This window comes from Hemibagrus wyckioides, linkage group LG20 (genome assembly GCF_019097595.1).
Source record: "Hemibagrus wyckioides isolate EC202008001 linkage group LG20, SWU_Hwy_1.0, whole genome shotgun sequence".
NCBI classification, from domain to species: Eukaryota; Metazoa; Chordata; class Actinopteri; order Siluriformes; family Bagridae; genus Hemibagrus; species Hemibagrus wyckioides.
Window position 1 is genome coordinate 3,848,331 of NC_080729.1, and position 144,179 is coordinate 3,992,509.

At 40.6% G+C, this 144,179-nt stretch overlaps 3 protein-coding genes across 7 annotated transcripts; 2 read left to right on the forward strand and 1 right to left on the reverse strand.

The window, feature by feature from the left end:
• The first annotated feature begins 5,404 nt into the window (after nt 1–5,404).
• LOC131371124 (nuclear factor of activated T-cells, cytoplasmic 1-like) lies at nt 5,405–66,606 on the forward strand. 2 transcript variants are annotated; one of them, XM_058418909.1, is made up of 10 exons: nt 5,405–5,826; nt 11,162–12,146; nt 13,406–13,565; nt 23,468–23,670; nt 26,302–26,474; nt 28,029–28,169; nt 38,606–38,661; nt 41,280–41,412; nt 48,498–49,106; nt 65,984–66,606. In XM_058418909.1, exons 1-10 carry the CDS (start codon nt 5,703–5,705, stop codon nt 66,037–66,039), a joined length of 2,640 nt encoding a protein of 879 aa, XP_058274892.1. In that variant the 5' UTR covers nt 5,405–5,702; the 3' UTR covers nt 66,040–66,606. The 2 variants fall into 2 exon arrangements, with proteins under 2 accessions (XP_058274892.1, XP_058274893.1); XM_058418910.1 differs by lacking the exon at nt 5,405–5,826 and adding an exon at nt 9,716–10,011.
• Nucleotides 66,607–82,799: 16,193 nt separating this feature from the next.
• On the forward strand, nt 82,800–101,620 carry atg5 (ATG5 autophagy related 5 homolog (S. cerevisiae)). Of its 3 annotated transcripts, none has more exons than XM_058418837.1 (8): nt 82,800–83,030; nt 85,043–85,196; nt 85,297–85,424; nt 85,653–85,731; nt 85,820–85,982; nt 87,254–87,348; nt 92,302–92,419; nt 99,499–101,620. In XM_058418837.1, exons 2-8 carry the CDS (start codon nt 85,089–85,091, stop codon nt 99,633–99,635), a joined length of 828 nt encoding a protein of 275 aa, XP_058274820.1. In that variant the 5' UTR covers nt 82,800–83,030; nt 85,043–85,088; the 3' UTR covers nt 99,636–101,620. The 3 variants fall into 3 exon arrangements, with proteins under 3 accessions (XP_058274820.1, XP_058274819.1, XP_058274821.1); XM_058418836.1 differs by having other exon boundaries at nt 82,801–83,034; XM_058418838.1 differs by lacking the exon at nt 82,800–83,030 and adding an exon at nt 83,609–84,019.
• A 5,379-nt stretch (nt 101,621–106,999) lies between these two features.
• prdm1a (PR domain containing 1a, with ZNF domain) lies at nt 107,000–121,515 on the reverse strand. Of its 2 annotated transcripts, none has more exons than XM_058419006.1 (7): nt 121,415–121,515; nt 115,030–115,278; nt 113,509–113,628; nt 112,099–112,351; nt 109,110–110,017; nt 108,873–109,001; nt 107,000–108,771 (listed from the first exon to the last, which is right to left on the reverse strand). In XM_058419006.1, the coding sequence occupies exons 2-7, from the start codon at nt 115,252–115,254 to the stop codon at nt 108,208–108,210; spliced, it is 2,199 nt and encodes a 732-aa protein (XP_058274989.1). In that variant the 5' UTR covers nt 115,255–115,278; nt 121,415–121,515; the 3' UTR covers nt 107,000–108,207. The 2 variants fall into 2 exon arrangements, with proteins under 2 accessions (XP_058274989.1, XP_058274988.1); XM_058419005.1 differs by lacking the exon at nt 121,415–121,515 and adding an exon at nt 117,081–117,310.
• Nucleotides 121,516–144,179: the final 22,664 nt, after the last annotated feature.

The window sequence follows — 144,179 nt, forward strand, 5'->3', positions numbered from 1 at the left end:
CTAGGTCTGATATGTATTTAGGTCACACTATTTTCACTGACAATGACAGGTGCATAGACCACACCTTCTTCACTAGGACCAACAAGTATATAGGCCACACCTCCCCCACTAGGACTGACTGGTATATAGGCCACACCTTCACTAGAACCAGCGGGTATATAGACCACACCTCCTTTACGAGGCATGACTGGTAAATAAGCCACACCTCCTTCACTAGGACTGACAGATATATAGGCCACACTATTTTCACTGACAATGACAATTGCATAGACCACACCCCCTTCACTAGAACCAGCAGGTATATAGACCACACCTCCTTCACTAGGACTGACTGGTATATAGGCCACACCTCCCCCACTAGGACTGACTGGTATATAGGCCACACCTTCACTAGAACCAGCGGGTATATAGACCACACCTCCTTTACTAGGCATGACTGGTAAATAAGCCACACCTACTTCACTAGGACTGACAGATATATAAGCCACACTACCTTCACTAGGACTGACAGGTATATAGCTCATACCTCCTTCAGTAGGTCTGATATGCAAATAGGCCACACCTTCTTCACTAGGACTGACAGGTAATAAGCCACACCTCCTTCACAAGAACTGATGTATATAGTTAAACTGCCAGAACTTGCAGGTATATAGGCCACACCTCCTTCACTAGGACTGACTAGTATATAGGCCACACTTCTTTCATTGGTCTGGCCGGTATATAAACCACACCTCTTTTATTGAGCTGACAGATATATAGGCCACACCTCCTTCACAAGAACTGACATGTATATAGACCACACTTCCTTCACTATGACTGACAGGTATATAGACCACACCTCATTCACAAAAACAGATAGGTATATAGGCCACACCTCCTTCACTTGGACTGATATGTATATAGGCCACAATTCTTCCACAGTGAATGATGGACAAAGAGATCATGGCATCATCATTCACAGGTACTGACAGGGGCAGAGGCCACGCCTCTTTTACTAGAGTCCACACTGGCACTGACAGGAATATAGGACACGCTGCTTTCTCTAGAGGCCACATCTTCATCATAAAAACTGACACAGTACACAGTGCATAAAAACTGACACAGTACACAGCAGGTCATGCCTCCTGAAACAGATGTTCACAGAGGTCGCTCCTTCTTCACTGGAGACCACACCCCCTGGACTGACATGCAGTGAGGCCACACTCTGTTCTGGCAATGTGTCTGGAAATTAAACATACAGCGGCCACACTTTTTTTTATGCTGCGGCTGGAGCTGAAAGCAAGACAGCATGTCATTTTATTTGCACAAATTATCAGTGAGATTTTGTTTTCTTCCATGTGCAGACCGCTGCCAGCCGACACCACATGCTAAACATCAGGGTTTAGTCTCGTTCATAAATTAAATATGTTAAATCCCTTGCATTATATTTGTAGGAAATAATGTTAACATTACCCCTAGTATTAGTACAGGCTATTTATCTGATTAGTAAGACTGAAAGGATTTTTGATCGAGACATGACTCACTGTTACAGAATTTCTTCCTTGTCTCAACCCTTTGCTACAGAAAACTTTATTTTGTTATTACTACAAGCCCTGACAGCGATTTCTTCATGTTATGTGGAACGACACTTAAGGGAACTTACAGGCAGAAGGTAAATGTTTCATAGTGGACACCTCGAGTAGGGAGATGAATGATACGATATGAAAAAAAAGGTCAAATCTGGAACGTTCAGGAGTTCTTCAGTCGCTGTTCTGAAGGAACCGTTCATTAGAACCCTGTCAGAAAGGGGGTTCCTTTTAGGAGGCTAAAAACCCTGTGGATGGAGAACCTTATTCCTAAGAGTGTAGATGTTTGAAAGGAACGCACAAAGTGTGTGTGTGTGTCTAAGAAACCACATTAGAGCTGCCAAAAGGTCTGACAGAAAGACAACACGAGTAAGACTGATCATTTCATGCTTGCAAATCACAGCAAGAATGAGTCATGTCATTCATGCCCTCCACAGACAAGCTGTGGTTACTGTAAATATGCGTATGTGTGAGAGTGCGTCTGTGTGTGTGTGTGTATGTGAGAGGACACCGAAGCAGATGCGGCTCGTCTATGAATTATGTCCTCAGGCGGAAATTTGTCATTGGCCTGAAATACTGCCAACTTCCATCGTTACGCTTCGATGTGCATTTTTAGAAACGCGGCTGAAGAAAAAGAGCAGCCGCAGCATCACATTCTTCGCTTTCTGGATTAGCATTTAATCAACGTCATAACTGAGTACTGTGATAGAATCCAGGATCAACAAGGACACTTGTCTGTTTGAAGAAAGTGTCTGAATTTTCAGTCCTTGCTGTTGTCAGTGCAATAATCATTATTAGAAAGGCATTCTTATGTTTAGGAATTTATTTGGTAGGTGCAGAACATGTTTCTCTGTTCAGGTGAGAAGATATCAGGTTAATTCAGGTGTAATCAACAACAAGAATCTCTCTAAGGAGAGAATATCTAATGTTTTTGAGCAGTAAGCAACCTGTAGATGATCTAAGCAGTGCCCAACCCCATTCCTGGAGATCTACCATGCAGCCAGAGTTTAGCTCTAGTACACCTGGCTCTAATATTTAGATGCCACTGAAGGCTTTGGTTAGCAGGATCATGTGTGTTAGATTAAGAGCTAAACTTTGAAAGAAGCTCGGTCTGGGTGGTCATGCTGTGTATTGTGAGATCCCAAGAACTGTATGTATGTGAGGACGCATTTATTTACACAAATCATTAATAAATCTCTTGGGGCCGTGTTCTTATAGAAAAATAATCAACAAGTGGATCATTTGATTATCTTTTTCCCAGAAGAGCACGGTCAAATCAATTCGAAAAACAATTTTTTTACGATTAAAAAATATCGTATCTACATTTTGTCACTATTTATAGTTTACACAATATATTTTTATACATGGTTATGTTAAAGTTTATTCTTGTTGCTTAGGAAAACGTCAGTATCTGCTATAACGTGGAGGTATAAAACTAAAAATAAAATGAAAAAAAGTTCATGAGATTAAAAAATAAAAATTCAATCATTTTGTTGCTTATAACCAGGTTATTATTAGCCATATATTACATGTAGTATTGGCAATACGAGTCCGTATGTACTGTATGAGCTGTTACTATAGAAACGGAAATGAATTAGAACGAGTGGCTGAACGCAGACCTGTGATTTGCAGCAGCATTACCTCAAGAGCTGCTGTTACAGAAAGTTACTCGACACCTTCTGACCAATCGGAATCGAGGGTATATTTAGACGTGACTTAGTTTCAATGGAAAAAAAAGGGTTTTTTGAACCTTTCTCAGTAGGATCTACTTTCAGAAACCATTAACGTAAGATTTGACTCTTTATGGTTCTAGGTGCTGGATGGGACCTGGAGTGTCGTCTCTTGAATAAGCTGCGAATAACGGCGCTGGAGCGATTATGGACTTGTTCTGGAAAGTCAGCTCGCGTTCTGAAAATCTTCTAGACGACAGCAGATCTGACACCCATTTTTGCATTGAAAGCCACATTCACTGTAAGCAAATGAGCTTGTGGAATGCAGCTGCCTCCAAAAAGCAAATATGAGTGCCGAGAGTGGTGGTGTGTATGCGTAGTGGTGTGTATGCGTAGTGGTGTGTACGTGCGGCGGTGTGGATGTTCAGGGAGTGCATTTACTCTCTCGCTCCTAATGGCTGCGGATGTCTCGTCAGAAGACGATGAGTCCTCTCGGCCTTACATGCCAGAGCTCTTTTCAGACCTGGAAGAGCGTTTGATGCAAATTCTGAATGAACTACTCTATTAGTCAGACGAGCGCTAATTACGCCCCCACGGCGCCGCATGTCCAATATCCTGTGATGCTCTTCTGCACCGAGGGCTCTTATCACACGAGCATCAGAAACGGAGGACCGTGATCAGATTACAAGCTTACGCGTGATGCAGAACCAGAAGACGTTGTGACTAAGAGATTTTGTGTGTGTGCGGTTGCTCAGCTCATGCCTTAGCATGAAGGAAAGAGTTTCATGATTTTAGAATGGAAAATATCAATTGCTCTCTTCACAGCTCCACACTTTTTGGAATGTCTGAAGAAAACCAAAGTTTCCCTTGCTACAAGGGAAACACGCTCTAGATGACTTGCCAGTGTCGCCGCAGACAGCTAAGTAATACGAGCAGGATAAGATCAGCGTGATTTCTCTGTAACATCTCTCACTAACTCTCACAAGTGATTTTAATCGTAACCCCCAGTGCTTTCTAGCGCACAGACGAGTACCTAAGATCTGACACTTAAACATGTCCTGGAATTTCACCCAAGGCTAGATCAAAGCTTTCTAAATAAGTTTCTGTGATGGATTTTAGTCAAAGTGACTAATTCAAAGTAAGACAAATTCAAAGTGGATCTGGAGCCAATCCCAGGAACACTGGGCTCAATCACAAGGCATCACACACACACACAATTTAGAGTTGTCAGTACCCAGAGTGACCAAGGGATGAAGTGTTGATCAGGACACTGACAGTAACCTGAACACAGGGCTGAACCGGGAACCCTGAAGCAGCAACACTACCTGCTGCACCACTGCATTGCCCTCAGTCAAAAGGTGTATTTGTGTACTTTGAGGGTGTAACCCATGTTTTGTAAATGTGGCATGAAAATTTTAAACAAATTCAAAGCATGGCTATTGTTGTGTATGATTTACATATACGAATGGCTTGGCAGTGGAATCAGGAAGACAGGGTGAATTCCCAGTTTGCTCCCGGCGCTAATGCGATGGGATTTAAACCGGATCTAAACCCTGAAAGGGCGTGTACACGACCTATAAACCCAGTACTCCCAGCATTGGCTCAGGAGCTAAATCCTGATACGGTCTGGACCTGACTCATGTCCAGTATTCCCGGGATATCAGGATCTAAACCAGGACTGTGTGTGTACCTGCCTCATGCCCTGTTTTCACAGGTTAGGCTCAGGATCAGTACCTGAAACAGGGATCATGTGTACATGAATCATCCCCAGAACCATACTGACCGTGACTAGCGTCAAGTCGATATTGTAGACTAAATAATCAACAGCTAAGAAGAATAACTAAAGTAACTCAAGCATGCAAAGGGGAAATGTGTGAAAAAAAATTGCAAGTTTATTTATTTAAGTGCTTAAAATCTAGACATGATTTGGGGAAACCACAATTTCAGCCTTCATCGCTGTGCGTAATCATTATTAATAATGTGTTGTGTGACGGACGTGGCAACATTCCGTCCAGAAATCTTGATGAGCGCAGGCGGAATCCCTTCCCGCCGCTGCGAGACTACCGGGGGGCGCGACCGTAAGCGACCGGAGGGCGGCGCGTGGGATTCGGGAGGCGGGGAGGATTGGTTAGGGAGTAGGAGGGTATTTTCCAGGTTTAAATACAGCGCGGTGCGGGAGCTCCGTAAATAGTCGTGTCACACAACGCCGGTAAAACACACACACACACACACACACACACATACATACACACACGGAGAGCCTCACTATGAGAAGCGGCAGCGCGCGCACGGAGTGACTGACGCCTCACGCGCTGCGCTCTACCGAAACAGCCACGCAACGGATCGGGATGCACTGAGTCTACACTGATCTCGCTCAGCTTTCACACTTGATTTTGCACTCGCTTGATTTATTTTTGTTTGTTTATTTCTATTGGAAAGTTTGCGCGCTCCCGTGTCGAGAGGGTGAATGCCCGCGCCTGCGTGCACGCGTCCTGATACGAGAGCCAACTTCACACGGCCGGCTTTGGGCAAACGGAGAGGATCCGAGCTCTGCTGCTCCGCTCAGTTCAGCATGAAGTCTGCGGAAGAAGGTGAGCGCGAGCGCGCGCGCGCGCGCGCGTGTGTGTGTGTGTAGCGCTGTACTCATTGCATATAACCTGCAATAGCTCAACCTGATGCACTGTGTCCATCAATGAAAAAAGAATCAATTAATAACCCAATAAATATTGGAATAGAGTTCAAATAAACAGATTCAACAGTGATGTACACAGTTCAGTAAGCCAATGACGCAACTTGTATTCTACTGGACAATTTAAAAAGACATAAAATTGATGAATTAGACTCCACACTTTAGTAGTGCAATATAAAGGAACATAGAAGTTCAGAAAAATATAAAAATAGAACACACACACACACACACACACACTTTTTTAAATGCACATTCATAGTGATGCTTTCAGTAGAATCATCTCTATCTACTGTAGTATCTTATTGACTGATTAATGGACTCATATCTGAAGTGGAGTTATTTAAATGCAGTGGTGATACAGTAACACAATATGCTCCTGTCTCCTGAAAGTTGATTTGAATGAAAAAAACAAAACAAAAACAAATTTTAGTAGAATTCACAAAACATTTCGAATTCATAGATTTCCCTAACGATGCTTTTGCTTGATCAGAGATGCTTCGTTATTTATCGATTAGTTGACTCACGCCTTGGCCACACTGTACAGTAATTGCTGCGCTAATGCTGTGTGTTTTGAGAAAAACAAAATAGAGAATAGACATTGTATGAAATTTTATAGAGAGATTTTCAGTAGAACTATAAATGAGGTGTTACTGACTGGATAATGCACCCATGTCTTATGTAATGAAATGCCTTGGCGATACGGTAATGTTGTCATCCCATTAAAGCTTCTGAATGAAATGTCTGAACTAAACAGAGATAACCAGAGATGAGTTTCTATTCATTTCATCTTGATGCCTTTAGTAGATTTGATTTTTTTTTTTTTTAATTTTATTAGTATTATTGATTATGGATAATCAGATATCTGAAAATGCAAGTTGGTTGCATGCATTTATCAATACTGCAACACAATATTGGTTATTGTCAATAGAGTTACTGTAAGAGAAAACAGAATACAATAAAATAAAGACGAAGAAAATAGAATAGAATTGCAAGTTGATGCTTTTAATGAATCTGGCAGTATCTGAAATGCAGTTTAGTCAAATACTTTATCATTTATGTAACTTTTCCTTTCAAAGTAACTATACTGTCATGTCCTTTGAAATAGAATAGAATAGAATGAGATATAGGTTGTATTAATTAGATGTTGATTCATTTATAAATGCAATGCCATATCCTAATAGAGCCATGCCAATATATTAATTGTGGAATAGAATAGAATAGAATAGAATAGAATAGAATAGAATAGAATAGTTCATTATTTTAGTACAGTTCAGCTGCATTATCAAGTTGTAACCTAATAACATCACGTCAATACAGTTACTTAAAAAGAGAACAGAATAGAATTGAATAGAAGAGAATAGAATAGAGATATAGGTTGTATTAATTAGCTGCTGATTCATTTATAAATGAAATACCATATCCTAATAGGGCCATGCCAATATGTTGACTCTGGAATAGAATAGAACAGAACAGAACAGAACAGAACAGAACAGAATAGAATAGAATAGAATAGAATAGAGATGCTGGTTGTATTCACTACCTGTTAATTCCTTTATAGGTGCAATACCATGTCCTAATAGAGCCATGACAAAATATTGACTCTGGAGTAGAATAGAAATAATAGAATAGAATAAAGATTCACTTTGTATCAGTTTTCTTGTTAATTTCTTTATTCATATGTTAATGACACAGAAACCAAATAGAATAGAATAGAATACTATAGAATAGAAGTAATAATTTTAGTAAAGGTCAGCTGTATTATCAAGTATTTCCTAATAAGATCATGTCAATACAGTTACTTTAGAATAGAATAGAACAGAGTAGAACAGAAAATAATGTAATTGAATAGAATAGAATAGAGATGCTGGCTGTATTCGTTGCCTGTTAATTCCTTTATAAATGCAATATCCTGTCCTAATAGAGCCATTACAATATATTGACTCTGGAGTAGAACATAAATAATAGATTAGAATGGAATAGAATAGAATAAAGATTCACTTTGTATTGGTGTCCTTGTTAATTTCTTTGTTAATATGTTAATGACACAGAAACAGAATAGAACAGAATAGAATAGAACAGAACAGAATAGAATAGAATTAAGTATTTTAGTAACGGTCGGCTGTATTATCAAGTTGTTACCTAATAAGATTGTGTCAGTACAGTTACTTTAGAATAGAATAGAATAGAATAGAATAGAAGGTTCACATTGTATCAGTTTTCTTGTTAATTTCTTTAATAATACATTAATGACAGAAACGAAATAGAATAGAATTAATTATTTTAGTAAAGGTCACCTGTATTATCAAGTTGTTACCTAATAAGATCATGTCAGTACAGTTACTTAATAGAATAGAATAGAATAGAATAGAATAGAATAGAAGGTTCACATTGTATCAGTTTTCTTGTTAATTTCTTTAATAATACATTAATGACAAAGAAACGAAATAGAATAGAATTAATTATTTTAGTAAAGGTCACCTGTATTATCAAGTTGTTACCTAATAAGATCATGTCAGTACAGTTACTTAATAGAATAGAATAGTATAGAATAAAATAATTGTATTAAATTGCAGAATTTTGAATGTTTATGTTTACTGACTGATTAAACAGGCTTTAATACAGTGAACTACATGCATTCTCGATAGAGCCAAGATGACGAGAGAGTTATTTTGAAACAGAACAGAGATGTATAGAATTGTACTCTAGCCTTCCTGAAGGCGTGGCTGTTGATCACGTCTGGCTGCGTACTCGTTAATGAGCCGCTTCTTTCTCGCCGTCACTCACGTAACCACCAGCAGTCCGTTCTAACACCTAAGATTTTTTTTTTTATTGCACCAGAGCGCAGCTGTTATGGCCACAAATAGAATGGCCAGTGTCTGTGATAGTTGCATCAAAATGTTGCAATATTGCTGTCTCAGTTTTTTGTTCGTTTTTTTTTTTTTTGAAACTCAAGTGTCTCAGTTCAGTCGGGAACGGGATCGGGATCGGGAGTGCAGCACTTAATATCACATCGTTTGTTAGTGGACGAATGCTGATACGGGAAAGTGTATCAGAGATCTGATGATGGATGATGGATCTCCGTCTCGTACGCTTACTCCAGTAACTAAAGCGCACTGATGTCATGGGCTGTGTGTCGATTTGGGGTTCCTTCTGTCTGTCTGTGCGGTTTGGGGGATTGCATTACTGTGGCGAGGGGAGCATGATTATTCGTTTCAGCCTTCTGCTTTTAAGCCTCATAATTGATAGCAGACTGCTTGGTTTGGGTATGCATGTGCGTCGCCTCAGCACGTGCGTATGTGTGTGTGTGTGTGTGTGTGTGTATCGTCTCAGCTCTTCAGCCTGCTGACGAAGGCACTTTTCTGCACCCCTCTTCCCATGTTTTTGCCCAAAGTCTCTCATACCCACAATTCCACCAGGCGCACAATTAAGAGACTGACTCTCCCACACTCAGGACAGTGTTAAAAGAAGAAAAAATACCCCTCTTGTGTAGGCCGCACACGTGGACACTTTGCAAACGGTAAAAATTCCAACCAAAGGGGCGACTTCTGCTTTATTTCCCCCCGTGCGTTCATGTGCCTGGTGGACGCTTATGTGATCTGTAGCAGCTGACTTCCCTGTCGAGAAGCTCCGCTGAGCCTGAAATGCAAACAAGCCACATGTCACAAGGAGAGAAAAGAGAAACCCCCGTGTGCATGTATGTAGACGTACCTGCTGCAGAGTGCGGTGTGTGTGTATGTGTGTGTGTGTGTATGTGTGTGTGTGTGTGAATCACAGACTGCCTCAAAGGAGAAAAAGGAACTAGTAAGGGGCGGATCTGACTGTGAGAGAACCCTCAGTATGAGGCGGCAGGTGTTTTTTTTTTCTTTTTTCTACGAGAGTAAGGAAGAGATAAGAGCTCTGGTGTGACTGAACAGGATGTCAAAAGCCACTGCTCTGCTCTGCACGAGGAGCTGCTGATACACAGCAGCGCTTAAACACTCCTTCCCGGAGACGCTGAAGATGGGATCCGGCCATAAAGAGCCTGAATTTGATTTCAGCTTAATGTTTGAGTACGGCAGCCGAGGCGGAGAGATGGAAATGGAGAAAGGTGTGTTGGACAGGTGGCAGAGTGTGTACGTGTGTGTGTGTGTGTGTGAGAGAGAGAGCCTGTGAGTGTGTGTGTCTATGTATAGTGTATGTGTTCGTCTGTGTGTATGTTTGTAAACGGTTCTGAGTGAACGTATATGAGTCGCTTTGGCATAAAGATACATTGCAGCGTTAGCTTTATTTATCTCTGTAAAAGATAATATTCTATAGAAATAACAAATATATATATTGTTTGGAAATATTTTGGGTTTGTTTTTTGGTAAACATTTTATTTCAGAATCATTGCAATTAAAAAAGGGCTTTTTATGCTGTGTGTGTGTGAGAGAGAGAGAGAGAGAGAGAGAGAGAGAGAGAGAGAGAGAGAAAGGAAAAAAATATTTTTTTTGTTCTTATTAACGTATAAAGCTTTAAAACTTATCTTAGTTTAGATTTTTTTTTTAATTTTTTTTTTTTTTTTTTTTTAACCACAAAATCTATTCAAGAGTGACAGCTGTTTTTTTTTTTCACTGCATCTGCTTCTGGAAATAGTCTGTCACACACTAATTTTAGTCAGTCTGCCCACGCATTCTGTGGTGCATGACAGGTTCATCATTTCACGTGGTGTCCTGGTTGCGTACCGCTGTAGTTAACAAATATAGATTGAGGTGAAGGGGATGGCCACAAAAAGAAAAAAAAAAAAAAAGTCACTGTTCAAACAGAACACAGTGTTTTCTTTAGAAACCTGAATGGAGACGAAGACAGGGTCATGAAGGGGACATTATTTTTTTTCTGGTTTTGTCGTCCTTTAAACCAAGTGAAAGTAAAAAACTGGTACACATTTTAATGAACTGATATAAATTTTTATTAAAAAATTAAAATTTTGATAAACTGGTCATTTTTAAAATTTCAAACAATTGTAAGAAGACAAAGAAGCAAGAGCAATTTTGCTGCAATTCCTATGATTGAACAAATGCACTAACCTTCCTCATCCCCTTGAGCTAACCTTAAACATTTGTTACTTTCCATATGCTCATGCAGATTTTTCCATGCCCCAAAGTAGATTTTGAAACAAGCCTCTATGGTGCTGCTTTCTTCAACTTGAGCTAATAGATGAGCCAGATGTTGTGCTTTTGTCTTTTACTCATCATCATCTCCTTCTTTTGTCTTTGCAGAGGCTTTTAGCTACACACCAAATGTTAGTCTGTCTCTCCCACTTGGGATGGCCACCCCTTGCCTGGCATCTCAGTACCACAATCTTCAATCAAGCCCCGTTATCTCAGTCTCATCATGCCACCAAGCGAGCTACGGACTCCATGAGAGCACCATGGCTCCCAACTACTACTTCTCTGGGCTCCGTCCCAATGGAGCGCCTCCTCTGGAAAGGCCGCGCATTGAGATCACATCATATGGCCAGATGCCTGAGGAACAGGTGGAGGAAAGTGGGACGATGGGCCCTGTGGCAAAGCGAGTCAATATTGTGACCTTGACCTTGCCTAGTGCTGATGGATACCGTGACCCAAGCAGTCTGAGTCCAGCAAGTAGCTGCAACTCGGAGGCATCATATGAATCTGGTTTCTACAACTATGAAAATTCACCCCAGAACTCACCTTGGCAGTCTCCCTGTGTCTCACCCAAAGGCTCATCCTCTTTGATGCTGTCTTGCCCCCCTCATGGCCATGCCCCAGGTCCCTCCCCTCGCCATTCCCCTTCCACTTCCCCCAACGATGACATAGGAAATCACGGCAAGCGGAAGTATAGCTTCAACGGCACCCCTTATGGGCACGCACCAGGCATGTCACCCAATCACTCACCTGGGGCTTCACCTCAGGGTTCACCAAGGCTGGAAGAAGGCTGGCTGGGAACCACTAACCAGTACACCAATTCCGCCATTGTGGCAGCCATCAACGCCCTCAGTACAGACGGCTTTCCAGATCTCGTTGATGGTGTTCCCAACAAGAGCCGGAAGACTAGTGTAGAGCACAACCCCAGCATGAGCTTGAAGGTGGAGCCAGCAAATGATGATGCGGGAACAGAACATGGCCAGGAGGACTATACCAACTCCAACCGTATGCCATTCAAGAAGGAGAGCTATTGCTCAGGATTCCTGGATGTTCCACCTCACCCATATTCATGGCCCAAGCCCAAACCTTACCTCAGGTAATCAGTTGTACACAGAATTGAAGTAGAAATACAACTCCAAGTCCTGATCTATTTAAATATTTGATGTTAGGTGTATTGACACTTCAAGCACACGGTTATATATCTTATGATTAATTTGTGTTTACATGCAGATTATAACTTACTATGAAGTCTCCTCCTTGGCATATAAAACAAAACTAGTTTGTTTAAAGTCAGTTTAGTTATAGCCGTAGGAAAGTGAAGGTAGAAAGTTCATACGTATTTCATAAATTCCTTTGCGCAGGCTGGTGCAATGGGTCGTGGGCCGGTTCTCATAGCAACCCATACATAAACACTGACCAACACATCATTTTATTATTTTGTTGTTTTTACTGTTTTTAACAGGCCTCTGGGTCCGCCTGTGGTCATAGTGCACGAGTGTGTATGCATGTGCGCACTTTCCTCCGCCGGCACGCTTTCCTGCCGGAAATCAAGTGTTTGAGGGTGATAGTGTAGAACAGGAAGTGATGGTGTCAGTGTTGGTGGCGCTGGCTGCAGATTCTCCTTCCCTCCCAGACACATTAGGCTGATAAAAGACAGATAAAAATGATGATAAAAGTCCAGAGGGAAGCTGGTTCGTTCTGGGTCAGCAAACACACCAAAAGTTCCAAGAGGATGCCTGAGATTGTGTCCATTTGTGTTGCTTTAGGTTGCGTCGTCCAGGCATCCGGTTGTGCTGAAATTTTGTTCCGTCAACGTGTGCTTTGTGTGTGTTTTCACGTGGGAATGTGTTCTCCCATTGCTCGTTCACTCCGGACAACGGAGAATGAAAAACACAAAACAAAACACAGTTTAAAAAACGTAAGGCGTTTTCTGAATTGGTATTAAACTCGAATGAAGTTTCATCATTTCGGTGGAACCAAATTCATCCACTTAAAAGCATAAACGCTTTTGTGGAGACCTGGACTGATGAGCTGTCAAGTCGTGATAGAATGCATGGAACAGTTTAAATGGATCTCATGCTTCTTTCATTATTTCTTCTAAAAAAAAAAGAAAAAAAAACGTTCACAATTAGCTGCCAGACTTTAAAAATTAAGTATGTCAGGCTGTGACTACAACAGATTAGATTAGAGACAATGATGAAACGGAGGGGTCCGGGGTCCCAAACGCTTGCCAGAGCAGGCCGAAAATCTGGTTTCACTCATCCGATTAATGCCTGTAAGACTGTGTCTGTGAGTGTGTGTATGTGTGTGTAATTCATAAATCTTGATGAGGTATTCTGTGCTGTGATTTGACAGCCCGTCCCTGCCGGCTCTTGATTGGCAGCTGCCGTCCTGCTCAGGTCCCTACAATCTACAGATCGAGGTGCAGCCCAAATCCCACCACCGTGCCCACTATGAGACGGAGGGCAGCCGAGGGGCAGTGAAGGCCCTGTCAGGAGGTCACCCTGTGGTGCAGGTATGCTAACGTTTCTGCTGCTAGCAAGAACACAACATAAAAACCCTTATCTAAACTTCATTTTGCAAATCGGGGGTTAAATTCTAATGTAGAGTCATTAGTTTAGTAACGCAGTACATTTACAGTAGCCACCAGTCACTTGATGGAAAAAGTAGCTTGTCTGAAAGTAAAAAAAAATGACATGCAGGAAAATAGAACCTAAAAAAGTGGCAGGTTTGCAAATATATGATGCTCACCATTAACCACTTACATACTTTTCAGTTTATACTATGATTGTTCTGAATATATACATCAGGTGAGCAAACAGCCTCATACATCAGATTCTAATAATTATTACAATTAAATTACATTTTTATTCAGTTACATTGTAGGACTTTTTTTTGACTATTTTCAGATTTTTGTGGCATTCATAGTTAAATATAGTTAACTACTAACTATATAGTCTGGAAAAGTTAGTTAGGTTAAATATGCATTTATAGAATTGATGAGGCCACATCATCCAACGGCATAACTGACATAAAGGAGATTATTATTTATTTGGTCGAGATTATTACTTTTCACATTACTCATGTGAAAAGGGGAAGAGGGCGGGGCTTCCATGGAGACTGAGGGGTTAATGTTGAAAAGCACATTAAAAACATTTATGCAACTGTCAATCATTCCAGATTGGCTCATCTGCCATTTGTATTAGGGGAAAAAAGAAGACTATTCTTTTTGCCTATTTTTGTGTGATGACTCGAAACGTGGTTCATCTGTGCAGGATGTGTAAAAAGGTCAGCAGTTCTATATTTTGTAATCGTCAAGGAGGCTTTGCAACTTGGCTCATCAACCCAAGTAATCATTGGGCTTTAATTTACAGAAGTATGACATTATTTATCCAGTTTGAAATAAGAGAATTGGGAAAATGAAATAAAACTACCTTAACTATATACAGAAACACAGGTTTATTCCACATGATTTTTCGTTCTAAAATATGATGACGGGGCCATTTTTGCTGGCTGACCATGTGAGCTTTCAGTAAGGGCAGGGGAGCATTTGAGAGTGAAAGAAAGAAAAAAGAAAGAAAGAAAAAGAGAGTGTGTTTGCACTTGTGAGTGACATGCTGGTGTGTATGTGTTATTAATGGACCGTGAAGTCCGAAGTCAATCGACTACACCGTTTGTAGGAGCGAATTGCAGTGGCGCATATTATCGCAATTATTGCGGCGCATGAGCACTGCCTCTAACTATTGTGCTTGGCACGCATTATAGGACCCACGTCACTCTCACCTGCATTACCTAACACGTGTTAGAAAAAAGCGTTCTCTATTTTTCTCTGTCTTGAACTTACCCCTTAATTTGTGTCTTGGTTTATCCAAGGTGGAAAGTGCACTTGAAAGTGCAATGCTACGTGTGTGTGTGTGTATGTGGTCGAGAGTGACGTGCGTGTGGCCATGAAATCAATAATGTAATACATTCAGATGCAGACACACTGGCGCGGTGCTGCCGTCTCTTGGTAAAGGCAGTAGTCGAGGCATTGCAGCTGTTTTCCAAACCCTTATTTTCTCCCCAGTCGAACACGGGCACTTTCACTTCCCAGCACAGCAGCTGCCGCCCAGCCAGTTTCAAACCTAATTCATCAACTCTCAGGTGTTATTTATAATCCATTTCCTCCCTCAGTAGAAGTCATGTCTCGATGTTGAAGTTGAATTTGTTAACACAGGCCTGCAGGGAGGTAGACGTTAACCAATGTAGCCTGTCATATGCTTGCTGTTGAGAGCTGGACCTGACTAAGCTTGTGCCACTCCATCTCTCATGGGTGTAAGTGGTACCACAGTGGCCTCCAGTTGCAAAATATGGGAACTAAAATATAAACACTGGTAACTTGCTGTTTCGAAACATCTTTATTCCAAGTACTCTGACTTACTCAATATGGCCAAAAGTTAGTAAAAAAAAAAGGTAATTCCCCAAATTTTGCTTCAAAGTTAGAAGCCCACATTTTTATAGAATATCTTTGTATTCTGTGGTGTTAAGATTTCTCTTTATTTGGAACTAAGGGGCCCAAACACATATCAGCATCTCAGTGCCTTTGTGTACGAGGTTGGTGTAGAAGAACTCAAGTCTCCTGCACAGAGGCCTGACCTCAACCCCTGACTGAAAACTCCCAAACCCCAGACCTCCTCTCCCAACATCAGTACCTATCCTCGGTGATGCCCTTGTGGCTGAATGAACACAGTCACAGTCACATGGAAAAATCTAGTTAAAAGCCATCTCAGAAGAGTAGAAGATACACTAACAGCAAAGGGGCACTACATCTGGAATGGGATGTTCAAAAAGCACATCTGAGTGTTATAGTCAGTTGTCCACAAACCTTTGACTACATAGTCTATTCCAATCTTTCAGATAACTGCAACACATTTTGTTTGCCTTTTTATATTTTAGAACGGTAGAATTTCCCTTTTGGAGTGTGCACGGTTTAAGTTGTCCAGTATGATTTGATTTTCTCTGAAGAAACAAGTTGAAAAATACCACTTCAGTGACGCATTTCATCTGCCATGCTCACATTGTTAGCATGCTTCTTTTAACTTTTACTTTCCTTCACTGTGATTTAATGCCTTAACTGCTCCAGTTTGGGGGAAATATACGAGGGCTTTCGTCAGCCTGCGGCCTCCTGAGCAGACAGCAGAAGCTTACTTGCTGCTCTCTCGGCTGAGTTAGGCAATCCTGTCCAGTGAGAGAGGTGCTGGGAGAAAGGAGCTTCAGCTTAGTCACGCTTCAACTCTTGCCAGAATTTGCCGTAGAAGATCCAAAGCTGAGAGTACAGTGGGTTGTAATTTTGACCCCCCGCCTTTCCCCACTCTCTTACTTACTCTCCTTGCCTGAGCATCATTCACATCATGGCTCACAGAGTAAGACAGTAATGAAGAGCAGGTTTTGGGCGGGTGGATGGCAGCCATGGAGAACAGCAGCAGGGGGGGAGAGGGTGTGGGGCACAGGGAGTCAACAGGCAGGCAGCTGAGGCTCAGCAGAGTTCCTTCCCCTCTGGGACCCTCTGCTTCCTGCTGATTAAGGACCCTAGGCACCAGTGGTGCCCCTACAGAGGAGTAGGGGATGGTATGGGGGCAGAGAGGAACAGGAGTCCCATAACCCAGCTGATGCTACTGTGCTGGGACTCCAGGGGCCCTTGTCTCATTGTTGGTGTCAATTCTGGTGAGGCACTCATCTCTCAAAAGTGCTCCCAAGTCAATCCATGGGCTGACACTCACTCTAAAATGTTTCCTTTCATGCATCAACACACACGAACACACACACACATGTTGCTTCTGTTGTGGTGGTGACACAATTTTCCCGAAGAGTAGCATTGATAAAACAAGAATACAAACAAAGTGGTAACCACCAGTGGCACCCATCCCTTGTCAAACAGAGCCACATCACACTTCATTTGCATAGCCATCACAAGGGGTTTGCATTTTAATTTTCTGTCATGTGATGTAAACAGCTGGAACACCACCAAAAAAATGGTGCCCCCCCCCTTCTCCCAAGCCGGACTGTTTCTCTGCCCCCCTTGGCATACTCATTAGTGATCATGGTGGTTCCACCGTAATGAGTGGAGGTGTTTTCCTAAACCCTTTCACTGCTGCTCCCAAACACACAGACTTCCCTTTGTTTAGGAAAGTTCCTTTCATAGAAGTGACATCACTCTCCCTCTCCACTACACCACTGGCAGACTAGAGGCCAAGGCTTGAGAGAGATACCCCATGTTGATAGAAATCTCCTTCCTCTACTTAGACAAGAATCTGTGAACTCTCCAGCTGACCATTGTGTCGCTGTCTATTCCCTTATTCTTGATCTTCTGTACAGTTTATTATGGTGGAAGCTGACCCCTGTAGCTACTTTTCCTTTTCTCTAGCTACTGCCAACCGCAATACTATTGGGAGGGACGTCCATCTGTGGAAAAGGCACATTGCTGCACCACAGTTATTGCCAACATCTACATGATGGTTTTTAGAGGCATTCTGGGGGGAATCTCAAGGTCTACCTTTAAGGGAAAGAGCACCTCAAGAATGATGGGTTTTCCGTCAATTTGAAATGAATATCGTGAGTGTTTGCCAGTCCTGAATTACATGGAATTATGTTTTAGGGGGGTGAAGACCAAGCTGTGACTCACTAAGTATTCCCATAACTCAAAACTATGTTTCTATGTTTTAAAGACTTTAACTGTCATTAGTTAAACTTAAAAAAAACCATACCTGAAAGTCAGAGGTACGAGCAATCTGATTCCCTTTTGGGTGGAGTGACTCCCTGTACTACTAGGGTACCACTCAAGTGCTCTGATTTCAAAGCCTGAGGTTTTGGATGAATACAGTGAAATGTGTTGGAGATCAGAGATTCGCTGTCTGAAAACATGTTTCTCCAGTAAATCTCCCATACTGCAACCCTTTGAACAAGCCTGGAATCCTCATCTTTGTTTCATATTGATTCAGAGATGACAGCTTTATTAAAAAAAATCGAGAAAGTGTCATCTTTCAAATAATTACTGTCTCATGTTTATTATGTAAAGATCCATTAAACACTCCATGCCCAGATTTCCTTTTCTTTGAGGGGCTCCCCTTACTCAAGACATTGGTATTGGGAAACCACTAATTGCAACCATGGAGTAACTCGAAGAATGCTGTGCGACGGCAACATTTTCATTGGTCTGAGGTGCTGACCACAGATTTATGAGGTAAGGCATCGTTGGCCGCCACTTAGATCACGGGGCACTGGAATCCTGCACACGTCAGTGTGTAGCCTTTGGCAAGGCACTCTGGTACAAAGACGTTTCTTTTTAAGCCGTCGATTTATACAGTGCTTATGATCTCTATGATCTTTGGTCTAGACATGAGGAGCTCTAAACGTTGGCCCTCAGTGACATTCATTTTGCATTTGCGTTTTAATACCCACCACAGACTATTGTCATTCTGCCGAAAACCATAAAAGCAACACTGATTACTGAGGCAGCCAATTACAATAATTCTCTCTCTCTCTCTCACTCTCTCTCTTTCTTGCTCTCTCTCATTTTCTCTCTCACATACACACATATAGCAAATGCTATGCGAACAGAGAGCTAATAAAAGGGACTCTGGGGTGGGAGAGACAAGACTTAGATGAGTGTAGATTTAATTTGGTACAGAGAGGCCTCTCCGGGTGACTGTCAGCACCTATGAGCGAATGTGATAATGGACCAAGGTCCCCCTCCTTCCTTTTCTTCAACCTTGCACTCTTACAGTTTCTCTCCCTCTCCCCCTTTCTACGCCACGTGGACTAGACCAGTCATGACATTCCTACTTACCACCGTGGAGAGTACAAGAGACAGAAATAAGTGCAGGAATGAGTTAGAACGAGTTACATAATGTTAAGTAATACAGAAAAAGAAAATGGGAAAATGGAGTTCACTTAATGTAGCCCTCTGATGTCACCACTCATCAGCCTCTCATTTCCTTAAACAAATGTGCCTATTGCAAATCCTGGAGCTGTGTGGCCCAACAGGACTTATGTGTTTCCAGTGTGGACATTTCACTAATACCTAGGAGCCATACTGATGTAGGGAGTCTGCTGCAGTGAATGTCATGTGCCATATTACTTATGGGTAATAATAGTGCATTTCCTTGCTAATTCTGTTGATTTATATGATAGGCATGCCTAATAAACTGGCAATCCAGGCAGTATGGAAAAACCTTCTACAGTGAGTTGCATGTGTAATATGTATTAGATCAGTAAACCTAATAAACTGGCAAATCAGTGTAAAGTAGGAACAGATCTCGAGTACAAGAGAGGTTTGGCTTTCTTACAGACGGACACTCCGAACTCTCACATGCAAAATAGTTGGGGACATGCAGAACTCAGTCAGGAGAACTACGGTTCATGATTTGATTTCAATTTCCTGATTTGAAACATAGAGGTTGCTGAGGAGAATGGGTTTTATAGTTTAATAGGACCCATGACTAATCCCGTATAGGAATAAACAACCATTTTTCTTCTTCCTTAACATATATAAAACATATATAAAAAAGTGACAATAATTGGTTAAAAACTGACAGCTGTTAGTCATACATACACTGGTCACTTTATGGGAATGCCACCAGTATCTACACCTAATCATTCATGCAATTATCCAGTAATACAGTAGCAGCAAAATACCTTAAAATCATGCAGATAGGCCAAGAGCTTCAGTTAAGGTCCAGCAATGGTTTTGCACAAGAGTCTCTTGAGTTTTCACAGAATGTTGTGAAAAAAAAAACATCCAGAGAATGGTTCTTCTATCAGTGAAAATGAAGCATTGGCTAAGGCCAAGAACATGAATCTGAAGAGTTTAAGATTGGAAAAATAAGTGGCCCAAACAAAGTGGTCAGTGAGTATAATTAACACACAGTCAATAGTCCAGATGTGTCGTCAGTATTTCCCGATTTTCCGGAGATTCAATAGTAAAATTTAAGTCATGAATTTCTGACAGATACTGGCCTATTGAAAGAAAATAAAGACTTTGGCACCCATGAAGCCAACTGACCTAAAGACAAAGCTCTGAAAGAGTCATTTGAATTTCATGGTGTATTTTAGACAGTGTCTCAATGTGTGCAGATAAAGACAGTAAAAGAGAGAGAAAGAAAGAGAAAGGGAGGGAGTTCAGGAGAGCACATATGGTGAATGAATCTAAGGAGTTTGCCCAAGGGGGACAAAAACATGTTACGTTACTTTCAGGAAGACCAGCATCACTGCAAGTTACCTGACCTCATTCATCACTTCCCTTTGTGCATGAGGTCACTTTTGCTCTGAATGAAGCCAGCCATACTTGTCGCTCTACACCGGTAGACCTGTGAGCTCGAAAACAACTTTCCTTTAGACACATAAAAGCTGAGGTAATGCCTGGTTGAAAGAACACACAAAATCATGGCAGTACGCAATGACTATAATACTGTAGTGTAAGTGGTGTGGAAGCAGAAACATCAGATGGTCCATGCAACTTTAAAGACCATTTTCTGATTAGACTTCTTGAGCAAGTGCACAAAAACACAGTTGCAACATTTTCCCCCCTCTTCCCCATTTGTCTAGAAGTGCTTAGTAGCACACAGGCCTGTAGCTAATTAGCTGCGGTGACACAGCGAGTAAAATATAATAAGCAGAGCGAGTGCCTCTGGTGAGATCACCTTGGAGATAAAGTGCTCTCTAGAGAAGCGAGGACTTCAAGAAGCCCCTGACCCTGGCATGCCTTGCTGATGACAAGCATATGTGACTAGCGTTCAGGGTCAGGACAGCTGTTGAGACTCTGAAGAGAGAAAAAGAGCCAGGAGTGTGGATAGACCATTAGCCAACAATTGCTGGCTTCAAAATTTGTCATTCTTAGCCATTCAGTTCTGTGAATGATGCTTAGAGAGACCTTCTAGTAAATAATGGATTTTATATTAGCATTTGTCTTGAGTATCATTATTCATCTTCTACAATATATTTTGCTTGGAAATCCATTAATTTCTAGAAAATATGTCTGTCTAATGCCGCATGTCAGTTTATAAAGTTGAGTCACTATGACTTCTTTTGAGTTACTCAAAGTTTGGATAATGGGCCCACATAAAATCCAAATCACATATAGCAACTTTAATGTTATGTCAGTATTGGCTCCTAATCCTGACACAATCCTTCAACCATCCAAGGGTCACTTGATGAACTTCCCATCAATAAGGCAAACAGGCAAATGGGGGGCAGGGTAACCATAAGAAACTAATGATGGCAAGTTGATGAGGTCATACAATGTAGAACAATGGGGTGTATTATAATAGGAGTTCATTCATTCGTCTTCAGTATCCTTTTTATCCTGGTGTGGCCTGGGTCACACTGTGAGGTAAGAAATATACACTAGATGGGATGCCACACACATTCAATCAGCAAGGGGCAACTGAGGGTAGGAAATCCACCTTCCAGTTTTGTTGAAGCGGGACTTCTGGAGAAACTGGAGGAACCCCTTGCCTCAGACAGCACAGAGAGTAATCCAAGCTCAGGATGGACTCAAGCTAGAGGTGAAAGGTTGATACACTACCTGCTGTGTAACTGTACCACCATATCATCGGAGTCTCACTCAGAAGAAGAAATGATAAAAGAATCAGTAGTAGTCAGCAGATATTTCTAATAACACAAATACCCAAATTCCCCCACCAACACCAAACAGGGGCAATTATATAAGCATTAATCAGATTATGTCATAGGTTACATGTGGTCTACATTCTGTTAGATGACTCAATCACTTGAATAAGCATAGCCCCTATTATTTAGCCTGACATCCTCACCACTTTGACTTGGTCACCATAAGAAACTTCATAAGCCCTAGACCTGAAATTGCACAGTTTGGATTTACCACATGGTCTTTATTTTGACAGGTCGTTCTTATTTGCTTTCATGGCAATTGAACATGTGGCCAGTAAACCCCAATTGGATTGAGCTCTGGAGGTTAATCTTAGGGGTTTTTTTTTTTTTGCTCTTAGTGTTTTCTTTTTTACTGTTTTCAGGGGGCAGTCCAGTTGCCCACCCACAGTGTGGAGAATGTAGCCATACAGACTGAAAGATCTGGTTACACCAAAGTCCATTCAGTTGCATCAAAGCAACAGTTGCGATCCGCTTCTTAACCTGCGGCTGCATACATTAATGCAACATATCCAGCAAATATCTAGCGATAGCCACAGTCAAAATAAGTCTACATTTACAGATCCCAAAGATCTACAGCAATCAGAATACACTGACATACAGTGGCTGCCACTTACTGTGCTGCTGATGAGTGGTTTCTATCTATGTGTAGCAAACACTTGTTCCCCCTGCCTGTGCTGAAGTGGTTTTTATTAGAGAACAGAAGGGCTAAGTGGTAACCAGAGAGAGAAGGGAAGTTGTACCTGTTTGAAGTAAGGGGTTCTGATTCTCTTGGTGCTTTTATCTCAGTGTGGCACCATCTCTGGCTCTGGCCCAAAGCTTTGCCAGCCATAATAAAAATCATAACACGTATTGTGTTCCATGTCAGAAATCCCCCAGGGCAGCATTATGGAGGCTAGCAGAATGTTAATAGCAAGTTATGCTCAGAAATGCTGCCATCACCAAAATCCAGCTCAGTTGAATCAGGCTAGCAATGGGGGAGATGTTTTGGTTCTTTCTTAGGCTTGTTTCGTTATAGTAAGTGTAAAATCAATAATATTTTAAGTGGTTTTGTTTTGTCATAAACATTACTAGGTAGAATTTAAATAAATTGTATGGATTGTATTGAGGATCGAACCAACAGAAAAAAAAATTAGCTGGGGTGATCTCAGGTCCCAAAATCATAGATTTTGCACAGAAATTAATAGTTCGTTTCAATTATTGCTGCCAGTGTTATTAGGTGTCATAAAATAAATTGATGGATTATGTTTAATTATGTTTAACCTCTGTAAAGACTGTGGTTTTACATTGGCCATTTTCCATTGAAACATTGTGTTCTGAAGGCCTGCCTCTTGATGGGCATCCTTATGGTCACTGAGAAATTTTCCCAAACAGCAGCATGACAAGACCCAACCTCCACCCAATGTGTTATAGAACAGAGGCTATGAAAGAGTTCCTGCTGCATAACCTCAAGAAAAAAAAAGATCAAACCTGTCTTTAAGAACCCCCTCAAACCCCAAAGGGAACTCTCTTAATTCTGCAAACAGAACTTGGGAGAGGGTAATGTGGCTCGTTTCCAGCCCAACCAAGGAAACAAATACAGTGCTGCTAGCATGAGTGTGGCTCTCTGAGGCTAAAAGCTATCATTAGGAAGCCTTAGCCACAGTGTGCTGAAATAATTACAGCACAGAAGAGATGGGGTTTTAAGAGTGGGCTTCTTTTAAGAGGTAGCAGGCTTTTGGAGAGCTCACCTAGTTCTCTTTGTTGTTTTGCCAGCTCTACGGCTACATGGAGAGCGAGCCACTAACACTCCAGCTCTTCATTGGCACGGCAGATGACCGACTTCTGCGACCGCACGCTTTCTACCAGGTTCACCGCATCACCGGCAAGACCGTCTCCACTGCCAGCCACGAGGCCATGCAATCCAACACCAAAGTGCTGGAGATCCCTCTGCTGCCTGAGAACAACATGAGAGCCATGTGAGTCTGTCCCACCTCTATGCATTCTATGTCATGCCATTTGCACTGAAATGATTTATACATTTATAACAAGTAATCTATATGAAATAATTCATCTAATTACATCTAAGTGGATCAAGGTCACCAAGACACTTAATTCAGAATCAAGTTAGGATCTATCTCTCATCCTTAATGGGTCCTTTGGGTGAACCCTTAGATCTAGAACCCTGTAACAAATAAGGGGTTTCCATATCTTATTTTCTTCATTAGCTAAGAATCCATTGAAGAACCTTTTTTTTTTTTTTTTTACACCAGAATACACTCGGTATACATTAAGACTCCTGTTCTTCTGTCAAGTCCAAGTCCAAGTCCACACCTGGCCCCTAGACCCTAGCTTCAGTATGTTTGTTGCTTCTAGCTCCCCCTCCTCACCACCACCACCCAGAGCTTAAATGTCCCTGGGGCTTTTACTTGGCATGCCGTCCAGCCAGCAGCACTTCTGGCTTGGCTTTCCTTCTCCACAGCTCCACTGACTTTTGTTCCAGCAGCTTCGGAGTAAGAGAAATAAGGCAACGGACCCAGACATTACATAACCTCCCTCACCTTCAAATGTCTCTCTTTTTGTTGTTTTCTATGGTAATACACCACTTGTCGAAGTTTATTGGCAAAACAAAATGGTTTCAAGCGAATACAAACCCCCACCCATTACCAGCTTCATTTGTAAAAAATTTGGCCAAGCTGGATAAAACCTCAAGTGGTAATCCAAACTCTCATTTTTACTCAGAAAACCAGATTATCTGAGGTGGAAGTGTCATGAACAAATCGAACGGTTAACTAAATTACAGGAGGAGATTGAAGATAGCAGCAGACGTTCTTCCATGTCCTGATGACCTGATAAGCCTTGGCTAGGTTGTCTGCTGAAACGTCGGAGCAGTGAGGGGGTTTTCTCCGGTCCAATCTCAGACAGGAAGGTGTGGGCTGAGGACCTTTTTCATTTAAAGGCCAGGTTTTGTGGAGGCTGGCTGATGTGGTCTTTCCATGCATAAGCAGGCTGTTGATAAGACAGAAGACAGTGCTTTTTCTCAGAGATCCAGTTCTGTTTCTTCCTCTCTCTCTTTCTCGTTGTTCAGGAGACCTGTGTTACCCAAGTCAGGTCCGTAAGGGCCACAACACTACACAGATTCAATTCATGAAGGCATGTAAGTGTAAGGAAAACAGAGCAGAGCAGCAGTGCACCTATTCAGTCTGGATTTTTAACACAATGTCAGACTCATGTAGTCTTCGGTATTGATTTTTTTTTTTTCAAGATTATGGACTAAAAATGTGAAAACAAGCTGTGTTTGTATCCTGTGGGAGGTTCCAGGGTGCCTCGATCCATCCAGTGAGTGTGCAAGGTGGAAAGTAAAGTGTGTACCTAATTGGGCCATGTCCACTGTCGAAGCAAATGAGGTCATTCTTTTCCCATCATTTCCCTTGTTTCTTAATTATATTGCTAAGAGAAGTATTAACAGCGGAAAGAGCCTAACAATGATTAGGACACCAGGCACTTTTAACCCTGGTTTCAGGGAAATGTCTGTCAGCCCACACTGATGGTCTTTGCATCTTGCTGCCCTTTATAGACCATTATAGAAAAGAGCTATAACTGACGAATTAAAATATATGATCTCTACTCATTTGTATGATTCAATTGCCCGTGTTACAGAGCTCTCATAATATATTTCACTCAGAATTTGTTTTGCCTGAGATTGACATCAGATACTAATAGTTATGTGCTTATTGTGGTATTTTCTCTGTATTCAAATTGTAACTGGCTGAAGTGAGGGAAAATAGATTTGTGTAAAATTTTGACATTTACCATGTTCCAGAAACTTGGCCTGAAACTCAGATATAAAATAATTGGAATCCCAAGCCATATCCCATATGTATTCTCTGCTTTATTTTTTATCAGCCTAGCTTTAGTTTTATTTAGTTTTTTTTTTTTTTATGCCAGCTTGAAACATGAGACTTTTTTCCACACAAATGTCCCATTAATGAAAAAAATATCCAGAGAGAGAAAGAGACTAGGCATGCAAGAGAATGAAATGAAATAGTGAGAAGGTTCCTGCCTCTAAATGTGGCATTAGTTAGCAGAATTGAAGCTGTATAAGTTTCTAGTGGTAGTTCTGTTGAACCAGGCTGGATTAAGATGCTTGACCAGCTGGGAGAAAGCGTTTGGTGCCCAACGTGCTTCTCCTCTGGAAACCCGTAGCCACCAGAGATCCCCCACTCCATGGACACTAGGGAGGCAATTAAGCTTGGGGAGGGAAGTCCCTCTTCCAGAGTGTCAGAGTACCAAGTGGGATAAAGACGTTGAACTGTTATGCATCACCCTTACAAAGCCTAGCATTGTCGAAGTTAGCGTTGATGTCATTGCTAGTCATGACAAACAGCCAATACATGCATTGGTTCCATCACTTTTGTCCAAAATGAGCCATAAAACTCACAAAATCCACTTAGTTTGGGATCAATAAAAATTTCAGTGCTCATTTTTGTTACATTTGTAAGTTCAGTGGTTTGAATGATTGGTCCACATCCCATTCTTATTCTTTCCGCATGAGTAAAGGCTTTTATTAAGGAAACATTTAATGATCTTACACTTCTTCCACGCTGCAGAATCGACTGTGCTGGAATCCTGAAGCTCCGAAACTCCGACATTGAGCTGAGGAAGGGTGAGACGGACATCGGCCGCAAAAACACTCGAGTCCGAATGGTGTTCCGCGTCCACATCAACCAGCCCAACGGCAGGACCGTGTCTCTACAGGTCGCATCCAACCCCATAGAGTGCTGTAAGTACACACACACACACACACACACACACACAGATAGCCAAACAACACGACAGCACAGGCATCAGTTCAGTTCTGACATTGGAAGAAGGTGCTCTTATATTGGAAAATTCAAAGACAAGATCATTAAAATATTGATCAATTCCATGCAATTTGATTTATATAGCACTTAGACAATAGACATTGACACAAAGCAGCTTGATAGAAATTTAGATGTAGATCTAGATGCCTAATGGACAAAGCAGAGGTGACAGCGATGAGGAAAAAAACCTCCTCTGAGATGACATGATGAAAAACACTTGAGAAGAACCAGGCTCAAAAGTGGTATTATAAATCATTACAGTTATAAAGTTAAAGAATAACAAAAGTAGTTACAGAATGAAAAATGCAGAAAGAATGCTTAATGTGATGAAGAGTTCTATCATGAGGACAAAATCATATATATTTATGAGTACAGCAGCATTTATCGTATCCAGGTGAAATTATCTACTGAAGCACAACAGATGCATTGAAGATTTTGGGCATAGATTGTTTTTTTAAGTGCAAATATTTATGGTAAACACATGAGCTTAAAAATGAGTCAGCAACTCATTAAAAGATTTACAGTATAACAGCTGTTAGCTCAGTTTTTAGCTATTTACACTGGGCCACTGAAGGTCATTTTCCAGATGCAAAGATCACTCTTAAACACGTTGTGATTAGAGAAACTGGAATTGTCCAGTTTTCGAGAGTGTGCCTTGTTTAAAAATCATGATGTTATTCACTTCTCTTTGCCATTCCCATAAATCTGCCCCAGTGTAATAAGCTTCCTCTACATTCAGGGCAAACAGATGGGCTACACTCTGCTCTCTTTTGTCACTTATTAAAATTTCTTACAAGACTGGGATTAATATGCCAAGATCCTGATAACAAACCAGTAAACCGAATTTGATGCTATGTATTCTGGCTGAGAAAACGCTCAGTATAACCAAAATGGCCTTGAGCTTTGGCATGAAAAAAATTAACAGCAAGCTGGTGCTTAAGTAATCACTGAAACGAGTTTGTTGATGAGGATGAAGAAACAAACCATGCTGCTTAACGGGCAAATAGCATCTATAAACATATCAATACAAGAAATGTGTTCCTGATAGATCCTTTTTAGTCAAAGCTAAAGCACTGAGTTATGTATGGCTCGAAACGGATCAATTATTCCAACAGTGGAAAAATGCTAACACTGGTTACTTAGCTGAGCCTACAAGCTACAAGTTAGCCCACTATTAAAGCTACATTGCTAGTTACAGTATACAGCACTGATTCTTCCACCTGTCACTTGGAAACTCCCCCAAGCACTGGGGTAGATTTTAGATTTCTATTTCCATAAATGTTACATATATATTTCTTAGAATTGAGAAAGACATATCGTACGACAAATACAGTAGACACTGAGTTTACTAGCCAGTGAAAAAACAGACATAAAGGTCTTGGAAGAGAAGTTTCTGGACTCTCAGGGACAGATGGAGATCAGGTTCAGAGAGGTCTGATGCTTCTTAGTGATTCGTGTTTGTTCTCCTGCAGCCCAGCGCTCAGCACAGGAGCTGCCTTTGGTGGAGAAGCAGAGTCTGGACAGCTACCCAGCATCAGGAGGTAAAAGGATGCTCCTCAGTGGCCATAACTTCCTGCCCGAATCTAAAGTCATGTTCGTGGAGAAGGCCCAAGGTAAGCCTAAGCTGGTGTTTTCTCATTCCGCCTTTTTAATTTCCCTCCCATTTGCTTCCTCACTTGCCCTCGTTTTTTTATTACCATCCCCTCTCCTTGCCTCTCTCCTTCTGCTCCTTCGGTCTGTCCTTCCGTCAAAATAGAGCGTGGCCTGCCAGGCGGCCCATGTGGTGTGCATTAGGACGCTATATTTTTAAACCAAAACGTATTTACATTTGCACAAGTTTCCATTGCCTGTTCTCTGACGTTCAGCCGCAAGTTGAGGAATGAATCACAAACGGGGCATGTGCAATCTCTCTCTCTCTCTCTCTCTCTCTCTCTCTCCCTCTCCCTCTCCTCTCCACTCTCTTTCAGTCTTGCAGACTCATTTTCTCCCTCACCAGCCCTTTCCCCCATTTTCCTCCATCTTTCTGTCTCCATAAAAATAATAGATCTCTCTATTATTTCAGTCACCTCATCTGTCTGCTGGAATTTATTTGTCAAACATATGCTGTCTGGGTGGAAAAGCGCAACAAGATGTTGATATTCGAGGGCTACAAGTCGTTTCCTTGATTGCGTTTGGAAACCTGTTGGCGAGGCCTAAACCACCGATTTCTATACACACGATGATGAGAAGAAAGATAAGATGTCTTCCGCCACCTGTGATTACACACAGATTTCGATATGAATCTGTAGTGCTCCTGATTTTTAATGCTTTTCTTGATCACACACTTATTGTTTCTGTCATTTATAAATCTCAGCTCGTTTTAGTCAGTGCATTTTTAATGTCTGTCAGTGCAGAGGAGGTTGAAACACAACATTAGCAATTAAACATAGCTTTTCTAGGCTCAGCGGCTCAGCCTGAGCGATTCCCTCTGGCCGGAGTTTCAGAATCGCACTTCAGGACAGAACTGCTGGAACGTCAGCGTGAAAAAAAAATCACTTCGAAAAACCATTGTGTGGTGTTTTACCTTGTTTTCCTTGGCATCTCTCGCCTCAGGCTTTTCCCCAAGAATATGAATGCGTCTGCTGTTCCTCTCTCGGCGGGGTCTCCACTGTCTAGGGGTAAACTCTTTACTTCACTTGGCCTGCTGCCGGCCCCTAAGAGAGGAGTTGTGCTGAAGCGTCACATTAAACACTAATGAATTAAGATGGATGGAAATCTAGAAACAATGATCTTTCCTGAAAGAAGATGGATACCTACCATAGGTCCAATCTGTCCCAGAACGTTGGTTTAGCACAGCAACATTCAGAGACATTTGGGAAAACTGACTGCCAGAGATTTGGCAAATGCTTTTAATAATGTGTAGTCAGTAGTGGTGGTGTCTCCATCTGTTTTTTTTATGCTAATTTTAAACGTGTGTATTGTAAAAACCTGAAGGGGAAAAAAAGTGTTTCAACACTGGTGTTTGGATGAACAGAAAATATATGAGCAATAGATGAGAAAAGATTACTCTATGCCCAAACCTGGGACTTATACTACAGCACAGTTTGAGAGAAATGGGATGAGAGATGAGATGGATTTATCTGTGAGATAAATATATGGACTAAAATAGTGGAGTAGGAAGTACTGGATACTGTTGCATTGTGGAATCTGATGGCTGATGGTACAAGACTCCCCCGAATGTTTTGAGACACGTGGCTGGATTGTTCGAGTATTATTCCTGGACGCTATGGATACTTTTTTACAGAGTTTTCAAATAGCAATTAAAATAAACTCTTCAAAACCCATGAGGAACCCTTTTCAAAAAGTGTAAAACTGACCTCTCTTTTTCCTGATTTGGAAAGACATAGTCATTTTCTTAGACTCTGATTCTTTAGCTGAAGAACTAAATTGAATGGTAGCATTAACAATAATCCGGTAGCATGTGGTTTAGGATGTACTCCATGACCGCTTTTGACGTGCAACGGTTTATAGTTTTTCTTTTGACATCTTATTTGAAAAATTCATTGAAGCATTTGGATAGAAGCCTAAAACTATCAAGTTTGTGGGTTTCTTTTCTGGAAAGAGAAATTCCCTATCCTGGTAGGGGCTTCCACAACATGTATATATATATATATATATATATATATATATATACACAAAAATATATATTTATATACAAATACGCACATATGTGCAGAGGCCCGAAGCGGCCATTAAACACAAGCACCTCATCCGCTCTGACATGTCAGGCATCAGCCTCAGAGTGAGCTGTTTATGCAGCAACAGGCTGTGCATGCAAATTCAGCTCTGATTGGAGTGGAAAGAGAGGGAATCCCCAAGAGAGGGAAGCCCTCCCTCTGTCCTCCTTTCACTTCTCCCACTCTCTCTCTCTCTCTCTCTCTCTCTCTCTCACTCTCTCTTCTCTTTTCCTAGGCTGACCGTTTAACACACTGACGCGGCGTGTGCTGTTTTTGTGCAGCCCACAGCACTTTGCTGGTCTGTTATTGTCATCGCAGGCCGTTTGTTTTCTCTTTTTGCAGCCTCCTTGTCAGAATTCCTAACAATCCTGTCTGGTCAACATGGCTGAATATTTGTCTTCCTATCTCTCTGTATCTCTAAAGCAAACTTCTCAACATTTAGAAATTAGCCTAAATCCATGAAGAGAGAGAGAGAGAGAGAGAGAGAGAGACAGACAGAAAGACAGAAAGAGCGAGAAAACAGAAGAAGAAGACACGTTAAAGTTTATTGTAGTAATTAAAAAGTCAAACACAAATGAACTGTCAAATACTAAAACTCACGCGAATGCCTTTTAATACCATGAAAAACGCACGCTTTCTAACCGCAGCATTAAAGCTGAGGAGCAGCACCGGCTTTCCAAAATGGATGCCAATAAACACCTTCTTCAAATTTCCAGCCTTTAAATAGCAACAGATGGCTTTCTTCACTTGCACATCACATCAGGCGTATTATAGAAAAACAAAAGGTTCTCTCCTCCACATTGAAGGTAACGCTAAAGTAGAAGCTTTCGAAGTAATAGAAGCTTTATTTTCTTTAGTGCTTAAAGGTTTCTTCCAGGTGTTGAGCCAATCAGAATGTAATATGCAAATGCATTTTCGCTCGCCTAAATTTCGACGCATCATTAATAAAGAGAGTTCATCTTTAAAAAGAAGGGAAAGAAGCGGAGATTCCAGGGGCTGTCAGTTCTCACTGGCGAGTTCAGCTGTCAATCATTCCAGCATTTTTGAATTGGAAGGTTTGCCAGGAAAACAGGCGATATGGAAACTTCGGGATATTTGTTCGATCTTTTTATGGTGTACGTTCTTGCATGCTTTGTTGCTCATTAGAGTTGATTTTGTGTGGAACTGACACACAGGCAATTTATTACTCATTTAAAAAAGGTCTGCTCATTGTAGTTGAGCTATTTAAGCTTTAAATGCAGAGCTTGGGTCCTTCGTCTATTTTGAATGCAGGCCGTGTGTGTGTGTGTGTGTGTGTAGTACCTAATCTAAATATAGCCTGCTTTTCATGTGTTTTCTTGTTTACGTGTGTGTGTGTGTGTGTGGCTAGCCTGCAGGCGTGTTTGTGTCTTAAACAGGAAGTGTTTTCAGTGTCTCAGCTGTGAGGGATTCCCTTCAGAGGGATCAAATAGGAACAGACCAATCTTTCAGGAATACACACACACACACACAGACACACACAGCTCTAACGATACTCAATACTCAGTTTGGCCCAGAATATTCATGTGCCAATCATGTTAAGGTAGGATTTGTGCCCCGTGATAAGGTCTGTATTCCAGAATCCCTTATTTTGGAAAAGCGCTCTGCAGCGTGTCTTTTCACCCGCCATAATTTTGTTGACCAGAACCAAAAGTGTGTGATTTTTTTTTTCCTGTGCTTGTAACTTTATGTTTCCAGGGTGAGGTTGACATTTGCATGGAAATGCACTTTGTTATTTGAGAGTGTGTGTGATTGTGTGTGTGATTGTGTGGTCATTTGTGTTCCTGTGGGTCTGTAAGAAAAAGCTGAAGAGTTTCCCCTCCGTTTTGGCAGGGCTACTCGTAGGCATACCTGGCACACCTCGTGGAGTGTGTGTGTCTGTGTGTGTGTGTGTGTGTGTGTGTGCTGGGGAAAGCCTCTCTCTGACTCAGAGGGGAGGGAATTCCCTTGTGGCCGTGATGCGTTTTACATCTGGTCCGATTGGAGCTGTGCCTGGATCCTGCATACACCACTGGAATTTCTATGTCTGTCTTTCTCTCTGTCTCTATCTCTCTCTCTCTCCTTCTGTCTGTCTCTCTCTCCCCCTCTGTCTGTATGTATGCCTCTCATTGCTATCTCTGTCTATCCATCTCTCCTGCTCCTCTGCCTGTCTCACTTTCTCTGCTGTCACTCTCTTTCCCTGCCTGTCTCTTTCTCCCTCTCTCTGTCTATCCATCTCTCCTCCTCCTTCGCCTTTCTCACTTTCTCTGCTGTCTCTCTTTCCATGCCTGTCCTTTCTCCCTCTCGCTGTCTGTCTCTCCTCCTCCTCCTCTGCCTGTCTCATGTTCTCTGCTGTCTCTCACTCCAGCCTGTCCCTTTCTCCCTCTTTCTGTCTATCCATCTCTCATCCTCCTCCTCCGCTTGTCTAACTTTCTCTGCTGTCTCTCTCCCCCTGTCTTACTCTTTTTCACTCTCTCTGTCTATCCATCTCTCCTCTCTCCTTCTGCCTGTCTCTTTTAGCATTATATCGGCCTGTCTCTCTCTTTTCCCTCTATCTCTATCTACCAGTCAGTCAATCATTCTTTCTCTTTCCATTTATCAGTTTATCTCTCATTCTGTCTAGATCTCCCTCCATTTGTCAGTCCATTCCTCTCTCTCCCTCAGTCCATTCCTCCCTCCCTCCCTCCCTGTCTGTCTGTCTCTCTCTCTCTCTCCCTCTGTCTTTTTTTCTTCATTCTTTCTCTCCCTTTCCCTCTTTCTGGTTGTCTCTCCCCCTCCACTGTCTGTCTGTCCTTCCATCTGTCTCTACTCTCTCTGTATATCACTCATTCCTTTTGTTTTTCTCTTTATGCCTCTCTGGCCTCTCTCTCTCCTTTACTCTTGATCTATTTCTCAGTTCATTGTCCATCTTTCTCTTTAACCCCTCTGACTCTCTCACTCTTCGGGTCTTTCTCTTCTCTCCGTACGCACAGACATCAGCAAGCTGAAGGGAAATGAGCAGACAGACCTAGCGAAAAGGATTTGAAAGGATTTCAAATAAAAATTTTGATCGATACTTCAAAATGTTTATATATTCACCGCTTATGCTATTAGCTAGCTGGCTAACAAATAAATCTGACAGGAATTCTAGGACACGTTTTTTAAAAGGTCAAAATCTTCCCTGCTAATGCTAGCTATGTGATTTCTAGCATTTCTGACTGGATTTGTAATACAATTTTTTAAGTCATCGCTTCTGACTAACAGAAGCTAATTTTGCTTTTTCAATCATTCAGAAATGATCCTATTCACTGCCGACACTGGTTACCTAGCTAACCAGTGCTAACATGACAGGATTTAAGAGAAATCTTATAAATGTCTACAATATTTACAGCTTACATTAGCTAGTCATTTAGAAGTCATTCATAAACACTTGTATTAAATGCTAACAGCTAAAGAAATAGCTGTGCCAGGACTTTAGAGAAGGATTTTATTGTATGTACAGCTAATGATAGCTAGCAGACTAGCGTAAGGTTACGTGTTTTAAGAATGTTTCCGATAATGCTCATATTCACTGCTAAGATTTTAAAGAATATTTTCGACACATTATTATAAAAGTTGACAATATTTACAGCGTACACTAGCTAGCATGCTAACATAGGTTACTTTTTAACATAGGTTACTTTGCTATTCATTAATGCTCATCACTGCTAACCCTAGTTAGCTAGCTAAAATGAGGTAAACTGACTGGATTTCATGGAATATTGTTGGCAATATTCGCAGCTTACAATACCTAGCATGCTAACATAGGCTAATTTGACTGTGTAAGCTCTTCATTAATGCTCATATTTACTACTAACCTTAGTCATCTAGCTAAAATAAGGAAAACTGACAGGATTTGAAAGGATATTTTTGACACATTATTATAAAAGTTGACATGATTCACAGCTTACGCTAGCTAGCATGCTAACATCGGTTAATTTGACTTTGTACATTATTCCTGAATGCTGATATTCACTGCTAACAATGGTCAGCCTGCTAGAATGAGGTAAACTGGCTGGATGTCATGGGATATTGTTGACAATATTCACAGCATGCACTAGCCAGCATGCTAAGATAGGTTCATTTGACTTAGTAAGCTATTGATTAATGCTCATATTCACTGCTAGTCCTAGTCAGCTAGCTAAAATGAGGTAAACTGACAGGATTTCGTGGAATAATTTTGACACATTATTAGAAAAATTGACAATATCCACAGCTTACACTAGCTATCATGCTAACATAGCTTAATTTGACTTTGTACATGAGTGAAACTGACAGGATATTTAACCCACAATTACAAATCTTCACAGTTAACACTTACAGTTAGCTGAATGAGACGAGCGTATGGGACAGACTGTTTGACAGGATGTAGAGTATAATGAAAAAATAGCTGAGCAACAAAAGCTAATTAAACACTTAGATTCGCTCTGAACTAGCTAGCATGAGCTAACCTGGCAGGATTTCTGACAGAATGTTGACCTATTAGCTGATCTAACTTTGTTTTCTTTTTCTGTCTTTCTTTTTTATGAGTGCAATATGAAGTGTGTGTGAATCATGTAAGGACATGAATGTAGCTGCTCTATCTATCTTCCATGAGTGCTGGGTGGTGTGTGTGTGTGTGTGTGCTTCTGTAAACCACTATGTGTTGTATCTCTGGAAGGAGTTTGATAATCATGGTGATTTGTCTATAACCTCTCTGACTGATGAAAGAGCATTGAGGTGTGTGTGTGTGTGTGTGTGTGTGTGTGTGTGGGCGTGTGGCTTGGGGATGTCAGAGCAGCGTGGGCAGGAACAGAAGCATTTTTACAGATGTTGCAGGGAGTGCATGGAAAGTTTTGCGGTTATCAGTCCTACGGCTCTCTCTGACATGAAAAGGTATGCCACATATGTGGCTCTCACCCAACTCATCTGCTGCACCAAAAAAAAACAAAAAAACAAAGAGCAGGAAAAGGACGATTAAGACCTCTCCTCTTTTAGTTTGTCGTTTTATCCTGTGGAGCAATTTTCCTGGCTACGGGGGCCCCCGTAAAAACGGCTGTGTTTAATTTTGGTGCCCGCCGATTGGAGACAGATATTAGGAGAGTGAAAGACAGAGACAGGATGGGGAAGTGAGGGTAAAAGAGAGAGAGAGAGAGAGAGAGAGAGACAGGATGAGGGGGGAGAGGAAGGTAAAGGTGAGGCATAATAGTCTGTTGTAAAAGTCTTGCTGTATTAAAAATAATAGTGTTTTATTTTGTCCGTAACTTTAGTTGTACACACACACACACACATGCACACACACACACACACACATGCTTTTCTGTACTCAATATGAAATATGCATCACAACCAATCTAGTTCTGATCTGGTTTTGTACACAAGTTAAAAATTGCATTTAGAAATTGCAATCATCGAAATGAAATTCTAAAATTCTAAATAAAAAAAAAACTAAAATAACAAAAAACAAATTAAAAAAAAGTCAATAAAAAGACACACTTCTGGTTTTTATTTTATGTTGTATTTTTTTTTTTTATCGTTTCTTAAAATCAAATTGTTAAATTAAAATAAAAGAAAAGAATCTTTTTTTGTCCTTTTTGGCAGAATTCTCGGATTGTTTTGGTTAAAGATGAATGACAAAGGCAAGAAGTCGAATCAAAGTAAAAATAGAATGTTTTTCATCACTTTTTGGCAGAATTTCTTTGGTGAGAGAAATGTCTTAAAGTCAAAAGGGGTCGAAGTAAAAAAGATAAATGTTTTGTTTGTTTTTTTGCCAGAATTCTTCTATAGCAACAGCTTTTACAAAATATCACAAAAATATCATGAAAATCAATATTATTTAAAATATTACAACATATTTTTTTTTCCATATTATCCATCCATCTGTCATAAATTCATGACATAATTTACAGAAAAAAAAGAAAAAAAAATACTTTAAAAAATTAATAAATAAAAAAATAATATACTTTTCCTGCATATAAATGTGCACTTCTTTAAAAAAAAATTGATTTTTTTTATTTTTTTGCAAACACATCAATATTAATAGGTAGTTTCACTTTTCTTTAATCTTTCTATTATTCCTTTACATGTACCAGACCTCACGGAACAAACGGAATTGATTTATGGTCCATAAACACAGCGTTCACATGATGGATGTCTGGTCTGCAGTTTAACTGTTGATTAAGGAACACCAGCTTTATTATAGTGTCGTGTTACGGTAATTATCGTTATCATATCGCCGCTTCTTTAGCTTGGACAGTTTACACGAGCATGCCACGTCTTGACGCCGGTTTGCGCGTCGAAGAAGAGGATTTTTCTGGAAAGCTCGTATGTGTAGATAAACATCTGTTCAGAGTCTTGTTCAGTACAGACTATTACAGTGCATTATCATTTAGAACACTAATAACGATGGTAACTCTAACTCTCTACTGCAGACACACACACACAAAAAAAGAAGTCATACGATCTTTTATTGATATTGATATAGTTTTCATCAAAACAATAATCTTTATTGGTTGATTAATGCAATGATATATAATACAGACTGATCTAAATGCATCGGTATTGTAACTTAATATTCCAGTAGAACTACTTTAAATGCAATTGAGTTGAATTGAGAGAGAGAGAGAGAGAGAGAGGAGGATTGTGAATGAAGGAAAGAGACAATAAGGGAGGAGTGAGGGATGAGGGAGCAGCACCTGAAAAACATGTTTACCAGCAATGGACTTAAGGGGATGTCTAAGGTTTCCCCGCTGGAGGAGACAGAGGAGTGAGATTCCCCCATGATGCAGTGCTGTTAAAGGAATACTGCCCTGTCCAAAAATCCAACACTGAGGAACGGAGAATTGGCGAGACCTGACAGCGCTGCGCACTCGGGATCACGTCTCCCACTCGCTGCTCCGATTCCATTTCATTCATTCTTTTGTTTACGTATCCGTATTTGGTTAAAGTGTTTTATTAATAGATGAATATCTGTCTTTCAGCATATACCGAGCACTTTCACACATGCAGGGCTGTAGATCTTTCTTCACCCTGACATCCAACACACACACACACACACACACTTCGTCAGGAGCTGATAGGACTAAAAATCTGCCTGAGATTTGCTCTTGAGAGAGAATTTGATGAGAAGAACAGATCAGTGGAAAAGCATACGCTGGCCCACTTTTAGTCTGACTCAGACACCGTCAGTGTACTGATAATGAAAGTTTAACCACATCCTCTAAACTCCATATGCAAGCTTGCTGTATAGAATATTCCTGATCATCATACACTCTGCTCACATCCACTTCAGAGAATAAATTGGCGCGGTTAATAGAAGTAACTATACCGATCAACAGAAACGTGCGTCTCCTATTTTTATCGTTAGTAATCAGCACTAACGCAAAATCATCGTTCAGGGTTTGACTCGAAACTTCACAGAATATGACTGCTTGGAAAAAAGTATGCATGCTTATTTTAAAGTCATTCAGACATTCATCACCAGAATTATTGGCACCCTATGAAAACGAGCAATAATTCTTGTGGAAAAGAAACGTTACAGAGCATGATTGAAATTTTCCAAATAATAGCTCAGCTTTTCTCTAACATAAACAATTTCCTCTTCTATCTAAATAATTTTGCAAAGCGTTCGTTTTTCTAAAAGAATTTGACTCTATTTGTGCAACTAATCATCGAAACATTGCTAGCTAGTTTCTTTAGTATTTACCTACAAGCACAAGTGACTTCAGACATCACACAAGATCAGTGTCTACTTTCAAATTGTCACAATCACTACATCTGTGTAATCCTTAGCATCTGAATCGGAGTTCTCTCTCTCTCTCTTATTAGAAGAAAGCTTCTAGGAGTCATATCTATCTATCTATCTATCTATCTATCTATCTATCTATCTATCTATCTATCTATCTATCTATCTATCTATCTATCTATCTATCTATCTATCTATCTATCTATCTCTCTCTCTCCCTTAGTAGAAGAAAGCTTCTAGTAGGCATATCTATCTATCTATCTATCTATCTATCTATCTATCTATCTATCTATCTATCTATCTATCTATCTATCTATCTCATTTGTGTCTTTCTTTCTTTCTTTCTTTCTCTTTCTTTCTCTCTCTCTCATTAGAAGAAAATTAGAAGGTAATTTTTTAACATCTGATTGCTTTGCTATCTATCTATCTATCTTCTTCTAGATCTTCTATCTATCGATATTTCTCATGTATATATTCTACAAGTTAATTGTTCTTATATATATATATATATATATATATATATAAACTTAGAAGGAAATTTATTGCTAACATTTTTTTCTTTGCTAAATAATTTGGTGCTTTTTTATATTTCCAGATGGACACCATGTCTGGGAGACAGAAGCCAATGTGGACAAAGAGTCTCGCAAATCTGTAAGTAGAGATATGGATGGATGGATGGATGGATGGACGGACGGACGGACGGACGGACAGACAGATAGATAGATAGATAGATAGATAGATAGATAGATAGATAGATAGATAGATAGACGTACTGTAATGACCCTCTAGAAGTGATATTTATATAATCACCTGCAGCCGTATTCATCTGATTCTCGTCCTGCGATATGATCGTTTTCTCTCCTTATAATTAGCTTATCTTTTTTTTTATCGAAGGATTCAAGGCATTATTTTAAGATATGAATTTGAGACATTATTTTGCTGATGCAAGGTTTAGCTGTACACACTCTCCCTGCTTCCGGCTTCTGGATTCGACACACTCCGGCTCTCTGATGTAACCTTTGCTCATTTATTACTCGGCGTAAAAGAGGCGGCTGATTAGCTTGTGCAATACTAAGTGATCTTTTCAAGCAATTTGCAAAGTCTCTGGTCTCACCTCAGTGACTCAAATTACTGCTTATTGTGTCCCGTTTTTCCACTACATACATACTAACACCCCCCCACCATCACCCTCCCATCCCTCCAGCACACACACAAACATACACACACACACACACACACACACACACTGTCATCATCTTCATCTGCTGCTGCACAAACAAAAATAGGTCTGATTAAGACGTTTATTCGTTCTTTTCATCGCCTCTATTTACTAAAGTCCAAAAAGGAATCTTTACCGCGAGCATTATGTTAAACGCACCGCTGACTTTTGTTTTGTTCATAACACACGCTTAAAGTGTTGCTTCTAATTACACAATAAACACACATTGTGTTTTGTGCGAAGGAAATAACCTACAAATAAACCGCTCCACAACTTGGTTATATTTACGCTCAGAAAACAGACAGAGCGACGTGCTCTAATTAGCTTTTTATTGCTTTTATGCTAATTCCTGTCCCGAAAGGTTGGTTTTGTCTGAAATTAAAACAGGGCAAAGACATAATATCACAATACATCTTCCAGATCCACAATTATACAGTGTTTTGTTTTGTTTTGTATTGTGAGGTTTTGGTAACCAACGAAACAACACTAGAACACTTGATATTAATATCACGAATGTAATCTTGCTTATCGCCGATCCCAGGGTTTCATTTTTATGAGTCCAAAAACATCTTTCTGCAAAGCAACGGGCACTCTTTGCTCTTGTAGGACTCTTGTACGCCAACTCGAATGCTTGTTTTGTCTTTTGTTATTATTGCATGGTTTTGTGCTTCTCAAAGCAAGCCGTTGCATCAGCTAGGCTAATCATGACCCTTCGCCTTAATGCTAATTGGCCTTTAGGGCCAGTTGGTGATAGGACCAGAACTACCCAGTGGAAAAAGACAGTGGGTTTGTGTGTGTGTGTGTGTGTAGTAAAAACTTAAAGACTATTATAACATGCTTGTTTATTGAGAGCCTATGGAAACATGGCCATCTCATTTAGGTTCCCCTGACACTCCTGAGGACACACACACACACACACACACATACCTCAGTCCATGGCTATGGCCACATCCTGCTGCCCCGTACTGTTAAAAGAGTGCAGAGCATGAAGCATTTCTTCCACTCCATCCGTCCATCATGACTCAGACAGCTGCTGATATCATCGCTTCTCCATCATTATATACACAGAGCGATGAAACATCTCACAACCATCATGCAAAGACTACACACCTAATAGTCCTAATACACACACGTTCAACTACAAAGCCAATTATTGTGTGATAAGTGTATGCAAAAAATGCAAAAAGATAAAATGGAGAATTTTTAAAGTTCATTTATTAATTTATTTTATTTTATTTATTTATTTTTTGCTTGTGGACTGATCATTTCATTTCTCTCACCGTCCCTCAGAAACCACTAGCCAAAAAAACAACTTCCCCCTCACATATTTGCCAGGGGAATTCCCCTTTAGCTGCCCATCCTAATACCTTAAAGGTCTTTTAATGATAGCATCATTTGCTAGCTGATTTTTTTTTTTAATCTGATTAGCATGAAAGATTTCAATTCACTTCTCTCCAAGAATTCTGTGCTATTTTATCTTGTTAATTTATTTATTTATTTATTTATTTATTTATTTATTTATTTATTTATTTATTTATTTATTTATTTATTTATTCTGAGAGGATTAGTTACAGCTACACCTTAATACTGAATGTTTTTACCTCAGAAAAAAGTTGGCATCCAGCAGGACTTCCCCTGAATGTCATCAGATTTCTCTAGAATTGACTTAAAACCTATAACAAATCTTAGCTTTTTGCAGAAATGAAGAAGAAAAACAATACCGGAACTACACAGTGTAGTTAGTTATTTACCCTAGCATGCTAGTAATATAATTCGAAGTAGCCTAAAAAACAGTTTGTTTTGCATTTTCAGGGGTTATACTACGATGCATAGTCACCAAATTTGTATCATAAAATAAAAGACGAATGTCTATTTCTTAATTGTGAATGAATTCTGTGTCAGTTTGAGCTCTGGGTTAAAGCAAGAAAGGCTAAGGTTGCTAAAAACAAAAGAAACTGAATCTGCTAATCCTTTTAAGTCATCTTAGGAGGAAGAATTTCTTCACAATTCCTTTTCTAGTTATTAATCACTACATTTTTGTTAATAACAGACTTCTTTGGTGGTGGAAATCCCTCCTTATCGCAACCAGAGGATATCCAGCTCCGTGAACGTTAGCTTTTACGTCTGCAACGGCAAGAGGAAGAGGAGCCAGTATCAGCGCTTCACCTACCTGCCGTGCAACGGTAACTCATCACGCTTCATTTCTACTCTGATTCTTCATTTTTACTGTATTTATTACCTCAGTCATCTACACCAAGCTTTCCAAGACATCTTCTTTCACTTTCGTTTGAGGGATTTTCTTTCTGTTGAAGCAGAAAATTCCGGGAAAACTCTACGTTATTCAATGCGTTTTCTTTTTTAAACAGCACACATTTCAAGAATACAGTGGGTAACACCTGAAAGTTATAGGATACTTTTATTTTTTGGGAGGGGGGGTGAGCATGGATGTGTGTGTATGTGTGTGTGTGTGTGTGACGGTGAAAATGAGAGAGAAGGCCAACAAAGCTTGTCATCACTTCCTGCTGCGCTCGTGTGAATTGCTCCTGCTACCACTTCAAGCACAATTGTGGTTGTTGATGTTTCTCATAAAGAACATCTCACGCACGCTATAGTGTCAGGCATAAAAAAGAAAAAGAACGCACAACACACACACATGCACACACATGAAAGCCACTGAGTGTGAAAACCACCTCTAAAATTAGCTGCACATTCTTTAAAAAGCGGAAGGACGACACAAACAGGCTGCAGTCTGTGGGAGGTATTGAAAATAACCATCACTTTCCATTCATCTGACGTACTATACGTCCTGTAAACACAAATCAAATATGCATGGCAGTGTGCTAACAGATCCCAACATGAAAATTCGATGCTATTCTGATCAAGGCCGGGATCTTATAATTACTCGCAAGCTCACGTTCGTGTTTAGCGACATGTCTGTGTTTAGCTGTACAATGACGAGCTTCGTATCTGAAGGTTACGTGCTTTTCTTGGTGGCTAGCATGGCTTAGCTTGTGCTACTACTTTTACTTTTTAGCCAATGCTGAGACTAATAGCTAAGTTTCCACAGACGTTCAGTGGGTTAGTGGTCGCTCAAGCAGTGACCAAAAGGATCAGGAGTTTTGTGGTTTGACTCCAACTTTCCTATAAAGTGGGATATGCAACGAAATCCTGTTTTATTGTTCTATTCCTGGGTTGATCAGTCATAAAAGTGTGTCTGATTACGTTAACCTTGCATTAACCTTAGCACCAGATTTACTGGACAAATTCATAACTCCAATCCCGAGGTAACAAAAAGGCAATCCAGGACTGTAAACCAGGCAAGCAGGCAAGCTCAAAAGGCCAGGAAACACCACACTATACTATACTATACTTCTACTAATATCTATACTACGCTATTGAGACAAATAAGGATCAGATTTAACAGATTGCACAGTGGCAGATCATGACAGAATGGTGTGTTTCATTCAGTCGTTCTTCTTCAGGTAAAACTTTATCCAGAGTCAGGAATACTGGACACCTCGGATAAGAACAGCAACCCATCACAGAATGTGAGAAACACAAGGATAATGAACCGATCACAAGAAAAAAAAATCCAAACAAACCAGACCAGGGAAAGTGTGACACATTCACACACTAAGTATGACTCTAACCTACTATGCATACTGTATGGCATCAAATATTCTCATCAGCTATCAAACAGGATTTCCTGCCCAAGCACACAGTTGATTGCAAAAGTTTGCACCCTCTCCACCACCCCCGGATTTTTTAAGGGGAAAAAAAGGGCCTGATTTTGTAGATTATCTCTGCAAAAAAAAGTTCATTAATTAATTAATTTATTTATTTATTTATTAAATTTATTTAATCATATATTTATTCATGTATTTATTTATTATTATTTTTTTTATTTATTTATTTTAGCAAAGGGAATAAAATCAGAACTCAGTCCTGTTTTTAGATACAAGTTTAGATCAAGAATCCTTTCAGCTTCATGAATCAAATAAAACTAACTTAATAATATCAGGGTAAATGTTAACATCACATCTTATTGATATAATCCTGAGAGACTAAGGGATTTCCCCTCGCTAATTTATTAACAAGGCGGAAAAACACACCGCAAAAAGACCACACCACGGATTCTTCCATTTATCAGGATTAACTCTTTTAGCCTCTTTTTTTTTTACTTGCTACCTGTTCCATTTAACATCCAGCTCTGTGTGTGTGTGTGTGTGTGTGTGTGTTTTTGCAATGAATTACATCTATTCTTGCTCGTTGCTGTATATAGAAGAAGTATATTTTCTCACCTCATTTACGGTTAAATATGTTTTTTATTAGGTGGTATAATGCCTGGCAGTTTCTTTGAAATGGGTTTCATACATTTTATTTTCAAAATGGTCCAAGATGTCTAGAATGATATAAAAATGAAATACAGGAGAGATAAATCCAGTGCTGTAAAACTCTCACTTTTGTGCATGAAAGAAGTATTAGGAATGTGGGTTTGTGTGTGTGTGTGTGTGTTTGAGTTGGCTGAATCAGTATCTTTGTGTGCATGTGTGTGTGTGTATATGTGTGTGTGTATATGTGTGTGTGCTTTTCTCGCTCCCGACGTGAGCGCCACTTTTCCAATCGCACTTCCAACAACTCTCTCGTGTGCAAAGTCGTGACGCAGCGTCTTGTTCACGTCTTCCAAATAAGAGACATTCTCACCAACCACATAAAACAGAGGCGAAAAAGAGGCTGGAACAGAGGAAAGCCCACTTTTAGCCGTCGCTTCTCGGAATCCCTTTATTTTTACAAGCACAACAAAGATTCCTTCACAATATCGAGTTCTATTAATAACCTGAACGGCGGCAGCCTCTTCAGCTCGAGTCGGGCTTAGTAGAAGGGTGGTGTTTATTAGAAGGGCGGTGTGTTTTAGCCTTTATGTTTTTTTTTTTTATTCCTTTTCAAAATGACTTTTTAAGTTGTGACTATAATTGGACCAATATTATTAAAAAAAATAAAATAAAATAAAAAAGGGGTTGACTCTTAAAATGTACTGGGCTGAGAGAAATTACTTTTATTAGGCGGCTATAAATCACAGAGATGATGTTGAGGTCATTTTGAGAGGAACAAAATGGTTCATGCAGTCCTGGAGAAGACATTTGCAAAAGTATGGAATTAAAAGGAATTTCCAGATTAGGGGAAAATGTTGAAATTTGGAAAATTTGGAGAATTTAATTCAATTTGACAGTTCCATACATTCTCTTATTGTGTAGTAAAGATCGTAGTTTTTTTTTTACAGTTAATGTTTAAATTAAATGAATTTTCTGAATGTTTTTATAGAGATTTTGGAGATTTTGTTTTACATATAAATCTAAACTCTTTAGAAAAATGTACATTAAATATTTTATATATAAATATTTTTTATATAAATTCTTTTTTAACATTTTATTTTATTTTTATTTATTTTATTTATTTATTTTATTTTATTTTAATTTTTTTTTTTCATTTTATTTAATGTGGGCCTAAGTGGGATTTTTTTTTTTTTTTTTTTTTTTGCTCTGGATAATTTTTATTTTTTATTTTACAAATAAACAGAACAACTTTGAACAAAGATTTAAAAAAAAGGAGTAGTAAGAAAGAAACCATGTACTTTTTATTCTCTTTTGTACACACACACACACACGGAAAATGTTTTTGTATCTATATATTCATGAATATCTCTAATAACTAATACTAAGAAATAACACATTATTTTTTCAAATAAGATTTTTTTTTAGCTATAAAATGAAATGACCATGGACAACAATGGGACGTTTATAAGCAGTGAACAGAACACAGGGGTTAAAATGAAACACATGACATCTCAGTGGAAGCTTGTTGACCTCTCGCTGGGTAAGTCTTTAGATGTTTCAGCCAGTTGTGGCTTTGTCCAGCAACCAAAACATGACTAAGCACCATAAAACCAACTCTCTGTGTGTGGCATAACACCCACAACACACAGCGTGTCCATTTTCCAGGACCAACTGACCGTCTCGTACGTACAGTGTCTACTTTGTCTATTCACAAAGGACAGATGCAGGGCAGACGTTTCTCCTACAGACGCCATGCAAAAGTTTTCTCAGAGACGTCTCCTTTATTTCACCTTGATGATCTTCACAAATCGAGACGTTCTGTCCTCGACGAGCCGGGAAAAGTAGCAGTCCAAGTTCAGGGACTGATAGTTTGCCAGTTTTGAGGGAACATGCTGTTTGTCGTGATTGTGTGGAACTGGAACTAGTGCTGGCAGGGCAGGAGCTGGCACGCTTTTGGGCCAGTGACAGACACAACCAACTGGTCCATATTGGCCACCAGATTGCACCTGCCAGGGGGCTTGTAATTATGACTAGGCTCTCGTGACGTAATTAAGAGTCACCTGTGTCACATGGAGACTCCTTCATCCTTCCCTTCTGTCTCGAACTGCAAAACTGTGAGACTCCAGAAGTATGTGGGTTATGCATTGTAGGTGTATACTGATATTTCTGCTAGTATTTTAGTCAGTTATATCTAAGTTTTATCTAAAAAAATAATAGGATTTGGGGGGATCTCAGTGGTTAAGGCACTAATGATCGTAGTGTTCTGAGATCGAATCACATGTCCACCTAGGGCACCTAGGGTCCACCCTGGGCCCTTGAACAAGGCCCTTAACCCTTAATTGCTCAGTTGTATAAATGAGATAAATGTAAGTCACTCTGGATAAGGTGTTTGCCAAATATCATAAATGTAAATTATTTCTTACCAAGGAATATACCAATTAACTTCTACTTAAAACTTTTATTAGGTAAATAAAATGTTTGTCTTTGCTAAATTATACTAAATATGTTAACATTGCTTGTAAAATAGCTTTCTATCAGTTTGTTTGTGCCATGAAATGATACTGTCTTTGTTAATATGGAATAAAACATTCTGTTTTTGGAAAATAATAATAACATTAATATTTCCCATTTAACAGCACATCCTGTAGTGGTTTATTCGTCTTACACCAAATTTAATTGCTAGCGATTTCATTTAATTAAAGAATGACAATATATAACTTTTATCCATTTATAGTTACTTTGAAATGTTGTGGAATTAACGAGTTACTTTATAAAATATGAATCTTTTTAAAAAATAAAAAGATCCTGAAGTTCATAAGACTGGAGACTCCTTCCTATAGAGGCAAATATACTTGACACATTGGCAAATATACTTGACACAATGAAGGTCATACATTATAGAATGTTATAGAACATCAATCAACCTTCTTTGACCAATCAGATTTGAGCATTAAGCGGTTCTTTGGTGTTGGACACGGTTTTGTTGCACAGACTGAGTGAGCAAAGCCAAGATAAGAATTACAAGCTGTCCAAAATTGTTACTGACCTTTACAACAACAAAAAAGTGTCATTCTGCAGCAAGAGCTGGACGAATTTTTGCAGGACCGGACATTCGGTTTTTCTAACACATTTCACACCGATGCACAGAAGAACTGCTGGAATCCCTCTGTAGTCACTGCACTCAGGAGAAAAGTCACACTTTGTAAACATCCACATCAGGCCTGATGACTTTAATAGAAGTGAGATGGAGATCCTGAAGAAAGAGAGAGGGGGGTGAAGATATGAAGAAAAACTTCTCAAACAAATCTTAGCTGGAAGCTGGAGAGGAAAATAGATCTTTACCGCTGCTTTGTTTTTGCTCATGTGTAAATTTAATTATTAAGGTTGTGGCTGAGGTCCTAGTAAAAAAGAAAGATGGAATAATACGTCTTCCTAATAAAAATTAAGGGTGGTCTTGGACCAGATTAGATCTACAATACATTTATTTATTTAGATCTACTTTCATAGATCATCGTTTTCATTTTAGGATGCATGCGGGACAAAAATCCACTACTAATCCAACAGTACTGAAATAAAGAAGTCGATACTCTTTTTTTTGTTTATTTTGGCCAACATGGGCATTATGTTTCGGCGTTGCATTTTGACTGCGGTGTATTGCATGCTGTTGAATCCGCCAGTCCATCGTAATAAAAAAAAAAACATAGTTATCCCAAGGTGACTTAAGGCGAAGAGTCTTATTCCAGATGCACCAAACAACAGCCAGGCCAGGGCTGGTAAGTGTAGTCTCTAGAGGAAGTGCTTAGGGAGAGCCAGAGATCATGGGAGCAGCTGACTCGCACCAGGCAGGGTGTCCGGGGACACCCACAGCACTCCCACGCCACTTAGAGCAGACAGCAATGACGTAAATCCATGGAGCGCTGGGGATCACGGGTGTGAAAGATCCATTTCGTTAAAAAAAAAACTAACAACCTAGGAGCAAGATAGTCTGAAATCAGACAGGTAACTTGCTCGGATTCATTAGAGATGTCTGGCCAAGTTGAGTTAGTATGCTGTAGTGTGGTTCTCTCCGATTGTACATTATAGATTACACAAGTGCAAGTAGGAAAGCTATGATATAATCTGATATGGTATTGCACAAAGCTGTGGTCCTGCATGTTTGGCAGAAATAAATAACAACTCAATAATTTGCAACTTAAATAGACCGATGTGGCGCAAAAAGATTAAATCCTGAGGTATTGGGTTGGAGCGTTAGGATGAGGAAGGTTGTCAATGTCATTTTTCACTCAATTAAACTGTTATTTTTTGTGTATGTAGTGGATAGAAATGTGGAATATGTCTGCCTTGAAACCCAAAATATGCAAGATAATTAGAAATAATTGCCTGTATTCAAGTGAATCAGTGTACTGGGGAAACAAATGAGGGGTTGTCTGAATTGAGGTGGCTGTGCAGTGGACTTCCTTCAGTTTTCTTTCCCCTAAGCCTCCGCAACCACATGCTGAGCGGGCTCACTCAACCAGCTCTAAGTACCTAATCAAAAGTAAATCATTTTCATTCCCATTTTTTTGTCCTTTAGGACAACATTTGGTTACCCAATGTGGAGCCCATGGGATCTAAAGCTCCTGCAGCAGCTTGCTCTCTTTCAATATACTTTCTAATAGCACATTAGAGCTGGAAACCAGTCCAAAGAGAATTTCGATATTAGAGCCAGCTGTGAAGCTATCCCTGATGACTCATTGTTTCTTCTTTTCTGTTTTGTGTCCTGTGTTAAAATAGCAGAGTTCTCCAGCTCTCATTCTGAACAGTTGATTTGGTTTAAGAGGGTATCCTTTTCACACTCGCCATCTTTCCTACTTACTCACTTCTATGGTTTTTTCCTTTAGTAGCTTACTGTCCACGGTCTCGCTCACTTTGCCCGTCCCCCCTTTCTCTTGCAGTTCCGATGATAAAGACAGAGCCGGCTGATGACTATGAGTCCCGGATGTCCATACATGCAAATCCCTACTTCGGCCAGCAGAGACTGCCTACCATGATGCCTTTGGATGAGCCTGAGCCCTGCATGGTGGCCAGCTATGCCCCCTGTGTGTCTCGCCCCACCCCCATGCCATACTCTTCCCCCAGCTCTAGCCCTAAGCTCCATGACCTTTCACCTGTACCCTTTCCTAAGTGCCTGAGCAACAGCCCTACACACTCCACCATGCCTGGAGGTATGGCATCCATGCAGGATCCTTCCACCCACCATGGGCTGGCCTTGCCCAGCTCTCCTGACCCTGTCTCCCTCACCATGCACCACCCTCAGGGTAGTCCACACCTTGGCAGCCCCTCATACCACCCTCTCTACCCCAACAGTAGTCCCTCCTCCTCTCCTACCTCCCATCCCTCAACACCTGGGGCTGCAGCTGAAAGCCCTTATCTGGCCACCTTTGGCTCTGCCCAGCCAAGAGGAAGTCCACCCACCCTGGTAGCAGATGATCACACCTCCCCTGCGCTGCCTGTTACCATCAAACAAGAACCACAGGAGCTTGACCAAATGTATCTGGATGATGGTAGGTTACGAAACCATAATTTTTCTATCATAAACTTGTCATCTAGGAACAGTACTAATGGTTTAGCATTGTTATTCAACCAAAAGTGAAGGCCTGTAAAATGGCACATCCCTCGCTAAGTTGTAAATAGACATAAGGGTTAAGACAAAAGAGCAGACCTAAATTGCCAACAAAACCTAAAGTTTGGGCTGGTGTGGTAAACCTGTTTCAGTTTACCTAGTGGTACAAGAAAGTCACATATCCTCATATAAAAAAATGTACTACACATATCCCAGAGTCACTAGTAGCGGTAAATTGTCTTTAATCATCAGTTCAAGGAGAATTATCAATATTCTCCAAGATGGCAGTTCTGGACAGCTACAGTCATACAGATTTACTACATTTCGGGACACTTTTTTAATTGCAGGGTTTAGTAGCAGGGTGTAGAGCTTCTTCAGGGAGTTTGAGACAGGGCCTGAGGCTAGGATTACTAAAAACTATAATCCATTTCTGATTGTGCTGAAGTCTTTAGAGGGTTGTTTGCCTCCTAGTTTGGCTCATTTGTCTTCTCAAATCCTTTCCCAACTGTGTCCTATCGGTTACGTTTTTCTCTTTCACACCTTAGTTTGTATTCCATTTGAATTCTACTCAAATTCCAAAATACACTTATACCTTGGTGAGTTCAACCTGGTGGTGAAACTGGGATGTAATAGATATCCCAGTTCTAGGCAAGTGGAGTGTTGTATCTAGGGCATGTGTTGTTTACCGTGATCTTAGCCATTCCCATAGTGGGCTATATTAAAACCTGTTACACATTGTTTATTTGGGCCCCACCAGCTGCAGGTGGATAGACACGTGTATGTGCGTAGATAGGGGAGTTACGAATACACCCGTTAACGTGACAGCAGTAAATTAGCACAGCGGGATTTCAAACAATCTGTCCAAACATGCCAGGGTCAGGGGTCTGGCTGGGAGCGGCGAGTGAAAACAGAGGCACACGCGCCGTGAGCCCAGACTGTTGACACGAGCCCTAATGAAGGAAGCAAAACAATGGGTAGGGGTTTCCTGAGGCCATCTATTTTTTTCCAGAATTGGATTTGCGGCCCCTTGTTTTCCCTCAGCCTCCCTGTGGAGCCCTCCAGCTCTGAGTTGGCGTCATCAAGGGAGCTTGGGGGGCCTTGGGGTGCCCCCTGGCACCTTGCCCGCCAGTGCTCAGGGGGCCATTGGATGTTTGGCCATGAGATCTCCTGCTATTTCTCTCATAATTACCTCAGATCTTTGCCACCCCCACCCCTGGTCACTTGCAGCTACTGGCTTAATAAATATGAGACTATTTAATTTGAACCAGAATGGGAACATAAGGACAGTGTTGTTTATTTGTACCTCTTTGGGCTAAGAGCATCTATAGAACTATTCTTTACTTTATAAACCTTTTATAAAATCTGGCTAATTGTTATAGCCGTAGAGCATTTATTATGTCCAGCAATATGTCCAGCAACAGAATGCATTTTTGTTAAATTGTCATTAGATTCAAATTGACATTACGTATACATTGCTTGCATCAGAGTTACTGGATTGCACCAATAGGATTGTGGTCAATAAAAATAATGATAATGGTGGATTTATGTCCCCTTTAATTCGCTTCACAAGCCGCCACTGATTTAAAGAACAAAAATAACAGATATAAAAAATAGAAAAAGCTATAAAGCAATATTACTTGAAACTGATGTTCCAGACTATTATATTGGTTTATATGGTTATTCATGTGGTTCCAGGACTAGTCATTATCAAGACTCCTAATAGTGAAATAAGTGATAGGAAGTTTTGAGGTGCCTGTTGGCCTGTGTATGTGTATGTGTATGTGTGTGTATGTCTGCCTGTGTGGGTGGGGGGTATTTAGGGGCTGAGCAGAAATTGAGTTAGAATGTAGCCTTCAGTAAATCTGTCATCACCACATCCTCAGCTCATAAATAAACAACACAGAGGGAGCCGAGGTCATCTATTTGTCATCAGCCTTGTTAATGACTTCAAACATGGTCAGATGTGACATTTTGAAAGTCATGTCAATTCACACTCAGCTAGAAATTATCATCTGTCTGTGTCAAGCTAGAGTTTATTATCTGTTGGTGTCGGGCAGATCCGTGCTCTTATTCTTTATGTGGCAGGAAACAAAAGAAATCGAATAACCTCACGGATATCGAGTATAACTTCATCACATATAAAGTCCATAATGCCAAAGGACATATTTATTCATATGTTGTGAACTATGGTACTACTAAGCGAATAGAGCTGAAACTTTAGCTCAGTTCAATGCACTATGAAAGCTCGTTATTGGATCATTTTACCTAGCAGCTGCCCCGCAACTCGGCTCAATGTGAAAGTATTCCGGATTTCCACTTAAAAGAAAAAAAAGCATAACCTCATTTTCTGTGTTTCGCCCTGTACCTCATCCTCGGTCACTTTAGCCCTCGTGCCTCCAAATGCATTCGGCCTGTGATTACACTCACATTAAGTGAGCTGCAGGAATGCATATCGATTGGCAAGGGGGCCTCCAGATCTCGTCTCATTAAAAAAAAAGAAAAGAAAGAAAGAAAAAGCTCGATCAGGGCCGCCATCTTGCGTGCACTAATGCTTGAATAAGCGTCTGTGGTCAGCTGCTGGAGTCCCGGTAAGTGTGTGGTGGTAACTGCATCCTCTGAAGGAATCTGCTCGCTCTCCCTCCCGTGCAAACGAGCCGAGAAATGAAATAAACAACGCTGGTGCAGTGGAGCAGAATGACACTCAGAAGCTTTCCTTTAGCCAGGCTCATTAGACATCCTGGAGAGTGAGCCCCTAAGAAATGAGTCTACTTCTCAACAGCTGGATATGAGTCTAGCAAGGGACTCTGAAGTTGTGTGTGCGTGTAAAGCCTTTCAAATTGCCCACCACTCAGCACTGTTGCTAACTACTCAAGAGGACATGATGTTCAGGAGCAAAAGTACACGTTATCATCACCGCTCTCCATTTTCACTAGCTGAACTCTTGCTGGGTTCAGCACTTTGCAGTGCCAAACGCGGTAGCTTCTTTGCTGAAAGGATCCAAATAAACAACTTCTTATCCACTCAAGTGTTGAAGGCTGGTAGGTCCATCGCCAAGACACTGAGGACACAGGGAACATTTTTCACTGCTACTTGAAATCAAAAACACACTTCTTTTTTTTCACAGCGTCTCTGTCTCCCTTTTTTCTTTCTTTCTCTTTTTTTTTTGCTGTGTCTAGCACTTGCGTAATCTAGCCTGCGGTCTCCAAGCTGGGCAGCGTCCAATAACAGTTTTAGTTTGGTCATTCCCTTTCATATTCACAGTGGTTTACAATGTATATGGCACAAGAAGTTAAAAAAAACACATGGCATTTTGGGGAAGCATTTGAAAAACAGGGGCGTGGGATTTGCTTCAGGCTCTGTTTTTTCACTAATTTAGCAATAAAAGGCTGGACGGGGTGCGTGGTCGGACCGGGGTGATATCATATGTGTGCTCACACATGCGTGAGTTAAGTGACTATCTAGCAGTGTTTTTAGACCATTTCTTGTTCATTCAAAGTGGGTGGCTAATGATTCTGGATGTGTAGGTCTTCTTTCGTTTGGGTTATCAGGACCTGATTTGGTTTCAGTCACATGAGCAGGACTAATCAGTGCGACAGATTTATTCCAGCTGTGCTCTTGAATACTGTAGCCTACGTTTATATACACACCACTATAAGCTTCTTTGTACTATTGGAATTTTCTATCGGTTCACATAAGTCATTTTAAGGGCCGAATGTTCACATCGTCATCGGTTTAGTGTGTTATAACTGCATCACACACCAAAAAAAAATGTATGAGACACAGCAAATGAATGCACTGGTAGCCCAAGATTGTGTCACAATTTTCCCTGGAGGTTGGCAAACAGCTCGTCAGCTGAAAACTACACAGTTTTGGTAGCAGCTAAATCGTTTGCCTAAATATGAAGTGTAGTCACTGCTGTCGTTGTCATCAGCTGTTGTTTTGTTGCACTGATGACGCTGGATGACGATTGGGAGAGCGATACGAGCATTAAAGTGCACGTGAATTCTGATCTGATCTTTCTTGTTCCCACTGGATGTCAAGTTATCAAACAGAGATCCAATCTAGGAGCAAAAACCGGGAATAAATCGCTCAGGAATGAAATTGACTGAAGCCATAATTCTTAAGAGCATACTTTGTTTTGTTTTGTTTTTTCTTTTTTTTTAACACTCCATGACCATCATCAATTTTTATTAGTGCACTTGAATAAATACTTGAACTCTTTTCTCTCAGCAAGTTGCACTCTTCTCTAGACTGCGTCCTCATCTCCTCCTCTTTTACTCTCTTCTAATGGAGCAAGGGTCTTAAATTACAGAGGATCCCTGTGACCCCCCTTCTTTCCTCCCTCCCCGATTTGTGGCTTCCCTCATGGAAACTTTGACGCGTGCTGGCAGCAAGCCCAGGGCAGCAGGACTCCACTCGAACCTCTAATGATGATTGAGAGTGCGTCCGGCCCGCGCTGAAATTGCTGACTCGCTAACACTGTAGCATAGCGCGCTTTGGGATGGGGTTGAGTTTTGCATTAAAGGGGTGGAGGTCACAAACATTTTGGGAATAGCAGGGTCTAGAGCGTCTACAGGGAGCTCAAGACCACGGCCTGAGGCTAGGATCTCAGCTTTTACCGCGTTCAAACTTTGACCTCTGTGGCTTGGTGTAAGAGGGCGGAGTTAATCGAACAGGAATTGGAGCTTTTTTGGTGACGTGCCCTCAGTCTTTATCGATAGGTAGAACATTGGGGTGATGGTTTTCTTCATTATTCATTACCAGAGAGGACACGCCTCGGTTTTTGTAACGTTTTTGGATTACGAATCTAAACGATGAGCAAACCGCTGGGAACCTACGTTATTCTTTCCAACAATTACCAAAGACCAAAACAGTGGCCGCAAAGGGCTTTGGGGGTTGGTTAGATGACTAGGAAGGCAACCAGACTGTCAAGTACTGCACTTTTTGGGATTTGTCGCGGCGATTTCCACCATTGGAAATATAAATCCCATCCAATAAACATATGAACCCAGTAGTGCTTTAAGTTAAATTTCCTCGAACGTCTGCTTTTGTTATTATCGGCTACGGACAAACACTCCACAATTTATGACCTGATTCATTTCTGCTTTGCTAACGTCCATGTCCGAGACAGGAAATGAAACAAATACACTCCTTCACAGCCTTTTTATAGCATAACGTTTGGATAAATATGGAAATAATCATCCTGAAGAGCAGATGTCTGCGCGCTGTAACAGTTCATTAGACGATTGAAGGTTAGCGTGTCTTAAAGAGCTTCCAGACTTTGCAGTAGTTCAATCGATTTCGATTTATTGATTGATCAATTTAGATCATCAGACATCCAGTCTGCTCCATCTACTCCACAGCACGTATTAATCAGATACACTGGGCTCCAAATGTCTGGGTCCTGCTTCTGTTTTACTAATGAAACTAAACATTGCTCTGTCTTTGCAATGTGTCAGAAAATTCTGATGTGTTAATTAACAGAATTACATAATTAACACGTTAGCAATTTATTTGTACATATTCAAATTAAATAATGCCATGTGCTGTACAGAAAAACACTTTAGACCTATATACATTCATTACATAATCATTAATAGATGTTACAGCAGCTTTGTGATTATAAAAGTATTAGTTGTGAAGCATGCCGCATTATAATGAGTATTGATGCTTATTGACAGATTATGTCAGGATTATAAGTTATCATATACAGCTTCCTGAGTCATAGATTGATAAAACAAATGATTACAATCAATCCTACACAGAATAGAAAGGCATCGTAGAAGGCGCTAGTGAAATGACTGATCTCAGTATCTCAGTTGTGGTAAACTGTTTTCATTTTGTTTTGGACCCAGCCCTTTGGCCCCGGCAGTATGTTGATGACTCGGTGAAAGTCTTTGTCAGCATTTGGATTCTGGTTCTTTGAAGTCATCAAAGCTCTAAAGTGCTTCATGATGATGTTAACAGTCTCCTAATGTTCGGGCTGACTTCATAGCCTTGTCTTCTCGCATGAGGCTCGTTTCTGTGGCGCAGCTCATTCGGCTCATTCACAGAGGTCCAGTTTCAGCCACTCCGTCATTATCTCTGCGCTTGAGTCACAGCAATGGAATCCGTCTGGTGCGTAACGACGTCACTGTCTAAACAAATTGGCTTTCTTCATGTCTGATGAGGAAACTTCAAAATGAAAACCTGGTTTTCTTTTTCTTTTCTTTTTTTTCACTGGGCAAAAATATTGCAGGCTTGAAGAACTGAATGCATGAATGCTTAATCCATGTATGTTTAGTCGACATTATTAAGTGCAAATGTCTAAAAGCATTTGATGGAAGAGGGATTGGTAGCCCCTGCAGCAGAGGGAAGAAGCAGGAGTCGGCATGTGCCGTGAGTTTACGTGGTGGAGGTTTGTGGGTTGGTACTTCTGTGCTCCTGGGAGAGGGTTTGAGATTTGTGGCTTGGGAAAAGCTTGGCTCAGATCGGGTCACGCTGGAACCCAAGGCCTAAATTCATCCTGTTAGTTTCGTCAACACACCATGCACTTTAAAGCTTTATTTGTTATTTGGAGTTAAGTAATTGTGCCATTAGTTGTGGCCACATTTGCTTAAGACTTTAATTTAAAACTATTCAAAATTCCCATTTAATCACTTTTCCTGTTTGTAATCACTGCGTGAAAGAATCCCGCCGTGAAGGATGTCAACAGGAGAAGCTCCTGCAGGCTGCGAGGCTGGGGGAAGCCGAGCGCTTTGCTGATCTTGGCTTGCCGCCGTCCTTCCCTTTCTCTTTTCTCCCTCTCCCTCGCCACAGAACTCACTAAAAGAAAGTCCGAGAAAGAAAGCGTCATAAAATGAAAAGGACTTTTCTTCCCTGTAGCTCCTACAGCTGGCTGTTTCTTGATTTCAGTAGAACAAACCACACACAGTACGTCCCTACCGAGATCTGTAAACGTGGGGCCCGAAACAGAGCGGAAGGAATTTTCACGGCTCAATTTATTGCCTTTCTTTCCTTCATCATCTCTCAGCCAGAATGAGAGAGTTAGAGCTCTTGGCCACAAGCTCCCGAGACATACAGTGTAATCTTGGGACACAGATAAAGCAGGAAGAGGCTGATACGTACACACGAGCGCCTAGATCTAGACAATACATAGACACGCAGACACACTTAATCACACATATACGCAAAAAGGCAGCCAGACTGATAGGAAAAACTGGGGAGAAATCTAAACTCTGGCAACCTTCGACGTGTGTATTATTATGGAAGTGGGGTTTCCACTTGCTTTTATATCAATTCCATTCATGTGGATGGAAAAAAGGATGAGATAACTTTCGATAGCAGGTGAATTTTGCGTATTTGTGAAAATACAGAAGACAACAGGGTGTATTTCTGCTGTATGTTGCTCAAAATTAATTCGTTAGCTAATATTCCTTATCGCAAATCGCATCACACAAACAATTTTTTTAACACACGTATATGAGCTCGGCGTGTCCTTCTGCGCCTCCATGAAAGTTACCCAGGCAGAACCTCCTTTAATGAAAGGAAGTAATGTACATACCTACCTCTTTTTCACACTTGTAGTGGATGGAGTTAGTACGCTTCAGTTCAGTGGCTTCTAACAGCACTTGTTTAATGTCTTCTGGCTCCCACATGAATCATGGCATGTTTTAAATCCCAGTCAGGCCGAAGACTCATAAAAGTGTCCGCCGCACATATGTTGTACTTCATCTCGTTTCCACTTACGTAACTAATAACTCAGTGAATATGGATTACTTTGAGGCTGGATAATTCCTTGTGTGACTATACCGTGCTACAGACAGACCGGAGATCTTTATGAGCGAGGTAAAAAAATGCGAGGAAGAATTTAAACTTCTTACTTTTCTTTTTTTATTATTATTATTACTTATTTATTTATTTATTTATTTTAAATACGGTTATAAATAAATGTCATAAATATTTAAAAAGTAATGGGCAAAATGTTTAATTTCAATTTATACAAGCATGATAGAAGCTTTAAATTCATTCTAAATTTTGTATAATATATATATATAGTTTTATTGATCACATATAATTAAATAGATAAAAATTATGACTCTTTGCTCTTTAACCAATATAAAAAAAATTGTAATTGTGGCAGAATCGCTGTGGTGTAAGAGGAATAAAATAGTTAACATTCATGAACTCAAAGATGAACAGAGATGAACTCCGCTTCTCAGTGGCTGATATACAGCAATATCAGCAATATAACAGTGTTTTATTCCTTAAACAGATGCAGACTATGCAAAAAATCAGTATCAAGTTCACAGGATAAATCCATGATCCCATACCAGTCCAGGATTTCAGACCCAGAGGTCACTCAATTTCCAGCGGTCATTCCCAATCCTCCATCTTCCTCCTCATGGAAGAGTTTAAGCATGTCGTTCTCAGGAAAATAGGAGCAGTGGGGGACGTTGTGAGCGTCAAGGCTTGTCATTGGTGTTTATGTTAAACCTGCAGGACTTTTACTGGAATCACACTCCCTGCCCCTGCTAAGACGCTCAGACGACCAGAGCTCGGAACGTGAAGCGATAAAAAACCTACAGGTGATGAAATCGGATTGCTGAATGCACGGTTGTAATTTATGCACGCTGCATCCATGCTGTTTGTGTTTGGACGTGACAAAACCGAGTCTGTTGTCTTCTTTATGAGTTATGAATATGTCTGTGCTACTTTTTTTATTTATTTTTTTTATCTCAGCACGCATGGTGTGTGTGTGTGTGTGTGGAAGAGTTGGAGGAGATGCTCAGTGGACCCTAGTGGATTCTGATGGTTGTATATTGCTTAATGGGTATTTCAGAGAGTCCAGATGTAGGAGCCATAGAAGCATTTAAAGAATTCCTAAAAAGGGGTGGATGGGACAGTGGAGTGGAAAAGCTAGCACAAAAGTGATGGGATTAAAAGGATGGGGAAACACTAGCAGATGCGTTTAAAATATGCAAACCATTTAAAAAATAAATAAATAAATTGACTGTAGAGATCCTGCAAGATTTTCAAACCAATAGAGATGGCGAAAATTTTTTCTTTATTTTCATTTTCAAACATTTTTGGGTCTCGTTTAATAAATATTGTTTATATTGCAAGTTTTAGTGAACAGTGTTATGGGTTAGCGGTAGCAACATCTCACTTTTAGCTCCATTACCCGAGAGAAAGGTCACAGCAGCAGCTAAGGAAAGAAACTCACGGATTCTCCCTGTTGAGACATGATAAAAGTGAGATGGAATGATCGTCCAAGCGTTCTTCCTATGCAGGGCCGAGACCAATAAAGCCAATGATGTAATCCTTTTGGACACCAAGCTAACAGCGTATATATATATATATATATATATATATATATATATATATATATATATATATATATATATATATATATATATATATATATATATACCGTATGTGTGTGTGTGTGTGTCTTTTATATAAAAATGAAAAGAGAAAGCGATTTGAAATCTGACATCAAGACTGACAGGCAACAGGTGATTTAAAGAGGCAGCGTACAAATGCTGATGTTATAAATCCCATTAAGCGCAGACGTGATTGCTTCAATATGCTCCTGCTTTTCCACTATATCTGAATGCGAGATGACGAACCTCTTCTTGCAGCTTGGCGCTCCAGGTTGCATTTGTCAAACGCTGCTTATCAGATAGCTGGCGAGCTTTTGTCATGAACCGGCACATGTGGAAATGCAGACGTTTTTAATCCTTAACACATTTCTCAGAAGTGTAGTTTGGAAGTCGCACACTTTTATTGAGGTTAAAACATCTGCGCTCACGTTATGGCTTAGTTTCGGTGTTGCAGCGTGCCCCGTGATGATGTAATAGGCCAGCTAGGAATGAAAGGTAGTCATGGTTTTCGCATTTGTCAGACCCTTGTTGTGCAAAGGGCTTCGTGAAATGAGTGTGTGTGCAGCCAAGCAAATAGTAAATCATTTCTGCACATCTCTGATTAGGGCACAGGAGAGCAGGCCTAACCATGTAAACACCCCTTCCACACACACACATACACCACCCTAGGGGATGGCGCCCGACACATACACCCTTGCCTCCCCCGAGACAGAGAGGAAGTGATTGCAGGAGAAGAGGAAGATAGCAAAGAGATGAGGGGGGTGGGGAAGACGAGCACTGCAGGGAGACTAACAGAGGCTTGGTGGATCAAAGGGAACGGGGCCTGTCTCAAACAGAGCCAATCCAAACAGCCACTGTTGTTAGATTAACCGTCTAATTTTGGCAACCAGGCCTTTCTGGTTTTGTGTAGGCAGAGAGTCTCATTGGCAATATGTGTTGTGCGGGGGTTTGTTTTTCTTTCTCTCTTGTCTGGGTCGAGTAGACTCGTGTATCCCCCGGGGTTCCCCGCTCACCCTGGCAACAGTTGTAATTGATCATGCTCAAGGGAGCCTCAGAGCTCACACTTCAGCATCAGCCTCTATCAAACAGGTGGAGTGCCAAAGCTCATCGCTTTATCTAGTACACCTGAAGTAGATAAAGATCGGTGTGAGTGTCTTAAGAGTGTGTATGGAGCTGTGATGGGCATAGAGACACATGGGGGAAGACACACTAAAGTCCCAAGGACATGACATTACAAGCAAAAAATTTGGGGGGTTTCAGTGGAACTCACAACAAGGTGTGGTTTTGTAGCTCTGAAACCAATAGATTTTTGTGACTGAAATTGTTTTTAATTCAACTTTTATTAGTAGCACAACTATTTTGAATGCATTGGTATCTGAAGAGTTGCAATCATTTTGATTTGGCTACAAAATGATTCAGAAATGCAGTCAGCCAAGAGGTTGAATTTGATGGACCCCCTTAGACCAGATTTATTTCAGGAACATTATATAAATATTTACAGTAATATTTAGCCTATTTATTAAAGCCATTAAGATTTCTATTCTAGAATCTTCCACAGAAATTAACATGATTTATAGACTTGCTCATTTTGAAATATCAAGCTTGATAAGTGATATAACTTATTTATTTATCATTGTAGGCCCCCTGGTTAGGCTTCACTTATACCGAAGGGTAGGGCTGTAGTCATCAAGTCCTAGACCAGGACTAGCCGAGATCGAGTTTTAAGGGCATCAAGGCCAAATCAAGATCAAGTCCAAGTAAAACCCCAGGAACAAGTAATTACTTCTTTTCAAACTTTGTGCATAATAGAATATTATTTCTGTAAACTCCTGGTTGAAACCAAGTCCATATTTAGGAAGATCAATCCCTGAGACTGAGACAATTCCAAGTACAATGTCAATACATCCGAGACAAATCCAAGGCAATATAGACTCGAGTCCTACAACCTACCTGGGGATCCACTGACCCTACTTTGAGAATCGCTGGTATAAAAAGAGTATTCTTCTCTGAAGTTTTAGAGATGCAAATGCAGTCCAAAGAGTGCAAAAGAGTAAAGGAAAGCTTAAAGACATGACCTGAGGGGGCAAGACTCATTCCAAGTAATAAGTCTTGCCCCTGCCTTCCTGTCCTTGTAGTCATGCCCCTGGCTCAAGGTCTTTCAGCTGTCCAAAAGTACACATAAAAGTACACACACATAGTCTGGAGAAACTCCTTTAATACCTTTCACTTTCTCTCTTGCTCACGGTGGGACATGGTGGGGATTTGAAGGGTTTCGGCAGCTGCTGCCAGGGGCTGGTGAATAACACACCAGAGTTTATTCAAAGCCATTTTAAAACAAACTCTCCCTCCTTCTTTCTGTCCCCCTGCTGTCAGCCTCTGAGCTGAACGCTTCCACATGGCCAGCACAGGCTTTCCGAATCAGCCGAGGTTTTCTTGACGGCATGCCGTCCATATACGTTTTTTGCTTTATTTATAACTGCAGTAGACTAATGACTGATCCAGTGGAATTTTTCAGCATGTGTGTGTTTGTACTCTTTCTTAACCCCTCTAATGTCTTTCTCTATGGGGTTAAGACAGGAGCTTGGCATGCTAGCTCCTTCGCTGGCGCGGCTCAGCGCGTGGGAGGCTGCGAATGGCCCATTAGCGTTTCGGCTGAAAGCGAGAGCAGATTTGATATTGTGGGGAAACAATAAGTAATATGTAGCAGGAAATTCAATTGCCCTTCTCCTACAGCATCAAATTCAGAGTTAAGCTTCCTTTGCCAAATCAATTTCACGGGCGGTTTAAACAAGGTTAGAGCATTTCTGTGAAAGCCGCCCTATTGAACATATACAATTTCAGAGTGGGATATTGTGATCTTGCAGTTATGCCAGAAACATGTTGTTGAATTTCAGTAGATATTCAGTAGAGAGAAAGAGCGGTAGTTCTTGTCACTCGACACGTCATTTTGTTAGCATATTTCTACAAAAGAACTGTTGAAGTTTGAAAAAGAGCTGGTTGCAGACCATGGTGTCCCTCGTTTAATAAAAATACTGACCTTCACCCGGTGAGTTGCATCCTAGCTGCTGAACTCATCATACCTGATTGAAAAAGCTGAGCCGGAATTAGCTTCCCTTCATGCTCATCATCACAGTATCAGGTTTCATGCTAAGGACTGTCCAGAAGTGATAGCCATCCATCTTGAACCAAACCACAGGCTTTCTGCTGCTCTCACCTCTACTGGAGTCTCATTTATACTTCCCTTAGTGTTTCCTGTGAAGATTAATAGCAGTAGTAAGAATAAAATAGGTTCCTATTAGAGCTTCAACCTAGCCAAATATTAGCTGAAAGTTGAGAGGTACTCATCATGCGTGGTTTAAACCGTATTAATTGCATTCTGGAATGGCTGGAAGCTAAGCTGTAGCTTAGCAAAATATTTGCTAGATTTCTCAGTACTTCTGTTTTAGTTTTTGTCTAATTGTTCTGCTGACATGGAGGATATGTTTTTTTTTGTTTGCTAGATCATTGATTAATTAAAGTGAAGTTCAGTTGCCTTAGAAAGCCACATCCTTTAAAGGCTAGCATGTCCTCCTCGACACGTGTCTTTTTCAAACTGTTGCTTATGCAAGCTAAAAGGCAACATAACACACTCGTAGAAAAGCACTTTCTTCCGTTCTCCACATTCAAGAGCTCAGAAATTTGCAGGATTGGTTAGTGATGCTTTGTTTTTGCTAGTGAGCTAAGCTGAAAATCCTGGATCTACTTTTTTGTAATACTGTATGGTCAGGTTAAGTACATGTTAAAGTGTTTAGCTGGCTCTGGGGCAACAGGAAAGTTAGACTCAGCTAGTTGTATAGGTTTTCTTATTAACTTTAACCACAGAACTAGTTATAAAGGAAGTAACTCATCTATATTTGTGAGAGTGTTTGTTGTTGTTCTACAGTTAGTTGTGTTATAGAATTGTCTGCACAAGAAAAATCTAACCTGGACTGCCTCTACACGGGACTAAATTATGATTGGGACCGAAAGCAAGACAGAGTAGGAACAACTGATGTTCGTTAACAGCTTGTGGTATTGTTATCTCTTTCAGATTTTTTTTTTTCCACCACCTTTATGAAAGCTTGCGTAACCAAGTGATGAATACAACGGAAAGTAAGTGAAATGGTTTCACATCGGTATTGACAGGAAAACAGTGTCATATCAATAAAAAATTATCAACTTGCTGAAAGAGAGCAAAGCCGGAATTCCTGCATTGTGTATTTTTAGACCAGCAAACGTCAGTCGCCTGTCACTGATCCCTGCATAGGGAATGAGATTAAAAGATGCCTTAAACATAGCCACACCCAAAAGGAAAATCAGAAGGGAGGGGTTGGCTGTACTCCCTCTGCACACGTGTGTGGGTGTGTGTGTGTGAGTGTATTGGCAGTGCCAATATTACAGGCTGGGGCACTGCAGGGAGGACGCATGTTTTAATAAAGCACCTTCTGTGTACTGTCACACTTAGAAATGCTCCGTCTGCAACCAGCCATGCTTGCTTGCTTGCTTGTTGGTGTATATTGTTGATTATACAGTATATCAGCCTGAAAATATAATAATGTACAGAATTCTTGATGTAATTCAAATATAAATGGCCTAGCAATAGACCCCTGAGGTACATCAAAGCCACTGTCATGATTTCTACCACTGTAGCTAAGCTAAAATATAATTTATGAATTTAACAAAAAATGTGTCACAAAACATAATGTGATATTCTTTCACAAGTGGTGCCACTAAAGTACTAAAGCTAGCTAACAACACTGTTTTGTTTTTTTTAAATTACAATAATCAATCTAGTAAGGGTTGATAATATTGCATCACAGTGCATGCTCAGTTTTGTATTAAGACCTTAATTTTTGAACTAAAATGTCCAGTAATTTTAGCCTTTATATGATCGAATAACAATGGCTAATTCCGGCTAATAGTGCTGTTTAAAATCACAATGTGACTACAGTGATCCGTTTAATCTTTCCAAACTCTTCCTTACCCTGGGAATACTATCCTCACTGTGAAGCGTGGTGGTGGTAGCATCGTGCTAACCCCCTTGACTTTAACAACACGAGTTATTTTGTGTAGTTTCATGACAATTTCAGTTCCAAAATGTGGAATAGTTCACATGGGGTGAATACCTACCCAAGCCCCCGAATTTGGTTTAAGCCTAAGTAACCTTTTCTATTTTTTAAAGCTTGACATTGTTACGATGCATTGCATCAGGTGGGCTCAAACCCAGGAGACGATTGTACACCTCAACATCCAATTCATTTTCTTCCACTATCACAAAAAATGCACTGATCTGTATGGGTTCTCTCTCTCTCTCTCTCTCTCTCTCTCTTTTTGTTGTTGAATTTGTTGATAAACAGTCTAGCAGGTCATATTAATAGAATGCTATAATTAGCCACGCATGTAGCATTGAGGTTTAACAGTTTACAACATCCTGTTTCGGTGGCTTTTTGAATGTCAAAAGGATGATTAAAGGCCTCTGGACATATTTGCTGGCATAAATCAGTCTTTTTTTCCAGCTCATGCTTTTTTTGTTGCAGTGGAAAAGCTGATGGCTTGGAAATGGAAAGTATTAGTTGATAAAGCAAAACAGCGCAATGTTGTGGTTGCTGTGTAGGTGTGAAAATTTCGGAGAAAGCCCGACCGTTACCGAGACTGACAAGAATGAAAAGGAAGCTAGCACTCTTCCTTTTCAAGAAAAGAAACCCTTTGTTTTGTTTTTATGCTGATTTCTTTTTAAGCCTCCTTCTACTCCGTTTTTGTTACCTGAGGCTTTTTTTATGTTTAGACATTAAAGTTTGATGACATAATTGTGACCCTGGTTTTGTGGTGTACCTTTTTTTGCCAGTGTGTGCAGCGGAGAACATGGTTTCGGCATGTTAATGCCTGTTTTGCTGCGAGCTGTGGCGGGCACAAACAGCCAGTGGTGTTGGCTCAGCCTGCACTTTTCCACTGGGACTCCCTTATGTAGGAAAACGAGTCCTGGGCGTTTGTGTGTGTGTGTATTTGTGTGTGTGTGTTGTTGCTGGAGGAGCTGATAAGGCATGCTGGTGGTCTGTGATCATAAAGGAGCAAGTTATAATCTACCCTGATTCTGTAGCATGGAACGCCGCTAGATCTTCCTGTGCTTCATCCACTGTTGGTGTTGGTGTATCATTAAACCGCCTTTAGAGGTGACTGTGATCTCGAGGGTCATCAGGGGTCTCTCAGCATCAGCCAGCCTCACTGTGTAGTCACTTCCTCGGGTCCAGCCAAAGAACACAAAGATAAGGACACTCTGAAGTCTGGCTGAGAGTGTGGGAAATGTGCAGGCACAAAACCCAGCCCAGTGCTTACTCAAACCTTCTGAAAGACAATCTATCTATCTACAATGACATCTATTTCCTGTCATCATTTGGCAATAATATTTTTAATACTGCACACAGTTTTGGCTTGCTATAGCATTGTGCACTCCTTTGTGCAGGAGTTTGGATTTCTGGTGTTAATCGTACCCAAAATATCTGCCACAAACCACATCCCACTTCAGCAGTCGCTATAAATGAGCAAAACATTACCATGTGGCTGAACGTAATGGGGGGGGGGCATCTTGGCCGATGATCGCTCATTCTACCTCGTTGGATATACCACCCAAAGTTTTGCGGAGGAAAAGTAATACTGCTTAATAAGACAATTTCCACATTGTTTTTATCCTTATCAAACCATTCGCTTGATGAAGATGGGGTCAATCGGGTAGAAACCCCGCCCACCAGGAGGTGATCAGTCAGAAGAACTGTAGTATTGATTTGCAGTCACACTTTAATCTAAGGCAGAAAATGGAAGCAAATCATGCTAGCGAAAAGGAATAATTACTTACAAGAGGTGGAGTTCTTTATGTTTTTCGAGAGCTCGCCAATAGTAGTAAGAAAACAGTTCGGATTTGATGCGAAGCACATTTTATAGTAAGCATCCTCTCCATTTTTTACAGATCATACCATAGTCCCGCCCTTCAAGACTCCGGCTATTAAACTTCCAGATAAAACAACGTCAAATTAACTGCTTTCAGAAGCAAGCGTATATCTTTCAGGTCTCATGTCTTTTACAAAACTTATATTTTGCCATCTCTGTTCATTTAATTTGACTTTTTGAGGGTTTTTTAGGTGCAAAGTAAAAGTAAACATCGACTATAAGCAGCTACACCTCTTCCACATCCTGCATCCTTTCCCGTTCAGTGAATTGCATATTTATTTATTTATTTATTTATTTATTTATTTATTTATTTATTTTTACTTTAATTTGCAGTTGGAGTGACTGAAAAATCAGAAATGTGCAGTTTCCTTAGCAAAAAATCAGAAATGGCTCCAGCCAAGCCATACAGTAGGCGATGCCTGAATTTGACATTCTGATGTTTGCTTTAAATTGAAACGTAATCTATTTTCTTCTCTCTTTTTTTTGTCCACAGTCAACGAGATTATCAGGAACGACTTATCCTGCACTTCCTCTCACGGTCACTCGTAGATAGCCATGAACATGCCTGACGAAAGAAGGGACCAAGATGTCTTCCCTCTGAAGCCACCTGCAATTGGACAATCAGTCCTCTCTCGTTTCGAGGAGTTTCTCCGAGGACAACGTGACGTCATGTTTCACATGAAAGGCCTTAAATTCAACGGTGTATAAAAACAAAAACAAAAAAAAAAGCACCATGAAAACGCAGTGACTGTTTCATTTGTTGGTTGTTCTTGTTCTTGCTCTTGCCTTAAAACATTAGAACTGCTCTACGGTGGACCAAGATCTCACAAAAGACTTCCGTCGTCTTCTTTTCTTGATGCGTATCCGCGTCAGGATAAACGCTGTCCGTTTGGCGTTTCGGTGCGATTAGTCCCGACTGTTTCATCCCGTGGGACAGATTCTGCAGTGCCTTGCTGCAAGTACAAACGGTGATGCAATTCCGTTCATCTTCTTCAATTCACTTCTTTTTTCTTTTTTTTTATATACCTTTGGTCACTCATTTGTTTACAGTAAATATGAACAGCTGGAATGTGTAGATGTGTGTGGAAACGTGTGAATAAAGTGGACCTGTGTTTAGACCATGTTTTTTTTTTGTTTTTGTTTTTGTTTTGTTTTTTACACCATATACATATAAAGTTGTCAGTAGTTGTCTTTGTATAAAAGTGTATGTTTAATGTGCTGTATATAATGCCTTAATGAACTTTTGTCATTCCCTGTGTAGTGCATGGTCTCTTGGTGAAATCGGACCACCAATTGGACTACCTCCCTGATGCCCTTGTACCCTAAAAACTATAGCAAGGAAGAAGGCTTTGACCAAGAATCGCAGGATTCCAGTTGAAGGAAAGGAAAAGCACTTAATTCCTATGGAAGTGGTCACTAACCAGTTTCCTGGAGATCATAGCACTGTCCCAAATTTTAGGAATCATGAAGTGGGCTACAATGGCAGTTTGTCTAAGATTAGCATACGTTAGAATCTAGTAGTTGTGTGTCGATGTTAAATCGTAGCACGATTTTTGTGTTTTTCAATTTTTTACAGATTTTACCACAGCACTCTGGACTAATCCATTCCGATTGGTCTTTAAGGGGTGTTGAATCGTGATTGTGGTTCTGCCTCCTGAAAGGATTTTATTAACACGTTTTAATGAGGTATAGTTTCTATGGTAACACAGATTTTGTACGGTGAAGAGATTTTTTAAAGATATCGTGATGTTTTTACTCGTGTTTTGGAAGGGGTCAGTTGTGAGTGTGAGCGTTTTGTGTATGGTCGGAGTCAGAGGTCAAATTTTTGTGTGTCGAGAAAGACAAAAAGAAAGAAAGGAGTGTGTTTAGCTGCTAAACGGAAGTGATTAGATTAACTGAAAAAAAAAAACGTGTCATTTTTTTGATAAATAAACAATTGTTGGCAAATTGCTATGGATTAAGCGGAATAAACTATCCTGGAGTGTGTTTATTGGAAAATAATGAAAATGTGACCCCATTTCTTATTATTATTTTCCTATGCTTTTTTTATTTCTTACTTTGGATGAACGGCGTATTCGTACGCGTTGCCGTTTGACTCGTGTACAGGTTTGAGCGGAGAAATCAGGGTTGTTAGGATGTAGTTCCCAAAAAACTTTTTTTTTCAAACAGATGACTAGAAGTAAATCCAGTTGCTATGACAGGACAATCATAAATAGTGCAATCAAGGTTGAAATGTAAGTCAAATGTGTCTGGGAACTTTCCTTAGTGTCCCATGACCTCTGTTAGGATTTCGTTAGCCAAGTGGTTTGAGTTGATGTAGAAAAATTAGCAAGATGTCTATTAGCTAGCTGTTAAGTGAATCTTTAAAAGTAATGCTCGGTTGTAGTCACACCACCAGCTGTTGGAATAAAGTATGGATATAGCTGGATAAGGCATGTTCGATTTGGCTTGAAAATTGGGACAGATCTCCAGCGACAGGGTTCGTGACCACTCCAAGAGCGCTGTCCCTGCAAACGAGCAAATGCATCCCGCTCCGGGCAAACGAACTCATTTTGTTTTAATTAAACCATTTGCGCTCTGAGCTATCATTTCTCTAATGGGACTTTTTTTTTCTCCCCCAGCGCCATCACACAAACAGAATTAGAACAATCTAGCGTAGCCTGTTATCCTTTAATAAGCGTACAGCAATATGTGTAATCAATCGGAGGTCGAGGTTGGGTTTCATGGAGATGGAAAAAAAAAGACCAGCAATAAACGACGCAACGACACCAAAGGATTTATTACATAATCGATGTTTTATATAATCAGATGTTTGTCCCTAAAGATGAAGGAGTGGACCTTATTCGAGCACCTCGTTGACGGAATATCCCGAGCCCCGGTCCTGGCAATCCACTGCTTAATAATAAACGAAATAACGAGACGTGACAAACCTCAGACACGTCCAGAGCTTTCGGTGTCTAGGACTGGAAACTGGGAACGATTGTCTAGAAAGTTCTACGATACCAAAACTCAGAGGTCTGCTCTTAACCAAGGCTCACTTCTCTTTGAGTGAAAGATGTCTTTCTGAAGCATGCACTTAATGTCGATTTCCAACGTTTCGTTCCAGTTATTGTGACACGGAGACTTTGGGATACTTTTCTTCCTGTTGTATATGAACGCATGATCGTGTGCCTTATTCTGCTAATCTGTTAAACGAGCTGATTGTATTCTTTATCTCCCCACTTCTCAATTTAGGCACACGGTGGATTCAATCTTGTATCTTCTCTAATATGGAATATTTATAGAAATCTCAAGGGTATTTTATGTATACAGTATGCTTTCTGCTAATTAAAGGAATAAAAAAAAACATTATTTAAAAGATATCTTGGTGCTCAGTGCTTTTTATAGCTTAACCTGGTTGTCTGAATACAAGGACACGATGCTGTATCTCTTTCTGTATCTTTTAAATATTTGTATCTGTATTCATATTGAACTCCACCCTGGAGTGGGTGTGGCTTAAATCAGCTTTTTAAAGAAAATTTGTCGAATTCCAAAAAGATTTGTCAAATCCCAAAGTTAAACAAACTATTAGCATCATATGAACCACTGAGATCCTGACCAGGCGCTTACTAAGGATGAACGAACGCTATAAATGCTAATAAACGTAGTATCACAAGCTTCATATCTGACCCCTAGCTTAATGCAGAATCTCTCCCCAACACAACTTCTTTGTCATGATACATATAAACCAAATAAAAATAAATAATTAATAAAGCCACGAAGAGTGCGTCTGCTCTTTATATCTGTCTGTTCATTCCAAATATCACATTCCAATTCGGTTGCATCTTACAATATTATATACGGTGAACATTATAGTGTTCTAAATTGTTCGCATTAAAGCAAGACCTTTTATTCGGTGTGATCTCGCCCGACCGTTGCGACTTGTGTTAAAGACACGACTGGAAATCACCTCTGATCATCGACAGCGTAGGAGTCATCCGTCCCAAAAGCAAAACCAATACTTTCCATTCTAGAGGATTGGCCATGATTGAATAGCAAATCTTTTTTTTTTTTTCTTTTTTTTTTTTTTTTGTAGTTTGGCCTGAGGCTTTGTTTCAAACGTTCCACTGATTACAAAGCTGAACCGGACAACTTCTGGAAGAGCGTTTTAGTATAAACAAAGTCTCATTTGAAATGGACGGATAAAGCTGGATCAAGCTCAGGCTTTATCCTGTTGTACGCTGTGTTCCATGTGCGTAAAAGTAAAAGGTGTGTTACTAAAATGAGGACGTTTGAAATGCCAGCAGGGAGTGAACAGGGTGATCATGGGAAAAACCATGGGCATAATGCCACGGGACTCTCCTGTGTACCACCTGTCTGTCCTGCAGACTTTTTCCATTCAGACGTACTTTAAAACAGCCATTGTCATGGTGACAGAAGGCAGGCCTGGGCGGCGCTCTCCTGTATGCCCGCTGCATTCCAAAAATAACGTCTAGTCCAATATTGAATCACGCTTGTTTTTCCGGGTGCTTAGTTTAGCTTTGTGGCTAAAAACAGCTTACGGTTCTAAAAGTTATGTCTTGTATAAGTACTTTCCCTTCGAAGGTTTTCAGATCACAGAACTTTATTTAACTCCTGAACTTCCTCAACCTCAGCTACATCACTGTATTCACAAGTCTGTATGCGCTTTCAACCAGGCGCCCTGTCGAACTTTTACGTACCTCTATGTTGTTTCATGCAGCACCATATTTCCTGAGAAATATTCTTTCATTTCAATGTTAAATGACAATTAAAGATTCTTTATCAGCAATAAACGACGCAACAACACTAAAGGATTTATTAGGTAATCTATATTTTCTCTAATAAGATGTTTTCCATTAAAGATGAAGGAGTGGACCTTATTCAAGAACCTCGTTGACGGATATCCCGGATAGCCCGATCCTGGCAACCCATTGTTTAAGAACAAACAAAATAACGAGACGTGACAATCTCAGACACGTCCAGAGCTTTCGGTGTCTAGGACTGGAAACTGGGAACGATTGTCTAGAAAGTTCTACGATGCCAAAACTGAGAGGTCTGCTCTCTTCATGTTGTATATGAACTCATGATCGTGTGCCTTATTTTGTTAATCTAATTCTTTAGCTCCCATCTTCTCGATTAAGGCACACAGTGGATCTTGTATCTTCTTTAATACTGAATATTTATAGAAATCTCAATAAATAAAGCTCCTCAAATTGAATTGAATTGAATTGAAAAGGGTAATAAAAGCTTCTTGACTTGAACTCTCTGGCAAGTTTGCTACCAAAAGTGACCAAACAAGCTAGCTAACTATCTTTTAAACCAAGGAAATCTTTCTCAAATCTTAGCTATTGTCTAGACTTAACAATAACAACATGATAGTAGTCATTTTGGGGTTTGTTCCATTCCAGAAAGCTCGGCTAGGACACTTGAGTCAAAATGGCGTCCTTTAAGCAACGGAGTTTCATTAAAACAGCTGTATGGTTTTCCCGTAAGATGGAAGATGATGCAAAATAGGAGCAATGAATACAGAAGTTCCTTCTTTAATTAAATAAATGTTTGGGTTTTTTTTTTTTTAAAAAAACCAAAGCAGATAATGCTGCCCTCTGTACACCATTGTGGTCCACATTGGCTGTATGATGAAGAAATAAATTAAACTCACATTTCTACCATATTTCTTTTTGTGGAATTTGTATAGAAATAGAGTTGAATTACAGATTTATTGCCTAAATCTGGATTTAAAACTGAAGGGGAAAAGATTCCATTTTAAAAGCAGTGCTCTCCAAAAGTATTGGCACCTGTGTTATGCATTTATTATTAATTTATAAATTATTATTCATGTATACATTAAATTCTGTACATTCCGTTAAATTCTCTTTTTTTTTGTATTATTATTTTTAAGCTTTTAAAGGGTCTTTTATCGGTTTAAAATAAAATGCATATCTAAGGCAGTTCTGTAATCCCAAACTCAGTTTCCCAGAATCCTCTACAACAAGACATATCCCTTGATCTGTCACATGACCTGTAATCTCAACGTCTAATCACACACACACACACACACCTGTTTTGAATCACTGGTTCACTTCATATACACACCTCAGGCGTCATTCATTTCATTACAAGCTATCACTCCTAGCTCGTCATTAGAGAAATTATTAGCTTATTAGTATTAATTATTAGTATTTTTTGGTTTATTCATCAAATTTGCTTTGGTTATATTCGAGACAATTTGTTGATCTGCTCACCTTTGGGAAGTTTTTATTGAAATATTTCATCAAACACAGAATATTTTATCTAATGATTAGCGATCGGCTCTCGATGATGTGATTCTTTCCCAGGAGAATAAAGCAACCCTTGAGTTAGTGTGTAACTGATGATTATAATTTCTGTTTATTAGAGAACATAACATCATACATGTTTTTATCTTCGTTCATATTTAATGTTGTGGAACAAAATAGATTTGTTCATGTTATTTACTTAACACAAGGTTAATGATGAAAAACTTAAAGTTACTTTAAACCTTTACCACTGACACCGGAGACTTCTTTTAGCAATGTTAAATAAATGTCTCCTTACAGAAAACTGACTAGATATACCGATCAGGCAGAACATTATGACCACTGAGAGGTCATAAGTGTATAAGACTGATGATCTCCGCATCATGGCACCTGTTAGTGGGTGGGATATATTAGGCAGCAAGTGAACATCTTGTCCTCAAAGTTGATGTTAGCAGCAGGAAAAATGGACAAGCGTAAGGATTTGAACGAGTTTGACGAAAGGAAAAATGGTGATGTCTAGACCACTGGATCAGAGCATCTCCAAAACTGCAGCTCTTGTGGAGGTGTTCCCAGTCTGCAGTGGTCAGTATCTATCAAAAGTGCCATGGGTCATGGACAGCCAAGGCTCACTGATGCACGTGTGGAGGGAAAGCTGGCCCGTGTGATCCGATCCAACAGACGAGCTACTGTTGCTCAGATTGCTGAAGAAGTTAATGCTGGCACAGTGCATGATGGGTCAGGGCTGTTTTGGCAGCAAAAGGGGGACCAACACAATATTAGGCAAGTGGTCATAATGTTATGCTTGGTCTGTGTATATATCATTTACTGTTAATTTGACTGAGGAAAAACAAATGAGTGTAAATGGATCGTTTTTGCGCGACCCAGGAAAACTGCACAAAACCTTTGTGATTAGCTTTCCGCGTTAATTTATGACCCGAGCTTTACTGAAGTGACCAAAGAGGAAATTATGAGTATGTGTATCCAGCATGCCCAGGTTTACTCGTGGTAATTAGTGTGATTGGTTTATTTGATTTGTAATGTGTTCATCAGTCTAACGCTAATCATTCTGTCATGCAGCTTAAACCCATCTGCTCTGCTGTCTGGACTGAAAGGACTATCCGGTATATATATATATATATGTGCTAGTCACTCTATAGCTAACTGTTCTAAAGCCTTTCCATGACCCAAAAAAAAAAAAAAAAAAAGTCACTCGCACAAATCACATTTAAACGACACATTAAAAGACACTTTAAAGCGAGAAGTCGTCCAGATGTCATGGAAACATCCGAAACGCAACGCTTTTCCCATATGTTAGCGTCTGCACTCTGTCAGTAAACGTGGAAGGGTTCGAGCGTATGATGAAATGATTTAAGAAAAAAAAAAAGGCTAACAATGACGGAAGTGTTATACAGTACAGCTCAGTTAGCGTGATTCGTCTTCGGCTAATCTGTTTTTACTAGCTAGAACTTTTAGAGAGCTGTCACGAACTCTGAAATTAAGCTCGACATCTGATTGGTCAGAAGGTGTTAACTGTAGTCTAACAGCATTTCCTCTTTACAAAGCCCATCTTTTTTTTTTCCTTCCCCCTTATTGTATTTTCACAAAACATCAGCTGCAAACACGCCGGTTGTGTTTTCACCTGCAATATTGATAAGCGCTTGTGTGTGTTTTCCAGCCTGAGTATTTGATTACAGCAAGCTTTTCTCTTAATGGTTTAAAAGCAGCGATGGAGCAGCCATGGTTTGACCGCGCACCATCAGGCGCAGACTGACTGCGGGACCGCTCAGCGTTAGATATGAGTGCTGGACCACTCGAGAAGCTTTTCAGCTTGTCCACACTCCTCACTCCTTACCTCATTTCCTCTGGGAGAAGCCGGAGTGAAGCCAGTGTCCATCTATTCATTCTAATGAGGCCTGCTTATTGATTACCGGGCAGGGAGGGGGCCAAGCTCGAGTAATGACCCTTTATTCTCTTCTGCCTGTCAATCACACTGACAAAATACACTCAACAGTTCCTCTAATGGACAGCCAGAGAAACCGAGAGACCTCGCTGGCACCTTAAGATGCTGCTCTCATTTGCCTGCTTTCGACCGCGATTGACCAGAGATTGACTCCATCATTTGGACGAACAACAGTCCGACTTTTTTTCTTTTCTTTTTTTTATCCACATTCAGTGTGATTGAACCAGAAGGTGGTGCTTGTGGGGCTGTGACTTATATAATATTGGAGAATTTAACACATGCTCAAAAAGTTGCCAGATCATGCCATAAGCTACATTTTGTGTTTTTTCAGATTCAATCAGGAATTAAAAAAAATAATGAAGTGGTTTTGAAAAACTCTTGTTTCTGACTGGTGAATATTGTTAAAATGAAGAATAATGAATGGGTGGGACAAACAATAATGATCAGTGATTGGCTGTTAGGAATAACAGTGGTCAGTGATTGGGCAGTGGGAATGACAGTAATCATTGGTTATTTAGAGCAATAGTGGTGAGTAATTGGCTGTTAGGCATAACAGTGGTCAATGATTGGTCATTGGGAATAATAGTGATCAGTGGTTATTGGGAGTAATGTTGGTCAGTGATTGGTTGTTAGAAATAACAGTGGTCAGTGGAAATAATAGTGATCATTGGTTATTGGGAGCAATGGTGATCAGTGATTGGCTGTTAGGAATAACAGTGGTCAGTGGGAATACTAGTGATCAGTGGTTATTGGAAGCAATGGTGGTCAGTGGGAACAATGGTGGTGAGTGATTGGCTGTTAGGAATAACAGTGGTCAGTGGGAGTAATAGTGATCATTGCTTATTGACCAGTGATTGATCATTGTGACCAGTGATTAGTGAATGTGTTGTTGGAATACAGTGGTGATGACAGATTGGTTGTTGGGAACAACAATGGTCAGTGATTGGTCACTGCACAATAATAGTGATCTGTTATTGGGCCTTGGGAACAATGGTGATCAGGGATTGATCATTGTGAAACTTAGTGGTCATTGGGAATATCTGTGGTCAGTGGAAACACTGGTGATCAGTGGGAATGCTGGTGATCAACTTGATCCTTGTGACCATGATCATCCCCATGATTGGGACTCCGGGGAACAATAACGATCTCTCATTGGTTTTTGGGAATGATAATGATCAGGGATTGATTGTTGAGAAACAGTGGTGATTAGTCAGTGGTCATTGGGAACAATTGTGTCAGGGATTGCTCGGTTTTACACATTGGAGGTAAGTCAGAGAACAACTCATATAAGCAGCAGTTAGAATGTGAGCTAGAGAGTCATCTAGAGTGCAGGACAGTCGCTAACAGTTTCTCTAGCACAATTCCATACTTTTAATTGCCTTCATTTTTTTTTTCCTTGCCAGCTATTGGTTTCTGGTAGTCATCATTTCAGAGCTAATACAGATAAACAAAAAAAGATGAACCTTTGTGTGAAATTCAAAACCACTCCTCTGGGCAGCTATATACACCAATCAGCATTATGACCTAATAATGTTGTGTTGGTTCCCCTTTTGCTGCCAAAACAGCCCTGACCCGTCCTGCACTGTGTATCCTGACACCTTTCTATCAGAACCAGCATTAACTTCTTCAGCAATTTGGGCAACAGTAGCTCATCTGTTGGATCGGATCACACGGGACAGCCTTCGCAACCCATGTGCATCAAGGAGCCTTGGCCGGGCATGACCCTGTCGCCGGTTTCCCACTGTTCCTTCCTTGGACCACTTTTGATAGATACTGACCACTGCAGTTCCGCTGCCTAATACACCCCACCCACTAACAGGTGCCATGATGAGGAGATCATCAGTCTTATTCACTTCACCTGTCAGTGCTCATAATGTTATGCCTGATCTGTGTAAATTACAGCAGAAGAGGAGTCTCCGGTGTCATTTTTTTACAGCAGTCAGAGATAAAGCTTTAACTTTGTTTTAAGACTAGCGGCATAACAAGAACGTGAAAAATAACGGAAGTGAATTGTTTTGCACATATTTCAATTCAATTTATTTGCATAACACTTTTAACAATGGACATAACATGGGTATTATTAACAAAGTTCACTAACACTAAACATTTAAACAGCTAATTTGTCAGTTAGTAAACATGCTATCGTCATTTATGGGATGTTGAAGTTCAGGATTCGTTCATGTTAAGGCAATACCTTTTTCCTCTTATTTATATTTTCTGTTTACTTCTATCACATGAGACATTTTGTGACCCTTTCCGAACGGTTCCTCAGTACACCGTGCTTCAGCCCAATTGCGACAAACCTCCAAGGAAGCGTCTGTGCAGCTTGCGGTGCAGTAAACATGGAGGAATTTCCTACTCTGACCGCAGTTCGGACATTCTGTTTCATGAAAATCCCTACAGTTTTTCGTACAGCACGCTGCACATTCATAACAGCAGTTTATTATGTTAACAGAAACTCAGATTCCTATACTGTGTGTGTGTGTGTGTGTGTTGGCACCAAAGAAAAAGTACAGGAAAGTTCTGAGCAGGCTGCAAACATGGCAAGGAAAATTATGAGTCATTTTAATATTATAATTAGCATTGAAATGTCAGGGTTGGGAAACATGAAAAATCTATTTAAGTTCAGCTCAAATTCTCAAATTTTTCCCCAAAGTATGATCCAGTGTAAGATGATTAATACGTGAGTGTCACGCATATATCTGTAGCTTAGTAGCATTGGTATCTGTTTTTTTTTGTTTGTTTGTTTGTTTTTTTAGCATCCTGATACAGCAGAACCTCAGCATAGGAATTTAATTCGTATTGGAGGTCGAGTGTTCCCATCGAAAATAATGTTAAATGCAGATAATCCGTTCCAGCCACCCGAAAATATGAGCAGTATTCCCAATACGGAGCGTATGTAAACTGTATGGCTGCTTACAAAGAACTGACCCAAGCCTAGCATTCCGTGTCAAGGCTCCTCACAGGAAGTCGTGCCACCAGGCTTGGGCTAAAAATAGAACAGACCGCCCACACCACTGATCTGTCAACAAAAAACCACCAGAAAAATCACCTAGCTTTTGAACGTATGCTGAAGGCAACGTTGGTATCGTGGGTCGATTCTTTCCAAAGAGCTTTTGCTCTAAAAAGAAATGGTAAAATTCTTTATTATTCTTTATTAAAATTAATTTAGCCAGCTTTCGCTTCGGTTCGTTCGTATGCCAAAAATGCTTCGTATGCCGATACAAATTTCTTGCAAAATTTAATTTCTTAAGATGAAAATTCATAAAGGAGGGTATTCGTATGCTGAGGTTCCACTGTATCTGTGTTGGATTTAAACCCAAAGTGGGTGTGGCCTAATCCTTTCAGCAATTCCTCAATCTCAGCTACACCAACTGAGTTCGGAATTGGTCTGAGCTAATAATGCTAGCTAGCTGGTACTAGCATGCAATGTTTGTTTTTTTTAATCCTCAACAATTTTCTTTTGTTGTTTTTCTAACAAATTTGATTCCGTTTTCCAAAATATGGGGAAGTAGTTTCAAACAAATTGAACTCAACCCTGACCGGGCTGTTACTAAGGATGAATTTGTTGCCTTCAGGATCCTAGTCTCCATTCCTGAACCTGTTTTGAGGATAGTATATATAGAAAATAGTATCTTTGCTTCTATCTGAAGTATTGCGTCCATACTAAGCAGTAAAGACAAGCGAGGGTTAAAGGAAGTTACTCAGCAGCAACTGAGCCAAACCGCAAAAGCATCCTGAAACACGTACCTGCTCTCTTTTCTCCGAGAGACCGAACACACTCCAGCGAACTCTTCTTCGTGGCTCCCTTATGTTCAAGAATGCCCAGGTGACGCACATTACAGGCTTTAAAAGCTGCAGCCTGAAAAACAACCAGGAGGAACATTAGGCATCTCGGATATTGATCGGCGCATTCTGTCGGGCCTCTGCTTAGCCCGCTAGGCTGAGTGGCAGGGCCCGCGGGTCAGCGGTCAAACCATGAGCTCATTTTCACTCTTCTCTTAAAGGAAAAGTCCATGCTGAAACTCGTTAATTATGTTTCTATTCTAACATTCGTAATAGTTATCATTGGAGTTATTATTATTCAGTCTCTACAGATGTTTCTTGTGATTGTTGTAGCCGAAAATGCAACAATTTTCAGTTTGTTTTTTTCCACATTTGTGATGATTTTTGGAGTTTTTGTGCTTTGGCTGAACGATTGTCATGAGGCCCAAATGTGCAGAAAATCTGAGGTCATTTTTAAAAATATGTGCTTGTGGATACTGCTGGAAGCTGTAAATTTCCCTTTGGGATGAATAAAGTATCTATCCATCTATCTATCTATCTATCTATCTATCTATCTATCTATCTATCTATCTATCTATCCATCCATCCATCCATCCATCCACCCATCCATCCATCCACCCATCCATCCATCCATCCATCCATCCATCTATCCATCCATCTAGTTTTGTGTTGATTTCTGTGAAATCAAAACAATTCACTTCCATGTGAAAAGGAAATGTTATTGCTAGCACATTTAGCGTTATAAGGGTAGGGGTTTTATGCTTGCGACTAAGACCAAACAAACAAACAAATAAATAAATACTGTATCTCTGTTATGTTGATGAGAAATTCATTGCAGGACTCAACGAGATCTAAAATAACGAGCCTGCTTCGCTATTTTTAGTGCCCCAAACCAATAACCAATAAATCGTTAACATTAGCTCACGTTTTGATTTTAAATACTGACACACAGGTCGCTCAGGGCAGCTTTTCCTTTAAGAGTTAGCATGCGGAGGATGTGCCGCGTCGCAGACAGACATGACTTAACGCTATACGACATGACAACGCCGCTATTACTTTCACATGTTTCCGTCTGTGGAAGTCTAGAGGACGACTCGGAACGTAAAAAGAGACACGAAGGCATCCTCTTTCTGTTAGGCTAATAAACTGCCTCTGGAGTTTCACATCCTTCTTCTTCATCTTCATCTTCTTTTGGATGTGGACGCGATCATTCTCTCAGGTCCCTCGGTATGAGCGACAGTTGTGTAACACCAGGTCCAGTGTGTAATAATCAGGTCTACGTGTTCCACAGACGCCTTTTTCTTTTCTTTTTTTTGCGTGTATGTTTTTGTAATTGAGATCACAATCAGTGGATCTGAGCAAACGCAGAGATAAGCGAGCAGACAGATGAGAGAAAGACAAGAAGCACATCTGTCAAAAACATTTGGTCTATTGTCAAAAACGTTTAAGAATAGACCAAAAAAAAAAAAAAAAGCCTTGTGCATAATTTGCTAAAATACTGAATCTTCCCTAATAAGAAAGTTCCTCGTATTTTCATCACGGCTAACTAGCGACATGAGAAGCTGTTTAGCCAACATGCTGCTGGAAACGTAGCCACACAAAAAGCAAAAAACTTCCCTGAGAGTGCCTGACTCGAGTTTTCTGAGGTAATATCACCTACGCTAGTCACTTAAGAAACTGTTGTGTGTGCTATACTTCAAGCAACAAAGTTAGCAGGCTACAGATAGATATGTTATCTAACCAGATTTCTGTCAGAAGTTTGCTAGCTGTGTTAGCTTGCCAGATTTGACTACTGGTTAAGTTGTCTTTATTTGTCACATATACATTACTGCACAGTGAAATTCTTTCTTCACGTATCCCATCCTTGAGGGCTGAGGTCAGAGCGCAGGGTCAGCCATGATGCAGCACCCCTGGAGCAGGGTGGGTTGGGGGCCTTGTTCAAGGGCCCAACAGTGACAGCTTGAACCCAGATCTTCTGGTCAACGACCCAGAGCCCTAACCACTTGAGCTGCCACCACCACCTCATGAAAATGTTCAAAAAAAAGGAAAAGCAAGAGTAGCTAGTGAACTAATTTCCTGTCAGATATTTGCTAGTTAGGTTAGCTTGCCAGATTACACAAGGGTTTTGTTCATTTAGTTAGTTAGTTGGTCAGTTAGCTAGTTATTAGTTATAAAGGTTTATTAATAATGAAAGGCATTGCCTCGTGCTTGAGTTGTCCCTGCTCTTTCAGCTAAGGCTAGCTAAATAGATGTGCCAGCTTATTTTCTAGCTAGCTATGTTAGCGTATCCTCCAAAGCTGGGATACGTGAAGAAAGAGTTTCTCTGTGCTGTAATGTTGATGTGACAATAATAAAAGCTTCTCTCTCTCTCTCTCTCTCTCTCTCTCTTTACTTCATCCCCATATGTGTCACACTACTCACACATTCTGACCTGTATGTCGTGTATTATACAAATAGTCATCACGTGTGATGTACACGACTGTTATTGCACTGCTATGACACTTCATATCCATCACTAACCTGTCTCATAATCTGTATATTATTTCGTGGTCTTAATTTCATTTCTCTCTGTAGCATTGTCTGCAAATTAAATATATAGTGTCGTTATTTCATGTTTGAGGGTCACCAACAGCTGGAACACCAACACACTATCCTTGTTAAAGCTGATTCTGGTTCTGGTTCTGATATTACAACAAATCTGTGACAAGATCCACACAGGTCTACGAGGAACAGGAGCAGTGAAGTGACAATCTCCCGAATGACTCCATACTCCCTAGTGGCTAACTGACTTCTGGGGAATACGTAGAGGCTTGAAGTGTACACACACACACACACTTTCTCTCTCTCTCTCTCTCTCTCATGACTGAAGTGTGATTCAGGCCACAATGAGCCTCGCAGATGGAGTTTGTGCTCGTAGTAATCACTGCGTGAATCAGTGTGGAGCTGTGATAAAGGCTGACAGACAGACAGACAAATAGAATCTCCACATAGATGCAGCAGCAGACATGACTCCATCAGCCGGAGGAAATACCCCGAGGTCATAATCACTGGAGAAAGAGAAAAAAATGTGTTGAATTACAGAATATAATGATGCCTCTGAGCCAAAATCTGAACTGTCAAGTTTATGGCAAGACCTCCAAATATCATGACAAATGGATCTCACATAGATGCTCGCTCACACACACACACATGCTGTAAAAGGGAGAGAGAGAGAGAGAGAGAGAGAGAGAGAGAGAGAGAGAGAAAGAGAGCGTCTATGTGAGATCCACAACCGAAAAAAAAGGTGATGATAAAATGATAATTTAATAAATAATTTACATGATATGCAAATCTGAGCTTAGCTATTATTATTATTATTATTATTATTATTATTATAATTTTTTAAATGTAAGATTTTTAGAGATTTTTATTTATTTCCTTTTTTTTGTATCAAATAAAAAACTGAGTCGAAACCGAGGTGCAGTGTGTAGATTGTAAGTCTGAGGCGCCCTCTTGTGGCCATTTTGTGTAAATGCACATTTCATTATTAATGGAGAAGTTCACTTTCAGAACAAATTTTTTACAAATCATTTCCTCACCCCCTTGTCATCCGAGATGTTCATGTCTTTCTTTCTTCAGTCGTGAAGAAATGATGTTTTTTAAGGAAAACACTTCAGGATTTTTCTCTATATAGTGGACTATATATTTTTTATTATTTATTATTTCCAAAGAAAGTTGACGTATCAGTACGTCGAAATGCTTTTGTAACAAATTAAAAGGTCACAATAGAGTACAATAAGGATATTAAAAACAATTCCATGTAAAAAGCATTTTTGTGAGCGTACTTTGGTGTATTCTTTTGGCAATTTACCTTAATACTGTTCTTGTCACTTATATAGATAATTTTTTTTGCAGGAGACAGTGCCAATAAGTTTATTTATTTATTTGTATTTTTTTATAAGGTACAATGCAGTTGTGTGTTTGACTCGCAAGTGAACATTTCATCCTCAAAGTTGATGTGTTAGAAGCAGGAAAAATCGACAAGCGTAAGGATTTGAACGAGTTTGACGAAGGGCCAAATTGTGATGGCTAGACCACTGGATCAGAGCATCTCCAAAACTGCAGCTCTTGTGGGGTGTTCCCGGTCTGCAGTGGTCAGTATCTATCAAAAGTAGTCCAAGGAAGGAACAGCGGTGAACCAGCGACAGGGTCATGGGCGGTCAAGGCTCATTGATGCACGTTGGCAGCGAAGGCTGGCCCGTGTTATCTGATCCAACAGACGAGCTACTGTTGCTCAAATTGCTGAAGAAGTTAATGCTGGTTCTGATAGAAAGGTGTCAGAATACACAGTGCATTGCAATTTGTTGTGTATGGGGCTGCATAGCCACAGACCAGTCAAGGTGCCCATGCTGACCCCTGTGCACCACCGAAAGTGCCAACAATGGGCACATGAGCATCAGAAATGGACCACTGAGCAATAAAAGAAGGTGACCTGGTCTGATGAATCACCTTTTCTTTTACATCACGTGGATGGCCGGGTGCGTGTGCGTCACTTACCTGGGGAACACATGGCACCAGGATGCAAGCTGCCTGAGGCAGTGTCATGCTTTGGGCAATGTTCTGCTGGGAAACCTTGGGTCCTGCCATCCATGTGGATGTAACTTTGACATGTACCACCTACCTAAGCATTGTTGCAGATCATGTACACCCTTTCATAGAAACGGAACTCCCTGATGACTGTGGCCTCTTTCAGCAGGATAACGCACCATGCCACAAAGCAAAAATGGTTCAGGAATGGTTTGATGAGCACAACAATGAGTTTGAGGTGTTGACTTGGTCTCCAAATTCCCATATCTCAATCCCATCAAGTATCTGTGGGATGTGCTGGACAAACAAGTCCGATCCATGGAGGCCCCACCTCGCAACTTACAGGACTAACATCTTGGTGCCAGATACCACAGCACAACTTCAGGGATCAATTGGAGTCCATGCCTTGGCTTTTGTTTTAGCAGCAAAAGGGGGGACCAACACAATATTACTCAGGTGGTCATAATATTATGCCTGATCGGTCTATGTTCAAACTTTGGAAATAGTTGCAGTTCCGGACATCGACCTCTAGATGGGGGTATTACATCCATCTTGTTTACAGGTTACCAAAACTTTGGCGAAGAAGAAAAAAGTGACTCTAGAGCTGAATCCAAAATCGGTACTTATCTGACTAGGTAGTGTGTGATGCACTCCGTCTAACGCACCCTAAGTAGTGCACTTGTATAGGGAACAAGTAGCAATTTGGGACGCGCCCAGGGTCTTATCTTGACACCTCGCTGCCAATGTATTTAGCTAGCTTTCGGTGCCTTCCTTTAGCTTTAGCCGAGTTAAAACCTGCAACCGAATCTACAACAGAGTTGTTTAGTATTTGCTGTAGAAGTAAATATTTCGCGAATAATTCTAACTAGCCATGTATACAGATATTTCTATTATTTTTCGCACCGCTTGTAAGTAAAGGAGGCTCGGGGTGTTGCGGATAAGAAGAAACGCTTGTAGGTAAGCGCGCGAGCTAACTAGGCTAATTAGCTTCGGCTAGCTTAGCTTCATTTAGGTTCAACGAGCGTTAATTCTTCCGCTACTTAGCGCGCTAGCTAGCAGTCTGCATAGGCATTCTAAAGTCATTATTATGCTCTTTATTCACAGACCGTAATTTAAAAAAAATAATTATTTGGTAAATAAACAACGTTTCGCGTATAGTTTTTAGTTTCGACAATAAAAACACGTCTGTTTATTTATCGAGCTCTAGTTAGGAAACGTGTTTTTGTTGTTAGTTACTCGGCTAACTAGCCTGCTAGCTGTGCCACACCTACCTTGTTTTACATTCCATCGTAAAAAAAAATAAGTGAAATAAATAGCTACAATAAATAAATACATTTAATTACACATTATTATTGTAACTTATTAGCCTACTAGAAATATAGAGTGTTGTGTATTTGGTGATATTTGGTATAACTTTATACCAAATATAAAGTTAAACTTCATAATATGCATTATTAAGTTAATTTTATGAAGTAAAGATTAAGTTAATGTTCATAATATGCAGAACTCACGACTAAATTCACGTTAAATGTGTTTAATGGTTCAGTATATTCGATATGAAGTGTCGTGTTTAGATCTGTTTCTGTGAAAAGTTGTATCCCCTGCTCTGACGTCACGGGGTCTGACTCCAGTGACGCTTGATAATAGGACTTAATAATAATAAGTCCTTATAGAAAGAAATGCTGTGTCCAGATTCAATAATTATACTAAAGTTGTGTACACAAAGGTGCACACGTTAGTGTACGGGGACGTGTTAACACGTAACAAGAGAACGTTGCTGCCTAAAAAAGAAGAAGATGGTACTCTGATTCACACGGTTATTAATCATACACGACAGTGATACAATATAATTCGATATTTAAGGCGTATCGCTGATGTTGGACTCATCCACCGTGTTCGCAGGTTGAAGTTGGCATCACAGAACTTCAGCGCAGACTGAATTGTGGGTAGTCAAGGATACACGCTTCGAAAAGAGAGATCTGAGATCATCTGAGATGTTTGGGACACACTAAATCCAACCTCAGTTACTATTTGGGATGAGTGACTGGGGACGCAACTCATTTCTTTTTCCCATTCACCATTTTCCGGCGATGTCATGTTACCAAGAAATCTTCTGTAGAGTAGCGGATAAAGTTCGAGAATGCAGCACAGTCATGCTTAGGGACATAGTTTAGATCAGAATGGTGCGTTTCCACTTTGTAGCTTGTGTTAGAAAAATCACATCGCGGACAAATGAATTATTAGAAGTGACCTAGGTGAAGCGCGGTACACTTTACTAATCATCAAACTTGAAGTATTTTTAGAGTATCGGTTGTCATTGTGATGCATTTATGGAGGACGTTTATCATAGGAAGTGGTTTTGTTATTATACACCAACCAGGCATAACATTATGACCACCTGCCTATGATTGGTCTTGGTCCCCCTTTAGCCCTGGCATGTTATGCACTGTGTATTCTGACACCTTTCTATCAGAACCAGCATTAACTTCTTCAGCAGTTTGAGCAACAGTAGCTCGTCTGTTGGATCGGATCACACGGGCCAGCCTTCACTCCCCACGTGCATCAATGAGCCTTGGCCGCCCATGACCTTGTCGCCAGTTCACCACTGTTCCTTCCTTGGATCACTTTTGATAGATACTGACCACTGCAGACCGGGAACACCCCACAAGAGCTGCAGTTTTGGAGATGCTCTGATCCAGTGGTCTAGCCATCACAATTTGGCCCTTCATCAAACTCGCTCAAATCCTTACGCTTGTCCATTTTTCCTGCTTCTAACACATCAACTTTGAGGATGAAATGTTGACTTGCTGCCTAATATATCCCACCCACTAACAGGTGCCATGACGAGGAGATAATGAGTCTTATTCACTTCACCTCTCAGTGGTCATGTTATGACTGATCAGTGTAAATAGCATGTTGAGCAGTGACCTGTGTTTTACTTGTAATTTTTTGTTTTTCTCAACAGTGGTAAACCTGAACATATCATATGTGTCACCTGGAGGGCTGCGATAATGGCAGATGACAAAGATGTACTTCGAGATGTGTGGTTCGGCCGGATACCGGCATGCTTCACACTTTACCCAGACGAAGTCACGGAGAGAGAAGCAGAACCGTTTTATGTGAGAATCACAAGCACTGTCTATTAGCCTGGGATTGGTACATTATTAGCCATGACTGTTTTCTAGCTAGCGTAATAATTTTCTATCCTCCTTCCTGTAGCTCCTCCTTCCGCGGGTCAGTTATCTGACACTAGTGACCGACAAGGTCAAGAAGCACTTTCTGAAAGTTGTCAAAGCTGAAGATGTAGAGGAAATGTGGTTTGAATATGAAGGCACACCTCTGAAATGGTAGGAAATCAGAGTTTCTGAATCTCTGCATGTGATGTGCTTCATTTGTTCAGATGAAAGTAGTCAGTTATTCAGCGATAAGTTTATAATAAACACTTACACATGTGCTCCACAAGGGGGCAGCAGAGACAAGGGTTTGTAATATTAAAGTAATGATTCTTGTTGCACTTCAGTTATATTATTTCTGTTTTGATTCCCTTTGTTCGGGTATTTGTTTGTGTTTTATAGGCACTATCCAATCGGCGTGTTATTTGATCTCCACGCTTCAAATACGGCTCTCCCCTGGAGCATCACTGTGCACTTTAAGGTATGCAATCTGCTCACACTAGCTTGCTTTTTTTTTTAACGCAGTTGCCAAGTAATTATTTATCTAATCATTATGATGCGCGTTACAGCATTTTCCTGATCGGGACTTACTCCGCTGCTCCTCGAACGCTGTCATAGAAGCTCATTTTATGTCCACTATTAAAGAAGCAGACGCATTCAAGCACAAGGGCCAGGTCATCAACGACATGCAGAAAAAAGATCACAAGCAGCTGTGGATGGGCCTGCAGAACGGTGAGTTATGTACCTTCCTTAGTAACGTCCGTCATGTTGTTTCTGTTAAGGGTTAGAGCATAAATTTGTGTATTAAAAAGGGACAAACAATGAAAGAGACCTGCACTGCTGAAACTCCAAACTGAGACTAGCAGAAGCTAAAGCAAGACACTTGGGGAAGAACAGAAACAGCTCGTTATCTAATTTTAAGATGAAAATACTCACTGTAGAAAGTGAAAAGGGCTGAACAGAGTTTCAGGGTACAACTGTCTCGCTGGAGGTTAGCTAGGAAGCATGTCATAAACAAGCTGACCTTGTATGTCTCCATAGAACAGGAAGAATAGACAGGGAGGGAAACCAGCACAGGAAAAAGGAGTGAAAGTTACAGTAGGAGGCCTGGGATTGTAACTTAATTCACCGTCTGAGACTCATCTCTGCTATTTCCTGCTTTCACCAGCTGCAGTCTAACAAAATCGTCAGCAAGTCCAAAATAACGACGCGCTCCCGCTGATTTCCCGCACGAACCAGATTTATATCTCTACGTTATCGTACATTACAGTGTTGAACACTCGATTCTGATTGGTCAGTTTGTTTAATTTTTTTTTAATAGAAGATCTGACAAGTGTCCAGAGTGTACATATATTATAATAATTTTTTTTATAGTAACACTTAAACAGGGAATTGTAAGTTGGACACACCACGTTAACAAGGGTCTGATATGTGATTTGGTGAAAAGACTTTTATTCCATGTTTATGGACGGAATCTCCAACAAAGTAAAAGTTTCATGGATTATTTTTGCTTGTTTTCTCCCTTATTAATGCTAAATGAGAGACATACGTTGTTTTTATAAGGAATTAATCATATAAGCAATCATTTGCTTTTGGGATAGTCAAATGTAACTATAAATAGATAAAAAGCATGATGTCTTTCATTAATAAAAACGGTGCACTCATTAGCAAATGGCTGTGTATGAGAGGAATAAAATGCTTAAAAAAAAACCGTTATTGGGAAATAATAAACTTTAGGGACTTTAGTGGGATGTGGTAAGGCCCTTAACCCACAAATGCTTGAGTATAAAATGAGATTAAATCCATAAGGGATGCCAGAAATGTAAAGTACAGGAACAGTAAATTAAAGGAAACATCGCTTATGAACATCCACTCTGCACTTGGATGTGAGAGAATCAACATGATCCTGATCCAAATGAACAGAAACCCTTTAACCCTGGAATTTATAGTTAGGTGTTTTTTGTTGTATTTTAGTAAATACATATGTTTGCTGTTTTCTACAGATAAATTTGACCAGTTCTGGGCCATGAACCGCAAGCTGATGGAATATCCAACGGAGGAGGGCGGCTTTCGCTACGTTCCTTTCAGGATATACCAGGTAATTTGTCTCATATACTGAAGTGAAGTTTATAACCACCATGACGAATTGGATTTACACACTGCAGTACACACTTCGCCAGTAGATGGCGCTCTCGCCTGTGTTTTTGCAGCTTGTCTTGAAGGAGAAAAAGAAAAGAAAACTTGTAGTATTTATTGAATATGAAATCATCACTGATGGAATTATTTAGGCCTGGAATAGACTTCACTGTCTAGAAAGCTGGCGTTTGATTTAAGACATCTGGCGCATGTTTATTCTTTAGTTTTCCTCTTCTGGGTCCCTGGAGACGATGCTAAATGATTGAAGAAGGAATTGCAAACCGCCCGCTCATAATATTGGAAAACCTTTAAACTAGACTCGTACTCCGCTTGTTTATTTATTAACTCGTATTTGCTTTGAGCGTAGATCCAGGTGGAGTAGGCCTGGAGCTTGAAAATACTTTCTAAAGTGATGTTTTATTACAGTTGCAAAGTACACAGCAACGTTTTCCTGAGGATGATATAAATCTTCTGATTCAACCTTCTGTTTTGACTTGTATACCTTTTAGATTTTTTACACAAAGCTGACATACTTCAGTTAATGCTCACCGAAAGCATCAATAATATATTATACATAAAAATTTCTAGCAAAAAGAATGCGCTTAATAAAAATAAAGACTACAGACATGACAGGTAATCTGTAGGGATGGTGCTCCTAATGTTTCTCTAATTTAAATGGCTTTCCAATTTACCCATAATCCTCCACACTGTTACTATGCCGACCGTCATCTGTTTACCTTCCTTGTCCAGGTATCATGCGAGTCATGCTGAGATATATCTCAAAATAAATAAACACTGCAAATTGATTGGTTAGCCGCTGTCACGCAGACGTCCTGATTAACTCTGACTGAATTCATGTCTCTACCAGCACAGAAATGTCCGCTTAAAGTCTAATAGTGGCTGCCCGCCAACCAAAATTTGTTACTCTTGGCAGGTTTAAACAAGGCAACATCACACTTTTAATCTGCCGTCTTCTCAGGTGAAGCTGCCTCCAAATGGCTTCCTGTTTGCAACCTTCATAGGATAGAATGTTAGAGCTGGACATCCTAACGAGTGCCTTCATGCACTGTGTAGAAATACATCTGAGATTCAGCCACAGGTCCACAGAGACGCACTGTGCTGTACTGATGTACATAATTAATTGTCAAGCCAAGTATCTGACTTCGCCGCTCTACTGAGTCGTACCTAATTTGTTTAAAATTAAGCTTATAATTGCTGATAATTAAGCTTATGATTATTTCCTCAGTTCATCTCAGACGGTGGCACTGGATCGATCCAAAACAATTTGGAAAAAAACACAATTTTAATTTTATATATGATATGATATGATATGATATATAATATAATATAATATAATATTTGGAGGAAATATGTACTACATTGACAAAAGTTTTGGGACACCCCTCCAAATCATTGAGTTCAGGGGTTATTTTTCAGGGTTTGGGCTCAGCCCCTTAGTTCCAGTGAAAGGAACTCTTAATGCTTCAGCTTCATACCAAGACATTTTGGACAATTTCGTGCTCCCAACTTTGTTGGAACATTTTGGGGATGACCCCTTCCTGTTCCAACATGACTGTACACCAGTGACCAAAGCAAGGTCCATAAAGACATGGATGAGTGAGTTTGGTGTGGAGGAACTTGACTGGCCTGCACAGAGTCCTGACCTCAACCCCATAGAACACCTTTGGGATGAATTAGAGTGGAGACTGAGAGCCAAGCCTTCTCATCCAACATCAGTGTCTGACCTCACAAATGCGCTTCTAGAGGAATGGGGTCAAAAATTCCCATAAACACACTCCTAAACCTTCCCAGCCTTCCCAGAATAATTGAAGCTGTTACAGCTGCAAAGGGGCGGTACAACTCCATATTACATTCATGTGCATTGGCAATACAGTGCAAGTAAAATAAGACTAATCAGTATTAATAATTAATATTTTCTGTTATTTACATATTTTTATAAGTTAATTGTTTAAAAATATTTGCTGCCAGTTCATTTTTCCCGACGGTTTGACATGCTGACTTTTTCTGCGATGTCACGTGATATCAGGTGACCTTAAATGGCTTACAGTTCTGAATCAAGGTCCATTTCTTATCCTGAGGCGAAAGTGTGTGTGCACGCCTTTGTGTGTAAATTAAATGACTTTTTGTGCATCAAAATGTAGTGTGCATTTTAAAAACGTTTGCAACCTCGTGACGACCCTCTTGAAGTTTATTAGGTTTATAGTACAATCTGGGATCACGTCATTAGGGTACACATGGCCATAATGTGAAGTAAAAATTTCTGCAGTAGGATTTTCAAGCAAAAAGCTGAATCTTTATTTGGGAACAAAAGGTCAGTCTGAAGCGTACCCTTGCTTGCACCCTGTGCTCGGATAAAGACTAACAACGCTTCATTGCACATGTGGTCTTCTGCCAGCTTGTGTGTCTGGGAACTGAAAAGAAAGTGTCTGCACACGCGGTATCACACTTCTCATCAGTATTAATAGGCCTCTATGCCGGTATTGTGCTCAATAATTGATTGTGCCCTTTTAAAAATGCATCAAAGTAGCTGTCACTTATCGCACTCTCTCCACTCAGGCCCTACAGTTCATCTCACGCAAGCAGCCGCTAACTCGCATGGTGAGTCAGGTTTTCTGGTAAGGCGATCTCGCAACGACGCATCCTAAGCCACCTTCTCTTCCTGGAGCTCGGGGATTTTAGTTACAGCTGCAACACCTGAGCCATCCATGTAGCCGGTTTCCTTTTCACACTATTTCACACCGTTGGCTTGTATTGTTAGTTAGCCTGCTGGTTGTCGGTCGCTGACTCCATGTGAAACCGGCGAGAAAAACTGAACCTCGTCCAACACTCGACACCTCAGAGTTCAAAAGGCAAGGCCTTGCATGGAAGGAGCTTTTCTTTTTTTATTATTATTATTATTATTTCCAACCATGCTTTCTTAATTCACATTCGAAGTTGTTTCTAATGCAAATGAACACAGACTGTAATTTAAGACAGCTGTCAGAAAGTTCAGTTTTATAATTAGTCCCCTAACTGAAAAACTAATCTACATGGAAATGTATCCTTTACCCTCCTGCGTATGCAAATCTTTCTTCTAGCGATCATACAAATTTTTATAACTGATGTAAAATCTTTTTACTCAGGCTTTTGAAGAGCCTCGGTTTAATATTCATTTTTGCATTTCTGTTCTAATATTTATTTTATGTACTGTAACTGCACTTCGCTCAGCGTTTGTTTCACTGAATATTTTTGGATGTTGTTGTTGTTGTTGCTATATGTTTGTTTGTTTTAAAAGAAAACAAAAGGACTTTTCCTTTGTGGATCCCTCTGTGGATTTGGTTACAACACAGGATGAATCCGGTTCTCACACAAATATTGCTAGACACTGTTTAGTCATGGCACAGTACAAGCATGAAGCTGGATAACGCATGCCCTGTCACGATGATGTGGGGATCCCCGGCTTCCCGCTCAGCCTGCAGCCGGGGGCGGATCTGGCACATCTGTACGATTACAAATCCTCGAATAGTTAATCATTTTCTCCTATGACTTGCCCGATAATGGGGAACAAGGGAGTGCAACTGTGAAATGGACTTACTGAGTTGGAAAGAAAACTGCTATTTTTTCTTCTTTTTTTAGCTACTGGTGTAAATGTCACTTAAAGCTGATCTTATCAAAATTTTTGGCTCCTCATGTTCTAGCGATGTCAATAAAATATCTGATCAGAGTTCTAGCGGTAGTGAAGATACAGATGTCTATCCAATCAGGAAAAAGAGGTGTCTTTACTGTGCTGTACAGTCAGTCTTGTTGCTTCTCCTCAGGCTATAAGATTCGGGAATCGGTGAAATGATTGCTTTGCTTAAAAGAGAATGGCTGATAACGGCGTTGAGTTTCAAAACAACTAGGGTTTATTAACTTGACTCTGACTACCTTTTACGTCTCTTGCTGGCGTCCTGACATTTAGAGCATTAGGATTATTCTCTTTATTCTGCTAAATTACACGAAATTAACCCTACTATCCACAGGAAACCAATCCCTCACTTTTCAAGTAGACTTGACCAAACAGTGTACACAAGGTGCCGCATTGGCCACACGAGACTCACCCATGGCCACCTGCTAAAAGGGGAAGAACCACCACTATGTCAAGCCTGCAAAATACCTACATCAGTAAAACACATTCTACTCCACTGCCCTGCCCTGAGCAGAAATTTTATTCAGAAGACACTTTAGAAAATATCTTCAAGACAGCTCCACCGTACAAGATTCTGAACTTCTTAACAAGCATAAACCTCAAAAAACTTATATAAACCCTTCTTGCTATCTTGCATATCAATGTAACCCTGTCTATTGAATATCACTCTGTTTTAACTACATTCAAACTTTTGCCATAATATAGCCATTGAAGCTAACAAGGCATTAAAAAATAAAAAAAAATCATCTCTTTATTCTGCTGAAATGATCATGACCGAGGTCTGCTCTCTTTCTTATTCACAGCGAGAACTCTTTGTAATATGGAATTCATTTCTACATTAATTTTCGAAACTCTCACACGATCAGTGACGCTCATGTGAACAAGAAGAGTATTTCAAAATTATAAACACAATTGAATACAAATGTGCAAGCTCGGGGCTGTTGCATGAGGAATTGATCCACACATGGAACCCATATTAGAGCTTAAGGACCCATTAGTTTTGGCAGGTTTATATGTTTTTAATTTATTTATTGAACCTTTTTTGTTAATTTGTTCTTAAAGAGGAAATGTTGTATCAGAAATTACACTTTCGGATTCAACTTTAGTTTAGACACCGCTTTTTCCTTTAATTTGTCCCGGTTGCTGTTTATTTCTAATAGGAGAGAGTGTAAAGATCTGCTGGAAGAACTTGCACATCACCATTGACTATTTGTGTCTCTGCCGTAGACGCTGAGTGACAGGCCGTTCATCCAGAAGCTGTTCCGGCCTGTTTCTTCCGAAGGCCACGCTCTCACCCTAGGAGATCTGCTCAAAGAGATGGTCCCTGCTGCCATATGTCAGGATGGTAAGTCATCACAGTTACTTAGACTCACACACACACACACACACACATTGGTGTTTGATGGTAAACGATGGTATTTTCTAAGATGTTTTGTTTGACGAGAAGTTCAAAGAAACGCCATAAAGCGTCATCCTTTTTTATTGTGCAGCAGCCCTTCTCAGATTTAATCCGAAGATTATAGATATGCGTGACAAAGAGAGTGAGTGAAGAAGAAAACAGAAGAAATAAGAAAGAGTGCAGGAGGTATGAATAAGGGTCAGAGCCAAAACAGGAGCTGTGTGGCTTTCTCCTCAGAGGAAGTCAGATGTGTTCCACCATGCAGGCTGTCCAATCTGCGGGTGCTGTGTTCCTCACTGCTATTGTCCTCTTATCTGAAACGGCAGATGAAAGTAAAGGGACCACTACACACACACAGACACACACAGACGAAAACACATACACGCTCTCCATTTCTCCCAGCAGTGGTATTACAGTGAAAGTGCCTTTGCTGTTTGTTTGGGTTCCTTCACTTCCATGTGGAGGAGATGGAGGACGCAGATAAGTGGTGTGTTTAGATCATGGGGGGAAAATAGAGTTCTGCCTCATACACTCTTTACAAATACAGGATAATCTGTGACTCCCGTGTCTAATGGATGTAACTTTTGAGGAGTAATGCTGTATTTTCTGGTGATAAGTGGTCAACCAATCCCTTCCCGTACATTTTATATTTATAGCTCATGGAACAGCTTTGATGTCAGCAAAACCTCAAGGATGACTTAGTACAACACGCTGGGCTAATTTAGCCGGGGATTCCCACGGAGAAAACAGCAAGACGGGGCCAAGAATGCTGTTCGCCCACCAATGCTAAGATCAACAATTGCTGTTAATTAGCATCTGGCCTCAGACACAAAAGAGCACTCTATTCATTTAGCTGTAAGCAGTTTTAAGTGGATGAGCAGAGACATGCAGCCGAGTGCACCATCTCCTACGCTTTTCAGCATGTGAGATTTCAAAACGTCAACAAGCCAGTCTTTGAGATTTGAGAAATCCCCATGCTTTTATAAGTCAGTCGGAACAGTGAAAGATTTTTTTTTGTTGTTTGTTTTATTTTTAAATATTTTTAACCATGGTCTAAGAAACTGAGCAATGGTGGTATTATTTCAAATAAATGATTTGCTCAGAAAAGCCCCCGCCCATCAGACCTTCACATCAGCCTACGCTCTTAGTGGGGAAACCTACAGCTGGCCCACCCACCTCTGTGCAGTCTTTATCACTACTGAGCTGTCGATCTTCACAGCACACTAAGAGCGTGCTCTCTTTCAGAGCTCTCGGGCTGAGTGTGTGTGACAGAGATGGGGCATTCCAGTCCGCCGCGCGGAGTATTTTGCTGATCGTCTCAGACCATAGCAGTGGAAAAGGGTCACTCTTAGAACAGCATTACAGCTTGGAATAAACAAGTCAGATTTATTCAGAATTGCTGTGGGTTCACAGCGTCTCATCCTAAATGCCGTGTTTCGTGCTCGGCGCGTACAGCTCATACAGCTCGACCTCTCGGGCCGTGTAAATGGGCAGAAACGAGGAGTTGCGGTTTGAACAAATAAAGTGTTGGCCATGCTTGAGCAGGAACATTGTAATGTTTGGCCTCTCGGCTCTGCAGCACTCCACCGCAGTGTGCTGTATGTATCGACCTCAAGGCACAGCTAGAGAAAGCAGTTAAACTTGCTGCTTTTCTGAGGCCTTTTCTTTTTCCTTTGGCATTTATGATTAGCATCTGGATCCAATGATTCAATGTCTGTTGAATGAAGAGTCTGTCTTAGAACATATTTCTGCCTTAGCAAAAGTTTGAAGTGACAGTTTATATGAATACTTATATTTTTATGACATTTTTTTAAAATATATTTTATATGAATATTTGTAGCTCTTTATCCTATTTTAAATGATTGCGTCTGAAGTATTGCCAGATGTTTTAATCTTCATCACATATGTGAGAATCCATATCGGCCAATTCCAGTAACTAGTTTTCTTTCTGAACCTCCACCACCTTATTTATCTATCTATTTATTTATATATCTATTTATTTATCTATTTATTTATTTATTTTAAGAGAAGTAAATTGGCAGTACAGTTTTGTGTGCTCTTGCACTATCCTTGTAAAAATTTAGAATTTTCAGATTAAATGGTAGGGAAAAAAAACACAGAACATACGAAAGAGGAGAAAATATTAAATTTGACCATAAAAACAAAGAATAAATAGGTCTAACTCCATTATGGCAATGATCATTAGAAAGTCAATTATAGTTCTGTCACAATATTTACAGTCTGTGACAGTCATCAAAAGTATGTGTGTGTGTATATATATATATATATATATATATATATATATATATATATATATATATATATATATATATATAATATTAAATTTTATATTATTTTATTAATTAATATATTAATTTTATATATAATATATATATATATATATATATATATATATATATATATATATATATATATATATATATATATGTTGTTATTATTATTATTTTTTTTTCACAAATTAATTCATTTTTCCCTCTTTATTGTTTGTGTTTTTACTTTTCACACCTTCCTCCCCTGGATCTTTTTTTTTCTTTAAGTTGTTAAGTCTATTAATTGCCAAAAAAACCTGACCCTTAGCACTGTAGCTTTGCCTTTTAGCTCTCATTTCCATAGATGTGCTACTCATCTCAGCAATCTATTGGTCCAGGAGGAGGTGATGGGTGGGGCCAAGCAGAAGATGTGTCAGCAGTTTTACTGCAATCAGTTTTACTGATTAACCAAGCAGGTGGGAGGAGGCTCAAAATGACAAACCGCTCCATTGAATACTCATATTGTTTACACGTCAAAAAAAAGTAAGCTTTCAGCTTTTTGTGGCCTCATTTGTGATGGTGTTGAACCAGACCTCCAAGTCTACTGGCTTGGCACAAGCTGTAGTTTTGAATAGACGGATGTTCTCTAGACACAAACCTATCTCCCACTCATATAAGCGCTAATAAGATAAAAATATCCACGTTTATTCAGAGATAAAATGACTGTTTACTCCAAAAAGGCTGTGTTCTCCCAGCAAAACGCTGAAGGAATAACCATGACGTACTCCCTTCTAGATTAGGCTTTTGTGTTGCCAGTTCATCTCTGTACTCCATGACTTCAGGTTTCAGTTCTGTTATGCCTCTTCTGCTTGTAAGCGAGAAAACTTCGATAAACAAGTAGTAAGACTGTTCAGTAGAACCGGAGCTGTTGGTGCTTGTCAATGCATTCCAGGTATAGGCCTCAAAGAAGACGATCCTTCCATCATTTTATTTAAGTTGTAATTCTATAGAAAGCTTACTCACCGAGGGAAGGCTGTGTCATTCAGTCCAGGTGTAAGCATTTTTACAGCTCTATTGCGGTGCTGTGTGACCATTGTCATCTGTGCCTACAGTCAACGGGCCGCTGATGCCACATCCCTTCCCGCTGGTTTTTACGGTTTCCTGTTTCGGCGATGTCACCACTTACTCTGAGTAAACGAAGTCAACAGGTGTTGTGAAATCTCAAACTTTCAACCGCCTGCACAGCATGATGGTTTCGAATACTGAGAAATTTTTACCCAGTCGTGTACTAAAGGGACCCATTCTCATTGGGTTCAGTGTTACCGGTTTCAAAATGTATAGAAAAGAAAACTAGTGGGTAGAAAAAAAAGCTCTGATGACTTTAATTAGCATTGACCTGATTGTCTTCAGACTACGTGCTGTATAGTTTCATGCAGAAAAATCTCACCGAAATAATAATTCTTCACTCCTACCATGAGCCCGTTTCTTTTCAGACCAAGTGCATGTTTTTTGGAACGCTACGAAATTGATACCAACACCGAAATGAGTAATCTACTAGTATTAATCAATCGGAGAGATTAAAAAAGCTCCCGTTTTTTTTTCCCCGGTTTATGTATTGACCACAAAAAGCGCTGGTTGATTTTGAACGGTTTTGTTTCTTCATGAGTGAATGAGCACAGCATTGGACCAGTACATGTTATTAGTAATGGTATTGACGCATCCTTTTTTGGTGGAACAGCAGCATCATAAATATCTTGGCACACAGTAGCGTTTTCTCTTATTCAATTGAGTTCAGGTTACTGTCTGGGGTTTGGGGGGTGCTTTCTGTGCATGTTCCCCCATGTTCTCTCTGGTTTCTACCACATCCTGAAAACCTGTCAGTAGGTGGTGTGGTTAAACCAGATTGTCCCTATGTGTTACCGCGTGTATAAGGTTCCCTGTGAGGAACCGGCATCCCATCGCTTCCACGGATGTATTCAGAATCCACCACGACTTGAACCAGGAAAAGCAATAGCTGAATGTGAATGAGTCATGTGCTGTCAATATCAACAATATCGATGCAAATAAACACCAAAAACGCTGATGGGGTGAGAGACGGAGGGAATCTGACAGCGAATTAAATCACAGTTTGGTTTCACATTTACAAAGACCAGTCATTTTAAACACTTTTATTTCACCTTGGAACGGTGTCCAGGTTTCACACTGTCAGTGAAATCCGCCAATATAAGTCCACTGTTAAAAATGTAAAATGGTCCATGAAGAAAATGCTGATGGATCTCGTGGGTGTGGGTGGGTGTGTGTGTGTGTGTGTGGGTGTCTGTGCTGACTTTAGGATCCACTGTATGACCGTGTTATTTCTTTACTCTCAGTGAATTCCCCCTTTGTGTCATACTGAGAGTGATTTGAGGGGAAGGCACCCACCCTCCGAAAGAGAAAATATGAGAGTTAACTACAAGAGAAAAGCTGTTACACCGCCCTTCAACTTTTACTCTCTGTTTTCAGGTATTGTGGTTTGACGATTGCGGAACATTATGCGGCTCTTCCTGTTACTTTCTCCGTCTGAAAAGGAATCTGTTTGGAATCAGTTCTTGAACAGATCCAGCTCGTTTGAGATCGATTAATCGACATGTCATAAATGGTTTTTATTCCCTCTGATAACGTATAGATAAGGTTATCGTGAGTAGTCGTTAAATAGTCCTGTTTTGGCTCTTCGTTGATTTACTTCCGTTTAACCTTTCTGTCTCAGTGTTGGGCCGTGTTTAACGGCCAAACCGCCCTTATAACGGTTATCTTGTTATGATGTGTATGTGTATTTTAGTTTTGGGATTAAAACAGTCAGGCTGTTAGTCATAATGAGTGGCTCGAGCTCCGCCCCTTGCTTTACACTAAATTTAAAGTTTGGTATGAGTGGACAATAGGGTGTGGCCTTCAAGAGTCTGACGCCAACTTTATCCTGTTCGTGTCTCCTTCGTTGTTCTCGCTCTCGGTGCCCTAGCGTTAACCCCAGGGCCAATCCATGGCTTATAGCTAGAAGTTGTCACAGGTTGATGGATGGAGTCTGATTACCAAGACACGATGTGCGTGTGTATGTGTCTGGGTGTGGGTGTTAATTACAGGCTGCTACGGCGGAACACTCGGATGAGAATTGGCCATAAAACAGTCAATCGCCAACATGTTCAACACTGTGGATGACTCAACGTCCACGATATGATCTTCAGCTTTCATCCTATAGGCCCATTATAGCGATATAATATCAGTGTCATAATAAATGATGTCATGTATATGTTTCTGGTACAGCACTGGCACTGTGATACTGATTTGCTGAAATTGTACAATAGTTGTACAACACACGGAAGTGTGGTTTTGTAGGTCATACTTACCAGTTCAGATATTATCAAAATAAAGCAGAAAATATAGGAGATGTTATCCTGAATTGGAAAAAAATTAGCAGTTCACTGAACGTAAAAGGTGTTTAAAAAGAAAATAATGTGAGTTCGGGTCCAGGATACACATTTAGATTTAACCCTATAAAACATTCACCACAATAAAAAAGAAATTCAAGAGCTCAAGCACATTTCCACTGGAGGAACCAAGACTGAGCTCTAGTTCCTGGGCTATATTTTCAAGGAACTTTCTAGATTCTTATCCAAAAGTCTGTGTTTTTCCGTGGATCAGGAATCACTATTGTGGTAGTGTCATTTTTTTTTTTTTGGTCAAATATGAACTTGATAAAAATGACCAACCCTCCTTCTTCTTCTTTTTTTTTTTTTAAAACAATCAAACAATTGCTAGTGTTTTGTTTTTTGGAAATGTATTTAAAATGATAATAGAGATGTAGTAATGCATGTAAAATGCTATTAGTCTGAAGTCAAATTCACACAGGAAAGTAAAATCGCTAAAATAAGAATAGCCGGTCTTAAGCTCCTTTAAATTTCTTGTGCTGCTGTAAATCAGCAACTCATTGAAACGTCAGTTCCGTCGTTCTGTATGCTTGAAACTCGTTCCAGAGCTTGGTGACGGAAACATTAAGTTTCCCGAACCTCGGTGGAAACTTGTGGAACACGTACAGGATATAGGCCTCAGGACGGGTCGGTTCAAGCTGGAGCCGATCACTGTTCGGGTCAGCAGTAGAAGAAGGTCATCCAGTGTACACGTCGGTGGCTGAGTCGGCGTTTTGCTCTCCCCCTTCTGCATTAGCTGCTTAACCTCACCTCCTTCCCGTAGGTCAGCGGGCTAATGTTCCTGCCTCCAGCATTCACCCTCAACTTTCCAGCATGAGCTCAGCGCTGATCGTCATGAGGAAAGATGATTGAGAGACAGTGGCTGTTGTGCTTTTTCCAGCACAAACACTGGAGCTATTCATGACGTTATCCAGGAGACCCGGGCCAGATTCTCAGATTTTTTTTTCCCTCACCAGCTTGTAATCCAGAAAGCAACGTATATGTAAAATATTACAGCATTTGTTTCTTCTTCAGAAGAAATTTGAAATGCTTTACTTTCAATATTTAAAAAAATGAGCATGCACAGACTCACTGGAGGAGAGGGAGACTCATTAGTCCTTGTCTGTGACCATTTGAACCCCTGAGTGCCCCCCTGTTCTTCAGACAAAATGATGGATGGAGGACTTGCAGGCACATTTAGAAAAGGAGGAAAATGGACACTTCACTGACCGACAGGCTGATAAGTCACTCACAGTTCATCTGTTCATCCAATAATCTCTCTCTCTCTCTCTCTCTCTCTCTCTCTCTATAATAGATGATCCAAAGAAATACCAAGTGGTGATTCATGGCATTGAGCCGCTGTTTGAGACGCCCATCCAGTGGCTCAGCGAGCACCTCAGCCATCCAGACAACTTCCTTCACATCTGCATCGTCCCAGCGCCAAGCGACTGAACCCCTCTACTGCCCAGGTGGCCCAAAAGCGCCTCTTCTGCTCCCGTCATCCAGGAAGGACCCTTCCAGAATAGTTTATTCACTTTCTCACACTTCGCACAGTCTCATTTGCCTTCCTGGCCTGCCACACCCACTGCTACCAGATTTGGAGGAATGGAAATAATGTTTTTTTCTTGTGCATGCCTTAGGGATGTAAATTACTCTACTGACACTCTCAGTATCCAAGTGTTATTACCTTGGTTTTTTTTATGTGACAAATTTAGCCTGCTAGTGACTACAGTGTACTCAGAAATGTTGTCATTATCTCTTTTTCACATGATTTACATCCCTGGTATGCATCTCTCTCTCTCTCTCTCTCTCTCTCTCTCTCTCTCTCTACATGTTGCCTTACAACTCACTCATTGTTACACTGGGACGATGAGTTGGCACACTCCTGATTCTGCCCTGGTTTTGCTGGTAGACTAATGTCCCTGGGTCAAAAAGGCTGGAGTTTAGATTTTGATCAGCCAATAATCTTTGTTTCCATACGGTGCTCTGAATAAAATAAGAAATTCAGCATCAACCTTAACACTACATTAAGAAATAACGTTAAGTAGCTAGGTTTGTTTTTATAATAATACCCAGTAACAGTTCACTAGAACGCTAGCTAGCATTAGAGGATAAACTAGTCTACCAGGCCAGGTAAAGCTCCAAGGTCTTTTCCCAATCCAATGTATTTGTTCCCTAGAGACCAAATGTTAGTTAGGTCTTAGTCTGTAACAATGCATGCAACATGAAACAAAGACCAAAAAATGGGGATGACTTCCTGGGTACTCTTGTAGAAGCAGGAAAGCTTTTTGGCAGTTGCCTGTTGATTCAGAAAACATGCTTACAGAAAGTGTTTTCTTTTTCAGGCCATTCTATTTGTCTCAGGTGCTCAGGATGCTCATATATCCAGCCCTGTATTATAGCGATGCCATACGATCAAGTTTGCGATTGGCTGATCAGATATACGGTAAGCTCCGCCCTCATTTTCCCAGGGACAGCAGTGATTTCGCGACATCACGATGGTGCACATTTTGCAGTATTTTTTTCAGCAGCTAACTAACACAATAATTCTTCATCCGGATCTTCACTCACTAAATCCCCCATGTCCCAGGGGTGCAAAGTTAATTCCCAGGTTTTATAGGCATGCACAGGGGGTTAAAAGAGGTGTGAAATTCACAGATGGAATTGTCCTGTCCTGAATTCCAAAATTCCTATGTGTAGGCGCAACCGGAAATGTCCTACAACCAGTTGATTTAATTAACCCTAATCTAAACTGATCTAACATCATACACATATAAAGACATAATGTGGGGCGTTCTCATGTCTTGTCTTTTTTTCTTTTTTTTTTTGTAATAAACACGACTGCCTGTTCGTCTGTTGCGGTTAACTCCAGATATCCATCATAAGAGAACTGCAGCATGATCTCCTGTTTGGAATCTCAGTACGTATAGAGATTTATAAAATTGTAACCCATTGCAGCTGATACAGCACAGTATTTAAACAGCTCTGATTATACAGCCGCTAGACAGAACTGTTTAGGCTGGCAACATTTGTTTGTGTTTATTTCGTTCGGAGGGGACGTGACGGAGGAGGTTGAAGCAGGGAGCAGACGATTAGCAGCTGAGAGTGATTATTCGCTTATAGGAATAAGTGAGTGTACACTCTCAGACAGATGGGGAGAGCGAATACTTCAAACCGCACCAGGTCACTTCTCAGCAAACTGACTGGAAGACCTTGGGGAATTTTTTGTTTGTTTGTTTGGTAATTGATATCCAGATGTGAGCACTTCATTGATTGTAATTAATCTGCTGAAATATTAGTACTGAAATCTATCCATTCTTTCAGAACAAATGTGATCAAATGGATTTTTCTTATTAGATTTTCTTTTCATGCTGTGGCTTGCTTTTCTGTCTTTTGCTACTTAACTTTAAAAAAAAAAAAAAAAGAAAGCTAAATAATATATGATTAAACAATATTTTGTAATGAAATAACTTTGTCTTCGATTCAATCCTGGCATGTGGGGTGAAGATGCAGAAAATAAAGGGACAAAATATCCATAAAAATATTATTATCCAACCGTCATTATTATACATCTTTTAATCAAGTGAACAAAATCACTAACTCACCTTGGAGAGATTCAGTCTTAACCATGTCATGTTTCTTTTCTTCTTTAGGTTTCTACCCGAATTCCGCTCTATAAATATCTGCCCCAAACCACACCACAGGCTTCGAAACCATGTGACTTAAATGTGTGAGACTTGTAGGATGCATAAAGATGTAATGGCACGCAGACCAAAGACAACCAAAGTCTGGACCATGTCAGAGTATTTTGTTTAATATCTCCATGGTTGATAAAATGGCTTGTCTAAAATCCAGCAAATGAAGGACGGCGTAGCGTCGAGAGCATCGGCAATATGTTCTTTCAGACCTGAAGCTTATTTTCTTTAATTGTAGGCCTACAGTTTTTATTGGCAAGATTTTATTGCATCTCACAGCCTGACGTGTAATAATCGTAAAAGGTGGCGGTTCCATGAATTTTAATAAGCTTAACCTGTTATTGTAAATACAGCCATTTGAAATAATAATAATGGTACTTTGTTTTATCTTTCAGTTCATCAAGTACATCATGTGTAAGACTACACTAAGGGTGAGTTAGACCATGGTATGAGTAGAGACTGCGCAATGCACGGAGACTATTACACACGTCCCACCCATCTGCCTTTACTTATTGTTAAAGGTGTGTAGAAAACACCTAACACTGACTCATGTGTGGACCTTGGATACTTTGCTCCGTTATTCATGCTGAAAGCCAGTGTTTTGTACCTGCAGCAGAATCTGGTACAAAATCGACAAGAAACTGAACTGAATTCCGATTGTGAAACTCTTTCCATATTTCTCCACATTTTTCATCGCTCATCTAGTTTTGTCATTCCGTGGGAAAAAATGCGACTGGTGTTCTCTCTTCCGTTTCCAGAAAATGAGTGTAAATGTGAAAGGAGTGTGGGTGTTTTGTTTTTTTTTCTTTCTTTCTTTTCGCTGTAGTGGACATCAAAGGTCCTCATCATGAGTTCATTAAGTAATGCTGTCCTGGCCTTGCTCTCTCATTCCTGTAAAGCCGTCACCGAAGGAGATCAGAGGACGCTGTCTCCTCCTTTTCTTCCTTTCTTTCGGTCATTCCTCTTTGCTCTCGTAGGTGTCCGTACGTTCTGCCCCCTGCCTTTTCTCGACCCGCCTCGCTCCTTCCTGCATGAGCGAGGAGACTTATGGTGCTTTTATCCCGGAAGCTTTCTTTGAAGTTCACATAATGATTAAGTAGGCCTCAGGTCACCTTGTGTGTGTGTGTGTGTGTGCGCTTTCTTCACCCTGTTGGATGTCATTCACCAATTTCGGAGTGTAAAAGCAAAACAGAGATATCTGGAAGCCTATAACCCAGTCATGGCCTGTGAACTTATATGAGGTGTTAGGAGAAGAACTTTCCCCTCTGTCCTCCCTCGCTCTCCCCTCTTCATGTACACCTGGATATGAGTAGCTTAATGGGGGTTGGACAACTTACGATACAAACAACAAAACTCTCCCTGCTCCTTTCTGAGGCCCTCTCATTTTCAACCCCCCCCCACCACCACCACTTGGCCAGAGCTAACCTGTTATTAACCCGGGCCCCTAATTGGCAGGTGCTGAGGGGTTCTGAGATACTATGATCACTTGGACGAGAGGACAGACCAAGAGGCCTCTTCATTCACGTCCTTGCAATTTGCTGTGCTCTTTGTTTAGATCTTCATCTCTTATCCTCATGGCTCTCATTCCTAGGCTTCTACATGGCAAAAAAAAAAATATGCTATCAATTCTTTGTGCTGCTGGAAGACACACACAAAAAAAAAAAAACTTGTATGGCCTCTGGTCAAAATAAACACTTATTGCATTGTGTGTGTGTGTGTGTGTGTGAGTGAAAGAGAGAGTATGTGTATGTGTGTACTTGTTTGCCTGTTTAGCAGGCTGGATGTGTGGTTTGTGGCTCCTGGCTGGCTGTGAAAAAAGGAAGACTATAATTTGTTGTACAATGAAATAACACAAGACTTGGCATCGATGAAAATGGAAGAATCTGAATTCCCCAGCCAGGGAAACAAGAAAAAACAGAACAAAACAACTGGAATCTTTTAAAGGGTAATTGAAAGTCATTGTTGATCTAAATGTGAAACCCGCTACAGTCATGAGCCGTCAGAATAATTAGCAGACGTTCTCCTGTAACACGCACCCGAACCCGGCCCTGTGTTAGCAACCGTTAGAGAATTTCAGCTTAAAACATGCTCCAGGACATCTTCATTACAGTAAATAACACTCGCCTTATTTAGAAAGAAATGCTGGTATTTGAAAGGGCACGTGTTTCTTGTCGAGTCTATTGGTTTTACTGAGTCATGCTTTTGCTGCTGCTGCTGCCGCTGCTGGAAACCTGGCAGGATATGAGGAAAGCCTATTATCACTCATAATTCATACCCTGACACATACGGCCTGTAAATGTACACGGAATTTGATTCGGAAGCCATGTTCTCTCTTTTTCAGTTTTATTTACAGCAAGTTTAATTTAAAAAAAAAGAAAAAAAAGCAAAATGTAAAGTGATCTAGTCTAGCTCTAGTCATTGTCCCGGATGTAACCAGTTACCCCAGACATGTTGTACAAGTAACGAAAGCTCGCTTGAACTGGAGAACGTGAAGCGGTCGTTGATTCAAGGACGGCGAAATTTATTATGCAAAATTCAGAAACTATCACATAAAAAAAACAAATGCCCTTTTTTTGAGGTTTACCACATGACCTCATGCAGAAACCTGAACCTCAGCAGAAGTCTACAGAAAAAAAAATAACGCTGAAAATCTTAAAATAACCCGAACACCCACTTGTAGTGAGAACAAACAAGTGTATGCTAAATCAAATTTCTTTTTCTTTTTCTTTTTTTTGCATTATGTACCGAATATATTGCATTCCAAATTCCTTAAAAACATGACTGCAAATACGAAATGAACAAATGGGGCGAATGAGTCATGACTGCAGATGAGTTCTCGTTAAAAACTTGCTAGTGACGCATTACACCTAGACCACATTCATCAACATTAATTGTCACCTACTAGTTGTGAGACTTATGAGACTCTGCACAAAAGCAAAAACATCGTCACGAATCAATATTTCACTGGTAATAATGCGACTTTAATCTCTGCATGCACGCTGTGCTCTTGCACCCTAAATTTACCGTATTTCGTCAGTCTTGCTGGATTGCAGCTGCCGATTCTGCTGTGAAAAAGCCATTATTTATGCTAGAAAATAGAGCTATCACTGTATAAGAAGCGTACGTATTGTTCGTTCAAAAACCTGAATAAGAAGCAAGGAATCACGATTGGAGCTGAAGTGAAGTGACTGGGATATAGACACAGCGCTAAGCTGTTGATTTCGTCATTAGAAACATTCTAATATCATTAATGAAACCTTTTTCCAGTGACTGTTCATGAGATAAATGGGTTTATAATGAATTTTTCTTCTAACTGTTCCTTTAAGGAGAAGCATCACGGCCCACTATTTCAGGGAACTGATGGTTCAAATCAGTTTGTTTTGTATCAACAGCCTTTATCATAAATTTATACTGGCCCATATAAATGCAAGGCCGTTTTTGGGGACGTATGTCCTGAAATCACCCCCCACCCCCCAGTTCTGGGCCTGGTTCCCATCTGTTTCTTCTTTAATGCGTATGGCCACACTTCAGGCCTGATGGGATGCATGGGCGGCTCATTACAGAAAGCCCCCCTGGGTCTTCTTGAGTCACTGTTGATTGTACTGTGTCATTCAGTGTTTAAAAATTCTTTGGTGCAACGTCTGTTTACCGTAAGTGCCATTTGCAAGTGGCTGTTTGCCGGAAATTTCTCAGGCGCCCTGAAAGACAAGCATTCTTTTTACCGAAAAAAAAGTGTTTGTGTCAATGTTTTTGTCAACACGGGCTTAAGGGGTGGGTTCAAGAACAAGCATCACCTTGTGATGTTCGAAATCCGAACCAATCGGTGATGATGAGTGATTAAATATGACTTAAAATATGCATCCAAGCAGAACTTTTTTTTTTTTTTTTTACTTAGCATTGTATTCCAATCGTTAATGTGTACATTGTTCATGGAGTTGTGGTGTAATAGTGAAAACAATCAAGAATGGCTCATGTCGTACTTTTAAGCTGTTAGCCGGAACGTTTAATGTTGTGGAACATTAAGGTTAGTTCCTGTTATCGCTTACATCATGGCAGCTATAAACAGTCGTTGATGCACAAAAAAAAAAAAGTCATGTTATCTCCTAAAGATTTCCAGCGTCTGATAAAACAGCCTTATCTCTGACCATTACAATGCGCTGGAGTGACACTGGAGACTCCATCCCTAAATGACAGTACTGTAGACGTTTTAGCTATAGAAACACAAACCTTCACCGTCAGAGGTGCTGTTATAGACTGATTTGGACATGTACACTGATCAGATTCTTCAGCGACTTTGAGCATGATCTTAGTTCACGAAGCCTTTAACTTGAGTCACAGTCTCTGCCAGGATGCAGCTGTATGCCTCTTCTCCTTATTTTTGGCCACGATTACCAAGACAGTGGAATCTTCTGTATTAATATCTAAATGTTCCATTTCCCCCACTAGTAATAATAAGATATTGGAAAGAGCACCATGTGTCAGTGCAAAGGCAAATTGAAAATGATGAGTAAGACGATGAATTCCATGATTCGTTCAGTCATTTCAGTGATTTCAAATCAGATCAAACTCCGAATTCACCTGACACTTTGTATACCCGGCTGGAAATATAGCTGACACTGCACATTTCTATTTGTAGCAGGCCGATCACTAGGATTAGCCCTATATATATATATATATATATATATATATATATATATATATATATATATATATATATATATATATATATATATATATATTTTTTTTTTTTAAAACATTCCGTTTCAGGATGTTTCTTAGCAAAAACAAATATATTTAGTCAAAATGACAAGACCAGACAGAGCATTTCATGATGTCAGTGAACATTTATATAATTTACAATTTAAACAAGTTGTACTTAAATAACTATGTAAACCTGTATGTAAACATAGTGACAGTTTGCTTTTTTTTTCACTTTCTTTCTTTTCTTTTTTACATTTCATTTAAAGCTGAAGATATGGGGAAGACTTTGGTCATACTTCAGAACAGAAATTGAGATGCTACTGCTTTACAGCACACTTTGGTGCTTTAAGGGAAAGAAAGTCATGATGACTTACAAAATGTGTATTTAAAAAAAAAAAAACAAATACAGAAAATGACCAATGAAGATAAACCAGTGCATATAAAGACCAAGGCACTTTAATTTGTGCCATCCATGAGTGTAAAAAGGGCAAATGACAAAAATGTGTAGAACAGACATCTAAACAGCGACTAATATCACTATAGACACTCACTGTTGTTTAAGTGGACTTTGGTAACTAGCTCAGTATTCCAGCCCCTTTTCCACCCTTCCAAACCCCTTTATCCAAAATATTAGTGAGTGAATAGAGAAGTACTCTCAGCTTTATAGCCAGTGTGCTACATGCTACCAGGCTTCTGGTTTTTTTTCTGTTTTGTTTTGTTTGTTTTTTTTTGTTTTTTTGGGGGGGTTTTTGGACCACATAGAGACGGCTACTCCAGGGACATTTTGGTTTCTTCTTCAAGTAGAAAAGCAATAAATATCATATATGCCTTTGACTTCCTTCTGAATACACTCACAGCCTATATATATATATACACACACACACTCACAGTTTGAGGTAACATGTTGAAAAAATAGAAAAATGCCCTTTTTTTGTGTGTGTGTCACACCGAGGAGTGCTCAATAGAAATTAGGAAAAAGGCCCCCAGCATTTAAGACATGGTGAAGGTGGCATTGTCAAAATTCCATTATGGTATTTACAACAGCCTTCCACAAAAGAGCTACTTCTTTTAAAAATACCTGTCTGCATTAAAAATAGAAGAAGAAAAAAAAACAACAACCCTGAATCAAGGTGAGCTCCTCATATCTGGTACTCATTAGTTCGTCACAATTAAAGGGCAAACAAACAAATAACACAGGCTGCAAGAAACTATGTACAAAAGTGTGACAGCAAGAAAATATACAGAACAGTGAATTACAATGAATTACCCAGTCATTGTAAACATTGACAATAAATTAAGGAGGTTGCATAACAGACTGAACCAAATATTATTAAGGAATAACAATAGCAAAAATAATAACAAATAACAATGACGGCAACAATAATATTATTATGAAATAAAGAAATAGATGATTGTCTCTAAAGTTAATGTAGGACACACTGGACCGCTAGTGGCCTGGAGCAGTGTCTCTTAGCCCTGAGTATGGTAAGTCCCTGAAATCAAAGGTCTAAGCCTGTCTCCTTATGAGCAGGATTGTGTACACCTGTGGCCATCCGCAGCCAGGCCGGGGAGAACCGATCAGGCTGAGGTGCAGCATGTTTTAATGAGTTTCTGTGCTCGGGCTGGGGCTAAGATTCCATTGCCTCCACAGTCTCTTGTTTGACCTTGACAGGTAGGAGCTTGATAACCGATGTTTCACTGCTTGGCTCATACAGGCTGTAGGTGCTAGACGGATGTGATGGAGGAAGCAGATCCCCTCCAGTGCTGCCTTTGTGGTATGACGCCTTGAGGTCCATTTCATGGCAGATCACACTGAAGATCTGCTTTTCCACCAGCCTCTCCACATCAACCCCCTCAATCTCCTCCAGCCGGTCAGCATTGTCGCTGATGTCAAAGCGCTCGATCTCCTCATTAATGCGGTTCAGTTCATCAAGGCTACAGTGGGGGGAAGGCATAGCAGCCAGGCAGTAGCCCTTAAGGTGGAGGCGCAGGCTGCAGAGGTGGATGTAGTTGCGGTGGCAGTGTGGACACTTGTGGGGGCGCTCACGTGTGTGCAGCCGTTTGTGCAGTTTGAGGTGGACAAACTGTGTGAACTTAGCTGGGCACAGCTTGCACTGATAAGGCTTCTCACCCGAGTGCAGCCTCAGATGGGTCTTCAGATTACTTGTGCTGCTGAAACGCTTGTGGCATACCTGTTGAAACAGATCAAGGTGCTTTAGGACTGGAAAAGAACCTTCAACCTCCAAAACACAACTAGCTGACAGGTGTTTAGTTATGAGGAGATTAGTCTCACCTGGCATTCATGGGGCTTCTCTCCTGTATGGACCAGGTAGTGCTTCTGCAGGTGGGCCAGCTGAGTGAAGCCCTTATTGCATGTCTGACACTTAAAAGGACGCTCGCCACTGTGGACACGCAGGTGCACCTGAGAATAGCGCAGAGGGGGAGCAAGGTTAGAGACAGTGTCCCATTCATAACAGGAGGTGTATGTGTGTAGGACTGAAGGATTGAAGAAAAAAAATGGCAAAAGTACCTTAAGGTTCGAGAGCTGTCCGAAAGTCTTGCTGCATACGTTGCACTCGTACTTTATCTTGCCATTCTGTTTCTTCAGTGGGTATGGCAGCGTCTTGTATCCCGCAGGGCCTCGCTTCATCTTGCTGAGATTGATTGCCTCTTCATCCGAACGTCGGATGCTCGGCTGTGCTGAGGTCGGGTTGGCAGGCTGCTGATCAACAGAGACTGCAGAACCAGCTGTAGGAGAACCACTGACGGGGGCATGAGGGTGCCCATGCAGCGGTTTGTCTTTCAGGGTTGTCGCTCTTGAGAAGGCACTCTTGGTTGGAGGAAGCAGGAAGTCCCTGTGGGGTGGCAGCAGAAAATGCCGACCTTGCTCAGGTGGAAGCATGGTGTGCGAGAGGGGCATGTTGGGTGTCAGTAAACTGTTGTAAAGGGGGTACATGCGGGAGAACACAGGTGGTGTTCCGCTCATGGAGTAAGGGGCAAAGAGGTAATGTGGGTTGGGGTAGAATGTGGAAAGGGGGTTGGGTGGGGAGTAACCAGGATATTGACCCAGGCTGCCACTGTAGAGTGACAGGGCATCCCTAGGATCTGCTGGGGTAGGACTGCTTCCTGGACTGGTCTCAGGGCTGCTGCGTGCTGATGGGCTAGGGGTGGCTGAGGAGAGTGCAGGTGAGCGAGTGGCAAAACAGATACTTGGGCTTGATTTTAAGATGTCCTCTCTGAGATGATGATGTGGGCGGATTGGGTAGATGACGCGGGGGTAGATGGGTCTGTCAGGGCTGACAGGGCAGTGGGGACGTGTGGGCAATGGTCTCGCTGGCTCTCGCCATGTGTCTTTGAGGATTTCCGAGACGGTATGCTCTCTCTTCACAACAGGTTTTTCTTCTGACACCTGCTGCTTTGCTTCTATCAGACTCTGCTCTGTAGACACACATAAAAGGAGCACATTAGACTACAAAGCACTGACTTCACTGAACATTCTTCAGGCACCATTATTATGTGCGGGTTCCTCTGCTCTCTCTGTCACACATACAACTGAAATATATCATCATCCACTACTATAAAAATAACCTTGCAGTCTATATTTATTGAGCTAGGTAAGATAATGGGCTCCTCCCCACACTACTGGCTTCTTGCTACAGGAGATCCATTGTTACACAGCACATAGATCTTCCCAAGGCAAAGAAGGTTCATAACACAAAGTAGCCTAGTCGTTCAATTAAGGGAGACAGTTTGACTGATTAACCTGAGGTAGGGGGCTGCACACAGGATGTGAGGCATGACAGCGGATCCCAGTCAGGGTGCTCGAGTAGGCTGGATTCTGCTCAGAGCACTGATACTATCTAATGGATGTGGCAGCAAATGATTGAAAGTTTCCTTCAAAAAGGAAGCCACAAAGCCTTGACTCCACTCATTTCACACACCTCAAAGATGGCTAGAAACAAAGTGAACTTGGGTAAAAGTTTCATGATTGTGAAAGACCTTTCCGTGCAGGACATGGGTGTTTAAAAAGTTTTAAATGAAAAATTTCAATAGAAGATAAAGTGTTATACCCCTAATATTTGGAGCTGCATTTTGAATAGGAATAAAATATCTTCTGATTTACTTTCTTTTCTTTTTTTTTTTTTTTGCAAACTCATTTTCTTTGACACCCCTCATAAGGAAATAAATAATCATAATCACTTCCTGCTACCTTTTTCTGTGACCTTTACGAAAAGTTCAGCAGTGTCTTTTTCAGTTCTAGGTTGTTTGTGTGTGGTTTGCCAGATGAGTATCCTCCTAAAAAAAAATCTCCCCATTCTTATAGCCCCCATCCTTCTGCTCCGTGAGCAATGTGTAAACGCAGTTAGAGGTTATCAGTAACTTCCCCCTTCCAATTCTCTTTCCACAGATAGCGCCATTCCCCAGTCCTCCCCAGAGAACTTGTGCAAAACAAACAGGGAAGCAATCCCAACTGATATCAATCTGTCAGCACAGCCCCGCCGCCAGGAAGTTCAAGTAGTCAATGGGGCATTTTTTTCTCTCTCTCTGTCTCTGCTTTATTCTCTCTTTGGCTCTCTTTTAAAGTGCCAAATAAATTATGGAGTTGTGCCAAAGATCTGTCTGCACTTCCCTTGTGTATGCATGTGTGTGAAGGGGAGGTTAAAAAATAGTGACTTGGTTGAAGGTTCTTAAAAGTATGTTTGGCTGAAGCATCAATTCACTTCAGAAAGCTGAAGAAGTTTACTGAACCATGGAGTGAGACAGCTCAAGCTTTTCTAAATCAATCCCATGTGGGAGGCCCTGCCAGTCATCTCAGCCCATTCCATTATACTGAGTCATATGTGCAGTGGCTATAAGCCTGTTCATGCTATGACTCTGGTTTGAGAGACAGCAATAGATAAGGAGATTGCTCTTACTTTCTCAGGTAGCAGGTAGGACAGAAAGCCTAATTATATACTACTTTGTGTGTGTATGCATGGAACTCACTGGAACTCACTGGGGGAGACCAGGCTCCCATACCCTGAGGGTATGCGCATGACCCAGGGGAGCGGAGTCACCGAGACTGCTCTGTTCCCGCCACACCTGAGTATTGTCTCCTTCCTCCTCTGTTTCTCTCTCTCTCTCTCTCTCTCTCTCTCTCTCTGTGACTCTCACAAAACAAAAGATTTTGCTTTGAAACTTTTACTGCTGGTTGAGCAAGAACTGATTGAGCGTGTAGAGTGAGCTTTCATGTTGAAAGAGTGTCTAAGGAAAGATGATAGGCAAAAGCATCTTCCTCTGTGTAATTACGGGCAACATTACTATGCCTAAACAGAAACATTACCAAAAAGCCCCACAAGGAATTCTGTGATGAAAGGGAGAAGAACATGTACTGTTACTATGATAATGACAGACTCTGACCAAGTCAACACGCTTCCCCTTGGTTCATTGTGAAGTAAGATGGGACAGGAAAATATCCCCAGGAACAACACAAACAACTTAACCGTCATTACACTATTAGTATTAAGGTCTTTACTTACTGAGCTTTTGCATCATGAGATCTCCTGAGGGAGGGTAGTGAAGACGGTGTGCAAAGTCTGTGCAGTACCACACCAGCAGCTCCTGGTCAGCAGGGATAGCCTTCACCGTGTAGAAGAAGATGTTCATGCCGTTCTGGCAAGCAGCCAGGTTCTGCTCCTGCTGTGAGTGAGCTGGGTTCACGTAGCGCATCCAGTTGCTTTTCTCCTCATCCAGGCCATCTACAAAGTGATGGAACTCTCCTTCTGCATAAATCTGAGAGAAAGCGAGGTTTTAATTATTTAACACGGACGATCGTTTCATCTCACGTCTTTTCTCACTTCCTCCAATATGGTCACTGCCCTTGAAGCGAACAGACAGACAAGTGGGAGATGCTAAAAGCTACAATCTCTTATAAAAGCCACATGGCTGACTCAGTAATCACACCCCCAGCAATAGTCACACTCTCATGTTGAATCTGCATGTCTTCTCTCTCTCTCAGTCATACGCACTCGCAGATACACACACACACACACACATACACACACACCCACGCTCGCTTGTATTCTCAGGCTTATGAAGTGGAACAGATTGTTTTGGGGTAGTCTAGAGTCTTGTTCACACTAACTTCACCATTTCCAGGAACCCTTGACATCACAAGCAAGGCTTCCCTGGGTGACACCAATGTTATGTTCTTCTACACATTTTACTGTACCATCTCACCCCCTCCACACACACGCCGCCCTTTTGACAGTGCTATTCTCCGGTAACATAGGAAAGATATCGGTGTTTGTTAGCAGGTGAAAAGTAGCATCTTTTCCGCAAGGGGATCTCTGTGGTCTTCAAACCAAAAAAACAATTCTGAGTGAAAATAATTTATTTACGGTCATGGTTTGGAGCGCTCTAGGATGACTTGACACTTTCGCCATGACGATATCTGTATGCAACAGCTGAAAGCCACAGGCAGGGAAGAGAGTGCAAGTACACCTCATGCCTTACTGGCAGTGGCTTGGTGACAAGTGATGTGAAAGCTTTAAAGGCAGCGGTTTCAAACAGCCGAACGTTGCGGTGCAGCCGATTCACATCCTACTGTGTCAAAAGGCATCGATCTCGAGCCTTTTTCTTTTTGACGTTGAGAAACAACACAGTCAAAACAAGATCACACAAGCCAAAATAAATCTTCACTCTCTCACTCAGACGCAAACAGTGCTTCTCAAAACACTACACACTAACTCAGCACCTTTTTTTTTTTTTTTTTTTGCTAAGCACGCTCTGCTGTCGCATATGCTGTGCACCCATTATGTCACGCAGGAAGTAAGTCAGTGGAACAGGAAGTGACCTGTTCGTGTATGTTTTTTTTTTTGCTCTCTTGTATTTCTTTTGCTCCCCCTTTACTGAAAGTGAAGCTTCTTAAAAAAAAAAAAACAACTTACCCTCCAGAAGTACTTCCTGTTGGCGTCTTTGTGGACATTCTCTGCTGTGTAACTTTCTCCCACTAGAGGGCCAAAGCGAGTTCCTTTTGGTATGTACTCACGGCTTACGACGCCGATCACCTTTACAAAAAAAGAAAGAAAAGAAAGACATGCGTCAGGAGATAAACCACTCGACTTTTGTGCTTTTTTTTGTCATTTATGAGGAGGTTTAAAGGGCATTAAAGAGGACGGGTGACATCGATTAAAAGAAATTCAGGGAGGAGAGCCAGTTCAAAGTATCTCACGTGCAGCCAGAATGTGTCGCATGTTCTTTTAATACTTCTTTGACAGCTAGAGGAAACCAGGGGTCAACCAGAATCTGTCTTGACATCCATTTTAAGCTTGAGAAAAAGATGTCTCATTTGTCCTCTCTCACCTCTCATTAAGTGCCCAGACCCTCCCTCCTGTACTCATTACCAGGCCTCCTTCCTCACCACATCAAACACTACTACAACCCTCAAAGCATAAATCCACACCTACGATTACAGCTTGCTCTTCTTCCTTTGAGGTAAACGGCATCAAAAAAAAGCCCGAAGGCGGATGGAACGGAGAGCCGCTGTCTGGCCTTTCGGATTACAACAGCCAGACTTCAATCTAATCTCCTCGACCGAGATCCGCTCTTCAAACTGCCCCTCCACCCCCCCCCCCTTTTCTTCCATATACACCCCGAAACAAAAACAGCCATGCGGATAAAGCACCAGGAAATCCCCTCACATTTCTCGAAAGCCTACAGCAGAGTAGCAGTTCAGTGGGGAGATTAGGCCGTCTTTTTGATAACTCATTAACGGAGATTTAGCTCGGCTCCCGAGCTTCTCGCCAGCTCCCTCACCATTTTTCCACCTTCTCTTTCATCCTCTCCCTCTCTCTCTCTCTCTCTCTCTCTCTCTCTCTGTCTTTTCCCATTTTGTCCCACCCTTTTTCATCAGACCATAAATGAATCTCTAACGTGGGATTGCTGTTTTATTGTTTTTTTGTTTTTTTTTTGGAGAGATAAGACAAAAAACAAATTCTCAGCTGATCTGAGGACAGCGCTCAGAGGCGTTCAAAGGTTTCCCCACTTCAAATCAAGGGGAAGTTTGCACATCGTCACTACTACAGTCATCACTGTCTGTCCAAGATAACAGACGATTGATGTGATGGGAGATGGGAGAGAGTCGTGCCGCTTACAGAGACATGCAGAATGACCCAGTCAACCTTAGAGGAAAGGATCTTACTTTTCAGAGCAGAATTTAGCAAATGACGGACAAATTTTATTTCACCCTTCTTATTTATTTTCATGGCTGATAATTTTACACTTGGCGCATCAATATGAGCCATCACACTAATAATAGGTACAGTCACTCACGGACGTTTCTTTACAAGCAGATGGTGTATACAGTACTGCGCATGAATCTGACACCACAAACCCAAACTCCATGCTGCAGGCAATGAGTTTGTCAGTCTGCTAGCGTGTGATGCAGCAGTGAGTCATTACAGCCATACCTCTTTGGAGTCAGGGGCATATCTGAATGCCAGGTTTCTCGGCAGTGAGGTCTGAGCACGGGGAAGATCCGGTTTGTCTGCACCATCCCACGTGTGGTCCTTCACTATGTACGTGCACTTCTCTTCAAACTCGGCCTCCGTCCACTTGGACATGTCGGCGTCCTCAACGGTCATCTTCGCATCCACCTGGTCGGCGGTGTTCGGGGCGCCCTCAGTGGTCAACATGACGGAGCTATGCTGAGAGGCGGCCTGAGAGAAAGATGGAAATAGACGCAGACAGAATATAGGGGGTGAGTGAATGAAAATTGAATGAAAAGGAAAAATAAATATTATAAAATAACTAACACGTTAAAATGTTCCAGCAAGTCATAGTGTGCCAGGATATTTAAGTTATCTAATATTCATTCATAACGGAAGGCTCACAAAATGGAAATTCACAGTAAAAAAAAAAAAAAAAAAAAACAGGAAATTCTACAGAACTTTAATAAAAACCACACAAGGCAAAGCAAAGCAAAGCAAAATCATCTGCTGAACGAAAACAACAAATCCTACAACCATCAACCACCTCTCACCTCACACACCACTGCAATTACTGCCTCTATCTACGCCTAGCTTAGATTTTTATTTCACTCTCTCTTCATCCTTTCCCATCACTCAAAAAAAAAAAAAAAAAAGAAAATCCCTCACAGACAGGACGACAGAGGAAGGAAGTTGCGTCTGAGTCTGAATGGAGCTAAAATTGGAATCGGAGTTGTAAAGCGCCGAAGTCTATAAAACATCCCAGGGAATAGCTGTGTGTGTGTGTGTGTGTGTGTGTGTGTGTGTGTGTAGAAGAACAAAAGGGGAAGAATCACAACTTTTTTTTTTTCCATAAGGGGGCCACAAGAGCACAAACAAGCTTCAAACACTTCCCAACCAAGATAGTCCCACACACAGGGACTGAGCCGAGACACCGTGTCCGGCTCGCCAGAACCTGTTACGGACACGGTCTCGCTTCAAAAATGACCAATTTTGAATTGACACATTTTTGATGTAGAATCAGTAATAATAATAATAAGAAGAAGAAGAAATACCACTTTATAAATCAAGAGAATTAATAAAAAAATAATTTAAAGAATAATTTAGCCCTCACATTTTGTTATTCACTTTTAAATTATCTATTTATACAGTCCTATTTCCATGAGTCAAAAGATTCAGAGACAGAAAGCTGCAAGCTGTCATTTAATTCTGTGTGTAGGACAGCTGCAAGATCAAAACCTAATAATGAAACCGAGAAACTGAAGATGAACAAACTGGGCAACCATATTTTTTTCTATTTTTCTTTTCTTTCTTTTTCAAACCCAAAATAAGCTGAAGCAAACGTAACCTAAAAAAAATCGAATCTAATACTGAATATCGTTTTGCTTCTTAAGTTCGTTTTTAAAGTTGACATTTGCATACTATGAAAATGACAGAAATTAAAAATGTTTATCTAGATATATATGCTTTTTAAATATATATATATATATATATATATATATATATATATATATATATATATATATATATATATATATATATTTAAAGTCCAACTTAACTTAAAATTGTTTGAGATTCGGTTTAAAATAAATACACTATAAATGTTGGAATGTAATGCTTCTTTTCATTTATACAGCATTACGACAAAACATTATTTTTAAATTATTATTTTCTTTCCGGACCAATCACAGAAAAAGGGCACTTTATGAGTATAAATGGACAAAATTCAAGCTTTCTTGAAAAGAAAGTCCTGAAAATGCTAAGAAGAAAAAAGAAAAGTTTGCTAACTGACATGCATATTGGAAAGAATGTAAATATATAAACAAACAAACAAACAGAATTAAACCATCACAACGATCGATACCATTCATTTTGTGACAGTTTTAAGAATTGAAATAATTTTTTTTCCTGACCAACAGGACATCACAATGTAATGACCTGTAATTAAAATTAATTTTTTAAAACATACAAACTTCTCAATTTTTCACACTGCTCAAAGCAAACTGAAACATCAGCTAAAGAGTTTCACTCACCGACAGACTTTGGTTCCAGCCGCACATAGAGCCGTCTGATCTCTCCCCTGAGTGCGCTTGTGTGTGTATGTGCGAGTGTGTGTATGTGCGAGTGTGTGTGCGGCAGAAAGAGAGTGTGTTCGTGGGACAGGTGCAGATCACCCTCGTTCCCTCTCTCGTCCAGCCGCTAGTCCAGATGGCGACTGTGTTCTCCTGTGAGTGTCTCGAGTTTGACTAACTGCCTGAGCATGTTTCTTTCTGACTTGTTGAAGCACTGGCTCCTCCCACTTTTCCCTCCACCCTTCCTCCCTCCCTTTCTTCCCTCCCTCTCTCTCTCTCTCTCTCTCTCTCTATCTCCACCCTCCAAGGTCATGTCATATGCATCTCACACACACACAGGAAAAATATTCTATATTTTACATTACCCGTTCACGCATTTTCAATAAAAGTAAAGAGACAGGAAATGCATGTCTTGCTTAGATCTACTGAGGTAGATGAAATCAAGCAGCAAACACAAAGCTGATGAGAGATGGTCTTGTTTAAGGAGAGAAGAAAAGAGGAGGAGGGAAGTGTTGATCCCTCTTCCTCTGGCTCTCTTCCTGAGAAGGAAGGACATCCTGCGCCAGTGACTCAATAACCTGTTGCTGTTTACTAAGAGCGGAACTGCAGATTGATGGCTGTGTTTCTCCTCACACCTCCTCCTCCTCCTCCTCCTGTTCCACAGCTTCAAGAACCTCTCTACTATCCCCTAGGGGGTGCTACATTCTGCCTCTCGACTCTCTTACACCCATACAGACTGATCAGAATGACGAGGTCCATAATCATAAAAGGGAAGGATGTAACACTCTCACACAGTGAAGTGACTGAAGTGAAGCTTTGTACACAATCCTAACCATGGCTTCAGATGAAAGAAGAAAAAAAAAAAAAGTCCAAACAGCAGACGAAACGGATCTCTGGTGGCCTGCCACTATAAAACTCTCCCAAAGCTCTGCATGCTTTTTTGTTTAAATAAAACCTGGAAATCCCCTAGACCCCTCTAACATCTATCCATGTGTGGGAGGAAGAGCGGTGAAGAAGAGAAAACTGGCCCGGTTGTGACAAGCGAATGCAAGATGCCTGAGCCTTGAACAAACTTAGATGGAAATACACATCCCTGCAAACACATACACCAGAACCCACCCAGGCTCTGCTGGTGACAAAGATCTGACCACATCATTCGCTCGTTCGCTGCCTCCTACTTCCTGGCGGCGGACGACCCATAAGATCGAGGCCCTGCAGGCCCGTCTCTTCCTCCAGCCTCGACCCGAATCTGGCCTCCAGCTGGGTCCTGACTCAATAACAAGCCGCAGAGGAGAAACAACAACAAAGCTTTGGGATTTTTGAGCGAAAAACGAGCGCTTCCTTTTGAAACTGCCATGTGGTCTGGACTCAGCGACTGGGAACAATCTGCCAAGGAGTGGAGTTTGCGTTTTCCACCATTATCGTCATCACTAACTCCTACCACCATTTGGTATACCTTTCTCTCTCTCTCTCTCTCTCTCTCTCTCTCTCTTTCTTTTTGCCCATGCCATAAAGGAAAGAGTAGGCCGGGGGTGAGGGAGGGGTCTCTCAGCTCTGAAGTCAAATTCAAATGGGCCTTTTTTGGCTTCTGTAGTGGGTTTTAATGTGGCCTACATGCCTGCGAGGGAAGAAAGGAGCCAAACAAAAGCGACAGAAGGACTTCCAGCAGCTTTGTTAGTTTTGCAGAGGGTCGCTATCAAACCCACTGCTGGGCTTTGGCTATAGGGCTCCAAGCACAGGTGAGAGAGTGAGTGAGAGACTGAAAAAAAGACACCATGAAGTGAGGGGTTGGCGTGTCAGCTGCTAATAGAAATGTTTTCATTGTAAAAGAAAAAACCATTTAGCAAAATTTTTCTGTCAGGTATCAGTGCAGTCTACTTGCCGGTGGGCAAACCACATCCCATCTGTTTTATGATGTTCATAAAAAAGTGCTCATTTGACTCCATACATTCAAATATCTCAACTGGATTATTTGCATTTATATTTAAACCAACCCCCCCTGCAAGCAAACAGTCCCCAACATGCCCAGACCACACACCCCTCCTTTTTCAAACACATTTACAACTGTATGTTATCTTAAAAAAGGAAAAAAATCAAGCACTCAAGTTTAAGACTCTTTCGTTCGCCATATTAGCCCAGGATGAGATTGAGGAGGTGGTTCTGAAAGGGGCGGGGGGGGGTTAAATCCAACGTGGATTTTCCTATATGTGTGTGTGTGTGTTCATGAGTGGATAAGTGGGGGGAAATGGCCATTGTTCTGGGCAAGTTAATCCACAATGGTAGCGTAATGTCTGTGTACGTTTAGCTTCACACATGCCTTGCGTGAGTCTAACTACCCCCTGAAACTCTGCCACCCCCCCCCCCCACTTTATGTCATCATTTAGTGTGCTAAAACCCCAGCCTTGATTATAATCCTGCCAATCCATGCCCGCCATCTGGAAACACTGTCCAGGTCAGCTATGGTCAATATGCTTGTCTTGTCCAGTTCTCTTCTTTATATCACTTCCTGGTGTATTCCATCCACCTCATCTAATCACATAATACCTTCTCTTTATATATGATCTGGAGATTTTTATAGCACATGTTCCTAGAGTGACATGCTTAGCTAAATCTGTCCCCTCTGTACAACCGTGGTCATTTTATCGCGAAAGATTTTTTTTTGTTTTGTTTTGTTATTTTCCTCCAGACTAAATATCATGCTGAACCACCATGTTCTTCTTACATAATGCATATGCTCTAAACACTTTCAGATCTTATCCTAGCATTTCATAAACATCGACTCATTTTGCTAACACTCAACGAAAGATGCCTAACTGTCCACTACCTACACACGACTCGGTGCTGAGATCAACTATGAAGTTGTTTTGCTCCTCAACATGGCTGTGATGTCGCGTAAAATAAGCACAATAAAGTAACCGATGAAAGTAAGAAGACACAAATAAGAAGGACACCATTCACTGACTTTCTCATCACAGAGGAAATCTTAAATTAGAATCTGATGCACAGTTTTGTTAGAAGATGGGTCTTGACGCAACAGCTCCAAATAAGCCATTTCCTGATTGTTCATTATCCAGTAAACAGACCGGCGCGTGTGGTTAGCCACTCAGACTTTACTGTACAGGGTTCAGGATAATTACTGTGCATGTAAAATGAACACACGGAACATGTGTGTTACCTGACATCTGTGTCAAATAGATCCCATATATTTATATATATATATGCTTATGCTAAACATGCTAAACTTTAGATACAGGATCTAGCAGGTGAAGTTGATTCATGGTACATAAGATGCATGATTGGACTTTATGATCTCCTATAACACATTTACATTATATGTTGCCTTCACCACATCCTCTAGGTCTAGGTACAAAATAAGTATCCTCCCCTCCCACCTTCCCCCAGTATATCCTACCTGGTTTCTACTCAGTATAATATGAAATGTTTCATATTAAACAAGTGACCTGGAGTCACACTGATACCTTTAATATATATTCACCTTGAAATGGGGATAGAGTGTACCTTACCTTTTAAAGTGAAGCTTTAAAGCCTTACACTTCATGCACAAACATTGTTTCTGCACACACACACACACACACACACTGAACGTCGATAATACGCTGTAGATAACATTTCTTTTACCAGTGCTGAGTCTCAAAGACACACACACACACACACACACAGTGCACGCACGCACGCGCGCACTTCGAAATCCATAAGGAAACGCTGATAAGGACAGCACCGAATATATATATATATGTGTGTGTGTGTGTGTGTGTGTGTGTGTGTAATGAAGTTAAAACGCGTGCAACTGTTGTTGCAATATTTTTTGTGTGTATTATATTATGTATAATATAGTGAGTCAGGTCTGTGTCCCTCTCCCCCTCTTATCCACCTTCCTCTCTCTCTCTCTCTCTCTCTCTCGCTCTCTCTCGCTCTCTCTCTCTCTCACACACAGAAGCGCGCGCACACACACATGCCTTTTTTTCATCCAAATCGATTAAACAGTTTGAAAAGGGAAAAGTCAGACAAACCTCTGAACTTTCCGTTTATCTGAAGTCAAGGCATCGATTCAAACACGTGTGCGCGCGCTCGGAAACGAAAGCGCAAAAGTTTATTTCATCAGCCCAGACCACAAACTCTGACATATTTACCTACACTTTGTTTCCCCGTATCTGTAGATGATAACAGCATATGTTATCTTATTTCTCTATTAATACAAATAAATAAAAGAAAAAGAAGAAATACGCAACATTTAATTAAGAAATTAAAAGGAATTACACGCGTAAAACTCTTACCTGTCGATATTTCCATTCAAGTCTCAAATCCCGGATGAGTTTTAACCCAGTTCAGCAACTTGCTGATTATTATAGAGCTTTGGAAAAAGAGGAGGAGGACTATGGTCCAAGAAGGAGCTGAGGGATAAGGCGCACGCACGCACCCGCGCGCACGCGCGCACGCAGACATCTCCACCCAGTGCGCCGTAATTAACATCAACACTTCACTAATTAACACCGCAAACTTTTGTGCGCATTGTGCGTGAAAATACTCAAATGAATTGAAATAAAATGAAAAATAAACAAAAAATAAAGAGAGGGATAAGAGATGATGCGTGAAATGAACAACTGAATAAAATGAGACTAAATTAAATAAAATATATCTATTTTTAAATTTTCGAGGGGCAACGATAAAATAATTTTTTTTTAAAATATTGGTTTTTTTCCAGTTTTTTAAATAAATTGTATGACCTCTTAATAAAAACAATTTAATCCAAAAATCCAGAGGCTGATTTTAAAGGAGCTGCAGCAAGCATGATAAAAGTAATAATAATAATAATAATAATAATAATAATAATAATAATGTTAAATTAAAAATGTAAGGTAAGGTATTTTCACGCACTGTAGGGCGTAAACGAAACCGATTTGTGAACTTAACAATGTAAATGTGATTATTCATTTCAGTCATTTTAAGATTAAAATCCCATTTTATGAATTAATTCCTGCACATTTCCATCCCGAGCTCGCGCAAGATTTCATCCGGCACCAGTCTTGCCAGCGAGTGCGATTTGGTTGGATTCTAATTAACCTCTAAAAGTGTTTAACTAATACTAAAATATCCGTTTATTAAAACCGTCCCTCAGCATAATTTCGCATGTGGATGAATTTCTTCTTCTATTTTTCCTGCATTTTACAGTCAAATTCCGCGGTTTAATGAGACTTTAATTTCCCTTCTAATTCTTTATTTTTTTAATGAAAACTTTACGCAAATGAGACGGTTTGGAAATTCTAATGTTTTAATCCAGTTATGTCGCGTCTCCGTTCGTTATTTGGGTTATTTTGGTGTTTTCACTCCGCGAAGTGTAGTTCTTCTTCTCGAAAGAAAGAAAGAAAGAAAGAGTTTCTATCTCTGTAATCTGTTGATTATTGTTTCTTATTTATTACATAAAGTGTATTGTAGATATTAATGTAACTAAATGTACTGTAAATAAAGCTCTGTAACACACACACACACACACACACACGCACATATACAGAGAGAGAGAGAAAGTGTTTGTGTGTGTGTGTTTGTGAGAGAGAGAGAGAGGTGTGTGTGGGGAGAGAGAGATGATCTATCTTAGTAAAACAATTTTTAGTATTCATAATCAAACTACTTCCCTATCTCCATATATAGGTGTAGGAATAAACATGTACTGCACACACACACACACACACACAGTGTGTGGCAGAGATTAAGATGACAAAGATCTCATCAAAGTAAGGTGTGGGATGAACAAGTTGTCATCTTGAGAGCAGACATTCTTCCTCCAAAATACAAAAAAAGTCAGAGTGTGATTAAAAATAATTCACACACACACTCACACACACACATTTTACTAATCACCCACTTCAACAGGCACACATTTCTTCTGTTTTCACATTTTCTCTTCTTTTCATTTATCTTTTCATACACACACACACACACACACACACACACAAACACAGGGAAGCCCTGTGGCTCTGTGGACTTGTATGAGTATGCTCTCATCCAGGAGAAATATTTGGCTTGGCCTGCTGCCAGAGAGCTTTAGCAAAAGCTGCCAAGTATTCAGCCCTTCCACGCGCCACACGCCAACACAGCCCAGCGCTACAGCGTGTGTGTGTGTGTCTGTGTGTGTGTGTGTGTCTACCAACAAGGATCGTCAGATACAAAAAACACCTGCATCACAGATTACTAATGAACAACTTATAGATAAATCACAAAGACGAGAGGTCCAGGCACTTTTTAAAGCTCTACTGTATACTTCCTTTCAGCATTGTGTCTCTCGCAACACGATCCCTCTGCCTTTCTCTTCAGCTGTGTGTGAACAGAGGAAGGTGGCCTTGCTTTTCTGAGACTTTCTTATCAGCTCGATCTCAATGAAGCAACCCGAAGCAGAGCGCTAGAAGTGCAATAAAGCAATTTCACTTTCATATGTTTTGAGGTCACTGGGTTTGTGTTACAAACTGGCTCTTTTATGGAAGCTTTCGCTAGATAATAGATGTAAGAGATGTTTCATCAGGAAAGAAGCCGCTGTACTCTTCTGCTATCAGATCTCACCTGAACCAGAAAACCACACATTGTGCACGTTAGGGAAATGTGTGAAGAACTTGCGGTAAGTGTCTTCAAATATTTGACAGTAAGTTGCAGCATTTTAGCGAGAAGGAGGTAACGATGACGCAACTGTTCATTCGCTGCTTGATACATTCCACCCCTTTCTGAGGCGCCACTCTGAGACAATAATAAACACTATTCACGTCACCTGTCGTTGGTTTTATTGTTATGACTGATTGGTGTAAAAAATTTTGACCCAATAAAAGTTAATTAGATAGTTACATTGACAATTTTTAAAATCTTTCTAATTGTTTCTGCTAGCTGATCCGACTTGTATACACCGATCAGCCATGACAGGTGAAGTGAATAAGACTGATGATCTCCTCATCATGGCACCTGTTAGTGGGTGGGATATATTAGGCAGCAAGTCAACATTTTGTCCTCAAAGTTGATGTGTTAGAAGCAGGAAAAATGGACAAGCGTAAGGATTTGAGCGAGTTTGATGAAGGGACAAATTGTGATGTCTAGACCACTGGATCAGAGCATCTCCAAAACTGCAGCTCTTGTGGAGGTGTTCCCGGTCTGCAGTGGTCAGTATCTATCAAAAGTGGTCCAAAGAAGGAAAAGTGGTGAACCGGAGACAGGCTCATGGGCAGCCAGGGCTCACTGATGGACGTGGGGAGCGAAGGCTGGCCCGTGTGATCCGATCCAACAGATGAGCTACTGTTGCTCAAATTGCTGAATGCTGGTTCTGATAGAAAGGGGTCAGAACACACAGTGCAGGATGGGTCAGGGCTGTTTTGGCAGCAAAAGCTGGACACAATATTAGGCAGGTGGTCATAAAGTTGTTGTTTAAGGAGACTGGGGGATGTTTGTGACACATTTTGTCTTTGATTATTAACTATATCATGATGCTGATCCTTTTTAATCTAACCCGTCAAAGTTTGAAGCCTGTAGCGTCACTGCACGCTTGCTGAACGAGCTTTTTGGCTTCAGTATATTTGGGGCTCTTGGTGATCCTTTTGTTGTCAGTGAAAGCCAATTTGTTTCATCTTTCCCACACAAAAGATGAACACATTTACTGGCTTAGTGTGAAGGACCTTGTGCTTAAAAGGTCTGACACAAAAGATGAATGAATGAATGAATGAATGAATGAATGAATAAACAACCCAGAGGTGAACTTCTTTATGCCTAGGCATAAGGTCGTAATATCATATATATAATGTTATGATATTTATCAGTAGATAAAGGCTATTACTCATTTGTGTATGTCTCTTCCTGTTTCATATATCACTACAGTCAAAGCTATTCCTCTCAGTTACCTTTTGAAAAATCTCTCCATCTTTGAACTGCGAGAGGTCGCGTTAAAGGCTAGTTCTAGTGGCGGACAGGCTGCTGTGCCTCCTTTTCATGAAGGCGGAGAACCAGTCAGGACCTGTCATTGATTTTTTTTCATCTGAAGACTGGAGGTGTGTGAAGTTTTACTCCACTGCCGGTTGATATGCAAACTTTCTGACCTAAAAATGTAAACATGAAAGTAACATGGGAGATAAAATGAGCCTTGGCGACAGATCTGACTGATTTCTACTGTCTGACCTTTTACAAGCTGCAGACAAACCTCTTCATATTCCTTGTCCACTGTGTATACTATCTGCCCGCATAGGCATGCTGACAAACACAGAAAATGTGTTAGATAAATGTATTAAAAATGTTCTATCTATCTATCTATCTATCTATCTATCTATCTATCTATCTATCTATCTATCTATCTATCTATCTATCTATCTATCTATCTATCTATCTATCTATCTATCTATCTATCTATTTCTCTGTCTGTCTGTCTGTCTGTCTGTCTGTCTGTCTGTCTATCTATCTATCTATCTATCTATCTATCTATCTATCTATCTATCTATCTATCTATCTATCTATCTATTTCTCTGTCTGTCTGTCTATCTATCTATCTATCTATCTATCTATCTATCTATCTATCTATCTATCTATCTATCTATCTATCTATCTATCTATCTATCTATCTATCTATCTATCTATCTATTTCTCTGTCTGTCTGTCTATCTATCTATCTATCTATCTATCTATCTATCTATCTATCTATCTATCTATTTCTCTGTCTATCTATCTATCTATCTATCTATCTATCTATCTATCTATCTATCTATCTATCTATCTATCTATCTGTCTGTCTGTCTGTCTGTCTGTCTGTCTGTCTATCTATCTATCTATCTATCTATCTATCTATCTATCTATCTATTTCTCTGTTTGTCTATCTATCTATCTATCTATCTATCTATCTATCTATCTATCTATCTATCTATCTATCTATCTATCTATCTATCTATCTATCTAACTATCTAACTATCTATCTATCTATCTATCTATCTTGAGTGGATCATTTTATACACATGTTGCTCTATGTGCTGCTGTAATCATTAAGACTCAGGACTCACATACTAAATATTATTATGATAAACTCAGCACTCAGTGCTGTTTATCTTTACTCTTCAACACCTGGACACTGAAATAACTCCTTTATAACTAACTGGTGTCAGCCAGAAGACTGTAGGTTTCTTTCTTCTGTCTTCTCAGGGAGTTTCCCTCACTATTGTCACGTCATTTTGGGATCTAAACCTACATCTGGATTTTAGTAAAGCTGAAAGTGCAATATAAATAAAATTCGATCGATTTATGGGCAAATCAGGTTTTTTTGGGGGTGGCTCTGTGGTTATGGTTATGAATTTGTGAAAGCTGTAAGTGAGTCAGGTTTACTTGGGAAACTAAGCCCTCGAGCGAAACCTTTAACTTCTCAGCTCTGTGCTTGAATGGTTTCCTGCATTTGATCAAGTATTATATAACAATTCTAAGACAGTTACGCATATTTCTAGGCTATTTCAATTTGCTTTATTTTTTAAAATAAAATGTATTTTGTTAGCAGCTCATTTTCCTTCTTTCTTTAAAAGCACTTGAAATGAGTAAATAATCTGTCAAAATGGGCTCCTAATTCTAATCTAATAAAGAGAAATAGATGAAGTGGTCTGTATTTCTGATGATCATCATCCTCTAAATCTGACCATGTAAAGCTCTTATCTATGTATCGTAGGTGCCAGTCATGAGCGTGGAGTCGTTAACATACAGATTAACTGTCCTTATCTTATTTGACCTGATTAAACATATGAAGCTTAATTTGCGCTGTAACTGCCAGCTGGAGAGCCACAACATGACACACACACACACTCACACACACACACACAGTATTGATTTTTGTATTACAAGGAGCCTGGATGTAAATTAGACCGAGACACGAAGTCGTCTAGGTTCTCCCTAAGCTCCTTGTGGGCCATCCTGGGCTTGTTTCGACTGCAAACCGGGTGATAAATTACATCTTGGATGGATATGACAGGAGAGGGGAGCGGAGACCCCGCCATCCAGGAGTCCCTGCTTAATCAGCATCAGAGGGACAATGAGCCTATTTAACCTACTGGTGGCCCTTAATGAGTGACACTCAATCACTGCTCCATCACACACACACACACACACACACACAAACGCATGCACGCCACGTGCTCACGCGGTCAGACACGTGTGCCCGCCGGATCACCTACCAGCAGGTCAACTCATTGATTAATGATTTATTCTTTAAAATAGTCTTTCGAGTTATGCGAATAAATAGATAAGTAGATTTTGCAGCTCAATAAAATCTTTATACATATAGCCTAATATTTTTTAATACATATTTCCACATATATAAACTCCACAGATTTAATTCATTAAAATGTGAGAAATAAAATTAAATAAAAAAAATATATATATATATATATATATATAAAAGAAAACAAGTGACACCAATTATATTATACATTTCTGTTTATTTCATCAAATCATATATATGACACTAATATTTGACAAACACAGATTTATTTCGTTTATTTCCTGAAATGTAGGGAAAAATGGAGAAAAATGGAGAATTATAAATTATAGTGTGATAATGTAGATAATAATTATATATATATATATATATATATATATATATATATATATATATAATAGATTCACAAAATAAAGATAAAATAAAAATAAAAATCTATTTCATTCAGTAAGATAAAATAAATGAAAATGTAAATACTTAAAAAACTTAAAACAAAATACTTAAAATAATAAATGTTTAATATTGACTTTAACATTGAAGCATGTTAAGAAACACATTTGTAATGTTTTCATAATATTGTCTGAATATTTACTGAATATTCACATAATATACAAAGATTTTTTGGAGGATGTTAAGGATGTTTTTTTTTATTTTTTTCTATCTCTCTCAACTCTTCCCTCTTTTTTTCCTCCTCCTCCTCCTTCCCTGAAGAGAGTCTCATGCAGTTCTATTGTCTGTGGAAGCGTCAGGTCCCTCACACTTGCTGCATTTCTGCCCCACTTGGCATGAAAACCCCCCACACAGTCCAGTGTGTGTGTGTGTGTGTGTGTGTGTGTGTGTGTGTGTTTACTTACTACTCAGTCTTAAGTGACTCTGTGAGTGGATTACTTGCTGTCAGTGGACTGCTCTGTGACAACCGAAACTGACTACTTTTTTCCATCACACACACACACACACACACAGATACATCTTTAATAACAGTGATTTATCCATTACAATACACATCACAGTCAGATATGCAGCGAGTGTGTTTAACACTGCTGGCTCCGATGGTGGCCCACCATCTCTCTCTCTCTCTCTCTCTCTCTCTCTCTCTCTCGCCTGTTTAAAAGCCACTTCCTCTCCACAACCTCAACATGTTTCACTCATTTATTTTGGAAAAAATCCCAATGAAGTGTTTTGGTGGAATAAAAACACACACACACCACTTTCCCTTTTTGTGGAGCTGAACTGTTTTTTCTAAAGATGATAGACATCCATCAAGGCTTTGAAAAAAGAACTTCATTCCTCTTTCCCTTTCATCTTATTTTAACTCGGAGATCATCCAATTTCAGCCATTTTACTGCTAAAACAATGTGTTTTGGAGGGGTTTTGTGAGTTCCTGTCACTGATTATGGTGTGAATTTTGTGAAAATTGCAGCCACATTTCTCCTACAGTCGCATCGTGCAGACCTTACAAACACGGTCCAGTGAGAAGCCCTGGTTTCATGCCACTCTATTGGATCTTATTGTGTAATAATTCCTTCTAAATAAATACCTTCATTCATATCCACTTGATAAATGAGTCCCGACTCAACAATTTTTGATTTTTATATTTAACAAATTTTACATCATAATTTAGCTTTCGATTCATAATTAAATTAAAAAAAGAAAAGAAAAAGAAAACAGTTCCACTTATTATTTCTCCGTGATCATGGTCATTTATGAAACTTTAATTTTAATTTATTTATTAATACATCGATCTATTTCACCTTCTTCTGCTTTCTCCTTCTTCTTTTGGTTCGGCTTTTAAGCGATACCTTTTTTTTTCTTTTCTTTTTTTACAGTTTAGACAGCTTATATATTTATTTACAGATGTTTCAGATTGTATACAGATGTTTACTTTTGCAGATATTTTAGACACGATTTTAGTGTACTCAAAGCTTTTTTGCACTAACTGACTTTTTAATCCATTTATCATCATACAACCATTGTATTTCATTGTTTTATTATTTATTTATTTATTTATTTATGTATGTATGTATGTATGTATGTATGTTATTTTATTTTATTTTTATACTTTGCGTGCCTTAAATTGCCCCTTGACGATAAATAACCTTTTTTTGAATTGAATTGAATTTACTGAGTTTATGAAACTGATTCTTTTTCATCATCCACAGAGTCTAAGGTTAGTACGATGTTGATGATTTAATTTGGCTCTCAGGCTGGATGTCTTTGGATGTCCTCCACTCCACTCTGAGGGCTACAGTGGCGACATCCTCGGCTGATTAGGCCTCGTTTTGTAAATATTTGCAGGAAGTGGCGAGGAGCTCTCCTGCCTCCATGGAGACAAATTAGGCGCTATCCGTCAGTGCGCAAGTGCCTCCGGAGTGGCCGACATGAACGATCCAGCATGTTGATACACCCGCACACCCCCTCACCCTCCCTTTGTCGAACCCTTGAGTGCCCTGCGTATGACCTCAGCAGGTCACTGCCCCGATATCGGGCATCCAGCGTTCACTTGCAGGGTTCACGCCAATCAAGCACTTCATCCAAGACAAAATATGGCCAGCATTACAAATGTGATTTGCTAAAATTCTCATTCTCTCTCTCTCTCTCTCTCTCTCTCTCTCTCTAATGAGAGTATTCTTCTAACCGTCTTGCTTTCCCTTTCCGTAGTGAAAGGCGGAAACCGGCTCGATGCAGTCATCTCTCTTATGTCACTACATTCCAAGGCACTAATTATAGCTAGTGTAGTACAGAGCGTATGTATGTGTGTGGTGTGTGTGTGTGTGTCTGGATACTCCAACTTGTTAGCAGCGCAGATTCACAGATCGAGACAGTACAGCATTAGGAGTGATGACTCTCTCCTTCCTCATCGCCTCACATTCCTGTTTTTTCTTTTCTTTTTTTTTTTCCCCCAAACCAGACAGACCACAATAGAGCAATAAGGCAGAGGCAGGAATCATGTAAAAGGCCGGAACACCAGAGCGAGGGTAAAGAGGACAGAAAGCAGTTTGTCTGTCTGAAAATGGCCGTAAGTGGGGAATGTTTGTCCTACTGTGCCAGATTAAAACCGGCCGGACGTAAACAGAGCCAGAACCAGACCAGGACCCATGAGGTGTCTAGTGAAGTGAATGAATAGAAGCATATGATCTCAGGAAGTCTGACTGAAACAACATGAAGAGCTTTATTTCATTGCTGATTAGAGACAGAGGCGGAAGATTCAAGTTTGTTAGTGATGCAAAAATTTTATATATGTATATTTGTATCTGTATTCAGACTCAAAGTGGGTGTGGCCTAAACCAAAAGGGTTGTAAATCTTTTTATTTCTATGTACACATAACTTAGTGGTAAGCACATTTGCCTCACACTTCTGGGGTTTAGGGATTGATTCCTGTCTCTGCCTGGTGAGTGTGGAGTTTACTGTACTTCAGGGGTTTCCTCTGGGTACTCCGGTTTCCTCCTCCAGCCCAAAAACATGCGCTTGGCTTGCTAGCATCTCTAAATGTTCTGCTGTGTGTGAATAAGTGTATGTGATTGTCTTCTGTGACGAGTTGGCACTCTGTCCAGGGTTTCCCCCACCTTGCACCCAGGTCCCCTGCCACAGACTCCAGGCTCCCCCTGACTTTGTGTAGGATAAACAGTACAGAAAATGGATGGATGGATGGATGGATAGATGGATGGATGGATGGAGTGGGGTACGCAGGACTGATTTTAATACTGCTCTTACAGTTTCATAGAGTTTCTATTTAGTTAGTGCCTCAAAATATAAACAAGTGTGTAGCTTAATTTAAACCACCAAAACCCTGAGGGATAGATAGATAGATAGATAGATAGATAGATAGATAGATAGATAGATAGATAGATAGATAGATAGATAGATAGATAGATAGATAGATAGATAGATAGATAGATAGATAGAATAAAAAACTTTGACATGCCGTCCTTTAATAAACGAAAAGAAACGTCAGCTCTGGCAGACTGCTGTGGAAGAGGACGATAAAACACGAGGGAAACGATGTTCTGTGAAAACGTTTGGATAAATTTAACCACTTCATCACTGAGTATTTTCCTACAACACTACACCAGGTAGTGCTCCTGATATTAATATATATTAATAATAATTATTTGTAAAATGAACAGCCCTCGGGTGCAAAACAGACACACCCTGCCTTTAAACCACACACACACACACAGATATATTATAATTAGAACTTGCACAACTATTTTCGGATATGAAAGTTCAGTAGAAAGTATCATTTAGGAGAGACGGAATATTTCTGCTATTTGAGTGCATGAGAGAGAGAGAGATAAAGAGATAGAGAGAGAGAGAGATAAAGAGAGAGAGAGGGAGAGAGAGAGAGAGAGAGAAGAGTGTGATCCTCTAATTTGTCGAACGTTGACATTAGGACTGTAATTACTACACTGCTGAGACACACAGACACTACACCCGTGGGACAGGGAGGGGCGGATGTCCCAATCTTTTTGAGACTCATCTACCACCACTGAATCATACACGCACACACACACACACAAAGAGAGAGAGAGAGAGAGAGAGAAAGCATGTTCACAAGGAAACCCTTTGTACACAATAACACTTTCATATTTATATTCAGCTGTGACAACTGAAAAGCAGGTATGTGAAAAGTGCACACACACACACACACACACACACACACACACAGACTTTTCAAACTTTAATCTCTCTGTTGATTCTGCTGTAAGAAGGCAACCCAAGACAAACAAATCTGGAGACCGCTTGACTGGCCACTGTAACTCCTTTACACTGTAAATACCTTTACCTGAATGACTCACACCCCTCCCATGAGGCACCATGACGCCATACACTTACACTTACACACACGCACACTCACACACACACACACACACAAATATATATATACACAGACACACACAGACACACAAACCAAGGCCTAATAACACAGGAAGTCGCAGAGCCAAACCTGCAATCATTAGCGTGACTCACCACAACAAAGTTCTGAAGAAGCACTGTCCTGGAGGACAGGAGACGGAGAGGAGATCTCTCTCTCTCACACACACACGCACACACACACACACACATACACACACATACACACACACACACGTATACAAGAAAGTATGTGACCTGTAATGTGTTTGTCCACTTGGAGCCAGCTGTGATGCTGAAAAAGATATGAAGACAGGCATGACTGAGTATGAGTGAGACATGCACACACACACACACACACACACACACACACACACGTACCCACACTGATTATTTTATTTTAAAAAAAGCAACAGGGCTGAAGGATGTCCCAAAACTGTTTTATTCCTAACAATCCCACAGCAATATGACAATTAGAAATGATATTTGTCACGATTTTTTATCCATTTCTAGTTAGATTTAATATCATGAATCAACATCCATGAAGTTAAGTACTGTTATAACATACATTATAAAGTATTAATAAAGTCATTCCAGCACCAGCCTTGTCTTTTTTTTCTTTCTCTCTCTCTCTTGTGTCAGAAGTGATCATGTACAAATTATAGCGAGATAAATCACACCTTAATCCAAAGGCCTAGAGAACAAGGTGTCAAAGACAGCACCCCCCATCCACCCCCCCCCCCCCCAACAAACAAACAAAACCCCCTGCCACTACCTCACACACTGACCAAAGCTGTCCTGTAATAACAGCGTCTCGGAGACGTGTGTATGTTGACCGCAGCTGCCCGAGTTCCACCAGCAGCTGAATTCGCGAATTGATTTTGTTCGACGCAAACACACATACACACACACACACACACACACACACACACTGGAACACACAACATCACAGAACACACACAGAGTCAGACATTTAAAGGACGTAACGTTCTGAATTGTTGTATTCTCGATTCCTGTTGCTGATTTGTTTTCTATATTTTTTTTAAATATTTTCTTGCTTTTTTTAAAAAATATATATTTAATTGTTTCTATAGTAACAGCTATTTCTATATCTGTATAACTTGCATAGGAGTATAACTTGTATGTATTGTTTATTACACATTTATGGAAGGAGTTTCCGGTGTCAGTGCTGTGTTTTGTAGTTTCTTACAATTTATTTATTTATTTTATTTTATTTTATTTATTAAAGAAAGTGCTTTAAGTGGCATTTTTCTGATCTTCGAGTTCAGAGTCACAAACCACAGTGTGTAGCCTCAGATTCCTGTTCTTGGCTGAACCTGATGCTCCGTTCTACCCCATCCTGCCTGAGGGTTTAATATGCTGTGCATTCGGACATGCTTTTCTGCTCAGCACGGTTGTAAAGAGTGGCTATTAAGTGCCCTTAACCTTTGTCTCAGCTTGAACCAAACCAGTCTAGCCATATCTCTTTGTTTTTTTGTGCGTTTCCAAATGATGTTTTTCTCTGGACCATTCTATAATTAGCATAATTAGCAAGTCTGGCCCATGCTTAAAGCTAGCAAGATCACATTTCTTCCAATTAGCTGCCTGCGTTTCTGCCCCCACATGATTTGTCTGAAATATCGTTTCCTATAACAGCGAGTTGACGTATTAAAACAAACACATGAGATTTGCATTAAAGCCGGATCTGTTATCGGGTGCTGCTGTTACAGAAAACGGATCCACACCGTCCGAACTGAGGATTTAACAGCGCTGAGGGACGACACGCGGAGGAACCACTCGTTTATTGGCCGTGTCAGTAGGTGAGAGTGGTAAGCATGTGATAATGTTATCACTCAGAGCTGTAGTATTCACTGGATGTCTGCCAAAGTGTGTGTGTGTGTGTGTGTGTGTATGTACATGTGCGTGCTCACTGCATGTGGGCTTTTACTCACACTTACAAACCCTCCCTTTTACACTTTACATAACACACGGCAGTGGAGAGAGGTTGAAAGCGTTCAGAACACGCACACCTGCTTTCTTTTGTATTTTTAGCGTGTGTTGCTAAGCCTGTGACAACACATGAAGAAAGTGTTCGTGTACGCGTGTATACGTTTACATGTGTGTGTGTGGGTGGGTTGCATTTGCGTGCGTGTGTGTGTGGATGACCCCGTCCTTGTGTAGTCACTCCAGCCATCCCGAGCTGCCAAACATTAGAGTGGCACCTGTCGGCCGGCGGCGTGCGGAAAGCAAGCGAGGGAACAGCTGAGAGGTCAGAGGTCAGGCGACACACTCGCCACACACTCGCCTTGTCCCCTTTAACGGCCGCCATTGTTTTTCTTGGGCCTTTTCTTACTCTTGCGCTCGGTAACTCAACCCGTTTAGCCCACTCCCTCTTTCCCTCCCTCACACACACACACTGTTTAAGGGCAGTGAAAGCTGCTACCTTTCAGTCACTGCTGTTTTTCTTTTTGGAGCACACACACACACACACACACCACCATACACTCCTTCTGTGTCTGTGTCTCTCTTTTTAACCATTATTTGCCACAGCAGGGATCAGCTTTCAGGGCCACCCGTTTGCTAGTCAATACTGTAGAAGCCACACACACACACACACACACACACACAGGTTAACAAATACGTTATTTATTGCATAACCTTAAAGCCAGGGATCGTCTAAGCTAGATCAGGTCTCCTGAGTAGAGGTGTGTTATATGGAAAAAATATCATATCACGATACTGATATCGATCTTTACTAGCGAAAGCTATGATATGATATGACAGGATATGAAGCTAGTGGGTGTAAGTGTTGAGGATGCGGAAGATAGGGATAGGTGGAGAGGGATGATTCGCTGTGGCAAAAGAAGAAGACGACTAGCAAAAGCAGATCATTTTACATTTTTCATGGAACAAGAAGGAGGGGGAAAAAAAATCAAGCTTCTGTAAACAAGTTCTCGTTTTGTCTGTGTTTGCTAGATAAACAACACTATCCAGCTGTGGCTTTTTGCAGCCAAAATAATTGCTCATATTTTGTCTAAACTGTCAGCTACAAGATACTCATGAGCTGTTGATAGCAATGTTGTGTAAAAGTAATACCACACTCGCTATCGTGCTGTTATCAGATTTTACCTACTTCCGAATCAAATCTGTGATGATCTTCTGTACAACACCTATTTTTTTGTTCACTTTTGCTTAAATAATAATTTAAAAAACTAAACATTGAAAGTTTGAGGCAAATAAATGCTGAAATTTCACTTTACTCTGAAACTTCTGAAAGGCTTAATCCCAAATGTTATCTCAAATGAATCTGAGAAGGAGATTAGCCCTCACTCTCTCTCTACACAGACACACACACACACACACACACGAAAGCTCTCCACTACCTGACCCCTGACTGTGACTCTATTCCTAACGTGCAGGTTAAAGGTCTCCGGAGCACTATGCCACATTTAGAGGCAGTAAAAGCTGAAACCAAATCCAGCTCTCAAGGTGAGACGGGAGACAGAAAGAACAAGGGAACGCAACAGAGGAGGAGAGACGAGTGGAAAGCTTTGAGCTCACAGGAATTCCTGTAGCTCTTTTTATGTACGAGGCGAATGTGGCGAAGACACCTGTCCTAACAACAGCTGCTAAAGAGAATCGATTGCTACCAGGTTTTTATGTGTGTGTGTGTGTGTGTGTGTAGTGTAGTGTACTGTTGTTGTGAATGAGTATGTGGTACCGCAGGGAGTCTTTGTGACTCTCCTGGCTGGTATTTTAGATCCGCCCGGATGGCTGGGCAACTGACAAAACCGTGCCTGCGACAGCATTGCTTTTGACCTGCACACACACACACACACACACACACACACACACTCCTGTGTGCACTTTATATGACTGTCCCATCTCCTGCTATAGACACGTTCTTGCCATGATGAAGGATGCAGGTTGACACAGACGTGACAAATGTTTCATTTGTATCTCAGCTGTCCCAAGGAGGTCAAACACACACACACATATATACACCTCACAGCTATAAATTGGCCAAAGACAAGAACCCGGTCCCGCTAATAAAGTTCCACTGAGATTAGATGACGTCTCATCTTTTCACAGAACCCTTTCACCAGGACATACACTCTCACACACACACACACTTCCTGTCTACCATTGCAGAGTTTCCTGAACAAGCTGTTTATTGCTATGTAACGTAAAATCCTGACTCAAGTAAAGGCAGAAACGCAGAAAGCTTTTTTCCTGAACAGTTCTTGCACCACTATGGTTACATATTAAGCTCCAGCGCCACATCAACCTTCTGTTGGACAAAGTACCCCATTTGCTATTTGACAGCCACTAATTACCCTTAATTAAATAAAGGAGCGTCTTGACCTCTGATTAGGCCGCAACAGAAGGGGCCACGGTTATCAAGCTCATACCAACTGACTCAAACCAAGTGTGTGTGTGTTGAGGAGGGGGTTTCTCCCCTGAGGAGTACATCAAGGCAAAAACTGCACCCTGGGGAAATCTTTTTTGCCCTGTCACTACTACCTTTCTGTTTTTCATCCACCTTTCTCTCCTTCCATCACTTTTTTTTTTTCTACTTGCTCTTTTCATGAGAGAGTTTTTTTTTTCTTTCCTTCCAAAATTCTCACTATGGCTGCTACAAGACCATCACCATAAGAAGGTGTGAGATCTTTATCAAATAACAAGTTTTGAGGAAAGACATGAACAATATAGAGAGAAGAGAAGAGAAGAGAAGAGAAGAGAAGAGAAGAGAAGAGAAGAGAAGAGAAGAGAGTGATGTCTCAGGTCTTGTTGGCCTTCACTGGGTGTGAACTGTTTCATTAGTGTGGGAGACAGCCCAAGGACGTAGCTTGGACAGATGAATTAGAGAAGAGGGCCACAAATTTTTCCAGCACAAGGCCTTCCTTGATTAAACCCAACGAATGGCCACATAATCTAAGGGGCTTTACTTCACCTACCCACCCCAACCCTGAGCACATCCGATCTGTCTCCATTGTTCAGACACTTATACACACATATACACGTGTGTGAAGAAATGAATGGCCGAGAGAGCAAGAGTGTGTTGGATGCAGCATAATGAGAGATAGTGAAAGAGAAAAAGAGAGTGAAAAAATAGAACAGGTTCTCAACAAGAAGTGGTCTTGTACATTAAATTTAAAGTAAATGCCACTCAAAAAACCAAACATTCCCATCCCAGTTTAAAAGTGTATTCCACAACAGATCTGAAATCTTTCCCATTTGCCCCCCTTTGAATTTATGCCTTGATCACAGGGAGAAAAGAAATCAAGCCAACTCCAGCAAGTTAACCAAACACTGTGTGCATTTATTCTGTAAATATGAGCTGCTAAACTGAGGTGAAAGGGCTCATGGATATTTTAAGAAACAAAAATCTCCTTTCAAAAGCCTTTTGAAAGAGAACTGTACATTTCCTGAATGAGAACATAACAAAGTTCCTGGAGTTTTGATCTCGAATTTCAATAGTGAAAAGACCAATCTTGAAAAGGTTCCTGAAAAGGTTCCTACAGTTGAGATCTCCAAAAACCGTTAGCCTGTTGTCCATTCACTTGCCCTATATCCTGACTGTATTTTGTACTTTTCTGTCAAAACTTATGCACAAAATACAGTCAGTATGGCAAACTTCAACACAACAGTTCCTAGATTTTTGGACTGGGAACAAAAATCTCTTTGTTTTCCAGTGAAAATGACTGCTGTTATTGGTTGACTTTATTACTGTGACGACTAAATGAGAGCAATAATGTATAAACGTTACATAAATTGATCCATTCATCCATTCTTTTACAGTAAACAAGGGCTGTGAATAATCTGGACACTATCCCAGGAATCCCGGATGCAAGATGGGAATATTCTCTGGATGGGACGCAAGTCTGTCACAGTTCTTTGATGAAATGTGCAAATTTAGATGCAGCTGAATGAACAGATGTGAGAAAAGAAAAAGGACAGACAGTTGTTAAGTGAAGTCTCTGGGTACTCTGGTAAAAATGGCATTTGGATCATAGCTTGGTGTTAGCAAGTGGAACTCCATAATGGAGGTGATTTGTTCCATTCAAAGAAAGTCTTTTTTCACTTCGATCTCACTGATAACATCATTGGGAATGGGAGAGTGTTCTGTGGTAGCATGGTTGTGTCTTACCAGCAGCCCGAGGGCTAAAAGAGAGAGAAAGAGAGGCAGATAGGGGCAAGACAGAAAGAGGGAGGTTGATAAAAAGGAGCTAAGCTGTTAAGAGGCTTAGAGCTTAAAGAGAGAATGGTGACCATGAGCTAGGCTAAAGCTGTTTCACAGTGCATCACATTGGCACCTGATGATCTTTACACACAGGTAAAAAGTGTGAATGTGTGTGTTTGTCGTCATTGTGTGCACCACATGAATGCAGAGCGGACAGGATCCCCAGCACAAGCCAGGACAGGTGATAGAGGGAGGGTTGGAGAGAGAGAGAGAGAGAGAGAGAGAGAGAGAGAGACAGTTAATTTATAAAAGTGCATTTCCTTCATTGCTAATTTCAATAAATCAGACGTCACTTTGTTTGCACTGAGTGGGATGTTAAGAGGGTCCTTTCTCCAAACAAACCCCAAATAAACGCCACAGCTGGAGCCTCGAGCAGCAAGAGGGGGGCAGTGGATAAACCGTCACTAATGGAGGGCTCCAGGCTTGAGCAGCGGGGGGGGTCAATCTTTACCTGAGGGCCCAGTGACTTAGATAGATGACCTGAGGACTGGATAGAAGGGGGGATACTTCGGAGGGTGATAAAGAAATAGAGAGAGAAAGAAAGTGAACTGTATGTGAAAAGGGAACATCCGCAGCCAGGGAGATTGTCATTATGATTCCTTTCTTTGAAATTTCTGTCTGGGGATTTTTCTTTTTTTCTCTGGTTCCCACGCTTGCTGTTTGCATGATACCATCTTTCGCTCGTTCCACAGGCATTTCCTTTTCAAATTGGCCCTAGGTTCCAAGGTCGGGGCCTGCTTGGAACTGAGTCTTCCTCTGTTTATTTATTTCTCTTTCAATACAAAAATTACAGTCAGAGACGGTTAAAATAAAAAAAAAACCCAGCAAATCGAAACTGGTATTGTGATCCGTTTACTTAGAGTCAGCGAAAACAACAGAGATGTTGAGGTTTTGTACAAAGGATGTCCTGCACATATTCAATTGCCACCCAAGCAGACAGAACGTCTACATCTCTACAAAGAAATACTGTAATTATGCATCTGGTCAAGCAAGATTCTCTCACTGGCAAATTACGTGCATTTCCTGAACAATATTCAAGTCACCACTGTGTGCAAAGCACCTTAAATTACACCCTGTCTTCTGACAGACTGGAAGATTCATTGATTTGGTAGATCAGCTAGCTTGTTGATTGATTGATGAACTGCATTGACGGTAGCCCAGGAGAGCAGTAAAGGGGTCGTAATCCTCTGCCGATTAGTGCCGGACAATCACAGCTCTGGAAGACAGGGTGGACCCAGACTGGGACAAGCTGTCCCCTCAGCAGGGAGCAGATCAGGCCGTAAAAACAGCCTCAGAGACAGAGAGAGATCGGCGACCAAGAGAGGGAAGATAAGAGGGGAGAGAGTGACAAAGCCGAGTGTAGGGGGACCATCCTGAGTGGCTCCACTGTAAATTCCACAGAGCTCGTAAAAAAGGTAAAACAGCACAGACAGCTCCGATACCCAACAAGAAGCAAACATAACACAGTGGACACCACCCAGTCAATGGCAAATACACCACGCAATTACACCAACAGCACTGCTAGTTAATGTTCCACCAACTACAAGCCTGGACAGACTGAACTGAGGAAGCATTCCCAGTTGTCACGAACAATTTGATAAGTCCATCTGCCACTTTTCTTGACAGAGATTGTAAAGAATGCTCAGGATAGTAAGATCAGTATAGTTGATCAAACTGGAAACAAATGGGTTAGCATAAAGCACTGACACTGCGTAGTTGAACGGCAAGTGAGTCATTCTTTAAGCGTCTATGTCAGTGGTCCAGTTCGGGTGATAAAAAAAAAAACCCCTGTACATATCAGATACCTCCTCTGATTTAACTGATTCACCTAATTAGCTTATTAACCAGCCATTCCTGAGATATTGCAGAGCAAGAATAAATTAACAGGGGTAATTCCACAACCACAGTAAGAAACCTTTGATCTGTGGTGTGGGAATTCATGGCCATGGAGGAAGTAAATTCCTAAATTCTCATAACCATTCCCGTTTTACGAATTCTTCTACTTCACGTAGGAAAGAATATTAGCAGGAATTCAGATAACACACCCTACCTGTCCAAACTACTGTCATTAGCAGCTTCGGCTTCAGCATTCCCAAGGGGCAGTTCAGTATATGGAGGGGTAGTTAGCCAAGCCTATCCCTTTTATTACAGCTCCTTATGATTTCCCGAGAGCAGCGCCACGGGAACATTCTCCCACAACATTTAGTTCTTCCAAAGGCCAAAGGGAACCTTGGGTTATTCTGAACCTTGAGGAATTTCTATACCATATTATTGGCTGGCCCACTTGTATGGGTGACACAGCTGTCTTGCTTCATCTTATACTCCTATGTCTGCTAACATCTGGATTTAGATGTTACACCACAATAAACGGTCTTAGTTATATCCATCTGCAGGGGGCAAGGAAACCACATTTTACATTCTTCCTTAAAACTTAAAAGATGTCCCCTCTTCCCAGAACTAGTCTCCAAAAGTCAGAATTATCCATCATTGAGTAAAGTGAATAGAAAGCACTGGGTTTGCTTAGTGGTACGCAAATGGGATTATACTATTTGGGATGGACTCATGCTGATACACATTTACATTTTTGAATGAATGATTCAGAATAATTTTGTGAAGGAGGCTTTCCTGACCTCTTTAACTCTCAAATTGGACACTGACCCTCTCATCACTCTTCAGGATGTATTAAGACGGGGGACATTAAAGCAAACAAATCGGTGAATCAATGTGTGATGGCTTGCATGAAGCCCTCAGGATAGAGCCACTCTGTCCCCTAATCCATCAGAGCTCAGAGTGTGCCCGAGGGTGAGAGAGCAAGAAGTGGAGACCGCCAGGGGGTTGAGGACCTGGGCACATGAGGTAGGGGTGAGGATAGAGTGTAAATAAGGGTGAAAGAAGTGTGTATCGGAGCACAAAGAGGTAAGGAGCAGGCTGGGGTAACAGGTCAAGAGGGCAAAAGAGTAACTAACCGAAACATGAGAAGTTGTTCGAGCTTGTGCAAATTTCCTTACTATTACACAGCCAACAAACACACTCTTCCACTTGTTTTCATGACAGCTGACTCTCCATCTCTTGTGTTTTGTTTTTGCTACTTATTGACCAGCACTGTCTGCAGAATGCCTCTGGGTCATCATAAAGTCAGCATGAACAGGACGGAGACCTGGAACAGTGCCACTGTGGCTGAATGAGTGTTATGGCCTCCTTGGTAGAGACATATGTTTTAGTGTCTGCACCCTTTTCAAATCCCTTTTTCAAATCTGCCCAACAAATTCCACCCTGCGCCCTGTGGAGGGTAGGAAGGGTTAAGACCACACCTTTCATTATGGGGGCGTATGATTAGTACAATGGAGTTAATCAACGTCCCAAAGGGTTCAGAGCACACACACACTTCCTCTGGTGCTCCTGCACAGACAGTGTAATCCGGAATTTCAGCGGCTTAAACGTCTGACGATCTCCTTCTCTCTCTGTCTCACACACACACACACACACACACACACAACTAGAAACAATGTGACGCTAAACAATAGTGGCTACATAATTACAATAAGGAAAGCTCTCTTGGTGTTACCATTAAAGGCGGATATCGCTAGAAGAAACTCACGACTAAGGCAATTTCAAAACCCACAGAGAAAATTATTGCAGCATAAATGCCCCCGGAAAAGCCACATTGACTATGGGAAGAGTTTTGGGAAGTGGAGAAAGGCCAGTGACTCTGACCAGGGGCAAAAAAACAAGATTGAGATAGAGATAGCACGCCCACTCTATAGTGACGGAAACTGTATTTGTCTGGGCCACATTAAAAGCTCCAGCATGATGGAGGTTGAGTTCCAATGTATTAGGCTAATTTCCTTAAGAAGCACTGGGAAGGTGGTCCAGCTACCGTCAATTCCTAAACCAGCTCATATGCACAATGAACTACATTGCGTAGGTGTTACTTTCTGGACTCAAATAATAAATATTATGGCCAGGCTAGGACGTCCAGCTTAATTTAAAAAAATCAAACATGAAAAGAAATATGAAGATTTTTAAGTTCATGTTACATTTTCATTCTCTCTTATTTGCCTTCACACCTGTGAATAGGAAATGCATGTTATCTCATTTTGTGCATTTTCCATAAACAAATATTATCTATATTGCTTAGAACAGAAATTAATATAAGATCTAATGTATAATTTACAAGAAGCGGACTCCAAAGTGAACTCCATGCCGAGGATATTCATGAACACAGAAGGAATTAAACAGGGAAGGTGAATCCTGGTGGTCTAAGATAGACAGAGCTTGGGGCCGACAGTAGGTTTTCTAGGTGAGGGGTGGGGGGGAGCATGGGGGGTTAATTATAGATCTAATGGGGCTCCCCCATGGAGCACGCAAGGTCAAAAAAAAAAACCCTGGAGGCCGGACGTAGGCAGCCATGCCCCCCAGCCTGCCCCCACTGGGCAGTGTAGACACAGTCCTGCTGAGAGTGGGATACACACAATGGGTCTAGGGCCCAGGGGTGAGCCAGGAGGGACACCCAGCAATGAGCTACAGGTTAGCATGACAAAGCCACCATAATGGGGGCTACCACACCCCAGCCTTCAGCTAGATAAACAGCCAACCTCAGATTCCATTAAGATAAGAGGCTAGCACACATTCACTTCCGCATAAAAACTAACACTTATCCAAGGCATACACTGCACTTACTTACATGCCATGTGTGTTCCTAATACTACACAACAGATAGATAAAGATATTTCAGAATAAAAAAAACATTTAGAATTTAGAATGGTGTGTATATATATATATATATATATATATATATATATATATATATACATATATATATTTTATCATTAAGCCATTAAGATTTACACCCACACACACACACACAGGGAGATGTGTTCCTGTCTCAAAAGTGTCGAGTAAACCTCTATCTCTTGGTCCATCAGTCTCCTGTCACCTTGTTTGTTTAAATAGCACCTCTCTTTTTCTTTTCCACTACTCTTCCTCCCACCGTTGTTTCCAGGACCCTCATCCATTCATCGCATTACACCCTCTTCCTGCTGTCAGCGTACCCGAGCAAACAAAAAAAAGAGAGGGAACAATACATAGAGGTTTTGGTTAGATGGTGTTCTGTAAGAGCAGTTTGTTGTTTCTATGGTAACAACTTACACAGGGGTTCGTATAGGTCTATGATGTGTTGATATGGTGAAGTTCTCTGTAGGTGTATGAGATGGCATTACTGGAAGGCGTCTCCAGTTTCAGTGCTTTGTAACAGTCATAGGTAAAAAAAATTTCAGCCACGGATAAAGTCTTAAAATTGAGAACACAAATATACATGATTACAGATGCAAACAGATCAAATGTGACATTCCTTCATTGATATATCAATGTTATTCATGTCAAACACTTCAGGATGTGCTTTTATTGGAAAATAATGTCAGTGCTGTTTGGTTTAATCCAAATATTTTGAATGAATTTAATTGAAACAAGAGGACTGGAATAATTGTAATAATCATTTTCCCTCAGGAAATTTTTTTTTTATTTCTAAGTCAGCATGCTAACACAGAACAAAACTGAGGTAATTTTGAAACTCAAACAAACAAGAAATTAGGGATGTGATGGGAGTTTGTTTCACATAAAGGAATTTGTAAAGAAGGTCGATCACATCGTCTCGAGCACAGGTGTGTCGTGTCCTCCTTCGTCCAACCCTCACCGTTTCCATTATCCGCTTCCTGTGCTTGTCAAACACGCATCACC

Excerpts from the sequence above, each read along its gene's own strand:
- atg5 (XM_058418837.1), top strand. The coding sequence starts at position 85,089 with ATGGCAGATGACAAAGATGTACTTCGAGATGTGTGGTTCGGCCGGATA. Across the intron at positions 85,425-85,652 it reads GAAGGCACACCTCTGAAATG|GCACTATCCAATCGGCGTGT; the intron begins GTAGGAAATCAG and ends TGTGTTTTATAG. Across the intron at positions 87,349-92,301 it reads TTCCTTTCAGGATATACCAG|ACGCTGAGTGACAGGCCGTT; the intron begins GTAATTTGTCTC and ends TCTCTGCCGTAG.
- prdm1a (XM_058419005.1), bottom strand. The coding sequence starts at position 117,107 with ATGTGCGGCTGGAACCAAAGTCTGTCG. Across the intron at positions 113,629-115,029 it reads ATGCCCCTGACTCCAAAGAG|GTGATCGGCGTCGTAAGCCG; the intron begins GTATGGCTGTAA and ends TTTTTTGTAAAG. Across the intron at positions 109,002-109,109 it reads GACAGCTCTCGAACCTTAAG|GTGCACCTGCGTGTCCACAG; the intron begins GTACTTTTGCCA and ends CGCTATTCTCAG.
- LOC131371124 (XM_058418909.1), top strand. The coding sequence starts at position 5,703 with ATGCCCGCGCCTGCGTGCACGCGTCCTGATACGAGAGCCAACTTCACA. Across the intron at positions 5,827-11,161 it reads CATGAAGTCTGCGGAAGAAG|AGGCTTTTAGCTACACACCA; the intron begins GTGAGCGCGAGC and ends TTGTCTTTGCAG. Across the intron at positions 26,475-28,028 it reads ATCCAACCCCATAGAGTGCT|CCCAGCGCTCAGCACAGGAG; the intron begins GTAAGTACACAC and ends GTTCTCCTGCAG.